This window comes from Setaria italica, chromosome V (assembly GCF_000263155.2).
Source record: "Setaria italica strain Yugu1 chromosome V, Setaria_italica_v2.0, whole genome shotgun sequence".
In the NCBI taxonomy this organism is placed as follows: Eukaryota; Viridiplantae; Streptophyta; class Magnoliopsida; order Poales; family Poaceae; genus Setaria; species Setaria italica.
The window spans coordinates 37799544-37928505 of NC_028454.1; the positions used below are offsets into that span (position 1 = coordinate 37799544).

General features: G+C 47.0%; 18 protein-coding genes and 1 non-coding gene across 21 annotated transcripts; 10 read left to right on the forward strand and 9 right to left on the reverse strand.

Moving 5' to 3' along the window:
* Nucleotides 1-6944: 6944 nt before the first annotated feature.
* Nucleotides 6945-7872, reverse strand: LOC101754754 (probable calcium-binding protein CML41). The gene has a single exon (XM_004970027.2). It carries the CDS (start codon nucleotides 7795-7797, stop codon nucleotides 7147-7149), a length of 651 nt encoding a protein of 216 aa, XP_004970084.1. The 5' UTR covers nucleotides 7798-7872; the 3' UTR covers nucleotides 6945-7146.
* A 4468-nt stretch (nucleotides 7873-12340) lies between these two features.
* On the forward strand, nucleotides 12341-12994 carry LOC101776248 (zinc finger A20 and AN1 domain-containing stress-associated protein 3). Its single transcript, XM_004972129.3, has one exon. The coding sequence runs from the start codon at nucleotides 12411-12413 to the stop codon at nucleotides 12909-12911; it is 501 nt and encodes a 166-aa protein (XP_004972186.1). The 5' UTR covers nucleotides 12341-12410; the 3' UTR covers nucleotides 12912-12994.
* A 3501-nt stretch (nucleotides 12995-16495) lies between these two features.
* Nucleotides 16496-18674, reverse strand: LOC101777065 (protein DETOXIFICATION 32). The gene is made up of 8 exons (XM_004972130.3): nucleotides 18477-18674; nucleotides 17828-18369; nucleotides 17650-17736; nucleotides 17456-17512; nucleotides 17075-17313; nucleotides 16863-16981; nucleotides 16694-16780; nucleotides 16496-16597 (listed from the first exon to the last, which is right to left on the reverse strand). Exons 2-8 carry the CDS (start codon nucleotides 18361-18363, stop codon nucleotides 16496-16498), a joined length of 1227 nt encoding a protein of 408 aa, XP_004972187.1. The 5' UTR covers nucleotides 18364-18369; nucleotides 18477-18674.
* A 2410-nt stretch (nucleotides 18675-21084) lies between these two features.
* On the reverse strand, nucleotides 21085-22665 carry LOC101755974 (E3 ubiquitin-protein ligase RNF5). Its single transcript, XM_004970030.4, has 2 exons — nucleotides 22393-22665; nucleotides 21085-22058 (listed from the first exon to the last, which is right to left on the reverse strand). The coding sequence occupies exons 1-2, from the start codon at nucleotides 22437-22439 to the stop codon at nucleotides 21359-21361; spliced, it is 747 nt and encodes a 248-aa protein (XP_004970087.1). The 5' UTR covers nucleotides 22440-22665; the 3' UTR covers nucleotides 21085-21358.
* A 3098-nt stretch (nucleotides 22666-25763) lies between these two features.
* On the reverse strand, nucleotides 25764-26688 carry LOC101755568. The gene has a single exon (XM_004970029.2). The coding sequence runs from the start codon at nucleotides 26588-26590 to the stop codon at nucleotides 25970-25972; it is 621 nt and encodes a 206-aa protein (XP_004970086.1). The 5' UTR covers nucleotides 26591-26688; the 3' UTR covers nucleotides 25764-25969.
* Nucleotides 26689-28420: 1732 nt separating this feature from the next.
* On the forward strand, nucleotides 28421-32964 carry LOC101755161. The gene is made up of 3 exons (XM_004970028.3): nucleotides 28421-29168; nucleotides 30677-30864; nucleotides 32189-32964. Exons 1-3 carry the CDS (start codon nucleotides 28586-28588, stop codon nucleotides 32633-32635), a joined length of 1218 nt encoding a protein of 405 aa, XP_004970085.1. The 5' UTR covers nucleotides 28421-28585; the 3' UTR covers nucleotides 32636-32964.
* A 322-nt stretch (nucleotides 32965-33286) lies between these two features.
* LOC101756373 lies at nucleotides 33287-35119 on the reverse strand. Its single transcript, XM_004970031.2, has 4 exons — nucleotides 34859-35119; nucleotides 33850-33922; nucleotides 33713-33768; nucleotides 33287-33626 (listed from the first exon to the last, which is right to left on the reverse strand). Exons 1-4 carry the CDS (start codon nucleotides 34912-34914, stop codon nucleotides 33506-33508), a joined length of 306 nt encoding a protein of 101 aa, XP_004970088.1. The 5' UTR covers nucleotides 34915-35119; the 3' UTR covers nucleotides 33287-33505.
* A 983-nt stretch (nucleotides 35120-36102) lies between these two features.
* LOC101756784 (probable xyloglucan glycosyltransferase 1) lies at nucleotides 36103-40677 on the reverse strand. The gene is made up of 5 exons (XM_004970032.4): nucleotides 39426-40677; nucleotides 38419-38727; nucleotides 38039-38329; nucleotides 37831-37944; nucleotides 36103-37103 (listed from the first exon to the last, which is right to left on the reverse strand). Exons 1-5 carry the CDS (start codon nucleotides 40146-40148, stop codon nucleotides 36480-36482), a joined length of 2061 nt encoding a protein of 686 aa, XP_004970089.1. The 5' UTR covers nucleotides 40149-40677; the 3' UTR covers nucleotides 36103-36479.
* A 5047-nt stretch (nucleotides 40678-45724) lies between these two features.
* Nucleotides 45725-48040, forward strand: LOC101757199 (acetylserotonin O-methyltransferase 2). The gene is made up of 2 exons (XM_004970033.3): nucleotides 45725-47343; nucleotides 47421-48040. Exons 1-2 carry the CDS (start codon nucleotides 46519-46521, stop codon nucleotides 47727-47729), a joined length of 1134 nt encoding a protein of 377 aa, XP_004970090.1. The 5' UTR covers nucleotides 45725-46518; the 3' UTR covers nucleotides 47730-48040.
* Nucleotides 48041-48195: 155 nt separating this feature from the next.
* On the reverse strand, nucleotides 48196-54676 carry LOC101757590 (protein CROWDED NUCLEI 4). Of its 2 annotated transcripts, none has more exons than XM_004970035.4 (8): nucleotides 54316-54676; nucleotides 52823-53032; nucleotides 52096-52349; nucleotides 51627-51897; nucleotides 51390-51473; nucleotides 49594-51302; nucleotides 49318-49504; nucleotides 48196-48796 (listed from the first exon to the last, which is right to left on the reverse strand). In XM_004970035.4, the coding sequence occupies exons 1-8, from the start codon at nucleotides 54466-54468 to the stop codon at nucleotides 48659-48661; spliced, it is 3006 nt and encodes a 1001-aa protein (XP_004970092.1). In that variant the 5' UTR covers nucleotides 54469-54676; the 3' UTR covers nucleotides 48196-48658. The 2 variants fall into 2 exon arrangements, with proteins under 2 accessions (XP_004970092.1, XP_004970091.1); XM_004970034.4 differs by having other exon boundaries at nucleotides 49318-49507.
* A 2618-nt stretch (nucleotides 54677-57294) lies between these two features.
* LOC101758273 (lysosomal Pro-X carboxypeptidase) lies at nucleotides 57295-62321 on the reverse strand. The gene is made up of 10 exons (XM_004970036.3): nucleotides 61808-62321; nucleotides 61527-61713; nucleotides 61288-61421; nucleotides 61081-61193; nucleotides 60864-60987; nucleotides 60400-60549; nucleotides 60141-60296; nucleotides 59531-59610; nucleotides 59405-59454; nucleotides 57295-58963 (listed from the first exon to the last, which is right to left on the reverse strand). The coding sequence occupies exons 1-10, from the start codon at nucleotides 62189-62191 to the stop codon at nucleotides 58797-58799; spliced, it is 1545 nt and encodes a 514-aa protein (XP_004970093.2). The 5' UTR covers nucleotides 62192-62321; the 3' UTR covers nucleotides 57295-58796.
* A 1168-nt stretch (nucleotides 62322-63489) lies between these two features.
* Nucleotides 63490-66397, forward strand: LOC101758677. Its single transcript, XM_004970037.2, has 3 exons — nucleotides 63490-63769; nucleotides 63864-64211; nucleotides 65324-66397. The coding sequence occupies exons 1-3, from the start codon at nucleotides 63638-63640 to the stop codon at nucleotides 66107-66109; spliced, it is 1266 nt and encodes a 421-aa protein (XP_004970094.1). The 5' UTR covers nucleotides 63490-63637; the 3' UTR covers nucleotides 66110-66397.
* Nucleotides 66398-66793: 396 nt separating this feature from the next.
* On the forward strand, nucleotides 66794-76664 carry LOC101759085 (DExH-box ATP-dependent RNA helicase DExH6). Its single transcript, XM_004970038.3, has 15 exons — nucleotides 66794-67080; nucleotides 68097-68187; nucleotides 68342-68651; nucleotides 68783-68857; nucleotides 69305-69349; nucleotides 69872-69962; nucleotides 70051-70109; nucleotides 70390-70551; nucleotides 71592-71644; nucleotides 71731-71764; nucleotides 72083-72172; nucleotides 72255-73256; nucleotides 73391-73949; nucleotides 74692-75188; nucleotides 75828-76664. Exons 1-15 carry the CDS (start codon nucleotides 66960-66962, stop codon nucleotides 76230-76232), a joined length of 3594 nt encoding a protein of 1197 aa, XP_004970095.1. The 5' UTR covers nucleotides 66794-66959; the 3' UTR covers nucleotides 76233-76664.
* Nucleotides 76665-80051: 3387 nt separating this feature from the next.
* LOC101759492 lies at nucleotides 80052-83890 on the forward strand. 2 transcript variants are annotated; one of them, XM_022827149.1, is made up of 5 exons: nucleotides 80052-80969; nucleotides 81142-81880; nucleotides 81963-82342; nucleotides 82700-83017; nucleotides 83090-83890. In XM_022827149.1, the coding sequence occupies exons 2-5, from the start codon at nucleotides 81142-81144 to the stop codon at nucleotides 83609-83611; spliced, it is 1959 nt and encodes a 652-aa protein (XP_022682884.1). In that variant the 5' UTR covers nucleotides 80052-80969; the 3' UTR covers nucleotides 83612-83890. The 2 variants fall into 2 exon arrangements, with proteins under 2 accessions (XP_022682884.1, XP_022682883.1); XM_022827148.1 differs by lacking the exons at nucleotides 81142-81880; nucleotides 81963-82342 and having other exon boundaries at nucleotides 80073-80148; nucleotides 80887-80969; nucleotides 82679-83017.
* Nucleotides 83891-87016: 3126 nt separating this feature from the next.
* LOC101759895 (BTB/POZ domain and ankyrin repeat-containing protein NPR2) lies at nucleotides 87017-91374 on the forward strand. The gene is made up of 4 exons (XM_004970040.3): nucleotides 87017-88306; nucleotides 88687-89437; nucleotides 89968-90177; nucleotides 90856-91374. Exons 1-4 carry the CDS (start codon nucleotides 87653-87655, stop codon nucleotides 91128-91130), a joined length of 1890 nt encoding a protein of 629 aa, XP_004970097.1. The 5' UTR covers nucleotides 87017-87652; the 3' UTR covers nucleotides 91131-91374.
* Nucleotides 91375-107627: 16253 nt separating this feature from the next.
* Nucleotides 107628-112580, forward strand: LOC101760314 (transmembrane protein 56). Its single transcript, XM_004970041.2, has 9 exons — nucleotides 107628-107878; nucleotides 109101-109252; nucleotides 110152-110240; nucleotides 110328-110463; nucleotides 110564-110638; nucleotides 111019-111140; nucleotides 111225-111300; nucleotides 111815-111874; nucleotides 111988-112580. The coding sequence occupies exons 2-9, from the start codon at nucleotides 109112-109114 to the stop codon at nucleotides 112114-112116; spliced, it is 828 nt and encodes a 275-aa protein (XP_004970098.1). The 5' UTR covers nucleotides 107628-107878; nucleotides 109101-109111; the 3' UTR covers nucleotides 112117-112580.
* Nucleotides 112581-112817: 237 nt separating this feature from the next.
* On the reverse strand, nucleotides 112818-115059 carry LOC101777483 (uncharacterized protein At4g15545). The gene is made up of 9 exons (XM_012846042.2): nucleotides 114629-115059; nucleotides 114456-114524; nucleotides 114234-114287; nucleotides 114045-114108; nucleotides 113882-113956; nucleotides 113536-113781; nucleotides 113358-113403; nucleotides 113192-113270; nucleotides 112818-113093 (listed from the first exon to the last, which is right to left on the reverse strand). Exons 1-9 carry the CDS (start codon nucleotides 114968-114970, stop codon nucleotides 113001-113003), a joined length of 1068 nt encoding a protein of 355 aa, XP_012701496.1. The 5' UTR covers nucleotides 114971-115059; the 3' UTR covers nucleotides 112818-113000.
* Nucleotides 115060-115493: 434 nt separating this feature from the next.
* On the forward strand, nucleotides 115494-115565 carry TRNAD-GUC. Its single transcript has one exon. It is a non-coding gene; the product is annotated as a tRNA-Asp (tRNA).
* Nucleotides 115566-115697: 132 nt separating this feature from the next.
* LOC101760716 lies at nucleotides 115698-124259 on the forward strand. Its single transcript, XM_004970042.3, has 8 exons — nucleotides 115698-115904; nucleotides 116030-116144; nucleotides 116832-117877; nucleotides 118657-120257; nucleotides 120377-120480; nucleotides 120993-121786; nucleotides 122083-122195; nucleotides 122964-124259. The coding sequence occupies exons 1-8, from the start codon at nucleotides 115785-115787 to the stop codon at nucleotides 123250-123252; spliced, it is 4182 nt and encodes a 1393-aa protein (XP_004970099.1). The 5' UTR covers nucleotides 115698-115784; the 3' UTR covers nucleotides 123253-124259.
* The last annotated feature ends 4703 nt before the right edge of the window (nucleotides 124260-128962 follow it).

Genomic DNA, 128962 nt, shown 5'->3' on the forward strand with positions numbered 1-128962 from the left:
GGGGGGGGGAGGAGGAGGGGGGTTCAGCTTAGATTGTCAGCTTTCAATTTGAGTTTCCACAGCTTATGAAATCACTCATTCAGACATCTAGTGCCACTCATTCAGACATCTCATAGCTCAGCATCAGAAGAGCGTCTGATATGATTAGTCACTCCTGTGGATTCTCCTGAAGGTCTGCCTGAGCACACAGAAGTGCTATCAGAATCCATGTCATTATCTCAGCCTTTGAAGGCTCACGATGATCAATGAACTCCAGCAGCCCTTTTGCAACCCACGCCTGAAAAAAGTCACTACTGATGATTTCTTGGTGATAACTAAGAATGCCTGTCTTCCGGTCAGAAAACTAAGAATGCCGTGAGATGTTTTTTATGTGAAACTCCTCCTTTACTCGAAGAGGCCTAGAGTCGTGTGATTCAGCTGATACTTGCAGTGTAGGTGGATGGAATCTCCCGCAAACTGGTCTACGCAGTTGCAAGATGAAATAATCTCATTGCGCCTTCCACCAACAGTTCAGGGAAAACGAAATCGAGTAAAGATTAAACAAACAAGGTGTAGAATCTTCAGATTGTTGCTTCAGGCATCACCTGGCTGGGCAGGTCAACATGTCAGGAATCGCTCTGATTGAACCAGCAGATGTTCCTCATTCATTGAGATGGAGCTAGCAATATTGATTCCAGAGAGGCAGAGATTGTGCATTGGGAAAGCACATTTCCACAACCACCTTCATCATGGTGGGAATGAAATGGTGATTCTCATACGTACAATTCGCGTAAACAAGAAAAAAAACTACGATGAATACCGTGCTCCCCATACTTCTAGAGATATTCTGACAGAGAAGAAAGGTAAAGGATTGTTCGTGCTTGTTCTGTGCTAAGACCTGAGAGCGAGTGCGTTCATCACCTTCCTTGGAATGTATTGTTGCTAAACAAGTTTGGTAGAATGCACGGGTGGGAATGCAGTCACTGTTTTTGATGCCAAACTTTGGATCTGTGATTAAAAAAAGCATGTGGTTACTATGTTAAAGAGCTGGGCTGTGCTCTGCCCAGTTCAACAGTTGGAGCAGCATGCCTGCGTGGCGAAGCTGTCGTCCAGACTCCAGACTGGAGATGTTCGCGATGAGGAGTGGGTCGTCATGAGAATGGAAAAATGGAAATAGCAGCAGGGTAAGTCTGACGAGCGGAGGCAATCCAGTGTGCTGTGGATGATCCAGCAACTGGAGTCTAGTAGTGGCTTAGAGACTGTAGTTGCTATTTTGCTGTGATGAATGTAAGATATTTGGAGCAATGAGCTCAAGATGCTAAACCTGAATGTAACCCACAGAGGCCAAAATGCTGAACATTTCTGTTCTTTTGCAATGCAACCGAACTGGGGTCAGTCTCAGCTCAGTCCCTGAATATCTAAAATTTGCATAACACACGATTGAAGATTCAACAAACAGTAACGAGTCGCACAACACAAAGCCACCAACTTAATCTAGAAACCCCAACATGATCTTGCTACTGCTTACTAAGTTACTATTACTGCTACTCGTCATGAGAATGGAAAAAATGGAAATTGCAGCAGGGTAAGCCTGACGAGCAGAGGTAAATAGTCCAGTGTGCTGTGGATGATCCGGCAACTCGAGTCTAGTAGTGGCTTATAGAGAGACTGTAGCTGCTATTTTGCTGTGATGAATGTAAGATGTTTGGAGCAGTGAGCTCATGATGCTGAACCTGAATGTAACTCACAGCCTCACAGGCACCAAAATGCTGAACATTTCTGTTCTTTTGCAATGCAACAGAACTGGAGTCAGCCTCAGTCCCTAGAACTCTTAAAATTGCATAACACACGATTGACGATTCAACAGACAGTAACGAGTCGCACAACACAAAGCCACCAACTTAATCTAGAAACTCTAACATGATCTTGCTACTGCTTACTATTACTACTACTCGAATGGATTGAGCAGAAGTAAGTCAATGCGCAGATGCAGTAGAAATCCCATCTGCTGCTCATGCTCCTGATCTTCACCTTCGCGATGTGCTTCACCGAAGCTACAGAATGGTGCACAGCCCCGCCCTGCGACGGCGGAATGACGGCCCCCCACGGAGAGCAACCGCGCCACGCTCGGCCTGCTCGCGCTGGTGAGGCTCGGCGCCACAACACACGACCTGGCTGCCACAGTCAGCCTCAGCGCCGCCGCCCACGGGCTGCCCGCCACGGGGAACCTCAACGCCGCCGCGCACGGGCTGCACCGACGGTCGGCAGCGCACCCACATGTAGCGATGAAAACGGATGGAAATGGCGGTAAAACCCCTCTCCGTTTCGGCTCCCGCACTTCATCGTGGGGAGCGGGAGCGGGAGCGGAGCAGGAGCAGGACAGCCGGGAGCGGGTTACATGGGTGTAGGAAACGAAACAATACGATCGGAAACTCGATGGGAACCAGGAAAGCCATCACAAGACCAGCACAGCAACAGGCATTCAGGCAACAAGCCAACAACAAGTCAGCACGAGGCCAATAGCCAAGAGCCAACATCCAACAGCAAAACAACCATATGTTAGCATCGGACCTAGGCTGTTGGGATGTAGTTAGCTAATGGGCCGAATATCCAGGTCAAATCTGAATTAAATCCAAACCATCCCAATCAAATATAGGACTCTGGGGATCCGACCGGGATGGAGCCTCCTCCGTTTACGTCTCGTTCCCGCAGCCCGTCGATCCGTGACCCATCCCGAACCCGAATTTTTCCAAAAAAAAAATGAAAACGGGCGGGTTAAATGTGAAAAACGGGGTGGGTCAGTTTTCAACCTTACCCGCATGAGCGGTCGTGACGCTCCCTCCGTTCTCCACCACGACGTTGCCATGGCCGACGATGGCGACGGCGGCAGGCCCCAGGAGAGGATCCCCACGGCACGGCCCGAGCTGTCCGCCATGCACTGCCACCCCGGCGACATGCACAGAATGGCCACCGGCGACTGGCAGCTGCACAACGTTCCCTCTCCCGTCCGCAACGACGACGTTGACCCCATCAGCGCTCGGCAGCGCGCCCACGCCACGCAGCGTGACCCTGACGCTCCCTCCTCCGTTCACGATGACGTTGCCGTTCCCGTCGATGACGCTAGCCACGGCACGAGACCCACGTAGAGGGCCACCGCCGGCCGCCGGCGCGCCTCCAGGCGCCACAGCTCTTCCGGTCCCGCTACCTCCGTTCACCACGACGTTGCCGCCGCTGATGACGGTGCCGGCGACGGAGGCCGCCCCACGGAGAGGATCCCCGCGGCGCCGCACGGGCTGACCGCCAGCCAACCATGCCAGCGCGTCGTCGTTGAGGTCGATCCTCCCGGCTACTATTGAGACGGCGCCAGCGGTGATGCCATTGCCGGCAATGATGCCAGCGACGGCGCACGTCCCATCCCCGCCAATGGTGATGCCGCTGAGACTGTGGTTGTGCGCCATCGTGTGGGAGAAGGTGGTGGCTGAAGCGCGCGGATCGGTGGCAGTGGGAGGGGAAGGGGAAGGTGGTGAGGGCTGAGGGGAGAGGACGGAGAGGTGGACAGGTGAGCAACCCTGTTCATGGAGCGAGATCCCTCTTGTAATAATGCCAAAGCCATGAAGAAGGAAAGACTCCTCTCCCTCTCCGTCTCGCCGCCCGGCCGCTGAGATCACGCTACCACATGGCCAGGGCAGGCGGTGCAGCTAGCACGGCAGCTGATCAAAAAGCGCAAGTCCTCTGGTGCTTTTGATTGGGGTCCGGGCAAGTCCTGAATTCTGAACTCGCTTTTGATCTGGCTAGCAGCCGATTGTTGATTCGATACATGATCCTTTTTATTGTGGTGTTGTGTGCACGTTGCATGAGCACAATGCGTGGCGGCGTTCACAGCTTATTCTCCGTTCGAATCCGCCTTGCCTCACTTTAAAAGACACACTGCTGTTAGGCCGTGGTTTCAGAATCTTGGGCCATGCAAACACTCACTTTGGCAAACGAGGGAAGTGCAAAGGCAGCACCAGCAACTCCACAAAAACTGTTTTTTCCCCCTTCTTTTTGAAACGAAGTACAGAAATGATTGCCAAATCAGCCAACAATGAACCTAACAATGCAGTAGCACGACACTAACAAAAGACCCCTCCATCTTCCTAGTGCGATCTGATGGTCTTGTGACCGATTGGAGAAGATGAACAGATATGGACCAGCTCGAATCATGATAGCCCATCAGACAGACATTAGGCAGGTGGCCCAAGGAGACGGTCCAGTTTTCCAACAGCACAGCGGCCAACAGGCCCAAACGGTCAGCTCTTCCGTGCGTGTGTGCATCACAGAAGTGCATACTAGTAGCATTCAGATATGACGCAAGTCGTTTGCTGGAACGATTCTTACCTAGCAAACTACTGGCACATAAGTATATGCTTATGGGATTATTCATGTATTTTCATGATCTTGTGATGCATCAGTGGTGCTCATCACGAACGGAAATGGGCCTGGGAACTGACGGAGACTATATATCGCATATGTGATGAAAAATATTATGTCGCTGGAAGCATTTACACGGGCCATCAAGAGGTCAGTCGGTCCAATAAAATTTGGTTGCCATATATGCTACTAGCTAGCAGCGCGGGATCACGTTCGGTTGCATGGTGCGGGCTGTCCTCACGGAACTCACCTGCATGCAAACCCATGCATGCTAGGGTAGATTTTTTGTTTTTTTTCTACGTTTTCATTTGAGAAACGTATAAGATTCAAGATTTAAGACTAAGTTAAATGAGGCATTAAGCACCTTCTAGCCGCATGACATTACCCAATCACATTCGAAGACTCAATTCGATGGAGTGATCAAAAGGAGCACCACAAACTAATTAGCATCGGCGATGTCTAGAGAAGTACTCGAGATTGTTGCATTTGACTAAAAGTACTCAGGACTTGTCGGCCATGCATCTATGGACCGACCGGAAGGCTTGGACAGTCCTACAATACGGAGTTATACACCAAGACGTATTAGACATAGAGACTATGGTGCAAGACGGCGTGGTCTATGTGGTGGACAAGGACTAGTCAAAGATTAGGAAACTACTCGTAGCAATTAGAGTAGAACTCCCTGGTCGAATCTGACTAGTACTTTTGTACAACAACCGATCTGTAACCCTACCCTCGGCAATATAAGGCGAGGCAGGGATCCCCTCCAAACATATCATCAATCAATACAAACCAACCAACACACACAGGACGTAGGGTATTACGCGATCTAAGCAGTCCGAACCTGTCTAAATCGTGTATTCGAGTTCACCTTCGAGTTCATGATCTTCGGCGAGCCCCACACACAAAACAGTACCTCGGGTAGGTTGCCGAGTCTAAACACCGACACTAAGTGCCTCCTAACAGTAGTAACTAAACAAGGGAACTAGGACTAGCATTGTTCAATAGCATTTGCACCGTTCAAAGTTGAGGTAAATTCTGCCCAGCTAAAATTTTTGGCGAGCTCCGCCACACTTGGCGCATCTGCAGCCTTGCAGCGTTGCACGGCAAATCAAAAGGAAAAATCTCCCAAACGTTTACCCTTACCACTTACCGGTCGCACCTTGCGGCAGGGGTGCATGGCTCTCCCCTCTCCTGACTGCAATTGGTATCCCACCGGTACTGGTCCACCGGGCTGAGCCGGCAAATTCACTACCATGGATGCTGCTTCTCAAGATCCGTGCTGCTGCCACATGAATTGTTTTTTTTTAACTTTAGAGAAAGATGCCAATTTCTAAACAAGAAATACGCAATAAATGTGTGCTTGCAAAGGAAAATCACACTAAACCCTTTTGGCTATCCTTCGCATTAAAAATTGGAGATTCTTTAGATACATTTGCAGACTAGAAGTGGAGAAAATAAGGCGCCACGAAAGGCACCAGCTAAGAGATGTGGCCTAGTCCAGCGAAAACAACCCTTACCTAAATCTAAATTGACACGACAACACCAAAGATCGAGACTAAGAACACTGGATCCTCAGCCGAAAAATCACACAAGTTCAGATCAGTACCACTCGAATCCTTTATTGCGGCCGCCATTGATGAAATGACCGAGTTCCCATCCATGGCTGGTCTAGGAAACCCAGTTCATATCCATAGACGATCTCGAGCGAGCTGGATCTGGCCAGGGAGAAAATAATCCTATGCGGCGATGGTCCAACGGAATTGGGGGAGTGCCTCAGCCAGTCAGCCTCCTGTCTAGCCTGGTTTGGCCTGGGTATATGCCTGGTGGTGAGGCAGGCACGATGTGGGGGCATAGGGGCCTCGACAAGATGGTGGGACCAACTTCATTCTTATCCAACTGGTTGCACGACTTTTGAAGTAACATCAACGGTGAAAAAATTGCATGCCACCACTCGGAAAAGAGATGCACAAGCTAACCTATGTCACCACTTATGTCTCTATGCACAGATGCTATGGGTTTGATTGGATGCTCGCATTTGCTTGGCAGCTCGCGGGCGGGATGTAACATGGCCTTGCCCGAATCAGCTGCTGGGCGGGGCCTGGCTCGTCGGATGCAAAAAGCGGCAACGTTTTATTCACAGCCTGGCTCGCATGGTGCAGTTCCGAGCGCTCGAAAGAGGCTGAGCTGGCAAACCAATCAGCCGCTCCAAAGGGCCAGGCTGCATCCATGCAACCAAACAAGCGCGATTTTTGCATGTAATCAGCCTAGAGCCCGGTTCACTCATGCAGACCAGGCTGACGCCCAGCTATCGGATCACGCCCTATGGGACGCGGCGCTGGCGGATCATCGCTACGGCTAGAGTTTTCCAAACTCTTGTGCGGCCGGTGCATGCGCATGAATCCGGCAATCCGTCGCGCAGGAGGTTCCAATGACCTGCGAGAACGGACGTTCCCGGTTCCGTTCATTATTGGACTCGCTCTGCTCGCGTGGAGCTCATGGCAGAAGCAGACAAGCCTCATGTCCGCTTAGGTGCGCAGGCTACGGTTACACGCTCCAGGTAACACTGCACTGCTGGCAAAGCCGAGACGTTAACAATAGTAATTTGCACGCAGTACACGACAACCTCCAGACCACTCAACACACGACCAGACTCTCGAGTCACACGCAGGCAGCACGTCCCAAAGTGAACGGTTTACACAGGTACACGAATCGATCAAAGGGCAAAGGCGAACCCAACAGAAAAAAAAGATGGTCCTAGTCCTGGCTCATCATGCGGTGGAAGTCGTGGAAGTCGAGCTCGCCGTCGCCGTCGTCGTCGTAGGCGCGGATCATGGCCTCGCACTCGGCCACGGACGGCTCGTCGCCCAGCTGGCTGAGCACACGCTGCAGGCCGCGCGGCGTGATCCGGCCGGACCCCTTGACGGCCTCGAACGCCTCGAAGGCGCGGCGCAGGTCCTCGCGCTCCTCCTCCTCCCCGCCCTTGCTCTCCACGATGCGCACGAAGTCGTCGAACCCCAGCATCAGGTCCCCGCCGCCGCCGTCCTCCAGCCCGCCGAGCGCCAGCCCCTGCCCCAGCGCCAGGCCGCCGTCGCCCATGGACGCGAAGAACTCGCGCAGCTCGCGCCCGGAGATGCGGCCGTCCATGTCGCGGTCGAAGTGGCGGAAGATCTCGCGGAGCTCCGCCGTGCGGTCGCGCCCGCGGGACGTGCCCGAGGACGACGCCGACGCGGACGCGGACGACGACGACAGCGACCGCGCGCCGGCGCCCGTGGGGGAGTCGGGCGGGGACGAGACCGACGTGGCCTTGCACTGGCCGCAGAACAGGCCGGGCAGGCTCAGCTTGAAGCTGCCGCTGCGCTTGGGGGACAGACGCTTCGACGGCTTGGACACCTCGATGCTCGCCATTTTCTGAGCTGGCTATATGAGTGTGTGCGAGCAGCGAGCTGAAGCTGCCGGCGAGCTGGTGAACACTGTGTCCGTGGAAAGAGACAGTGCGGCGGGTGGACGCGTATATATAAGCGAGGAGAGGCGAGGGAGGTCCCGCGCGAAGGGGAGTATTTTACTGTGGGCAGTGCGGGAAGTTTCACGGGGCTTTTTTGTTTTCGTGCTGCCGGAAAACTCACCATTTATCCTGAAATTCCGGTACTAATGTGAGCATAAGTACCGGGTCTAACGGCTAGGCCTCAACGAGAACCTCGTGAACTTCTTTAGTATCGGGTGGAGGCTTCACCCGATACTAAAGGTTGCACATTATTACCGATTGAAGCCTCCACCTGGTATTAATTTGGACTTCACTGGATTGAAGTCCACCGCACACGTCCGCTCCTCACCATCTTATCCACACGCCTCCCTCTCTCTCCTGAACGGCCCTCCTCATCTCTCCCTTCTCCCCTCATGGCGGCCTCGAGGCGCGCCCCTCCCCTCCAGTCACGGCTGGCCCTCCCCTCTCCCCTTCGCACGCCCCTCACTGCGATGCCGATGAGGAGCGGCGGCGGGGCGAGGTGAGGCAACAACACGGCAGTGGGGGAGCGCAGAGGTGGAGTGGCGGGTGACGGCACAAGAGCTGCAGTGGGCGACAGCACGTGGAGCAGTAGCGAGCGATGGCGCATGGAGCAGCGGGATCTGCAGGCCGACGCGGTGGGAAAGCGTGGAGGCGCAGCGGGGGCAGCGGGATCTAAGGGGTGGCGGCGCGCCAGGACGAGGTGCGTAGCCTCCCCTCCCTCTCTCTATGCGAGGGCGGCTGGCAGCACGAGGGGGCCAGCAGAGCGCGTCGCGAGGGCGGCCAGCCAGGCGAGGGGGAGGCGAGGCAGCGGGGACGAGAGCCGGGACCAGGCTTGGCCGACGAGGAGGAAGGGCGGCCGACGGTGACGAGTCATAAGGGCGGCTTTTTCTCTCTTCGGTGCGGGGCTCAGGTGCTGCTCCGGTCGGCGGATTTCTTTTTTTAAAATTTTTAATACCCCTTTAGTACCAGTTATTTTATCCAATACTAAAGGACCCCCTTAGTACCGATATTATAGCAGTACCTGTTGCATAATCGGTACTAAGGGGGGTTAGAACCGCTACTGAAGGTGGATTCTCCAGCAGTGTGTCGCAACTAGGAAGGAGAAGGATCGATCCTGCCAGTGGTCCACTGTGAATTGGCGATGGAGATAGATTATCCTTTGCTGGAGCACACAGATCAGAGATGAACGCATGAGTTGCTACTGGTACACCAGGGACAGTAAGAAAAATACAGACGCTTCCGGTAGTGATTTGAGTATGGTGGAAACGGAGGACGCATGCATTTCTTCAAAAGTCATTTGTAGGTTGTTGTTTGCATCCCTGGACACAGTGTTTCTGTTTTTTGCGTGATTGTGTACACGATTCAAACTTCTCTTCTTCTTAATGAAAAACATGGTTTGCACGTCTTAAAAAAATTGGCACTGCAGTTTAGAAATTTGGAAACCCTTGACCAAATTTGATTTGTATGCGAGATGTCATACAGATTTCAACCAAAGCATTACTGATGCAGGTACATCACGCTGGTTGTTAAACACGGAAGATTCATGAACGGACAACATGTTTGTCCAATCGATGGAAACTCCTTAGAACATGGAGAACATCGACACAATGCATGCAAGCGAGGTGTTCCAGTCTATGCAGTTGTGCGTAGCTATCAGATCCTTCTTGGTAAAACTAGCGAGTAGGGATATCCCTGCCGCCAAAACTAAATGCTACTAGAACTTTGCTCCAGGTCGCTAGGTTCTGTTCTTGTTTGCTCACGGCGTGCGCAAGCATTCCACCATGACTTGCGTAGTTCATTATTTTTACTCTCAGCTTGTACGATGTTAGTAGCTGCCAAACGCTATTAGATGCACGCTAATGTCATCGACCAGTCCCGTTGTCGCCTAGCTCTTTGAGTGCTTCCTTTTTTATTTAATTTGGACTGTCTCAATAACTAGAAGGTCATCATCGTCAGCAGTTTAATTAATTAATTAATTATTACTCGCATATATGTTTCACACCACATGGTTATCTTAATCGCATCTCTCATGTCAATCGCATCACCACGTGGCTCGATCCTGCCCCGTTGCCAACTGCCAGCCTCCGTTCCAAACTGTAGGTTATTTTGATTTTCTATATTATAGATATTATTATACACTTAGATAGTGTATGTCTAGATGCATAATGATATTTATGAATGTAGAAAAGCCAAAACGATCTACAATTTGGAACGGGGAGTAGCAAGTATATAAATGCCCACGGACAGAGAGTCCTCTCATCATTCCTGCAAGTTGCAGGGTCCCAACGGGAGGAAGTAGACAAGCGTTCCCTCACCTGAACCACCACTCCCCGGAACGACATCGAGAGCGCACGGTGGCGCAAGGCGGGATCACGTCAGGGGGTTCGGTGCGGCCGGGACGAAGCTTCATGCCGGCTTCGTCCCAGCCGGGATAAAAAGACGGCACCCTTGCAGTTGCATGCTGATGCGTGTCCACTGTTAATTTACTCGCGAACGCTCCCGTCTTTTGTGGCGCGGTGCTGGCAAGATAAGTTTGCGCGCGCGCAGGATCTGTCACTGGTCACTCTCTCTCTCTCTCTCTGCTGGGATCCTATAGGCGGCGCTTAGCTAAATCGGTGTTGGCCGAGGACGAAATGCGGGTGCTAATCGATCAGGGTCAGCTTCCATTCTCAGGAAACCAGCAAACGGCCGTGGGTCACGTCCGGAGCACGGGAGCAGGGGAGGAAAAGAGAATTAAAGCATGCCACGTCTCGTCCGCCGTCTAGGATTCCAAAGCGATATGGGGTGTTCCGGTGAGGTTTACCCGCGAGGGCTCGAGCAGCGCTCGGCTTTGCTTTAGCCAATACGAGCGAAAAGCCTCTCGCGCTTTGGGACCAGGCTTTGAGTTTGAGAGGTCGCCGCGCGTGTGGCTTTGGAGGAGTTTGGACTTTTGGAAGGCAGGCTGGGCGCGTGTGGCTTTGGAGGAGTTTGGACTTTTGAAAATGCGTGCACGGCGAGCTGGTGGTTGGTCGACGAGGACGAGATCCCAGTGGGTTCGGCCGAGCCAGAGCGAGACGGGGCGCCCTGGCTTTTGTAAGTTTCGGCACGCGCGTCGCCCTTTCCGGCGCGGGTCGTTGCTTCGCTTGTGTTGCTGGTGCCCATTTTGATGCTTGAGACTTGAGCAGAGCTGGGCGTGCTTAAAGGGCTGCTGCTGCTGCTACGTGCTTTGCTGTTGCTGGTCCAGACTCACCAACGTGCAGGATCGCCCTCTGGGTGCAGGTGCAGTCGTGCAGACTGCAGAGCGAATTCGAGGCACGGTCTTTTCGAGCACTGGATGGCAAGGTGTGCTCACATCGGCGCGCTTAATTAACGTAACCCATACAAAGCAAGTACTTGCCCCAGTACAAGATTATTAAGTTGGAAATGGTAAGTACTGCAAGTATACTCTTGATCCCAACCTCATCTTTCTTAAGACCTTTGTGCTTTTCTGCAGTTTCTGGCTGGGTATACGACATCCTCACTCCATCAAGGGAACCAACTCAAGGCGGCGGCGCGTTTAAATCTCGGAGCACGTTGAGGAGAATGATGTCAAGCGAGCACCATCTGAGACACAAGTAGGTCCAGTGGATTGATGGAGCCGAGCAGAGCCAGAGAGGCGCTCCCGCGGGGCGCGGTGGCTTTGGTAAGTTTCCACGCGCGCGTTGCTCGCTCCTTGCCTGACTCGGGCTGGGAGTCTGGGACTGGGAGGGAAAGGAAAGCGTGACCTGTCTTGGTGCCCGTTTTCATGCTCGAGCACGAGCAGTGCCGGGCGTGCTGATGGATGAGAGGAGAGAGCCGGCCCAGGAACGAAATGGTCGGTGGCGAACCAGCAGCGTGCATGTCCGTCTGCTTGCTGCAGTGTGGGGCCTGTATACAAGTATACAACCATGCCTACAGGGCGAATAAACATGGTCAACTCGTCTCGGCGACGTCGTCGTATGCATTATAAACATGATCGAGTTATGGGATGGCACCATAATTAAGGAGCGAGCAATATACTTAACGTAACTCACAAAAAGGCAAGTACTCCCTCCGAGGCTGAGTAATATTTTTTTTATTTTTTGGGGGGTCTAAAGAAAATGATTTTAATTTCTTTTAGAATATAAAATTTCAGATACGCGCACTTGATCCCGGGCTCAATGCGCAAAGGCCTGGGCTCTGTTGCCCTTGTCTAGATGTACGCTTCTTGATCAAGATTGTTAGGCCGAACTCCCCTCGGCGGCTCGCAAGCGAGGAAAGCTCTAGTTTTTCTACTCGGTGCGCACGCACAGACTCGGAGTCGTCTCCTAACCAAGCGCCAATGCGCCATTGTCCCGCAATCGGACTGCCGAGTTCCGATTGTCCCGTACAAGTCGGCCATCATCCGTCAATATATAAACCCCGCCTGCCACGCCCACGCTCCGCACAACTCCACCCAAAGATCTCGCGTCCACCACCTGAATCAGCAGCCGGACCCGTGGTCACGATCGTGTTCCGTCTTCTGTTCCCCGCGCGCAAGATGTCGTCGTTCCAACCGCACGAGAGCGCCGATCCGGCGCTGTGCGCCGCCGGCTGCGGCTTCTTCGGCAGCCCGGCTACCAAGGACATGTGCTCCGTCTGCTACAAGAAGAACCACTGCATCGTCACCGACGCCGCCTCCTCCACTGCCACGGCGTCCGAACCCGTCCCGCGATCCGCCGTTGCCGCAAAGCCAGCCGTGCCGGCGCCCGCCGCTTCCAGCGTATCTTTCGCGCCCGCTAAAGGCGCCGTTGCTGAACCGACGGTTCCGTCCTCCTCCGCGCCCGAGCCCGCGACGAAGGCGCAGCCGAGCCGGTGCGCGGCCTGCTACAAGAAGGTGGGGCTGACAGGGTTCGTGTGCCGATGCGAGAAGACGTTCTGCGGGAAGCACAGGTACGCGGAGGAGCACTGCTGCGCCTTCGACTTCAAGGGCTGCGGCCGCGACGCCATCGCCCGTAGCAACCCCGTGATTAAGGGAGACAAGCTGGCCTGCAGGATCTGAATATCTCTGATCGCCACGCTTGAGTCTTGACTCCCGTTATGCCATGCTTGCGGTTCTCTGTGGCCGGCCGCCCGTTCAGATGCCATCCCACGTTCTTAGTTTGGCTAGCATGCCACTGTTTGCAACTAGTTCATGTTTGAGAACTTGATAAGCATTCATATGAATTTGTGTTTCTCCTTTCTGTCAGATCATAGATGTCATGTGTTAGCGTTGTAGGATAAGGTGGCATGACCGGTTCCTTCGGTCAGTTAGATCTTAGCCTAGTCTTTTGGCTGCCACGACGCCCGTTACTGACGTACATGCATGGTGTGCTTGTACGTGTATAAAACACACATGAGATTATCAATACAATATGTCGATTGCCTCTCTCCCACTTTCATGGTATCAGCTTAACCTCCGATCCTATTCTTCCGCTGATCTCTCCACAACAATGGCTCACAATCCTTCTTCCTCCTCCAGCGCCTCCACCATGGGTGCCCACGATCTCAACCCCTTCCATGTTGCTGCACCAATGCCGATCGCCGCCTCCACAGTTCAACTTGTGAACATCCGTTCCCATGTGCCTGAGACACGGGAGCTGATCAACTCCAACTACTCCACCTGAAGCTCCTTCTTCAAAATAACCTTCCGCAAGTTCGGCATCATCGACCACGTCAATGGCACGGTCGACGCCCAACTCCGTCTCCACGATGTCGAGTGGATGCAGATCGACCACTGCATCGTCTCCTGGATTTACCTCACCATCTCCAAGGGCATCCGCGACATGGTGTTCCAGCGCCGCACGATGGCGTACTCCCTCTGGATGGCGGTGCGCCACCTCTTCCTCAACAACACCATGTAGCGCGCCATCTAGGCGTTGCAGGACTTCCACAGCATGTATCAAGGTGAGCTCAGCGTCGCCGATTACTGCTGCCAGCTCAAGAAGTTGGCCGACATGCCGCGCGATGTCGGCCATCCCATCAGCGATCAAGCTCTCGCCGTCAACACCTTGCGCGGCCTCAACTTGTGCAGCAACATGGAAGGGGTTGAGATCGTGGGCACCCACGGTGGAGGCGTTGGAGGAGGAAGGACTGTGAGCCATTGTTGCGGAGAGAGCATTGGAAGAATAGGATCGGACGTTAAGCTGATACCATGAAAGGGGGAGAGAGGCAATCGATAGATTGTATTGATCATCTCAGGTGTGTTTTATAGATGTACAAGCACACCATGCACGTCCGTCGGTAATGGGCATCGTGGCAGCTGAAAAACTAGGCCAAGATCTAACTAACCAAAGGAACCGGTCATGCCACCTTATCCTACAACGCTACGTGTGCCAGGGCAGGAATCTTCATGCCCAATCCTCGGTACGCTCAGGTTGCCACGATGGTGGACAATCACGCCGTGCCCTCCAGTGTTCATGTGGCCCTGCGTGATCCAGCATAGCGCGACGCGATGCAAGAAGAAGTTGTTGCTCTTCATAGGAACAACACGTGGACCCTCGTTCCACGACCAAGCAATGCGCACATCATCATCAATAAATGGATATTCAAGAACAAGCTCCTTCCCGACGGTACATTGGAATGACGAAAGGCTTGGTGGGTGGTCGTGGTTTCAACGAACGCCCCGGCGTCGACTTCGATCAGACGTTCTCTCCCGTCGTCAAGCCTGCGACCATTCGGACCGTACTCACCCTCACCATCTCTCACCGGTGGCCGATACATCAAATGGATGTCAAGAACGCGTTCTTGCACGGCGAACTGCAGGAATGTGTATATTGTCAACAGCCCACCGGGATCATCGACGACCGCCGGCCCGACTACGTCTGTCTTCTCACGAAGTCCTTGTACGGCCTCCGTCAAGCACCGCGTGCATGGTACCAACAATTTGCCGAGCATCTTCACAGTCTCGGCTTTGTCTCCACGGGCTCCGACAGCTCGCTCTTCGTGTTTCACCATGGCAACGACACGGCATGGCTACTGCTTTACGTAGATGACATTCTCCTCACGGTGTCCTCAACAACACTTCTGCAGTCCATCATTCGTCAACTTCACAACGCGTTCGCCATGAAGGACCTCGGTCCCGTACACTATTTCCTCGGCATCCAAGTCCAACGCACTGCCAATGGCTTCTTCCTCCATCAACAGTGGTACGCGGACGACATTCTTGAACGAGCAAGAATGACGAACTGCAAGCTCACCTCAACACCGGTCGACACCAAGCCCAAGCTATCTACCAGCAGCAGCAAACTGTTCAAAGACGCCACGTTCTACCAGAGCATTGCCGGAGCCCTGCAATACCTGACATTGACCTGACCGGAGCTGGACTACGCCGTGACGCGCCAAGGGACATCCACTGGAACTTGATAAAGCGCATACTACAGTACGTCCGCGGTACTACTCGGCATGGTATGCATCTATGGGGCTCCTTGTCCATGGCGCTGACGGCGTACACCGACGTGAATTGGGCCAGCTGCCCGGACACTCGGTGTTCGGCATCGGGTTTCTGCGTCTTCGTCGAAGACTCACTGATCTCGTGGTCATCCAAGAGGCAAGCCGTCGTCTCACGCTCCAGTGCTGAAGCCGAGTATCGAGGTGTGGCCAATGCGGCTGTAGAGTGTTATGCGTGATCTGCACTTACCCATCGATAAGGCAAGCATCATCTTCTGCGACAATATCTCTGCCGTATCCCTCACAGAGAATCCGGTGCACCATCGCCGGACTAAGCATGTGGAACTCGATATCCACTTCGTTCGCGAGAAGACAACGCTTGGACAACTGTGTGTTTTTCATTTACCTACCAAGCACCAGTTTGCAGATATGTTTTTCATTTACCTACCAAGCACCAGTTTGCAGATATAATGACGAAGGGTCCTCCAACGACGCTATTTGAAGATTTCCGAGACAATCTGTGCATCAAATCAGCTGATGCACTGGCTGAGGGGGGTGTTAGTGTTGCAGGATAAGGTAGCATGATCGGTTCCTTCGGTCAGTTAGATCTTAGTCTAATCTTTCAGCTGCCACGATGCCCGTTACTGACGGACGTGCATGGTGTGCTTGTACGTGTATAAAACACACTTGAGATGATCAATGCCTCTCTCCCTCTTTCAATGTGCTTTCTCGATCTGGTTTGTTTTTTCTGTTTGTAAGAGAATACCAAGTAGTGCAATAGTCTACACCTCGCACACTACATGATTCCGATAAGGCCCCGTTTGGTATGAAGGAATTGGAATCTATTTAATGGAGTAGGCTAATTTATGTTGGAATGTGGCATTCCACAACTTTCCAAAGTTTATATATAAGCCTATCTTAAATTCATGGGGTGGAAGATGGAAATTGATTCTATAGATTATGGTTATTAGAATGGAATTCAATTCTTATAGCACGCTCTTAGACTCGCTTCTCTATAGTAGAAGTGCAGCATATAAGTATCTCTCCCATATCACCAACTATAATATACAACTATATTCCACATACAATTATATTAGCTTAATTAATTTGTGTCTAAATTATGATTATTATGATGGAATTCAATTCCAATGATCCAAACGGGGCCTAATTGAAAATGATTGTAACAAATGATGTTTTTATTATGTCCTTAGCTTTCTGTCAAACAGGTGCGTCAATGTTTTCACTTGGCCTTGTTTCTCGAGTCTCTGGCAGCTCAACGTTTCCTCCCCACACCCGTATTCTCTCTTCTGCTAGCATAGCCTGCACCGAACGTTTCAGAGGATCAAGAGAGAGAGAGAAAAAAGAGAGGATCAAGAGCAAAAAAAAAAATTTAAAAAGAGAATGGAAGTACTGTACCTCTTTCTGCCATTTGGTTCTGGCGAGGATCACAAACAGAATCACAGTCTGTAACACCGTTCCAATCAACACGCCCACCCAAATCCCCTGCAACAACATAAAGAATCAGTGAATTGCCTTCGAGGAAGATCACCTAAAAGCAGCACTAGATCTTACAGCCCTGTCTTACTGTTGCATTGAGCTTCAGCTTGAAGCCAAGCACGGCTGCGAGGGGCAGGCCGACGAGGTAGTAGCAGCCGATGTTGACGAACGCGACCAAGGACTGCCACCCGGCACCGATCGCCACCCCTGCAACCATCAACAACAGAGCATGATAAGACAACTGCGCGCATCCGTGTTCTCTCTGAAAAATGTCAATGCCCGATGCAGATTCTAGTATACCTGACAACACCGGCTGGATGCTGTTGAGGAATATGGTGGCGGCCAGGAGGTACCCCAGCTTGGCGGTCTCCTTGACGACCGCGCCGTCGCCTGTGAAAAGCCGAGGCATCTGCTTCCTCGCCGCCAGAGCGACCGCCGTGAGGATCAGCCCGATGGCGGCCGATGTGGTTGTGGCGACCACCACTGAGAACTTGGCTGCCTTCGGATGGTTGGCGCCAAGCTCGTTGGAGACGCGAACGCTGACGAGGAGCGAGAGACAGAAAGCGAGAGCTATGTATGTCAGTGGTCAGTACTGTCGACAGGTGAGAGCTCAATGATCTCTTCAGAAATATAATACAAGAAAGGTGCCTGCTGAGAAACACAAGCAATATTGGGCATTACCTTACTGCAGCGTTGAACCCAAGCGCAACCATCAGTGTCCAAAGCTGATAGTTCATGCTGTTAAAACAACAAAAAAAATTATAAATATTGAAATCATCACGATTAACAGGCATACAGGGCTACCAACGTTTTCTGAGAGAAATGCACACGCAGGTGCCACTAGAAGAGGTCAGACAAATTAAAATGGCACTGACCATATGGAAATCGCTCCAACTTGAATCTCTGGGTTCTTCAGGCACCCCACCAGAATGAGAACTGCCGTATAATACCACATCTCTAGGCTGTACCAACCAGACACGTGTTAATAGCTTCCGATGCCGTGATTAGTGAACTCAAGGAGGAAGAAAAATTAAGAAAGCTTAGGATACAAACCACAGCATGACAGCCGACGCGATGGAGAGCTTGACGAAGCCGCCGAGGCTGGCGAACGCCTTGCGCGAGAACCCCGTCCACGCCTCCGGGAACGACCCGCCGACGAGGTACACGAACTGCGCCGCGTTGAGCAGCCACCAGGAGACGTCCCCGACGACGGCGGCGCCGACCATCCCGCGGCCGAGCCTGGCCACGACGAGCCAGTTGAGCAGCGCGTGCGCGGCCAGGACGGCGCCCGAGATGGCCGTCATGACCCACACCCTGCTCTGCGCCTGGTAGAACTTCTGGATGGGGAAGTTGACGGCGTAGGCGAAGAGCTGCGGCACGCACCAGCGCGCGTAGCGCCCGGACGCCGCCGAGATGTCGGCGGACTGCCAGAGCAGGCGGAGGATCGGGGACGCGAAGAGGTAGAGCGGGAGCAAGGCCAGCGACGTGGCGAGGCAGATGATCCAGGAGCGCTGCATGTAGACGCCCAGCATCTGGAGCTGCCCGGCGCCCACGGCCTGGCCGCACAGCGTCTCCAGCGCGCTCCCCATGCCGAGCTGCGACGCAATCCACGGAAAAGCGAGAACGACACGCTTTAGCTTACAGGGCTGATCTGATCACCACATGCATACGAGAGTGACGCGCCATGGACGGCGATCGTTACCAGGAGGCCGAAGGCGAGGCCCTCGATGACGCCGTTGACGATGGAGACGGCGGCGAGCTCGACCTTGCCGATGTGGCCAACGAAGGCCGCGGTGACGAAGGCGATCAGGAACTGGAAGACCGAGGCCAGGATGACGGGCCCCGCGACGCGCCACAGGTTCTTGCACTCGCCCGACCAGTTCTTGCTCCTGGACACAGCCGCCCGCGCCATCTCTGCTCCAAGTCTCCAACTCTTCCGGCACACCGAGCACGTCGAACTACACACTCCTTGATGTGTACGTACACGCACCGGGACACTAGACAGTAGAGACAGGGCCCCCTTTTGTACGTAGAGGTCAAGGTTGGGGTCCAAGTTCGCAGCTGGGTTGACCGCGCGTCCCGCATGGATGCGGACACCGAGCGGAGCTAGCAGAGCTACTAGGGCTGCTTGCTCCGTTGCGAGCGACGTGGACCGAGGGGTTGGTGCCCGCAGCCATTGTGGATAGAGCTCGCGCGGCTCCGAAACTGGAGCCAACTCTTATCCGACGACGCCCAGGTGCGGAGCTGCTTCGGCAGGTCGGCAGCCCGCCTTTGAGGTCTGAACTCTGAACAAGAACAAAGGGGGTGCGGCGGCTGTGGCAGTACGACGACCCGGATGCGATTCAGGTGTACGGTCTGTGAGCGTGACGGTGTGAGTCAAAATGCGTCGGCGGAAGCGGAGTGTCTTGCCAGGATTCTCCTCTGCTTCAAGAGGTTGTTCCGTGGTTCCAGTTTGGTCGCAGACTTTTGAAGTTCCATGCCAACAATACGTCCCCTTGAGCGTTTCATCAGCGTGCTCCTAGGCTCCCAGCATCCGTAGTGCAATGAGTAAAGCTCAATCAGCTGAAACCAAATTCTTCACCATCTTGCCAGATTGGGATACCTTTTTACATCCAAACATCATTCTAATCAGTGTCTGAAGTCTGAACCCACATCTAGTAAGTTAGCTATTCAGCTGAAAAATCAAACCTCGAACATGAAAGTGTCTAGCTCGCATCCAGTCAAGTGTTTCCTTCCATTACTTCCACAGTGAATTATATACACACCTCCAGTCAAGTTCATATGGACTGTGGAACTCCATGCCTCAATGTTTATGGATATGCTTTCTAATGATCCTGGTCCAGTGTGAGCATCATGCAGAGAGAATCACCATATCTCAAAGCATTGAGGAGCATAAAGAAGTTGTTTCGCAGAGTTCCAATGGCCTCAACAAACTAGAGAAGGAATAAGTCATGTACAACATCACATAACAGTTAACAGATTCTACTATCCTTGGTTCATCTTTGAACTGCATCTAGTGCTAGTTAGTCTGAAACACAAAATATAGAACATTGTGGTTATTCATCTATTATCATTAAACTTTAGAATTATGTAACATCTGGCAAGCCCACAGCATAGATCAACAATCAAGCCCATCATACACGCTGCTAGAAATTTTTACGCCGCTCATTGCATCAATATTCACCGGGGAATATTTTAAGTTGTACAAGCTGCTGGGAAATGTTTAGTCAACAAGCTGGATAAATCAGAACTCGGAATAAAGAAAGAAATGATTGGTCACCCTGTCATGATTGACTTTTAGCATTCACAATATAAGAATCTATGCCCATCATACACAACACCACAGCTTGAAACATTTTAGATCATTCCTAGAGGTAATGTTCAAATAATAGAAATGCTTAGGGGTGTTTGGATACGAGGTGCTAAACTTTAGGAGGGTCACATCGGATGTTCGGACGCTAATTAGGAGGACTAAACATGAGCTAATTATAAAACTAACTGCAGAACCCCTATACTAATTCGCGAGACGAATCTATTAAGTCTAATCAATCCATCATTAGCAGATGGTTACGAGACGAATCTATTAAACCTAATTAATCCATCATTAGCTTAATAGATTCGTCTCGCGAATTAGACTCCATCTGTGCAATTAGTTTTGTAATTAGACTATATTTAATACTCATAATTAGTGTCCAAACATCCGATGTGACAGGTACTGAAGTTTAGGAGGGTGTATCGAAACACCGCCTTAATCATCCTATTAATGTTTATTTTAGCATCAGTAACAGTATAACACATCCATAACACAGATTGATACAAGCTTAAGCGTATTATGTACTTCTAAGATCTCCAAAACCTGAATGCAAAGTAAGGCAAATGTTAGGGCCTGTTAGTTGCCCTAGATTCATCACTACTTTACTCTGAATCAGGCAGGAGGGCAGGATGTTCATGTTTTGACATTGAAGGATTCCCCAAAAGTGCAAATTTAAGCTCCTATACAAAGTAAAAATAATAGGATGCAAAGTATGGATAAATTAGAAAGCCTACTGGCTATGCCCAGCAGTAAAGGTTTAAGTTGATTCCATTTTTAATTCAGAAAACAGGTTGAGCTGCAAATTGGAACACAAAAGTAATGATGCATTTCTCCTTCTCCATGGATAAGCAATAAGGACTCATACATATATGACCAAAATAATGTAGGAGAAATCATATACCACAATGGTTAGACAGCATAGTTTTCCAATGCATTATGCTAACAGTAAATAGTCAGTGAAAACAGAATAACCATGCAAGAAAATAAGTACAGAAGATAGCATAAATAATTTTGCAAACTCATTGAACAAATATGAACATGGTCAAAGTTCAAGGCAAGAACACAACAAATGCACCTATAAAACTTCGATGGCAACTTTACACAACCAAACACCAACTGCCAATGATTATCACAGATACTATTACCAGCCGATGCATCATTCTACTTCTCTCCACACTGACATCAAACCATGGGAGCTATCTAGGATGCAACCATGCTAGGACTAACATTCACAGCGACAAGGATCAGAAATATCTCCAGCCGTGCATGATCTAAAATGCAATCAGGCTGGCAATTACAAGCACGCCAACTACCAGAAGCAGCACCTTCAAGTACACATCAACCTGCTGGCCTTGTGGCGCCTGGCGCGGGAAGCCATACCCATGCCACCCATGGAAAGAATGGCCATAGCCATAAGGAAAACCTGCAGCAGGCCCATAGGCAGTGGCCTGCGGGAAACCATGCACTTGGAAGCTCAGCAAAGGAAACAGCCCTCCAATGGCGGCTGAGAAAGTGTAATTTCCCCACCGGCCGCCAGCCACAGGGGCGCCACCAGCATGAGCACCCATGAACCAGGGGTTCTGGTGCGGGTAATGGTTGTTGTGGTCAGGCTGCGGCGCGGTGGACGGCCGCTGCCCGGTCGGCCTGCTGGGGATCTGGACGCCGGCCACAGACCTCGCCCGTGGAGCGGCGGAGGTGCCACCGCGGCCGTAGAGGGGGACGAGCTTCCCCTCCTCGACAACGGCCTTGCAGACGGGGCACTCCTGTGAGTGCGCGTGGACGTGGAGCCACTCGTAGAGGCAGGGCCAGCAGAAGAGGTGGCCGCAGAGGGTGACCACGGGGTCCTGCGCCAGGTCCAGGCAGATGTTGCACTCGAAGCTGCCCGAGTCCTTGCTGCCGCCACCGCCGCCGCCGCTGTTGGTCCTCGCCACTGGCTCGCTGGCGCGGCTCGCCATGCCGCTGGACTCCGATCTGCAGGATGGGGAGATCACTGACTCAAGCCACGATCCGACGACAGGAGCCAAAAAAAAAATAGGACAAGAGTCGCCGCTGCCGCAAACTAAATCCCCGCAATTTAGTAATCCTAATACTGGAGGGAACCGATTCCGATCCGGCATTTATGATTCTACAGCCCGTGCCTTCCAACCAAAAAAAAAATTATCCCCAAAAAAGAACGCTTGATAAATCCGATAAAGATTGTCTAATCTAGGATATTCCCAGATGCCGCCCCACGCGTAGATCGAAGGAAACGGATCCGAATCGGCAATGGAACAACCACCGAACGAGAACCGCTAGAGAAACGTACCCAAACCCGTGCGAAGAGAGTGGCGACCACGCGTTACCGCCGGACATCACCGGAGGCCGACGAGGAGCCCGCCCACGGGAGCGAGGAGCCGGCGGCGAAGTTGGGGGGGGAGGGGGGGGTGGGGGAAGAAGGGTTGCCGCCTTGCCGGGGATGGATGGATGGCCCGAGCCGCCAACTCGGTGCGGGGCGCCTCTCGAGACCGAGTGGAGCGGTGCGCGCGTGCGAGTGAACTGCTGGGAACGCCGTGCCCTCGCATTGCACGGACGGATGAGCGTGAGCCCTGAGGGGCCCCCGTAGTTTTATGGTGGCGTGCTATCTTCGCCAGCGCGTCGTGGGATTAATTCGTCGTGAGTCGTGACAGCGCCGCTAGGCATGTTCTAGGCTTGTGCACGGGCGGCCCATCGAAACGACGCGCTCTGAGTCGTTTTCTCTTTCGATTAGCACGGACATATGCTGACATGCTTCGCTTGAGAGAAAACGAAAGGTGTATGAAATTTCAGCGACACTACTGTGACGAATTAAAAATGGCTGGAAAAAATCATGCAGGAGCCTTTAGTCCTCCCTGGTAAGTTGGTCATCAGGCATTCAGGCATTTGTATTGTGCCTGTCTCAATGAATGGAAGGAAAAAAATTACTTAACTGGACGAGGCGAGCTAATGCCATAAAATCTATAGAATATTTTCCTCGGTATGCACTCATACGAGATGCAGGATTCACTCCATGGCTCTCGTATAAAACATTTCAACTGAACTCTATTCAAGCGCAAGCCTAACTAATCTAAGTACGGAAACAAGTTAATCATAATGGAATTAAAAAACACTTATGTATAGCAAAGAATATAGCTCGAAAAGAGGAATGGCTTAGTTATTGAGCTTGAAGAAACCAAATACGCCACATTACCACAAGATTCCATCATTTCTTCCATAGATAAAGTATGTCTTAGGCCCATATCACTTCCTTTATCATGGTCGTGGAAAACAGATCGACTTGTCTATAAGTACAATCCTTCGTATCCATAAAAAAAAATACTTTGCCTATAATATTTGAGATGGATATCACATAATAACAAGAAAAAAAATTATAAAAGCTATAGTTATGAGTATAGAAATTATCCTATTGTTGTGAGTACCTCTAAGAGGCTTTAGATTAGTAACACATTATTCTAACGTCTCGTTATCAATGATCGCGTCGCTTACCATTATGAGTGGACATTATGCAACATGAATCTCTATATTACGATGATGTTTTTTAAGAGGAACGGAAATGTAATTGTGTAAAGAAAAAATTGCAACCCCTTACGTATGGACTAGTTTTTGAGGGCGTACGGAAGATTTTAATTATTGTACTAATTTTCGACTAATAATGCGATCGAACATTTTCGCCGCACGTTGAGGGGCTGTTTAGATACTAGGGCTAAAATTTAGCACATGTCACATCGAACGTTCGGATGCTAATTAGAAGGACTAAATATGAGGTAATTATAAAACTAATTGTAGAAGTCCTAGGCTAATTCGCGAGATGAATCTATTAAGCCTAATTAATCCATCATTAGCAATGGTTACTGTAGCACCACTGTCAAATCATGGACTAATTAGGTTTAATAGATTCGTCTCGCGAATTAGCACAAGGTTCTGCAATTATTTTTATAATTAGCTCATGTTTAGTCCTCCTAATCACCCCCTTAATAGATTCGTATCGCGAATTAGACTCCATCTATGCAATTATTTTTGTAATTATAATATATTTAATATTTCTAATCAGTATCAAATATCCGATGTGATATGTGCTCAAGTTTAGCCGGTGTTCAAACACCCCCTCGTTCACGACAGAAAAAATGGCATTCTAGACGGAGGGTTCCATTGTGCCACACTTGACGCGTGGCGTGAGGCCAGGAGCCCAGGACCGATGACAAATGGAAGCCTCGATGACGAGTCAAGAACGACTTGCACACGCAACACGGCGTGGCGCCAATTGCTTCGGCCGGCCGGGAGGGCATCAGAATTCAGAAAGCGGGCACCTGACTGACTGACAGTGACAGGTACCCCAGTGTAGAAAAAACTCGCACCAAGTGACTGCACTTCCACATCAAATCATTGGTAAGCGCAGAAAGCCGTCGCTAACACTGACGAGCACTCGCGAACAAGGCAGCGGCATTTTCTACACCTTTTTCTAAGAAGTATTTTAGCAATTCAGCCGAGGAAACGATAAATTTTTGCGAGGCCGCGCTCAGCAGCGAGAAATGTCGTGCACGCGCGGAGAAAAAAACGCACAAGCCGAGGAGCAGAAAGGAATCGGTTTACAGCGTGCTGGCCATCCTCTGGAAGCAAAAGGAACGTCGCTCCATTCGTGTATTGCAGCGTCAGATCGATCGTGTCGGCGTGGAGATACTTGTATGCAAAAGCTTAACGCCCAAGTAAAAGAAAAGAGGTAATCTGGGTGCCAACGCTGTAGGATGCAGCATTTCTTTCTAAAACTGACAGTCTAACTCACACCCGAGTGTTACTTTAACTTTCCGATAGCCATTGACGTTGCTGCTTCCTCCAATGAGCTTTGCTGCCCCCGCTGGTGCCTCATTATTGTGCCCCACCATAATGTGATGGGTTACGGTCTCACCATAGCTTGATACGAGTGGACTGGTACGGAACTCCGATGAGAACCTAGCATGCCTATGGTAGTCTTCTCCTTATCCCTCTCGCCTCCGTCCCTGGCCGGCTAGCCGTCAGCTCAGTAGCTCACCGCTTCAGCGAACCCCTTTCCACCGTCGTCCACCATCCCACCCAACATCATCACCACACCTTTCCTCCCTGCCTCCATGTCCATGCTATCGCTGACATGTCTCCAGGCACGGCCATTCCTTGAAGCTTGCCAGACTCCAGCAACCTCAACCGTAACTCTGAACCAATCGCCAGTCGAAGAACACCGAGAGCATCGACAGATACTTCGCTATGCGGGTTTGATTTCGACGTCAGCTTCACAACAGCAGCGATCACTCTAGAACATTAGGATTTTGGGCCTGATAATGGACGGATGAGACCCCCTGGAGTCACGCTTGGGATTAAGGTGAAAATCAGTTCATTTTCTACGCAAATCCAAGTATTGGAAACAAGCCTGAAAGGGACACGCGCCGTGTGTCCCTTTCAGGCTTGTTTCCAATACTTGGATTTGCGTAGAAAATGAACTGATTTTCACCTTAATCCCAAGCGTGACTCCAGGGGGTCTCATCCGTCCATTATCAGGCCCAAAATCCTAATGTTCTAGAGTGATCGCTGCTGTTGTGAAGCTGACGTCGAAATCAAACCCGAATAGCGAAGTTTTTATCGATGCAAGTTGAAGTTTCAGTAATCACTGCATGTACCATTTCAAAACAGTACTTGTGGAAACTTTCTGGCGATCACGTCTCACTCGCGCATAGATTTCTTTTATCTTAGAGTAATTTACACAGCAGGACGAGAACGGGAGAAAAAAAGTGGTGCAATCTAGATGTGTATGTGCCTCGAACGAAGCAAGTCCTGCGATCTTGCGCCGGCAGGCAGGAGTGCAGGACGAGTACGCGTCGCATCCGCATGCATCATGTCCGTCAGCGTGCGAAGGCGTCGTCGCCGCTCCCCGCCTTGACGGCGCCGAACCCGGCGCGGCGCTGCGGCTTCAGTGAGGGGACAACGGCGCAGGCGCCGTCGGGGCCGAACTCGCACGGCTCGTCCTCTGCGATGGTCCCCATGGCCGCCGCGCCGCCCTTCTTCAGCGCCGGGCCCCGGACAGCCGGCGCCGCCGCGCTGACCAGGACCGCGCCGGCGCCGCCCTTCTTGCCGGCGGCCCCGTAGTAGCCGACGGCCTTCTCCGGCTCGGGCGCGACGCGCCCCTGCCTCGCCGCGGCGCCGGCCTTCGTCTTGCCCGCCCCGTCGTAGCCGGCGCCCTCCTCCGCGGGCTCGGCCGCGACGCGGCGCTGGTGGCGCCTGGCCGCGGCCGCGGCGCGGACGAGGTCGTCGGCGCTCTCCGAGCTGACCCGCAGGCGCAGGGACGCGGCACCCGTCCCGCCGAACCCGCGGCCCACGACGCCCGCGGACGACCCCGACGGCACGCGGCGCGCGCACCCGGACATGCCGCGCACGTAGAGGTCGCAGGCCGAGTCGCAAGCCCGCGACAGCGCCCGCATCGGCGCGCCCAGGCACCCGCCGCCGCATCCGCTCTTCTTCTTCATCCCCGCGCGCGCGCTGCTTGACTTGGCTTCCGATCCCGAGAGGGAATGGAGAGACGAGCACGAACACTACAAGCTAAAGCTGGCGTGCCTATCAGACAAGGCGATGAGGCTGCCTGCATCTGCATTTATAGGGACGATGTCAGCGTGTGTGGGGCAGCCAGTGATGAGCACAATGATGGCTACCCTGGGCCTGGGGTGTTTCCACCGGGCTGCCTCTAACCATTGCACACACTCGTCTGAACGCGGCAAATTCCTCCCATTTCTTTTTTTTCTAAATAAATTGCTGGCTCTTTGAAGAAGTAGCAGCGATTTGGTTTGGGGATGATGAGTTTGTTTCGTTGTTTAACGCTGGTTCGCTTCGGCAGATGGCGTGGCCACGTGGGGCCGGCGGTTTTTAGTACGGGCCGTGCAGGGAAATGGTCAGAATTCGACCATTATTCTGCTGGAAATGGTGGGGGATTTGTCCACGGTTTTGGGGATCGGGTCGATCTCGATCGGCAACGGCAAGTTGTTTTGAGTTGAGCCGGCCAACGCGCGCGGCGGCTGATGGCTCATTGGTGTCCGGGTGCACGCATGTGTCAGCCGAAGTTGATGGCTGTGCTCCAACAGAAGAAAGGGGCCGCGGCACTTCTTCAACGCTGGCACGTATTGTAAACGGAGTTGTCCAGCGTCAACCATGGAAAATCAGCGGCCCAATCGAGGCTGTATAGTAATCATGCCACGCCAGGAATCGCCGTGGATTGGCCGCTCGTTTCGGAATTTCGAAGCGAACGGGGAAGACCTGGGAGACAAATGGCACACATCCGCGGTCATGCGCGACAGCGCGAGTAATGGCGTGTGATTTGGATTGCCACAGGAAACCGGAGGGAGAGAGAGCCGACTTCAGTGTCCGACAAAACCACTTGAGAAATCGGAGGGGGAGAGCCGATTTCACTATGTCAAACTTGAAAACTGCTGGGAGGGAGCTGACTTCAGTGTTTGACAAGGTAAATCGGAGAGAAGGCCAAAACGCTTACATGGCTAAGGTGTCCATTTACAAGGTAATCCATTGAAAAACTGGCCTACTGTTTCTAAAAGTCTCCATTTATTACATTAGCAGGAGAAGGTAATCCGATGAAAAACTCCACCATTACATTTCCCGTCAGCTTTTTACTTTGCTCGATTTTTGTAGCCTTGAATATAAGGAAACCATAGTATCTTGACATTGATATAATGTCTTCGAGACTTCAAATCACAAAGTGGGGACTGAGAGTTGGTTAGATATATTCATATTTAATCGAGATTCAAGCCGTATACTTTGATCAGTCTCGATGAGGTTTCATAAGAAGTTTTATGCACATTAAATTCTATGCTACATTCATCACCAGAAGTATTCAACATGATCAGGGAAGAGGTTCTGTGCGCACCGATGATAGAGCCACACCGACGATGGAATATCGCTTCTCTAATGCAACCATGTGCCATGAGCTGAGCGTTTTAATTGTTATCATGTAATCTAACTATGTAAGACAAATAATTTCTCTCCTTCTTATATGATATGCTCCTGCCCTTTTACGTTTAAAAAAAATTATGCTACATCATCAAATTTGCTAACGTGGTATCATCGTTACAAGAAGAAAGTAGAGGAGAGTTTTATGAGATAATAGAGTAGTTTCATCCCGTAATACTCATGAGGTTTGGCTACCAACGATGAAAAACTTGCCTTAACATGGGCCGCCAAAAGCCATTAATCTCTAGGACCGCCAAAAGCCCAAAAGAGGACGGCCTGCGCTCTGGCTGCAGATCACAACCGTCTATTTTTTCCAATCCAATATGCAACCGTGCCGAACACGCACTGATCCTAGCGTAGTCGCATCGCATCCTTCTTCCGGTTTACGCCGGCCGTCACGCTCCCCGTTCTCCGCCACTCCACTCCACCTACCGCCCACCTCTCCAGTGCTCCGCCGCCCACCGGGCTCCAGTCCGCACGCACGGCACGACCACGACCTCGCCGCGATGTCATGGCTCGCGCGCTCCATCGCGGCCACCCTCTCCTCCGCCCACTCAGACGACGATGAATCCGAGTCCGCCTCCGGCGACCAGAGCCCGCCGCGCGCATCCGACCCCACCAGCGCTGACGCCGGGGAGTCCGACGAGCAGCCGGACACCCCGAGCCGCGGCGTCAAGGGCGACATCTCGGAGCTGACCGAGTCCCTCACCCGCCAGTTCTGGGGCGTCGCTTCCTTCCTCGCGCCACCGCCAGTTAAGAGCGAGGCCGATGAGAGGGATGAGCAGGAGGAGGCAGCGGCGGCAGAGGGGCCTCAGTCGCCGCGGATCGACGGGATCCGGAGCGACCTGGCGGAGATAGGCGGCAGGGTGAGGACTGGCATCTCGATGCTGTCGAACGCCGGCGCCGTGGCGGAGATCTCCAGGATCGCGTCCTCGCTCCTGCCGTTCGGGTCCGGGGAGGAGGAGGGACAGGAGGAGGGAGAGGCGGTCGGCGTGACAGAGGAGGTGGTGGTGTTCGTGAGTCACATCTCGAAGCATCCGAAGACGTGGCTCGATTTCCCCTTGTTCGCCGACGACCGCCACGCGGATGGTAAGAGCAAGCGGCATCAGATTGGAGTGCTTAAGGTTTATTGTGTTGCTTTGGTTGTATCGATTCAAACGTCAAACCGTTTGTTTTTGCTAATTGTGTGCTCATTTAGTCGCTATGGTACCAGTGGCGGAGCCAGGATTTCAACATAGGGTATGTCGAATCAATACTCGAATATACAATTCGGTATACAACTATAAAACTCACCAAGCAATTCGGTATACAATAATGAAATTTTTCATTCAATTCAGTATGCAAGTAAAAGGATCTTATAATATCTTTAGTTCAACAAATAAGTTAAAAACTTGCATAGCTAACAATATAATTGCAAATGCGAAAAATCAAGCCCAGTCAATTATGAATTCATGGTTGTCAATCAATGATGACCTGATATCTAAATGATACATTGTGAATCAACGGTTGTCAGGTTAAAGTAAACAATATCAAGGATACAAGACTTTGTAGCCTGATAACAGAAGGAATATTGCAATCGCAAAATAGAGAAACACTGATAGTATTAGCAAACTTCAGATTTAAGAATTGTCAGAAGTCACTCATATGGTCAAACCAACGATTACGAATCTGTGGAGAGCTGCTTGTAGAATTTTGAGTGCAGCAGGAGCTGCTCCAATAGACCAATAGCCTCTACTACAGAGCAATATCCCAAATTAAAAATAATCAAACAAAATAATCCTTAGCTTGGAGACCTGCTGGCTGTGTCGCTGCAGAGCCTGCGCCCCTATGCCCTGGCGTCCTAGCCAGTGGCCACCTCTTCGCGTCGCTTCCTCCTGCTGTGCTGGTGTGCGCTCGCACACGACTCGCCGCTGCAAGGGATTTTTTTTTTTTACTGCTAGTACATGCGCCTGCCAATTCTTAGGGTATGCCGGGGCCCACCCGGCATACCCACTGGCTACGCCCCTGTATGGTACTGGATCAGCAAAGAATTGGAGGGTTGACTTTAGCAGCATAAGCTTGTTCAAGTGATTAATCTCAATACTGAAATTATGGTTTCGGAGTGTAACCTACTCTATTCATCTTAAGTTTAGCATCTGAACTCTAATTATCCATACGCTGCATTTGCTAAGCTTTAGTGAGGGAGAGTACCAATCACGAGTTCACTCTGCCTACTGCCGAGGATCATTGTTTATGTTGGAAATCGAGTATATCTGCTTATGTTTACAAGTTACAACGTTTTGTCAAGGAAGTGTTGTTGGAGCTGTGTTTGCATCTTGGTTGTGATGTTGTATAGATGTTGGTTGGACCAAGCAGACACTACATGATATATTTTGTCACACTGTCCAAACTTTAACATACTTTTACTCAATCTTGCGTACAGTGTCAGCTGCTTTTGGAGCTGATAACTATAGGCTCAACATATATGAGTTGAATGACTCAGTATATTTTGCATTTCTTTCTATCATGGCATCATGTATGATAACACATGCTCCTTACTGTACCAGATTGGTTTACTCAGGTTCTTACTTATATATGATGTGCTTCTATGTTTTTAGATTTTGAACTGTCAGAAGCACAGTATGGACATGCAGTGGCTATTGAGCATCTTGTGCCAAGCCTGTCCTACCTCAGGACTGAGCTTTGCTCTACCATTATGAGTGAAGCATGCTTTTGGAAGATCTATTTTGTGCTTCTACATTCGAAACTCAACAAGCAAGATGCTGAAATTCTTTCAACACCACAAGTATATTCCCTTTCCTTTATTCTTTTTTTTTTTTCTGTTTGTGGGATTTTCTTTTCTTAATCGAGTGATTATCATGTTTATCTATTGTGTGCAGCAGACTACAAATACCCTAAAGAAACATATGCTTATAGACTTGATTGCAAAGGCAACTTACATAGATCTTATCAGAAATCAAATTACTTGCTTATGGATTATAAAATATTAAAATCAAGAAATGGTCTTTAGATCTGAGATAGTCTATCTGGAAACCATTTTCTACTCCCTACTGGTGATCATTTAATTGGCGGATGATTCTTTCTATGAACAAGTCCATTGTGAGTAAGCTGAGCTCAAATTGATTGGTACAAACCTGGGCTTAATGGAAGTCAAACTATCTGTGCAAAAAGCTAGCCTACCAGGATACTGTATCTAGTCCTACTGATTACTCAAGATGAGCTTAACACTATTGTGGAAAATTAGCTGTGGGTCTTGTGGATGCAGGATACTGTACTAATACTGCTTCTACCAGCTACTGAGGAATTCATACATCCAGCATGCATCATCGCATTTACACATTCTTGCTTGAAGTCTAAATAACTTATTTATTGCCAAGTTAATGGGAACACAGTAACAACTAAAGAGCATAAGCTGAACTAAGCCCAACAGTGACATCATAGTGTGATAAATGATGCAAGCACATAAAGCTTGATGAGTATTTGATGGTGTAGGCAAACAAAGATTAATGATTGCTCTTGATGCAAATCTCTCCTTCATATTTAACCTTTGTTGATCAAGAGCATTTTGTATGCCCATTCCCAAGTTCCAATCATTATCAGATAGAGTGAGGTTTAGACATCTATGTTCAATGTTGTAATTTCTTTTGGATATTCTTGTGGTGGGGATAATTTTGATTTCTGAAAATTGAATCCTTCCAAAGGGAGATTCCAGTTTCTAATGTGAAGTAGCTCTATGCTGGATATCCTTCAGTAATTACTCCCTTTTTTTTCAACTAAACTAAATTCTCCAATCTAGTCAAATGTGCATATGATTCATGAAACCACTCAGAACTGCATTGTTAACGTAATGTTGTGATCTGTCCTACAACCCATGTTTGTCTGCGGATGACATATTCACGTCATACTGCTGTTAGTATCATGCGCACTCTATACAGTCAACTCAAAATATACATACCATCCATGGAAACTATACTGATAACTTAATATGTCTAATAATAAATGCGAATTTTGAATTGAAGTTTCTTGCTGTATTTTAAAATTAGGAACTAAAGTGTGGATACATAATTCTTGTTCGATCTGCCTTCCTAAAATTCTTCTATTTCGTGCAGATCCTGGAAGCAAGGGAAGAATTATTGCAAAGTTCACCAACAAAGAACAATCCATCATCAGAAAACATGAGTGCTCCCTCTACACAACCTGAAGATAGCACACTGTCGCCCTCCAGCATCCAAAATGAGAGTAGTATGTCTGAAGCACCATCGGTCCAAGAACCAACTTCTGATCCCGTGCCAAATGTTGAGGCTGAAAAGCATCCAATTTCAACCACTGACACAGAAGTGATTGATAAGTCTGTAATTCAAGAAGAGCTGGTGGTGAAAACTGAGGTCAAGAGTTTACCCACAGAGAAGTCTAACCCCAACCTCGTAGAGGATGATGATGAAAAAGAAGTAGATGATTGGCTACAGGATATGGACCCTGTGCCCAGCAAAACAGGCAACACCGCTCCAGCAGGTGAGGAGGAAGATGTATCCTTCAGTGATCTAGAGGATGACTGAGGGACTGGACTGCTCATATGCAATCAACTATTGGAGCTAGATGGTGGCTTCATGAAGAACACTAGCTGCTACCTAAAAATAGTAAAGTTCATAGCTCTGTGGCTGCGTGACATCCTAGTTTCGGGATCGAAGTAGCAGCAACGCAGAATCAGGATAACAATGCCTCTGAGGCATCCTCGTTGTATGTTGATGCATCTACAAAGTCAGTTTTTCTCTGTACATAAAGTTCCACACGTTGTTCTGCTTTCCTGCTGTACCAGCGCCCCTGCATACTGCTGTTGGTTTGGGATTCCAAATGTAATACATTAGAACCATCCATAGCTGTCAAATAGTATCACGGTTACACGGTACATGTGCAAACAGAGCTCCTCTCGAGTGGTTCGCAGCTCCTCCACTAGTTGCAGGGAACAGCCATGCTCACAAGCAAGCAAAGTATTCAACGTGCCATGAACGTAGGGCGCATTTCATCTTGGTCACAATTCACATCGACGATAACGGACAGACAGAACGATCTCACTTAAAACTTTGGGTGGCCATTGGCAACCTGATCGAAGGCACGACTGTACAAGGCAGAATCCATGATTACCTATCGAGAACATATCATGCTTTGAAAATTCTATACGAAGTAGAACAAAATTGTGCACAAGCATATACACAACGGGATGTGACCTGTTCTTATCTGTGGATTTCACATTAATGCTGTAAAGTTGAATTCACATGAATATGCAGAAAAAAAATTCACTGTTCTAAATAGGGCTGGACTAATCAAGAGCAAATACACTGATACCTTAGCTTGCCAAACCTAAAAGCATTTCCACTGGTACAGATTATCCAAAGTGCTCACAAGCGTGCCGTGCATGAGATTGTTCTTCAAGAATGCCCTTCCTTGGCCACACCATATTCTTCGACAAGCTTCGTCACAAGTCCCATCAGATCAACAAATGCGCTGAAGGATGCTCGCAGAAACCGGGCCTCTACTGCTGCAAAGTGCCTGAATTCATAAATGAGGGGACTTCAGTCTTAGCCTTGGTACAGCAATGCATATCAGTTAGAGATGCCAGAACAGGATATACTAACACGGCAAGCTTGCTGCCTGATAGAGTCATCTCCCTCTTGACCTTGTCAGGCTGCAACTGCAATACAAAGCCACAAACGTCAGTTGAGTCACAGATCATCATTTGTTAAGAAGTGCTAGTAGAATACGGCTACTTTACCTCCTTGTCAACTGCTAATGTTTTGTAGATTATGGAGGCTTGTTCCTCAGACCCATAATCAACTTCAAAGTTACTGCCAAACAATATGTCAGTGTTGTACTGCACACTCTACCCATGCGCAGTAGGGGTCATATTTGCATAGAGTCATTGCAATTTTATGACAGGACAGTAAAAATCATCTCAATTATCTCAGAGCAAGGTGTTGTAGGGCCAATCTGGAAACCAAGCAAGCGACTGATACCTCCTAGTGCCTCGATATTCTAAGGCTGGGCTTGCCAATCTAGATCTACGAACAACCAATTCACACAAGTTCAGTCAGTTTTCTCCCCCAAGGCCCCAACAATCATTTCTGAAAATACATGCAGATAACTCACTACTTTACTGAACCTTCATAAAGCCATCCAATATACAATGGCTTGTGCTCTGAATACAAATCCTGCTTGACTAGGAATCAGCAAAAAGGTGTGTGCCATCATAACTTCCAAATAAAATGGTACACAGATCTGTTTATTCTCTTGCCTTAGCACTACTGTTGACTGCTTCATATACTTTAGTTAGCATATTAACAGTTATGAAACGAAACTGTGATCAGTGATCTAACATATGGCTTTTTTCATAGAGTCCACGGTGATCAGCTGCTCCTGCTATGGCACTTCAGGTTGCTAAAAACGGGGGCGTACTGATACTACAGTCCTGCAGGCACTCAATTATGTGCTGCAGCCTCAATTTTTCACGCTATTGTTACCCATAGATCCCAGAGAGCCATTTTCTGCTTAAGCATGACGTTACTTTCTTTGAAGACATCCGTCGAACACAAAACAAGCATCCAGAAATAGAATCCTCTGCGTACCAGCACAGGGCACGGGCAAGGAAGCTACCTCTACCTAAGTATGCGAACAGACCAAGGCTATGATGGTATGGGAATCTAACTGCACCGACGCCCGGCTGGCCAAGGCCCAAGGTAAAAAGGAGGGAGAATGGGAGAGAGGGGCGGGGAGGGAGGACTCACCAGGTGAAGTCCCAGCCGCCTGAGGAAGATGCTGGTGGAAAAGAAGCGGCAGCCATCGCGGCAGCGGGCGGGCGGTGTCGGTCTATGGAGCGAGAGGTCCACACGCGGCACGCCGGTTGGCGGCCTGGGCGCAGCGCGGGAGATGAGTTTTCGAGGGGGAGGCGGCGCTCGGAGTTGAGGTCGCGAAGCCGGCGGCGAGGGTCGTGTCGCTCTGGGGGCTGGTGAACTGGTGGTCCGCCGGACTACTGGTTAGGTGGGTTGGGTTAGCGTTCGCTCATGTGAACTGGGCCGTATAGGCAGCTTGGTCGATAGGGCTGTGACGGGCCTCGTCCTTGTTGGATGGGCCGCATATCGTGCCACGTTGCACCCGGAAATCCTATCCATCTTCCGGAAGGTGGATATAGATGGTAATTTCCCATTTTTAAAAAATCAAAACCATAGCCTCCACTCCTCTCTGTCCTCCCCTGCCTACGCCGCCACCCCCACGTGGGGCCTGCCGCCACCACGCCTCGCCGGCCCCCGCGCGCGGGCTTGCCGCTCGCCGCGCCGAGCGAAGGTTGGAAAAATGTTGGATCAACTTTTCTTTGAAAAATGTTGGTGCAATTTTTTTCCGAAAAATGTTAGATTCAACTTTTTTAAAGAAATGTTTGGCTCAATTTTTTCTGAATAAATGTTGGTTCAACTTTTTCTAAGAAATGTTGGTCCAATTTTTTTTAAAAATGTTGGTCCAACTTTTTTTAAAATGTTGATAACTTTTTTTAAATGTTGATAACATTTTTTCAGTTAAATAGACTTTTGATCTGCAACGTGCTATAATGGGCTTGCTGGGCTTTACAATTTCATCTCTTAACCATCTTTCGGTAGATATATAGGAGCCCCCCGTTGCATCTGGTTTTGGCGATTTGTGGTAGGATCGAGGGTGTATAGGGTCTTAAAAAAATACAATTTGGACTATGAATTCGGACAGCTAGAATTTCGGGACGTACAAATAGATTTTTATACGGTCATTACCCGTCTGCGTGATCAATATCCCTCCGTGTGATCTGTTAGATTGGTAAGAAAAAGGAATAATTTTAAAATCAATTTGTTCCTCCCATAAACCATAATCGCCGCCTTGCATTCACAAACGGTACGGATTCATAAATAAGTTTACTCCTGATGCACCAAGGCAGAACCTCTTCCGTTTGCTGGGTTCACAGTGCAAAATCTTCTATCCACAAGTGATAGCACAACAAATGGACGAGTATCACAGTATCAGTAATTCAGTATGCATTCGTAGCAATTGACCAAATTACATGGATCCCAACAGTATCTCCTTTTATAAACTGTCAAGTAAGCAAGAATAGCGCATCTAACCACTGAAGATTCTTACAAAAGAATTAGACCCCCAAAGCCTTTCACAGTCCAGGGTCCCGAGCCATATATCTACATTATACAATTCCACGTTTCACCATTTCAGTATCCCTGACGAACTATAACCCCTCACAATCTGAACCAAATCTTTTCGTGTAGTCGTGTATGCATCCAGTCACGTACCATGCTGCCCTTCACCTGAAGTACTCTTTGTTGGCGTGAGCGTGACCCGCTCCCAGCAAAAATAAAATCTATCATTCTTCTTCTATCACTCGACTTGTTCGCCGATTAGATCGAGACCAACAACCAAGAATGAGACCCCTTGGAACAGAAGGAAATAGAAATGTATGCCTTGGACCGAAAGCAGGCTCCGAGCTGCGGCAGTTAAGAGAAGGAAGGAGAGTGCTAACTCCTTCCTGTATATCCTATTGTGTTTCTTCTTCCTGAAGTCCTTTTTGAGATTCGACGACTCCTTTGTTAGGGAGTCAAGGTTGGGTGCAGATCCTACTCTTTGCTGCTTAGATTGCTTCTCGACGAGGGCAATAAGATCGCCTTCGGAAGAACGGCCTGATTTCTTGGTGACAACCCACTCATAGGCGCTCCCGAGCTGGAACAGGCCAGAAATCATGGCATTGAATTTGGTTACCGACATGGTATTCTCAAATAGAAGATAGGGAACGATAAATGGAAAGGATTTGGGGGCTGGGAGGATGTTCAACAAGGACATGGTTGCCGGAATGTAGCACACAACCCAAGCAGGAAGCTCAGCTTCAGGAATAAACATTGTCATGGGAAGGATGATGCAGAAAAGAGTGAAGGAGTAGAAGGGTAAAATAAGTTTGCGAAGGAGAAAGAAAAGAAATATCAGGTTGAACTTCTTCCAAAAACCAATCTGCAGTAAACAGAAGAAAGGTCAGCCCCAGCCCAATGATCCAAAGAAAAAGTTACATAAAAGATGGGAAGAAAACATGCTGATCAAATGCTAAAAATATAATGATAGAGAACTGAGTGCTTGAACTGTTACTCATTAGCTTCATATTTCAATGTCATTTTCTTCAATACAAGTGTACTGTGCACGAGCCCGGTCTATTTTTCTGAATGTAAATTCAATTTACCAAAGCTTTACTTGTAGAAAACTAAATAAAGTTCCCTAAAACATTAGATATGAGCAGGAATACATAAATGACGAGCCTCAAAAGGAGCGGAACGCAGCAAACCAGAATATCAACTTAGAAATCTAGTTGCATGTTAAAACAGAGCAAAAAGGTAACCGGCACTGGCATATGAAATAATCTACCCAAAAGATTTTTTGGGGGTCTATATCTCTATTCTGTTTCTGCAACATAATTCAAGGTTTCAAAAAAGGGCTCAAAATTGTGAGGGAATAAGAACCATGCAAGTTTCAAGCGACATAAGGAATAAGTTCAGTCTCGAGAAAACCATTTTCAATCCATCATGTTAAATTATCACATTGAGTGTATTCTTAAACAGGGCGAAAATGACGGGTGATCCTAAACCATAAGTCCATAACCATGTTGAAAGGGCTCATTAGAATTTGATATTGTGCATATGCTGAGCGATCCAAATTTCAGAACTCGCATAAAAGAAAAGGTTCATACCTTAGATTTAATAATATCCACAAAGCAGAGTCTGAACAACTGCATGGGACCAGAATGCCATCGATGTTGCTGTTTTCTATATGCTTCATATGACTCCGGCAATTCACACTGGCACTGAAAGGATAATAGTGTAACAGAATTTCAATTTTAATCTCACGTCTGAACACAATAAAATATTCATAAAGCACTACAAAATTTATGCAGGTACCTCAACATCGTTAAGGAACAGAAACTTCCAGCCTTTGAGGTGTGCTCGGACAGCAATATCCATGTCCTCCACTGTTGTCCTCTCCATCCATCCACCAGAATCCTCAAGTGCCTTAATTCTCCACACTCCTGCGGTTCCATTGAACCCAAAGAAATTGAGGAAGATCCCATTAACCTGCTGCTCCACTTCGAAGTGGAAGCACAGGTTTATGTTTTGCAGTCTAGTTAACAAGTTCTCGTCCTTGTTCACAAAAGACCACCTTGCCTGAACTAATCCAACATCTTCATTTCCCTGGAAGTCCCACACACAACTGATTCAGACAACAGAATCCAGAGACTCATCCTTAGACTTTAAAAAATGTAAAAAACTGTCTGCCAAACCTTGAAATGGGGCACAGTTCGCTTCAGGAAGTCTGGTTGGGGTTGAAAATCAGCATCAAAGATAACAACGAACTCATAATCCTTTACATAGCTGCAGTTCATAGCTGACTTGAGATTTCCAGCCTTGTAGCCATCACGGATCACCCGGTGTCGGTACAGTATGCGAACACCTTCACGTTGCCATTTCTCCACCTCCTCCTTAATAAGAGCTGAAGTGGCAGCATCATCAGAATCGTCTAGCACCTGCACCAAGAAGTTTGACCTTGGCCAGTCCAGACTGCAAACAGCACCAATAGATTGCTGGTACACCTGCAAACATATAAATCAAAGGAATGGTAAATTTTGTTAGAGCTCCAAAAATAACTGCACACATTAGCCGATAATTCCCTGCTTCAAGATTGTCCAAAATGTATCTAGTCTTGTCCTCTTCTGAATCTGAAGTATATTAAAACATGAAAAGATGCTAATGCTATTAACCATTAATTCTAACAGCTTCCTCCTCCAAGCGTAAGATCAGCACAATGTCTGGAAGTCCTGACATTTATTTATGTTTCCAACTTCCTAAATGTGTTCGGGAATTGGGAGGCCAAGATGCAAAACAAGAAAGACACAAGTGCATTTTTTTTACGGGACGTTTAACCCACCAAACACTTAACAGTAAGATCCTCACCAAAATGTCGGTAGCAACCATGTCTAGTGCTTTCAAAGTTGTTGCCAGAAATCGAAACCATTCCATTCCATTTCTAAGCATCACTCCAATCCCCAAATGATACCTAGACACAATATTTTGCGTTAGTGGCACTAAAGCCAAGATTCCCCAATCTAAATTAACCTATCCACCACCCGTTGAGTCCACACAAGTTCAGCTTCAGAACCGAATCTTTCGATCTCTGCAACCACTAATGCGGCTAGGGCACTCAACGCCCAATCCCAAATGCGACCTTGAACACATCCCAACAACGGAATCAGGCAGAGAATCGAAATTTCTGTTTGCTCTTCCAGCTCACCTCCTTCTCGTTGCACATTGGAATCTGCACGAGCACCATGGGAAACTCCCCGGCGCCGGACTCGACGTCGTCCGAACCTTTGCCGCCAGCCTTGGCAACAGGCTTGACGCCCCTTAGCTTAATCCAGAGGCATCCGAGGCACAAGATGAGGCGGTCGGCGCTCTGGATCAAAAAGAGCACGACGCACGCGTTCGCCAGGAACTGCAGCGCCGGCGCAAGGTACTCGAGGCGGATGCGCACCCAGGATGCGTACCCGGAGGCGAAGAGCCCCTCGACGGTGAGCAGGTCGGGGACGTCGACGGCGAGGTGCCAGCCCTGGAGGTGCGCGGCGACGTCGACGGCGAGGAGGAGCATGGACAGGAGGAGGAAGGCGCGGAGGAAGCCGTAGAACCTGGTGCGCAGGGCGGGGCTCTCCCCGGGCGGCGCGGCGCCGGCGTCGGCGTCGGTCCGCCCCGCCGCTACCCGCCTCCGCGCGGCGGCGGCCACGGACAGCGCGGCGGAGGCGGCGCCCGTGAGCTTCCCCGCGGCGCGGTGCGCCTTGAGCAGCAGCACCCACGTGATCTGGCGCGCGTTCTTGCCGCGCCCCGCCTTGCCGCCCGCGGCACCCGCCCCCGCCGCCGCCTCCGACCGCGGGACGGCCCAGTCCGGGCTCTCCATCTTCACCACCACCGACGTCCCGCTCCCGCCGCCACCCCGCGCCTCCCGCCCCAACCATTGCTCCATTGGCACCTCGCTGCACGACCCAGCCCCAGACGCCGCCGCTTTCTGGGCTCCCACCTCCCCGTCGGCGCGACACCTCAGCGCATCAACGAGACCACCTGTGGACGACGCCGACACACAAGGAAGGGAGGGGCGCAGAGATTAATACGAACAGGGACGAGGAGGGAAATGGTGGTGAGGTAGGAGGCGGCCGGCCGGACACGACCCCACGAAGAGGGGAGGGGCGCGCGCGCACGAGGTGAGGGGGAGCAGGTAGCTGAGCCTGAGCGAGGAAGAACGGGCTAGCTGAGTGCTCACCACGTCGCGGCGGGGATCCAATTCGCCTGAGCACTGAGCAGAGCTCGGACAAGCCCAACCTTTATGAGCCCCTATGATTACCGCGACCACCACCTCCTAAACCCTAATAATCAATTAAAACCCCCGTCTTTTCCTTTCCTTTTTTTTTTCTGTCACCTTCCGCTTCTGCTTCCAGCTGGAGAAGAAGCACGGGGCGGCCTTGACGCCGCTCGCTAATCAGCTCAATCAATTAACTAATCCGCCATAGGAGGAGGGATTAGCCATGGGGGCAGACGGTGGTCTCGGGATCCGGCAAGTGTCAGTTCGGCGGTCAGGCCCTTCCGGGTTCTTGTTGTCTCGCCTCGCCTGCGCGGGGCCGCCGCGGGCGGCGACAGGGGAGGGCCGGAGGGCGTGCGACGCAGCGCAACCAACCGCAGCGGCAGCACTGCAGGCAGCGGATGCGACGGGGCACGTGAGGTGCGGGCGAATGATTCGTCGCGTGGAGCCCGGACGGGGGCTGTCGGTGGCGATCGCAACTCCAACCCTGCCCCAGCCGGCCGGCAGCTGGTAACTGGTGACCGCGCTGCATGCACGACGATGTTACGGCCGCGGTTGGGTTGGGCCTGTCACCAACCGCCGTTTACCCGCTGCCTGCCCGGGGCCGCAGCTCTGTCGGTCGTGCCTGCGCCTGCGGTGCCGCCGGCTCCCGGAGGCTGGCGAGCAGCCACGGTGCCTGACTGCCGGTGGCCGTGGCGCTCCGCGCTCCTTGGCTCCGTCCTTGCCCAGAGGAGAAATCAGACGCATCGGCGCTTCACGTGCTGGAACTCGGGAGATCGGAACGGATCAAGCGCGTGCTCGGACACCAATCAATCAACTACTCCAAATCGAGGTGTGTGTGATTCGTGCGTCCTCGGTGGATCGCGGGAACGATCCGGCTCGGCAGTTACTGCAGCCGAGTTCTATAACTTCTACTACCAAATGCGCATCAATGATTTGGGCCGGCGGATCGCCGAAGTTTTACAGCGCGCCGCTCATGGACCCGATTTGGTTGGAGAAGCTTTACAAAGGGGAGGGAGTACTGCGAGCCAGGTACGACAGCTTAAAACCGGATCATAGTTGCAGGTGAGTTAAAGCCGGGATGGCCTCCTACGGATGTTTCTTCAGACACTGTGCAGCAGCACTGCAATTGTGCAGGAGCACAGCCAACCAAAACGGCCACTGTGTGGGCTGTACAGAACCGATGCTGACTGATCTAAATGACTGCGAAGCAGATCATAGTGCACCTACCAGAGTACCAGACCCACACTGTCACACTGAAGGGTATGGTGAGATTTCGCATTTCAGGCTCCAGAAGGTGGATCTGCACGCCCGCGTCAGTCACCTGTTTGGGTATCAGATCAGAGGCTCCGGCAGGTGATCCGGTCCGTCGAAACCTTACTGGCATCTGCGCATTTGTCCCGTATGATGTCCATGAAGGAAAGTGTCAGCCTTTTTTTATCCCGGGCTCCCATGGACACGCAGCTGCTGAAGGAAATTTTATGTTTTTTTATCCCTCAGGACTTGCCCGACAGATGAACATGTACCGGCTGGACTACGTTCTACGTTGACATACACCCTTGGTACAATACTCCAGCAGGACGCACAGGAGAAAAATCAGTACACGATGTAATGAACTTAAGAATCAGAGAAACAAGCAACTTGGCCATTCAGATTTGAGAGAAGGCATGTGTCGTGGTGGCATGAAGCTGCTGAAACAAGCATCGCAGTGCCGTGCCATGCTTAAAAATGTCTTCGTCGTCATGATAGAGAAAAGAGGCGCTAACTTTTGACAGTAAGACAAACAAGAGATGTTTAGACAACACAAAAACCCCAGAATTAACTTTACATGATAGAGAAAGAGACTGAATTTAATAATATACAAGTGGTCGAATAGAAAAGAAGAATAGGATGAAGAGATCCAATCAAGGAAACAGGATCAGACATGGAATCCGTCCAGGACATGGTTTCAGGAAACGGAGCAAAAGAAAATATAGTAGAAATGCGAAGGCCACTAGATCTCGGTTGATTGACACCTACTTGGATGGAAGATGTTGCATGGTGATACATGCTTAGTTTATTGAACTTTTAAAGATCAAATTTGGAAGGATATCGTCCCGGCCTTATTTCTCAGTCCATCTCTGACTGCATCACACTGCTGGATCCATGTGGCGCCGTTCCTGAATGTTTGAGGCCCTCCATGCTGTACCCTACAGGTAGATCGAGGTAGTAGAGGGATCAGCTTCTTTCCATCACTTTTGTTTGTATAATGTAAAGAGGACCATGCAAGGTATCCATGAAAGGGGGAACAATAATCTAAATTTGTTTTAGGGACCGATTGGTCCTCCTTTCTTCTTGAAAATGACCATCCCAAGTGCAGAGAGGCTCTCCAGCTGCAAGGAGAGTTACGAACTTACGATATTGTGCGTCATCTCTCTCTCTCTCTCTCTCAAAGGCAGAAAAGATGACGAGCCAAAAATGTAGTAGGAACAAGCCGCCAAGATTGGATCTTGCAGCAGGTGCTCCGCTGCGCCCGGGCAGCGACAAATTCCCCTTGCCCCCCATGGGTAGCACCCATGCCTCCATGGCTCCATGATAGCTGATAGCACAGAGGAGACGGCAATCGGCGGGCGAATCCTGTCCCGACACCCACGCTTGGATCGCTAGTTCTTCTTTGGTTGCGCCTGGTAGGTCCATCTCCATGGGCCTTCGTTTTGGTACGTGCAGCAAGCTAGCTGGACATTGCCAGGTGCAGGGAGCCGTCGTGCATGCAGGGCGGTTGCTTGTGGAGCCTGAATGTCCGTGGACGGAACATACATACGGTGTGGGCGCGTAGTGGCCAGGCCATGTGTGTGACAGTGTGAGTATGTTACGAGGACAGGCGAAGCAGTCTCCTCCTCTGATTCATCGGGCAACGAGTGAGAAATGGTCAGGTTCCATCTGGTTCCAGGCATGTCAAAATGTTCGTCAGCGATCTGCAGAGATTGTGCGTGTGGCTGCAGACCCTGATGCTAGTATATTACACCGTGTGTTATGCGGAACTGCTTTCTTAGAGCCTGGCCAATGGTGCAAATGATGACACATTATACCGATGGTGCCGTGATCATATACACCCACGCAAGTCGGTCTTTATGGTGCCAGAGCCAAAAGCTTATAAGGATGAGGCATTCAGGCCAGGGTGCCTGACTTTTCCTTTTTTTCCTTTGTTTTCTTAGGAAAAGCCAGGGACCGAGACCAATGTTTTTACATGAAAACTCCTAGGTTATATTGACACGACGATTCCTTTTTGTCAGCACATCATCAGAATTAATCCTTGCGAATTCTATGCACGGACGGATGGACCTGTTGTACGTAGCTGTCGCAGCCTCCCGGGACCCGGAATCAGCTAGCGGCATCACTGGGACACCACGCATCGCGACTGTGCTAGCTGCAAGCCAAGAGTAGGGGCGTAGGGTAGCATCGCCAGCGGAGCACGCGCACGCATCAGATTCAGATGCGTGCTCGGAAGGATCGATGTTGAACGTGATCGTACCGGTACCCTGCTTGCACGTATGCCTTGCCAGGGGGCCATCATTAATGATTGACACTCCTGCTGCTGCTGCTGTAATGATGCACACGAGTACGTCACGAGAAATTTTATTCTTGTGATTTGGGTGGATTAATCTGGCGCTGATGAAGGTTCAGGGGGTACACCGGAGGAATCTGTGCAGAGTCCATGGCCATCGCTACGAACTGGTCCGGCTCTCTGAATGCGCCTCAGGAACGGACGGACCATCGGCGGCAGGGTCGAGAGACACTCACCCGAGCCGCGCGAGGCGAGGAGCATCTGAGCTTCGAGATCTGGCAGGAAGAAGCGTTGTCTCAGTCAGAAGCCATGGGGCTTCCGATCTCGATGGTACGTGTTCAGCTCGGCAATGCGGATCCGCCAACCCGGATCACGAAACGGGTGTTTACCTCCTGGCACGGCAACGGCAAGCACCATGCACCGGCGAGGGCCAGATAAAATACATGGAGACACTATAACTAGCACAGTCAATTCCATATGTTTTCGTCCATTGGAGTTCTCGTTCCGAGGTCTTCTTCGGTCCGACAAATTCAAAGGAACAAAATTGTAATTGCAAGTACTCAGCAAGCAATGCGTGGGCCCGCATATTCTTTTAAGGGTCAAGTAAATGGATCTATGCCATTATAATTTTTCAAATTTTTGGATCATGCTATTATGCAGGAGTTGTGCCATTACAATTCTTCATCAATCTAAGATATGCTATTTTCTATGCTTTTTAGTGTCCTTGTGCTCACATACAGACCACTGTATTTTCATATTGCACCAAATAACACCCTACAACTCCTCCCTCAACCTCACTAACGTGTGGCCCCACGTGTCATCTTTTTCCTTCCTTTAGCCATATCTCAAAATTGATGAAGAATTGTAATGGCGCAGCCCCTATATTAGAAATAGTAATGGCGTGGTTCAAAAACTTGAAAAATTATAATGGCATAAATCCAATTAAATATTCTTTTAAACCTAAGATTTCCTTTTCCCCGACGACGGACTATGGCTAATCAACATTGAGAGAGGACTGTCTCCATTCAGGCTATAAATATTACTACTCCAGATACATAATAGTAATATAGTAAGTGATAAGACGGCTCACATACAGACCACTGTATTTTCATATTGCACCAAATAACACCCTACAACTCCTCCCTCAACCTCACTAACGTGTGGCCCCACGTGTCATCTTTTTCCTTCCTTTAGCCATATCTCAAAATTGATGAAGAATTGTAATGGCGCAGCCCCTATATTAGAAATAGTAATGGCGTGGTTCAAAAACTTGAAAAATTATAATGGCATAAATCCAATTAAATATTCTTTTAAACCTAAGATTTCCTTTTCCCCGACGACGGACTATGGCTAATCAACATTGAGAGAGGATTGTCTCCATTCAGGCTATAAATATTACTACTCCAGATACATAATAGTAATATAGTAAGTGATAAAGACCCAGTAACAAGCTCTGCAATCTGCATCTAGCTAACTCGTAATAGTCGTTAGACAGCAGGAGCAAATACTGTAGGTAGCAATGGACCGGAAGTTGGCTGCATGTATCCAACTATAGATATAGATCCGGACCTCCCATCTGGAACGCTAGCGCGTCGGATGTTGCATGCAACATGAAAAAAATAAAATTTCTGGGAGACACGTAAAAAGAAGCCCATCGTAACATTTGTCGATGTTTCAATTAACGTTTCGGTGGAAAAATTCCTTTAATCCAGAACATCTCGCAACATCTTGTGCAACATCATACATCATCTAATGCAACATCTCGATCTAGTGACATCCCGAACCTAGAAATAAAATCATCATCAACTTTTGTAAAAAAAAATCATCGTGAACCATGCAACATAAAAATATTACTGCTGCAACATCTCAGGTTAGATATTGTAACATCAAAAAATCAAACGTACCATACAACATCTAAAAATCAATCTTGCAACATTAGCGAACACTACGCAAAACATCTCAAAATACCTGTTGCAACATTACAAAATTTAGATACTACATGAATGGTTGGTGCCTCTCACGGTGAAGTCTTTTTCCTCCTAGAGTATGATAGCTGCCATCATGGATTCTTCCCCAGCCCCACGCCTGCCGCCCGCCGCCGCCGTTCGGGGCGCGTGCGGAGCATGACGCCGTGGAGGTGAAGCCGGCGGTGGCAGCAGAGAGCCTGCTGTCGTTGGACTGGTACGGTGAGGCGGCGAGCCGCGCGCCGGAGAGCGGCAAGCTCGCTGAGCACATTGGCCTGTGGAGCGGCATGCTCGGTGACGCTGGGACGTGAGTAGGCATAGGATGTGAGTTGCTGCAGAGAAAGGGCAAAGTTGGATTTAGTTCATGGCTGGAGAGGCAGAGAAAAACTAGAGCTTACAGAAGATGAACGAATGGATAAGAATGGATACGAAGCTGGAGGCTAAAGAAAAAAACGAGATGTTGGTAGGTCCTGCGTCCGATATTTATCTCCAGCGTCGGAAAGCATTACCGTATCCATAATCAAAAAACGCAATGGACCGGAAGCAATTCGTGCCCAGCGCGATCCCCAGCGAGGAGCTTATGCAAGCCCAGGCTGAGATCTGGTGCATCTCCTACGGCTACATAAAATCCATGGCCCTCCGGTGCGCCGTCAAGCTCGAGATCCCGGACGCCATCCACCGCTCCGGCGGCGCGACCACGCTGCCGGGCCTGCTCGCCGCCCTCTCGCTTCCCGAGGCGAAACAGGCGCACCTATCCCGGCTCATGCGATTGCTGGCCGCGCTAGGTATCTTCACGGAAGACGAAGGCGGCGAAGCGGCCGCGGGCGTCTACCGCCTCACGCCGGTGTCTCTCCTCCTCGTGCGCAACGCCGAGGCCAACGGCGGCGCGTGCCTGTCGCAGTTCGCGGCCTCGGCCACCGCGCTGTCGTCCAACCTCGCGGCGTACCTGCGGCTGGACGAGTGGTTCAGGAGCGAGGACGGCGGCGCGGCGTCGTCGGCGGCGGAGACGACGCCGTTCATGATGGCGTACGGCACGGACTACTGGGCCGCCGACGGCCGCGACGCGGAGCGGGGCGCGCGTTTCAGGGAGATCATGACGTCCGACAGCCGGCTGGTGGCGAAGGTGGTCGTGCGGGAGTGCGGCTGGGTGTTCGAGGGGGTGGCGTCGCTGGTCGACGTCGGGGGAGGCAGCGGCGAGATGGCGAGCGCCATCGCGAGGGCGTTCCCGCACGTCAGGTGCTCGGTGCTCGAGCTCCCCCACGTGGTGGAAGGCGTCCGCGCCGGCGGCGGCGCCGTGGAGTTCGTCGCCGGCGACATGATGGATTCCGTCCCGCCGGCGGATGCTGTGCTCCTCAAGGTACGAGCCGTGCTGAGCTTACACAATAACACAAACTTGAGATAAACTTCATGCAGAATAATCTTGGATGACCGCAGAATGTGCTGCATGATTGGAGCGACGGGGACTGCGTGAGGATCTTGAGACGGTGCAGAGAGGCCGTCGTCTCTGCTAATGGCCCGGAAGGGAAGGTGGTGATCATCGACATGGTGGTGGGAGGGTCATCGTCGACGACTAAAGAGGCGTTCGAGGCTCAACTGTTGATGGACATGTGCATGATGGTGCTGTCAACGGGGAAAGAGCGAGGGGAGGAAACGTGGAGCAAGATCTTCATGGATGCGGGGTTCACTCGCTACAAGATCGGGCACGTCTTAGGGGCACGGTCGGTCATCGAGGTTTATCCATAAGCCTGTTATCGTCGCAAATTTGTCATCCATGCCCTTTTAGTTTAGTATAATAATGATGCTACCCAGAGCAATGTCATGTTCATATTCTTTGTTCGCACCCTTGCTGGGCTATTTCATTTCAATCATTCGTGCAGTTGATCGCGTGATGGAGGCCGGATCCGATCGCTGGCGCTCTACATCGTGGGCCCGTAAAAACATTGGAAGAAACATCGCCGCGAGAACCGCGCCAGGGCTTCCATTGCGACGCTGCCAGCACGGGCAGCTTTGCTGAACCCGCGTGCAATGGAACCTGGATCAGGGAGGACGCTGGAATCACCTGCGATATACAAATGCATAATAAAATTTATGAATTTAGAAAAAATAAATCCACCTATAATTTGGGGATGGATGGAGTACATACGTTACAGCACGCAGGCAGGTACTACAAGTGAAGAAAGTGGAAAATGCAGAGAATTTGCCGTCCAAATTGGCTCACTTCAAATCCCAACGGTCGGTTCACTTTGCATGTCGTTCACGCGAGCCGCAAGCATGAAAAGTGTCTGGAAATCACAAATTTGACACAACTCTGCGGAAACAGCTCAAACAAGCACGCTTTTTGGACAATGCAGGGTTTGCTACGACCCACCATCATTTTTACACCAACTTGGAAGCTATCAAACACTTTACACGTCGAAGCCATCTTGGGGATACAAGAACAGAAAAAGAAACAAGCTACAGCGCCCATCCAAAACAGCGCGCTGCTCCCAGTACTACATGCACACAACCAAACAAGTACCTCCCCCACGTCCCACCTCTACAAACCGAAAGGCAGGGCAATCACAGCGGATGATTAAGGCGACGCTGCTCGCAATACCACATATCCTCATTGGACAGGTAACTGTCAGCCTACAGTTAGCTGTGTTATTTATCATACGGGGAAGGTGATCAGATCACGTGATGAGAAAGCGCCACAGCTTCTTTGCTGAAGAAGCCTTCTCTTCCTCTTCCTCTTCACCTTCATCATCAGAGTCCTCATCAAGTTCATCCTTGTCCTCAGCAACATCTCCATTTAATGCCTCAGCGGCAGACTGGCAAGGCAAAAGGTATCAAACCAGTCAGATAAAAAAAAAATGCTACAGAAGGCGTGCCCTGTATGACTAAATGCTGCATAAAAAAGATGCACAACAACTTTTACTAACACGACACCTTCATTTGGCACAAATTCCGCTATGAAATTTAGCAACTCCATATTTCATTATTTAACAGTCAAACACAAACCTAATAATAACTATGAACACCGGACGCTTTTACCAGTGCCTCCAATTTTATATAATCACAATGTACAATTTTCCATACATGTTTTCCATAGGTCAAGCAATATCTAGGACATTAATAAGGATTTTTACTATTTATCAGCATGTTAGGTGGAGAATTAGAAGAATTCCTTCTAGAAAAACAAATCTCCAATCGCATACGTACAGATGTAATATTAGAATAATGTGGAATGCCAAAATCCCACAAGGCTACTATCAAACTCAGCATTACTCTATTAAAAAAAACAAGGTGCAAAACATTAACCATAAACATAAAATGAGCATTGAGAAACTACCACTGAAATCTCCTCTGAAGGCTCATCATCAGGAATATCTGAAGTATCTGGTTTCCCATTCACAAAGAGTGCATCATCAGATGAAGCCACTTCTCCTGTTCTTGGATAAGGCAGTCCCTTCCGAGATAAACCAACCAGGACTGCGTCATGTTCATTCTTAGAGCATTTTTCTTCTAGAACTGATGGACTGCTGACATTAGACATGAAAAATACATTGTAAGAAAAACTTCCCAAATTTTAGCATAAAACTGAAGCAATTGAGTAAAGGGAGGATACCCGTTAGAATCAATTTCCCCTCCTACCACTTTCTGAGTCAGAATACTGCTCCTCTGGTGCTTCCGTTTGGGCTCTAAATTTTCACTCTGATCATGAGAGAGTGCATAATTAAGCCTCTTTTTCCCAACTTTAAGACCATCGACAGCATGTGGTACTTCTCCGGCACCATTTTCCAGCTGACAAGCAAATAATCCACCATTTTCCACTAAGCTGAAGTCGTTGACATTTCCCAATGTTGCATGTGCAGATCTATCATTATCATGGTCAGCACTCTTTTCTGGAGAGCGTTTGAATATCACCTGAGCGCATTTTCGAACCCATGAAATTGGTGTTGAAACTGAGGGGGACACTTCTAATTTCTTTCCAAGAATGACTTTTGGTGATGAACACTTCTTGGGACTAGCATTTTGATCCTCATCAGGAGACAGGTGAACACCATTCTCTTTCTGGGTTTCTACATCACCATGTTTTGATCTCCCACACTGTCTCAAAGACAGTTGATTGTTCTCGGATTCAATCTTCAGCTCTTCTAATTCATTAAGCTGCTGGATTTGCTGTGTGATTGCTTCTCGATCTGAATGAAGAAGTTTTCTTTGCTCTTGCAACTTCTCTCGTTGCTCGTTAAGGGCATCTATAGTGCTCTTTATTTCAGACAGCTCTTGCTCTCTCCTCGCTCGTTCCAGCAAAGCTTCTTTCCTCTCATCCTCAAGTTTCTGCAATTCAATCCTGACATGCTCCAATTTTGAGCTGATCGTTTCCTTTTCAGAATTGATGTACTCAAGCTCCTTGGATTTTTTCTGCTCAAACTCCTCTTCCTTTTCCCTTAAATATGACTCTATTTCCATCTGCCTTGCCTTTGCAGAATTCATCAACTCTGTTCTCTGGATATCAATGTCTCTCTTAAGATCTTCTCTTTCTTGTTGTATCCTGCTTAGCCAACTAGCATGCTCTTGCTGCATCTTATTCATGAACTCCTTATGTTCACAAGCGAGGGATTCTGCACTACTTTTGAACTGAATACGGAGATTTTCCTTCTCTTGTTTGATGACATCAAGTTCATTCTTGAGATGCTCATCTATTACTCTCCGCTCTTCAGCAATCCTGGCTGCTTCCTTTTGTAGCTCGTCCTTTTTCTCATCAATGAGCTCCCATTCAATCTCAAATCTTTCTTTTTCCGCTAGCAGTCTTTCTGCATCAACCATAAGTTCAACTTTTTGGGCTCTCAGACTATCAATTTCTTCTTTAAGTTTCATCTGCAAAATTAGCAAATCCTCTCTCTCACTTTGGGTTATTAGTAGTTTCTCCTGAGCTTGAATCGCTTCACGTTTCTCCTCTTCAAAGAAAGATTTTTCCTTCTCCAAATCCAATTTCATATTCTGAATTTCCTCCCTTTCTTTTTGTAATTCGCTGTGCACCGTGTCTCTATGAGAGGAGAGCTTTCTCTCTTCTTCCTTTAACTCATCTGATCTCTTCACCAAAGACTCTTCCTTGTTTGATAACTCGGCAAGCCTAAGGTTGATATTTTGTTCCCTTTGTGCCACTGCATCCTCCTGCTCACTGAGGGCACTTTCCCTCTGATCTAGCAAGGTTTTCCTCGCTTCAATCTCTTCCTTGAAAGAAGTGAGCTTAATCTCCATCTCGGTGTCGAATTCATTCCTCCTCCTCCCCAAGTCAATTTCTTGCTCCTGGCGCAGTCTTTCTATTTCAGCCTACAGCATATCAGGACAATTAAGAAGTGTGGAACGCAAGATGTTAACTATGCAAACATCAACTATAATGATACTAGAAAATCATACCCTTTCTTTGCTAGCAATTGTCTCTTGCAAAACCAATAGTTCGCTTTCACGTTTGTCAAGTACAGATTCCTTCTTAATTATAGCCTACGAAACAGAGCATTTTATGCGTCAGAGGCACAATTTCAGTAACAAAGTACTGCTGCTAATAAAAGAATGAAGGGAATTTCTGTACAATAGGCACAATTTGAGTAACCAAACTCTGCTGCTAACAAAAGAAGGAAAGGAAACAATACATACTTCTTCCCTAGAAATAATTGCCTGCATTTTCAGGTCCAGCTTATTTTTTTCTTCCATGAGAGCCTTCCTTTCATCTTCAAGATTCAGCTTTTCCTCCTCCAACCTTTTCTCTGAATGTGTTATGTAGCCAAGCCTCTCAAGGATGTTGTCATCCCTCTGATTAAGAAGTGCTTGTTCTTTCACCAATGCCTGCTCCTTTTCATGCAAAATTTTTTTGGTATCATCCAATAATTTCCTCTGGAGGCTAATCTCTTTCTCCTTCGATGCACTCCTGCAATAATATGTTTGATTTAAATAAGTCAAAGGAAAAACATTTCCACAAACAAAATCATCATTTCTAACAAAAACATCAGACTGCACGAATTTACAAATTACTAAATCCATAAGAGATAAAATTGATATAGAACTCAAATTAAACCATTTCAGGTGGGAAAGCCAACTTAATTTCACAAGAAAATTGAGTACATACTCAAGTTCAAAAGAAGTTCTATCTCTTCTTAGCTGATCTTCACGGTCTTCAATGTCTTGCAGGCTTCTCAGTGAGGCATTGTGAGTCCGAATGGACTCTGCTTCCAAGGATTTTGCAGCGAGAAGTTTCTCTTCTGCTTCATCAAACTTTTTCTGTGCAGCATCTATCATTTGAAGGGCTTCCACCAGTTTGGCTTCATATGAAACTTTTATCTCAGCTGTTTCTCCACGCATATCATGTAGCGCCTTTTCAAGCTACATTGAATAGCAATATGAGATTAAGCTGTTAGACGAGTGAAATGGAGTACAATACGGAAGTCCCATGCAATTCTAATTTGAGGGAAATCAAGAAGCAAGAAAAATTGGGGGTTATCTTTTGATCAAATCCTACAAAATTTCTTTACATGTTACATCACATATTGAGTACACATATAACTTTTCAAGGTAATGAGCATATACACCTGTTACCATTTTGGTGATAAGTTTATTCCTAGCCTCGAATAATTAAGCCTTAATATAAATTATCAAGGGAGCACATCCACCTAAATACTTAAGCATTCATAAAAATTTGAAAATCCCTGTCAACACTAACTCTCTACTAGTAACATATATTTCACCTTTGTCAATTGTTCAGTCTATATGTTGACAAACCAATGGAGAACATCTTTTATGTTTCACACATGGAAGCAAAGGATTGATATAGTAGAACAATTCAGATGGAACCTTACATTGGATACACACTCTTTCTGAATGCATAAATTCTTTTTTAGGTTCTCTTCCCTTTTCCTTGTTTCAGCCAAAGCTGACTGCTGGGCAGCTCGTTCACGCTTGAGCATGATCTCAGTGGCCTCAGAAGCAGCTTTAAGTTGCTCATATTTAGATGTCACCTCCTTCTGCTCCAATAAAATAAGCCCCAAATTGTGCTGATAATCGTAAATCTGCAGAAAGAATTTTTCGCAGAATTTAAATAAAAATTGAAAAACTAATAGCAAACACAAGTTGCAAGTCTTAACGAGAGAGTAAAACATGCAATTCTAAAGGGTAAGCAACAGCAACCAGTAACCGATATAGCATACCTACAAGACACTAGATTATTACTACTCTGGCACAGATCAAGGAACATTCACGGTATCAATGGGAAAACAACATTGTATTCGGTTGTAACGTAAACATGGTAATGATAGCAAGAGAATTTACCATGCAGAAAATAAATGCAAATGCTAACACAATAACTGTGGCAAATTCATTGTTTTAAACAGCTCATTGAGCAGTCAACAGAGCGAAAATGATCGGCTACAGGTATAGGAGCTCACAACATAGAATTTGTAGAGTTGCAAATCCACCATAACCGTGTACATTGTTTGTGCTATAGACTAGGAGGTAAAGCTCAGCAATTTGCTATTTCCCATCAAAAGAAACTTACTCATACAACCTCTCTAAAACAAGGTAACAAAGTATACAGGAAGTACTCTACCAAAGCCCAACCTTAAAAAGGATGCACGATTTGCTGTTTACAGCTATTATGCTATTATGCACAGCAAAAAAAAACATTAAGCATAACAGCATAATTTATAACGGGTACTGGTAAACTAAAAGATGCTTCGGCAAATGGCAGGCATTGCTATCTTGTCAAGCTACCAAAAAACAATTTCTTGTATTCAACTTCTGTCGCATCCTTGGCAGCAAAAGAACTGACCCCGCAAACAACTGTTGCAGTTGCAGCATGCTTGAAACAATGGGAACAATCCTACTTAACTCTCACTTGGCACATTAGCTGGGCTACACGGAATATCTAAGTGAATACAAAAAGGAAAACCAGAAATCACAAAGAAAAACAGCTAAGTTGAGCAATTACAACCAGGAAACCAAACTGCAATGGCAATAAGTACCATTCCGGATACAGCAATACCAATCACCAACAAGAAAACGGCCCTTTTCATCAACTTTGGCCACTCATCTGGAACATACTCACCGCAATACCCAAGAAACGCGAAAAAAATCGAGGCGGAGAGAGAAAGGAAGAAGAAATCTTTCCTCCCCTCCCCGCCGACAGACTCTCGGCATTTCTTTCCCAAATTCTTGACCCGATAATTCTACTCAACTCCCCACAGAAGAACCCCCCCCCCCCCCCCCCAGGACAAGGACTACTCCGGGTAGCCAAGAACCGCACACCACCGAGCCAAGAAACCAAAAACCCGGCTCATCCGCCGCAACATATTACCTCGGACTCAAGCCGCGAGATGTAGCCAATAAGCGCCGCCTTGTCCCGGCGCCTGACGGCATCCTCGTCGAACCCGGCCTCGCGGAGCTTCCTCCAGATCGCCTCGTCCCCCGCCACGCCGCCGCCGGCGCCGGCCGACCGCGGGCTCGCCATGGCGAGGGTCCCGCCCGCCTGAACCCTACCAGATCCTGTCGGCGCCGCCTGCCCCGCGACCCCGGCGAGGTCACGCGTTCCTCGCGGCGAGGGCTCACTGCTTTTCCGGGCGGGGGTGAGTGGAGGTCTCTCTCTCCACCGTCCTCTCTCGCCCCCTCCTTTTCTTTTTCTCTCTCGCTTTTTTCCTCGCCCCCTTTCGTGCGGCTGCGCCTGCGACTCCGGGGTTTTTACTCGGGTTCGGTGGGGTGTGGAGGGAGGGAGAAAAAGGGTTTGGTTTGGCTCGATGGGTGGACGAGGCCCGAGTGGGAATCGAAATCGGGTGGGTGTTGTGCTCCGTGGACCGGGTGCACGGAGCCGGCGTGCTGTTGTACAGCCGGTGAGGATTGATAATCGGCGATTCTCTAGTTTTATTTCCGTTTGTGGGGGCAATGCCACCTGGGATGAACTGTGCGATATGGTTTGATAGCATGATCTTTTGTATGGTAAGATACTATTCCCTTTTTTTATTTAAGCACTTGTTTCCACTTTAGAAGCTATACCAGCTGTGGTATGAGGCTATGGCGTTGGAAGAAGCAATGTTCTTTGAACCAGCAAACAATCATTGTGCATTGCTTTGTTTTCGTTTTCGTTTTTATAGGAATTGGGATTTCTTGGGATATTTGAACATAAAAGGAAATGCACACATGATGCTTAAACATCATCTTTAAGGTAGCATAGTCTATTTCTACTTTTCCACTTCGTGTATTGACTTTTCCTTAATAACAATCCTAACCAAGAGCGCCGTTTTTGTTGATGTGGTCTTTTGAATTGTTTTTAGGTTTAAAATTTCTGGTCAATGATAATGCTCTTTCATATTTAGTTTCTAGATTTTATAATTGTGTGGTCAACTCAAGCTTACCAAAGCCTAAGATAAGGCTCGACCCAAAGCTCATTCATGCCAATGCTGGCTTTAATCATACTCTCTCCATCCTAAATTATTATCCGTTTTAATTTTTTTATATAAAACGTTTGATATGGATCTAAATGTATGTATGTCTAAATATGTAGCAAAATTTATATATCTAGAAAATTCAAAACGGCTGGCATTTCCATGTAGCTCTTTTATTATAGAAAAAACAAACATTTGGTGGCCCTTGCTTAGCCAGAACAGTTCTAAAACAAAACCAACAAACGGATGGTTCCCGCTTCCCGGGCTCCCGCCTACTGGCGTTATCACTGGATTTTCCGATTTTTCGACCACTTATAAATCTCTAGTCCTCGTGAAAAAAATGGCCTTTTTTCTGTTGATCTGTTGGTCCCGTTTTGTAGCATCGACTCTGGTAGTCTTGGTCGACAGAAGCATCCGATGAGGAAAATCTTTCCGGCAGCATTTGAAAAAGCGCCAAACCTACTCAGCACAGGTGCGTTGAATGAAGAAGCCTGACACGCGGGGTCCAGCTATTCGTGGCCCGCACGTCAGCTACAGCCGGGGTTTATTACAGAAGCGTGGCGTCTCAAAAGTCCTTTCTCCAACGGCCCAACTCTCCGCTGCGGGAAAGGCTCGCCTTTACTGCTGCCTCTTTGGACCGATAGAAAAATTGCTTCGCGCACGCCTGCTTCCCCTGGAAGCTACAAGTCGGTGCCTGGGCACGTGGGGCCCGGCGGCACGGGCGGCGGAAGCGCAAGGCTGGACAGGCTGGACTGGCTGGTTGTGCTGGTGGGTTTCGGCGTGGCGCCCGCGGCGTTTGAGCTGTGATGGCGGAAAAAGGAGCCGAGCAAATTGGCCGGTGTGTCTGTGGTGGTGCCCACAGCCGAGTGGATTGGGTTGGACTGTGGCTATCTGTATCTGGATGCGAGAGAGAGAGAGAGAGAGAGCGCTCAGCTGCTCTGCTTCGGAGAGTGGCGTGGCCCCGGGCCGCTCGCGGCTCGCATCCGAGGTGAGGGCTTTGACTTTGACGGCTCCCTTCCGGCCCCACGGGCCCCTGGCGGCTCGTCGTTTTCTATTCCCACGTCCCCGTCATGCCCGGGCCAAACGCACACTGGCGCCATTTTTCAAGAGGTAAATCAGTGGATCAGGGCACGTACAACAGTTTAGACAGCTGTTGTCTGTGAACTATGTCATGTCACACACATACAGTTAAAAAGACAGCTCGTATTGTGAGTCGTCTATTTAGATGTCTGCAAGTTATTTAGGGCCTGTTTGGCAACTAGGTGTTAAAGTTTAACACCCGTCACATCAGATATTTGGATGCTAATTAGAAGTATTAAACATAAGCTAATTACAAAACTAATTGCACAGATGGAGTGTAATTCGCGAGACGAATCTATTAAGCCTAATTAGTCCACGATTTGACAATGTGGTGCTACAGTAACCATTTGCTAATGATGGATTAATTAGGCTTAATAGATTCATCTCGCGAATTAGCACAAGATTCTGCAATTAGTTTTATAATTAGCTCATGTTTAGTTCACCTAATTAGCATCCGAACATCCGATGTGACACTGTTAAAGTTTAACACCTCGTATCCAAACACCCCCTTAATTCATTCATAGAGTTGGTAATCAAGTATACATTTGATCTTTATAGTCATTTTGGTGCTCGAATGAGAGAATGCATGGTATATTCAAGCATGAGTCTTTTAGAGAAACATAAATATATTATATATTTATATCAATAGATACTCCGAATTCATGATATGATATAGTAAAAACGCATTACCATTACAATATAGGACTAATCCTGATTTTGCCCGCTGCCGTATATGCTTAAATAAATCCATCTTTGCCTTCCTTTGCATTTGTACAATGAAAAGGACAGAAGACCACAACTCCACAAGTTAGCAGCCGCACTTGAACAATCATTTATTGAAATGGACTGATATCAAACATAGATGACACATTTACAAACTCCTGTACTTGCTCAAACATTTACTATATTTTTGAAGCTAATCAAACTACTGCATAAGTCACAGTTGTAAATCTCAGGAAAATTGTAAATAGAAAAACATCTACAATTCTAATGTTTCTTCCTGTACACACTGCAATTTATCCTGTGACAACTGACAAGCTAAAGGAGGCAGGTTCTCTGAATAAGTCCAACTACAGGTTGGCTCCACTATATTCAGTCGATTTTAGAAAACATTGGCTCCACTATATTCAGTCGATTTTAGAAAATATGGTCAGCAGGAAACAATTATGCACTATACATCTGCAGAATTAAATTCCTCTTCTAAGCTCAAAACATTGCATTCTAATTGAGTTAGATTCAAACCTCCCCTCAGCCTACACACATCTACAAGTTGTGTTCCCAGGAAAAAATAATCGCAATCCCTGCCATCACTAGTATATATGAGCAATCTCAGCAGAAATTGGGAGTGGTGCGTTACCAGGTAGCAACCTGGATCTGAAGATTGAGGAAGGTGTCAGCGCCAGTGAAGAACCTGCTACGTTGGTGAAGGACATCAATGAAGCAGCTGAGCCAAATCTCCCATCGGGAGCACCCACCGTGCGGCCCGCGCCCTTCTGCTGATGCCGAGCCCTTCCGTGCATGCGCCGCGGCGGCCGTCCTCTCCAGCGCCGCCGCCGCATCAAGCCGCTCACGCGCCGCCGCCACCACCTATTTCTGCTCTTGCAGCATGATGCTTGTACTACTGATGTAGGTTTTCGGTGATTTTTGTAGGTGCTTGAAACGGGAGATTTTGCGGAGGGAAGAAAAGGTGCGCGCGCGCTGAAGATTTTGCCACCATCGGGAGGAAAAATTCTGCTCTTGCGCAAGGGATCCGCGGGGCCGTCGACGAAACGCAGCGGGCCATACACCGCGTGACGAAAGCAAGCGACTCGCTTCGGAGCACGAGCCCACGCCGTCGACGAAGTGAGACGCCGGCTCCGCTCTCTTTCTTCATTTAATGATGTACACGTAGACCTCCTCAACTGATGTGGCAACAAAAAGATGAGGGTCGGCTGTGGGTTGTACGTGCCCTTATTGGTTGACAGTGGCACGACACATACATTCAACCTATGCTCAGGCAGCTCAGCCCAGTACCCGACCTCCACCACCATTGCGAAAGCGTCATTACATTATCCAGTGCGTTTGTGACCTCACCAGCCCATGCGCATGCATGCGCCATCTGATAGCGCTGCGAACCATATCATTGGTAATTTGGTATGTACCACAAGACGCAAGAGCATATCCAGCATCTGACCAACATCAAGATCTTCATTCTCCATTAGACCATGATGACGCAGCAGCGGCCGTGGCTCAGTGGCTGTGGTTAGCATTTGCACCGACGCAAATGGAGCCCTTCTTTATTTCTGAGATCACGCATTTGTATCTGGGCGAGCGTAATTCCTTATGATGCAGAGGAGCCCTTGACAGCCACTGGCTGGAAAAGTGCCCCTCTCGCCCCATAGTAATCCGATAACCAGCCAGATATGATCTTCAGTTCAGATTCTCTCAGGCTTACCAGCCAATCTGGGTCGTCTGAAGTCGCCGGGCGCAAATCGATGTGATGCGCTCCTGCGTGCAAATCAAAACCATTGCAGGCTTCTTAATATTGATCAACACTTGATGTGCGATAGAGAGAGGAAGCCGGATATGGCACATGCCCCGGTTATGGCATTTAAATATTTTCTGGATAAAATTCCTTGGTGAGTCAGCCATTGTCAGTTCGAGTTACTTCTTCACGATAAAAATTTAATTGTACGAAGAGCTAGTGTATTGAAGTAATGTCTATACTTATTATCAGTTTGAATTGCTTTTTCAGTTTTTCTATGCACTGCTTACTAACTTCTAAAACTAAACTATGGAGCAATATCAGATCGCATTATGCATGGACTGAAGGTAGACATCGGTTGATCCTGTTGTGTCACTACTATTGTAACAGTCTAAAACTAAGAATTGCAAATGTAAAATTGGGCACAAACAAGTACTGAAGGTATAATGGGGACAGCACAGTACCTAATGGAGCCACAATAGCAATGACACTCTCAGATATATTCTTCAGGACACTGCAATGTTCACATGACAGAAAATTCAATCCAATGAAATGGCTTCAGATCAAAAGACAAAGTGATGTTTGCTCACCCTCCACCACTCCACGGATCAAGAAGTCCGTTGAAGAATATGATGTTACTACCAAACTTTTCCAAGACTGTAGTAATATTCTGGAAGTGAAAAGGAAAATCCAGTAGACAAAGTCACTCAACTCATATTTATATTATGTTCAGCCAAAACAAAAAATAATATTTCGATAAACACTTGCATAGCAGAACCAGTGTATAAAATATCTATAAGGTGCATGTGCATACTTATCTCTCATGCAATTAAATGATAGTATAGCTCAACTCAAAAGCCAACAATATGGGAGTTAAATAAGCTGAAATAAGGAGCATGGATTGCATTGTACACTAAATAAGACACTTAAATAAATATTTAAGTGCTTCAAGGCACCAAAGGCGTATGTTGGCCAAGACCACGAACACCCTAATCAGGGTTTAAAATATGTTCATTGAAAACATGTTTTCTTATACAAAGATTCATATATTTTTAATATGTTCATTGAAGACATGTTTTCTTAAACAAAGATTCATATATTTTTTCATTAAGGATCTGTTATTAAAGAAGCTACCTGGGTAATCAAAACAACCCATTTGTTCCATGATAATGATGCAATTACTGAACACACCAAACTTACATGCCCACCAAAATTTGTAGTAATCCACCGAGGCCTTGGCCTGACACCATAACTTTTGATGCAATTCTCAGCATAGGAAGCATAGTCAAATTTATATGGTGGATACATGCTCCTGTCTTCACTGTAAGACATTGGCATTACCATCTCAGTACAAGCCTGTTTCAACAAAGAATGAACCATAAGCAGCACAATATAGTACCTCAGCATAGATCAAAGAAATGCAATGCATAGAAACAGTTTAAAACTGTGGTTTCAGGACCTGCCAATCCCATCCACCCATTCCATGGGGATCATCATTTAGATCAAAGCAGCCAACAGTGCCAGTATAGTTGTAGTATACATTTACTCCTGCATATATGCGTTCCAGAATACTAGTACCCTCAGGTTGACTGTCGATATTTCTGCACACCTGAAACAGAGAAAGGATAATCTAGTAAGAAGTGGCAGCATTAATGAAATAGAACTAGATAATTTTACAGAGTGTAAGCAGTGGCACACAGAAAAACAGGGTGATCACGATTCCTCTGTTGACTTGTTGTGATTTTTTTAGAGGAACTTGACTTGTGATAATTAGCTTATTGGGACAGTAATATAAAAATAAAATTGAATAACAACACATTTTGAAATTGTACTGAAGATTAATTATTTATGCATTGTTTTGATGTGAAGCATACGCAGAAAACGTGCAATACAAACTATGGCAATTGGCGTGTACGAACTAACTTCTTTAATAGGATTGGCTGGCAAAGGCATGAGAAATTCTGATGGAATTGGGTAATCCACCATGGCCAGATAACTGTATGCTGAGCTCAACCAATCTGAAAGGTCTCCGCTTGTTTTCAGGGTCCTGCCAACAATTTTGTAATTAACTGTTATTACAAAAGAGCTCACGGTATAAAGAAAGAAAAAAAAGAGTGAATGGTATAGGAAGATGACTCACTGGCAAAGGTGGAAAGTTTTGCTTAGTTTCAGAAGACCATCTTGCCCGTTTCCTTGGTCATCTAATACTTTCCAAGAGTCTTTTATTGTCTGAAAGCAGCTTAAACTTTCCCTCTAAACACATATAATGCAGAAACAAAATTTAGTGTCATATTACTCATATTCGTCCAAAAAATTACAGAAGCACAAGGCAATGCAAAATACAAACCCTAAAATCATCTGACACTAGATCATAGAATATGGTAGAAGGGACGATGTCCTCAAACTGCAAGATTGGAGCCGATGATGCGAGAGCCCCAACAGCAATATGTGGATACTTGAGTCTCATCCAAGCAGCCAGCACTGCCCACAATAAACAGTATCAGTAGCAGCATAGAAATGAATTTTGAAACACGATGATCAGTAACTACATCTATCATATAATCAATAGTTCAAGGCAGCTCTTACTTCCACCGTATGAACCCCCAAAGAGCACCACGGGGCTGCCCTCTGCGGATAGGTTCCTCTTGAGGTCAGTGAGCAGCACAGCGAAGTCGGCAATCGCCTGCTCGGCCGTGAGATACGCCAAGGACTTGGAATTGTTGTACGCCTTGGCTTTGCTCCCGAACGGCATGGACTCCCCGTAGTAACGATGCTGCAGCACACAAGCGAAACGACACGCTCTGAAAAAAAAAAGAACAGGAAGCAGAAGACGAATACGAGACGGGAGGCGGCGGGGGGATGATTGCCTCAGCGAAGACGACGAGGGCGGCGAAGCGCGGGGCGGCCTCCCAGACGAGGCCGGAGTTGGCGGCAAACCAGGCGATGTCGCCCTCGTTGCCGCAGTAGAAGAAGATGGGGCCGCCGGGGCCGGCCCACCCGGCGCCGCGGCCCACCAGGTATCTCTGCTGGAAGAACGCCGTCTCCTCGTCCTCATCCCCGACCCCGGGAAAGCTGAAATGGTCCAGCCGCTGCCGGAAGTACCGGGTCTCGTACTCGTAGCCCCCCATCCCATTAGCTCCCGGCCGCGCGCGGGGTTGGGGCCCCGGGAAGCGGGGCGGCGCCAGGGCCCACGCCGCCGCGGGGAGGAGGCCGATGACGAGGAGGAGGAGGAGGCGGAGCGGAAGCATCATCGAGGTGAGGAAGTGAGGTGATCGCTTGTCGCTTCCGACGAGCCTGAGTGGTGGACTGGGTGGGGTTCGTCGGAGTTCGGTGGAGCTTGCGAGAAAGGATGGACTCCTCTGAATCTGCAGCTGAGTCACTGACGCGTGGGCTCGTCCACACATGTCAGTCACCCAACCGCATAGGAACCTCTTCCGCGAGAAAACGGGGATCCTTTGGACGACGTGTGCGTGACGTTGTGCGTGGCCCTTGCGCTCGAAGGTGTGTGTGCACGCGCGCGTGAGAACATGGGCAAGCTGGGCCCTAAAATCTGAGCCGAACGGGCCGTGTATTGGGCCTATGGAGCACTGATTCTGAACATGACCGGTGTTGCGGGCCGTGCCGTCGGAGGGCCGGCCCCCGTCGTCGGAGATCCCGGCTTCCAGAATTTTTTTCTTACCTAGTTTCCGACGTAAGATTCGTGCCGTCCTAGCCATCCAATCCTTAATCCAGTTCCTCCGCGCTCTCTCACTCGGCGAGCTGCACGCGCTGCCGCCGCCTCCCGCGCCAGCAAGAAGAGGGGCGGGTGATTTCCGACCTGATATTCTCTATCACTATTCCCGATACAAAGTTACAAAGTTGAGAAATCTAAATTTAATTTGAAAAATTTGGTATTCAACTCCAGCACCTAAATTTTCAATTTACCTGAACTATACTAAAAGCCATTGGTTTTTACCAGTAGATTGTAAATGTATGCGATATGTTGAAATGTGTTTTTGTTTCATCCCATGCACTATCAAAGTTATGGCATAGTATGGCAGCGGTTGGGGAATAAACATATGGAACTAAAGTTTAGCTCCAGAATCCAAATACCCCCTTAGCATGACCTAATTTAGCCTGGGTGAGTTTATTCCATGATCACACAAGATAAATTCACGTTTGGTTGCTTGGCCAGGTGGCCTGCATAAATCGGGCCTGTGCTTCGTTTGTTTGGGCTGGCTAGGCCCGATCCAGGCAACCAAATTCCGGGGCTCTACAAAAGTGGAAAATGCCAATCGCAGCTGCACGCAACACGGTGGCACGGTCCCCAACAGAGCCCAACGGTGAGTCGGGCACACGCTGCAACCGCCACCCCGCGCCGTCCACGCAATCTTTTGCTCGCTCCTCATTGGTCCGCTACACGTGTTCCTCGTCAGCCCCATCGGCCAAACCCGTTTTCCGATTTCCAAAAAAACAAGTCCGCCCTCCAGAGAATTCCACGTACTCCCCCACTGGCGCCGCGGCGGGGCCCATAAATATCCAGGCCCCACCCGTCATCCTTCCCGAGAGATCGTTATTAGCCGCGTCGGAATTTTTTGAGCCTAAAAAAAGCCGTAGCAAATCCAACTCCTCTCGGCCTCACGCCGGAAGAAACATCAGCAGGGAAGGGGGGAATTCGGGCTGAATCGATCGGAGTGAAGGGCAAGTTTTCAGCAGCCATGGCCGCTCGAGCTCGATGGCGACTCCTCGCGTTGCCGCTGGCGCTGTTCCTCGTGGCCGGCTCGGCGCGCGGCCTCGTGAAGCCGGAGGCCGCGGCCGCGCCCAAGCCCCCCGTCCCGAAGGCCATCTCGGTGAGCTCAAGCGGGAATCCCTCTCTTGCTGCGATTCGTTTGTCCTAGGGTCTGATCTGATTGGTGTGCGGATCGAATGCGATGCCGGCCGCAGGACCTGAGGGACGCGATCGTGAAGGGGCTGGGGTTCCAGGCGGAGGGGCTCAAGGTGTCCGGGTTCGACGTGCGGGATGCGCTGGTGGGGCACGCGGTATCGTACGAGTTTGACATCGAGGTCGGCAGGAAGGTCCTGCCGGTGCGCCTGCTCGAGGACGTCAAACGCTGGGACTTCGTCGACCTCCCCATCTTCCGCTCCCAGGCAGACGCCGACGACACGGCGCTTGCCGAGATCTGGCGGGCAGGGAAAGGGAGCGTCGTCGAGCCCACCCTGCCGCCATTCCAGCTCGCCGGGCCCATGGAGCTCTGGATCCAGGACGGCGACGATGTCAGGCTCGCATTACCGGTAAGCGCAGAAGTTCGTTTTGCCCCTACAAGTGTGTAAATTGTAATGCTCTTGTTCTGGTCGGTATTGAATTGTGTATCTGTGATCCTTGGTCTCTATGTGAGAGTCTAGAGATTGAAAGGTTGTGATCTGCTGATTGCTAAGGGTAAGGCCTGCTCACCCGAAGACATCAAAATTGAAATCGGGGTATAGCATGAACTGGTGATTGAATAAGATAAGAACATTAAGATCAGGGAGTTAAAGCTAAATGTTTTGGTTTACTACGCATGATGCAGCTAGCAGTATTAGCTTTTGAATTCCTTGCCTTAAAATTTAAAGCATATCAAAAGCTACATGCTTCCGTCGAACACTGAAGAAGGGAAATCTGTATTAGTTTACTACGTATGATGCTGGATGCTGCTGGCATCATTAGCTTTTGAATGCCTTGCCTGAAGATTGCAAAGCAGATAAATTCAAGTAAAGCTTGTTTGAAGATTTAATTATACGCAGCAAGGGGCAACTTCTGTCTTTGTGAAATATGAGATAAGAACGAATTGATGCAAAATGGTAAAGTAATTTGTAGAGTACTGTTGGGTCTCTTTTTTTGCGATGCATGCAAGCTTGTTCCTGAATCATCTGATGCGTAATGGAGCTTTCTTGCTGACTCAATTGTGGACTACCAGATTGAATTACTAGTAGAATGAGGATCATGCTTTTTTATTATTGTTTTCATTTTATTACACTCCTGAGAGTAGTGATGTTACATAAATATCACTGTAATGGTGTCGCTAGGGCCTTGGCTCTGTGTATGCTGTACTTCACTGCTTTTTCATGTGAGCAAGTATGTTTGATACATGCAAATCAGTTTTGCTAGAAATAACTTGGATAATTCTGATATCCTGATACTTGACTTAGAAATTTAAAGTCTGATGTATGTATTCTCTGATGCATCTGAGGCTGGTAACTGCTACCTGGGACTCATGCAAGACCATCTATGTATTTAGCCAAGTAAATTATTCTGGTTTCTTGAGTTACTCTGTGATCTATATTTATTGATATGAATTATGCAGACCTATCAGCTTAAACCTTTACCATAATAAATACTAACTTTTAATGTTTGATTTTCTCTGCAGCATGATGTGGATGCGGGAACCTTGAAGAAAGTTGTTCTGTCTGATGGTGCAGTGGTAACAGTGAAGGGTGCCAGGGCTGTGAGCCTCCGGTTGCCACTTGAACTACCGCTTCCTCTCAACCGGACCACTTACAAGGGCCGCCCCTCTAGCTTACTGTCCATTGCACAAGCCCTACGTGGTGCAGCCCGGTCTAATCAGAAGCCCCTGCTCTCTCTTCGCATCGAGGGCCCAACCTCCTTATCCTCTACTCCTTCCAAGTCTCCGAACGACAAGCTCAAGCTCAAAAGGTTGGCCCCAGGCCAAGTGGAGCTCTCCTCACGGGCAGGGACAATCCCTGCTGTCACTGAAGACGAGGATGAACCACACAATACCGCATTGTGGCCTCTCTTGTCACTGAACGGATCAGATGGTAGCCTGCAGGGATTTGAGGAGCTTTTGGCCTCGGTCCTTGGAAAGAAAGCAGGCGAGAATGGGACATTCAAGCTGGTGAAGGCGCGAGCCTCCGCGCAAACCTATGTCAAGATGGCATTCGCGGTGGAGAAGAAGCTTGTTAAGGGAGAGACGGACTGGTCCAACTTCCCGGAGTGGAAGACGAAGCCCAAGAATCTGAGAGCGCACTATGAGGTCCTTGCTCGAGTGGAGGGCAGCCAGGCGATCCCCGAGAGGATCGCGCAGGTGCAGCCTTTCCAGGCCGACGAGGCCATGTCGGAAAGTGTGCTCACTGGCAACGTCACGAGGTCGAAGATGGAGATTGTCCATCCGCCGCCGGTTTACTTCACTCTATGAAAGCCGGAAGAGCTGGAGACTGTTTTATCTCTTCAGAGCTGCACGCCGTCGAGAAAAGCTTTACAAGCGGCAAGAAGTTTATTGCCTATTGCTGCTGACTGTTAACATGAGAAGTGTCGTTGTATGTTACAGGAATACTGGCTAGCTTTGTAAAAATATCAATCAACTCCAATAACGAGCCAGACAAAAGGAGAATCTTGTACGAGTAGTTAGCAATTGTACATTTTTGAACGCAACAGTTCGTGATTCTTTAGTTTGTAGTGCCTCTCAGAACTTGAGAGTTCGTTCTGTGCATTGTCGTGCCAATTTATCCGGTTCAAGCCGAGATGTCTTCTGCACCGTGCGGATGCACACTGCTGCGGTGGATACGCCCAACCACGGGTAGAGTACGATTAACCATCACCACTGAATTTCTGAAGAGCTCGCCTCGCGCCCTCGCGGCCTCGCCAAAAAAATGCGCGAAGAGGGACGCGAATTTTCTCCTTCGAGCCAAAGATCCTTTCTAATCCATCATCCATGGGTGCTTGGGCCTTAAAACTTGGAAGCCTTGGACATTCGCAATCGCAAGCGCCAAGCGGGACCTGGCCCGTTTCCACACGGTTCGCCACGCCCTCGAACCCTCACCGACCGTCATGGCCCACCTGTCCGGCGTGCCCGTCCGTCCAAACTCTTTGCGCCCCCCGCTCGCCGTCTCGACTCGCTCTAGGTTTTCCCTCGGTGCACCGCAACAGCGCAGCGTCGAGGAAGCGACCGCCGCCGGCCAAGCCAACCCGCGCGCGCCGCAGCGAAGGAAGCCGCCCAGCCACCGCGCCAGCCTCGCGGCGACGACTACGGGCACGAGGACTAACGGATGGGGCGGAAGGGGCGGAAGGGGAAGGACGCGGCTGCCGCGGGCGGCGGCGGCGTGAGGGAGGCGACGCTGGTGCGCGTCTCCAAGGTGCTCGAGGACTTCCGCGCCTCCGACGCCGAGGGTTCGCACCATTCGCTTCCTCTTGCTTGGGTGTCTGTTTTTGCGCTTTGGAGTCGCGAATTGGGAGGTGCTTGAGCGTGGTTTTTAGTTGTGTCAATGCGCGGTTAAGGGGACCTCGCGCTTGGGGGTTCTAAGGTTTGGGGGAAATTTGAGCTCAGGCCTTGCCCATTTGTGCGCCATTTGGTCCTTTTGCTTTGCCTTTTTGTTTTTTCCCCGGATCGGTGCTTTGTTGTTATCTAACTCCATTAGAATAGGGCGATTCTAGATTTCTAGTCCTGTGATCCTTGTTCATTAGCGCCTTTGGATTACAACCTGCTTTGGGTGAAATATTTTCCTACTTTTGTAGTGTGGCCAATTTTGCACTGCTGTTTCTAGCATGACAGCTGATCGCTTGATCCTTGTTATGGTACAAGTGAGGATTATAGTATTTCTCATCCACATTGTGTTCTATCAACATATGTTTCACAAATACAGCTACAAAGTATTTGCACCTTGTCCATCTGTGGCTAATCTGAATTCGTGTTTACACAAATCTTAAATGTTTTCTTAGGTTGACCATTGGCTAAGTGGCCTATTCTGTGTCTGTACTGTAGCTTTTCATTCATATTTTTCAGGTTGTTATCATCTGACCCCCCAAATAACTGACAAATGTTTCCCATTGAGTTGCAGCTTGCAACTTTAGTTAAGATTGTTGTGAAGTAGCTGTACGCCTCCCATGCAAATGTCTCTCCATGTTTACATCTCTGTGTGTTAGTGAGTGCACATTAAGCACAAGCAAAGGCCCCTATTGGGAAATTTATTGTTTAATAAGTTGGTAGAACTTCAAAGGTTGGTAAGGTGATAAGAATCGTCTCTTATATTGATGTCATCCTTTTCTCATGTGTTGGGCCTAACTTGAGTTTAAATACAGCCCCCCTCCATCTATATTATGTTTATGCATCCTGGATCACTGGTCTCTTCCTTGGTGATATGCTGTGGCTGTGAGATGAATGATACCTAGACAATTTTACCTTGCAGTGTACACATTTGAACCTGATATATCCAGACTAGAGCGAGGTGCAATCCATCAGATGTGTAGAAAAATGGGCATGACATCCAAAAGTTCTGGGTGAGTAAGATAACAAAAATTCGTTATGCAGAATTGTTTCAGTGAAGAGTTATAAGGAATCTATGGCTAGGCTTGGTGCATCTTACGGCTGTGTCGTCCTAATGTTACTTTTGCTATGTCATGGCTATTCTGAGTTCTATTCGTAAACTTACAGGTTTGGTGAACAGCGACGCCTCTCTGTTTATAAAAGTAAACGGAAGCAGGGGCCTGCTATGGAAGAAGGACCTAGCCACCTTAGGTTTTCTGAAGAGGCGATACATGTTTTGCAGGATTTATTTACGCATTATCCTCCTGATGATGCTGATTTACATGGGGATGCCAACCGGAATTCTAGTGGTAAGGCAGCAAACACCAAATGGAAAACAGACAGTGCCTTTTGCAGGCCAGCAATGAGCAAACCTGATATAACGAAGAAAGTTGAGATGCTTGCCTCTAAAATAAATGGATCCACACAGTTGAGGAAGGTCGTATATTTTTGCTAGATAATATTATCTTCCTTTTCTTTTTATAAATGACTGCAATTAGTAAGATGATGTTTCTTTTATTTGTCTTACGAGACATTCTTATTTATAGCTAAAAGTTCACTTGTGAACAGATCATGGAAGACAGATCAAAGCTTCCTATTTCATCCTTCAAGGATGCCATCACTTCAACTTTGGAAAATCACCAGGTATTTTTTTTGTTCGAAAGGTTTCTTACATTTCAAAGTTTTATATATTTAAATCTGCAATATTGCAAAAGCAGCAAAAGAGGTCATCCAACTTGGAATTGAGTTTTATCCTAACTTCAACATGATACATGGATTAAACTTGGTGCAGGATTCTGTCTTTTCCTCTTTTTTTCCTCTTAGGAGTGAAGGTGATATTAACACACTGTGGACATGACATATTTATGCATGGATGAAAATATCTAACATTTGCTAGACCACATCTTCAATTCATGTGATTCTTGGTTACCAAGCAAAAAAAAAACAGAGGGCATTTATTCAGCAAAATGTTTGCCACTTTATTTATCATTGTTATTTTCTCCTTCATGCATTATGCACTTTACCAGCACTCCAGACAATTTCTTTAATCATCATCTGATTTCAATTTGATTCCCCTATATTTCTTACCAGGTGGTTCTTATTTCTGGAGAAACAGGCTGCGGTAAAACCACCCAGGTGCAAATTCTTTCTACACTTTGTATGTAATATGACCATGAAATAGTTATTTTATAGATTAATCTCATGTTCGTTCCTGCATTAAATTGAGATTTTTTTGTCGTGTTTTTTCTACTACTGTTTGTTAATTATATTTTGATTTATTTATGTGAGCAATTGCTACGAACCTTAGTTCATTATAGGGTAAACACCACCTGAAAGATAACCGGGCTGAGTTGGCTTGGAGGGGGGACTATTGGGGAACTTGGATTAATTCTTCTTTATTGCTTGATTGAAAGGAGATACAATCCCATCCTTGTATAGATGAGGAGACTTGACCCTTAAGAAACTAATCTCTGTAGTTAAGGAACTAACATCATCTAATCTAATCTCTATCCTAATCTTTTTATCTTGACGACGTGAGGGATAGATGGGCTGGCCCTCCGGCCACCCATAACAATAGCTTTGGTGATAATTTTGTGTCGGTTGGGGTGGGAATGATACTCACTTATTTGGCTAACTATCCATGTTTTTCTTATATAGGTTCCACAATACATCTTGGATCATATGTGGGGCAAAGGAGAATCATGTAAGATCATATGCACTCAACCACGTCGGATTTCAGCTATCTCAGGTATGTTTGACGCAAATTATGACAGATTTAGTTGAATTTGTATCTTCGGGTTGCTTGTAAGTTGTGCTTTGCTCTGTTTGCTATCCAGTTGCCGAGCGAATCTCTGCTGAAAGAGGAGAAGCTGTTGGTGATACAGTTGGATATAAGGTATTAATAAATTGTCATATTCTTCTATATGATGTATTTCTGGGTTAAGTCTATTTAGGTCCACTTTATGGTTGCTGCGAATGTCAAAAGGCGAATGAATGTTCCTCAAAGTTCTTCCAGCCTTCCAGGGTCATGTGTTTGGAAACATAGGAAGTATACCTCTTTTATGTAAATTGATCTTTTAGATCCACTTTACCTTTCTTGAATCTATGAGACTTTTTCCTGTGCCTATTGTTATGTCAAAATATTTTTCTGTCTTATGCTATTTTTTTTACTGTAGATACGTTTGGAGTCAAAAGGAGGGAAGAATTCATCAGTCATGTTCTGCACAAATGGCGTTCTTTTGAGAGTACTGATAGGAAGAGGAACTAACACCTCAAAGACACGAAATCCGAAGCGGTCATTAGATGATGCAATTTTGGGAATATCACACATCATCGTGGTAATGCTTTATACTTAAATATACACAGAATTATTATGATTTTATAGATATGGTAACAATATTACTTTCATATGATTCTGGCTTACAAATTTTCAAGAGCATATAATTTGAAAAGCAATGGTAATCTGTACATTTCAAGGAAGTGTTAACTCACGTATGAGCATCTAGTTTGTTAGAGAGGGAATGTTTCTTTTGCGATCAAGTGTATTGCCTGTAACATTTAGGTACTCCCTCCGTCCCAATTTATAGGTCGTTTTGCATAGTTTTAGTTATGTACCTAGATATATGCTTATGTCTAAATACATACTAAATATCATGAATGTAGAAAATTTAAAACGACCCATAATTTGAAATGGAGGAAGTACCTAGTAATTTGACATTATGGTCCCATAGGTAATTTTTTCTAATGTCAATGCTTTTGTGACTTCGGCACAGATTTGCTATTTATTTTGTTGCTGTCTTAACACCTTGTAACCTTCTCCATGTATATTATTATGAATTTGTGCCCACTTTGTTAAATTGGGGAAATTCATGCTTAAGTTTACAAGCTTGCAATGTAATCTGTCCATGATTTCTTTTCTGAAATACTTATTTTTATACTATTCACTCATCCATTGCGAATCTTCTAGATCATTGCATGCAAAACCTGATCTCTTGCACACAATGCAGCAGCAAAAGCCAAAAATAACAATTGCAAAGCCTTTTGTATTGATTTCCCCTCAAAATAAAGCTTTTTGCCCCAAGGAAGTTGAGGCGGGAAAAGTATAATAATATTAGTGAGTGTAGCGAAACGAGATCAAGTCATGGCTTGGTGTGTGGATCATTAATTTCCACACTCCTTGGAAATTTTGTGGATAATGTGTTCTATTTCTTTTATTTGATTAACATTATTGAACTGGTTTTGTATAGAATATGCAGCTACTTCATTGTCGTATGCGTTTGCTTAACATGGTCCTGGAGAAAGATTCTAGTGTTGTGGGAGTATACATTATTCTATGTTGTAAATGTTATGAACTAATAATCATTTTTACTATCTATAGGATGAAATCCATGAAAGGGATAGGTTTTCTGATTTCATGCTGACTATTCTAAGGTACCATGATAAACTTCATTTGTTCACTATTACTAATAGTGCACATGATAATATACTAATGCCTTTCACAAAACAATTTTATGCAGAGATTTGTTGCCAGTGTATCCTCATCTTCGTTTGGTGAGCAGAATCTTTATTTGTAGTTCAGTTGTTGTTTTTCAGCCATCATACCAAAACATAAAAGATGCTTCAAACTTGTTGTAAATGCAACAGTTTGGTTGGCTGCTTAAGGGTTTGTAGACTGGAAGTTCCTGGTTTGGTAGATTAGTGTTACAACATCACTAATTCATCACATTGATGCATTGTTACACTGGTTGGTCTTATGTATTATCCAAGTAGCTTGTTAAAGTTGAACTGTTTCCCAATTAATAGGATTACCTACCACGTTTAAATCTGAGTATATTGCCAATACAAAAGCATTAATAATGTATTTAACAGGTACTCATGAGTGCAACAATCGATGCTGAGCGGTTTTCACAATACTTCAACGGATGTTCAGTCATTCAAGTCCCTGGGTTTACCTATCCTGTTAGTAAACTCTCTCAGATTGAATATCTTAAACTATATGTCTGAAATCTTTGTTGGCAAGTTGTAACTTCTTTTTCCTCAGGTCAAAACTTACTATTTGGAGGATGTGCTTTCTATTCTGCAATCTGTGGGTGATAATCATCTTAATACTACAACCAGTGACAAAAAGCAGAGCAGCGTTTTAACTGACGATTTCAAAAGCTCAATGGATGATTCAATTAACCTGGCTTTACTCAATGATGAATTTGATCCTCTCCTTGAGCTTATTTCTGCAGAGCAGAACCCAGAAATCTACAACTATCAGCATTCAGAGACTGGTGTAACACCTTTAATGGTTTTTGCTGCTAAGGGTCAGCTTGGGGATGTTTGTATGCTTTTATCTTTTGGTGTTGATTGTTCAGCACAGGATCATGATGGAAAATCTGCATTAGATTGGGCACAGCAAGAAAAACAGCAAGAGGTTTATGAAGTAATCAAGAAACATATGGAGTGCAGTACAGCAAAATCAACTGAAGATAATGAGCTGCTTAATAAGTACTTGGCAACTATTAACCCAGAGCACATTGATACTGTGCTAATAGAACGGTTGCTTGGAAAAATTTGTGTGGATTCCAATGAAGGAGCTATCTTGGTATTTCTTCCTGGGTGGGAAGATATCAATCAAACTCGGGAAAGGTTACTTGCTTCTCCATTCTTACGGGATTCATCAAGATTTCTTGTATTGTCACTTCATTCCATGATTCCGTCTTTAGAACAGAAAAAGGTCTTCAAACGTCCACCTGCAGGGGTTCGTAAAATTATTCTCTCAACCAACATTGCAGAGACTGCTGTGACAATTGATGATGTTGTGTTTGTCATAGATAGTGGGAGAATGAAAGAGAAAAGCTATGATCCATACAATAATGTGTCCACACTTCATGCTTCCTGGGTTTCAAAAGCCAATGCAAGACAACGTGAAGGGCGTGCTGGTCGTTGTCAGGCAGGAATTTGCTATCATCTTTACTCAAGGTTTAGAGCATCATCATTACCAGACTACCAAATTCCTGAAATAAAAAGAATGCCCATCGAGGAACTTTGTTTGCAGGTACAATGCTAGCTTGTATTTAATTTGTCCCTAATGTCTAGTGAAAACAATAGCATGGAATATTTCCCATATCTGCAACTAAAGTATTATTTAGTTACTGGTTGCTGTTCATTAATCCAATCTCCATCATGCAGGTCAAACTGCTTGATCCAAACTGCAGAATAGCAGACTTTCTGAAGAAAACATTGGACCCTCCAGTTCCAGAAACTGTAAGAAATGCCATTACTGTACTTCAGGATCTTGGTGCTTTAACACAAGATGAACAACTAACCGAGTTAGGAGAAAAGCTGGGTTCCCTGCCGGTCCATCCATCCACAACCAAGATGCTCCTGTTTGCTATATTAATGAACTGCCTGGATCCAGCATTGACATTGGCATGTGCAGCGGATTATAGAGATCCATTCCTCCTTCCAATGGCCCCAGATGAGAGGAAAAGAGCAGCTGCAGCGAAAGTTGAGCTTGCTTCGTTGTATGGTGGGTTCAGTGACCAGCTTGCTGTTGTGGCGGCATTCGACTGCTGGAGGCGTGCCAAAGATAGAGGCCAAGAATCTCAATTTTGTACAAAGTACTTTGTCTCTTCAAACATCATGTATATGCTATCAAACATGAGGAAACAGCTTCAGAATGAACTGTCTCAAAGAGGGTTCGTTCCTGCAGATACATCTGCCTGCAGCCTAAACTCAAAAGATCCAGGTACTAAGGTTACTGTGAAAATGGAAGATCTTAAAAATTGTATATTCTTGGATTTCCTTAATAATTTCCCATTTGGTATGTGAAGTTGTGAATTATGTACATGCTTTGTAAAACACTAAGTATTAAGTATTAAGTGGTCCATTTTGTCAGATCTCTAGGTAACTATTATGCCTAGTGACAGAGAAATATGATCTAACTTGCTTGGCCCCCCTATCATTCTAATCCTGGCTCCATTCCTGATTATGGCCCTTGAGAAGGGTGCATTCTTTCTAGGGAACTGCATTTGGGGTTGGGTGTGGTTGCGTAGAAAATGAAGTAATATTATCTGTCTAGTGCCCACATGTGGGAATATTCCCCTGTATAGTTGTAATATTATATCAGGACCGTGCCTGAAGTAAATAAAAGAACATCACAGCTATCGCAAAGATACATATGCCAAGTTAGTATATTTAGATATGGCCTCAATTTTTTTGGTCCTTCAAGAGATGGGGTATTTTATTTAAAATGGGCTAAAATTCATTACATATGTCAATTAGATGTTTGGTGCATTATAGATTTTCCATCTTTTATTTTCATTATTTTGTTAATTTATATTTGTTTCAGAACAAAGTATCTTGTACCTTCGTTTGGTAATGAAATCAAATTGTGTTTTTAGACTTTTGGAGGTTCCTTCACAAATTTTGCTTTGTGCCTTAAAATTTGAACTGCTCAACTGCATTTAACTTTCTTCCAACTCTATTAGGTATCATGCGTGCTGTTCTTATGGCCGGTGCCTACCCAATGGTAGGGAGGTTGCTCCCTCCTCGCAAAAATGCTAGAAAAGCAGTTGTGGAAACAGCAAGTGGTGCCAAAGTTCGTCTACATCCACATTCGTGCAATTTTAACCTATCATTTAGTAAATCTTCTGGGAATCCACTGCTGATATACGATGAGATCACTCGAGGTGATGGTGGAATGTATATAAAAAATTGCTCAGTTGTTGGGTCACATCCTTTGCTTCTGCTCGCTACAGAAATGGTTGTTGCTCCACCTGATGATGATAGTGATGAAGAGGAAGATTCCAGCGAGGATGAAGCTGAGAAAAGCACTTTGGTACAGCACAAAGAAGAGATTATGTCTTCTCCTGATAACACTGTTTCAGTAGTTGTTGATCGGTGGCTCCGATTTGATGCTACGGCTCTGGATGTTGCTCAAATTTACTGCTTAAGAGAACGTCTAGCATCAGCTATTCTTTTCAAAGTAAGATGATCGTGCCTGGCTGATGCATCTCCTTTTGAATTTAATCATGTATATAGCTTTTCTGTTTTGTGTTTATTTTCTTCTATGTTCCTTAAAGATGACCTGCCCAGTGCCCAGCAAGTTGCCATACATTCATTACAATTAATTCTGCATGTGCAATTTCTGATAATTGGTGTGTGCATGCTTTCTTGTGTATTCAAGAAAAAATTGGTTTATGCATGAGAAAAATAATACTGATGAATCTTTAATATGCTTCTCTTCTTTCCCACTGTTCATCCTAGTTGCATGGTCTCGTTTGGATAAAGCATGTGAATGCCCTTCTCTATTAGCTTTTATATATAGCTTGATCTCTGTTTTTACTTGTGTTGTTCCTTAAACATGCCACAATGGCCCGTCAGGCACACCAGTAAATTGCCGTACAGATAATGCTGCATACGCAATTTAATTGTAGTGTTAAATCTTCAATATGCTATTACCCCCCCCCCCCCCCCCCCCCCCCCCCCGCGTTCATCCTAGTTGCATTGTGTCTTTGATTAAAGCCTGTGTACAATTTCAAACTATTCTTCATCCCTTCAAACTGTTGTGTCACGTAACTTCTATTACCTATGTTTCCCCCCTGATAAAACGTGTTGTCTACAGGTCAAATATCCTCAAGATGTTCTCCCACAAGCCCTTGGAGCGTCGATGTATGCCATCGCATGCATCCTCTCATACGATGGCTTGCCTGCTATGGTTCCATCCAATGATCTTCCAGCAAACCGAGGTTCAGGCCAGAATTCAGCGGAAGCTAGCAGCTTCTCCCAGGGAAGAAGAGCTGGTTATATTCCACCTGGTGGTTTCCTCGTGTCCTTGTTGGCTGATAAGCCACATCAGCCACCAAATTTTCAGAACTCATATAACCATCCAGGTGGTGCTTCAGTACATACTGGGCCATCTAGGGCTCCCACTGGTAGGTTTGACCAATCCCAGCGTTCTTTCCGCAATTCTGGACCTGGGAGTTCAACGCGACGGTCTTTCAAAAGGCAGCGCGACGCAGCACGGTGATCAGGGCTTGAAGGTAGTATTTTTGCTTGCCCTTCGGTTGAGCTGTGTGTACTACGTCTGAGCAAGGATGAAGAACAAGTTTAGTTAGAAAGTCACAAGATTTACTGTGTTGTTGGTTGAAAGTGAAGGGAAAGAATTATAGAGCAGAAGCTCATTCCCACCTTGATCGCAAATCTGCGGTTTTGCGGGTATGCCCTTCAGTGTACGTTGTTACTCTTCTGGTCTGCCGGTCTCCTTTGCAGCAGCATCACAGACCTCAGTTCAGATGCTCAAATGCTGACCCCAGAATGGTCGAGATCGGATTAGCTTTGATCACAGGTAGGCTCTGTGCCCTACACAGCAGGGAAATGTGCCCTGCATCTCACGTGTCTAATCCTGTGCATGCATGTACTTGTCTTCCAGAATCCAGATAGCGAGGGGGTGTTTGGATCCTGAGCTAAAGTTTAGTCCGTGTCACATCGGATATTCGAATGCTAATTAGGACTAAACATGAGCTAATTATAAAACTAATTGCAAAAATCTTAGGCTAAATCGTGAGATGAATCTATCAAGCCTAATTAATCCATCATTAGCGAATGTTTACTGTAGCACCACATTGTCAAATCATGGACTAATTAGGCTTAATAATTTCGTCTCATGATTTAGACTAGGGGTTGTGAACTTTGTAATTAGTCTATGTTTAATACTTCTAATTAGTATCGAAACATTTGATATGATGGGGCTAAACATCCCCTAAACCAATCGAAACCAACGTGATGGGAGTGATGCGAATTTGTGTTGATGTCGTGATTGACATGGAGGCATCTTTATTCTTTTTCGAAAAAGAGAAATTGTGACGCGAGTCGTCTTGTGCTGTGATTGCCATGCAGGGCGAAGCATCCTCCTTGTGTGGAAAACTAAAAATTGTGACCGGAATGCGATGTCTAGTAGTACGAGTAGTGGCCTAGTGGGTCGGGCAGGTACCACGGAAACGGAGGCGCTACAGCCCAAATTGTGAGTGATGCACGTGTCGGGACGGGCCACGATGCCGTCATCCGGCAGTGTGGTATCGGTACGCCACATGAATCCGGCATGATCTGGCTCGGTTATCCCGTTGCACGGCTGGCCGATGACCCAGCTTTAATGCTCGTCGCTGTTGCATTAACTTCAGTGGATAGCCTGTCATTTCTGACCGTGGTGTTTTGCGTACGACACAGGTGATGATTTTCTGCGCTGTCGAGTGTGGTAGTACACTACTGCTACGATTTTTTACTCCGTTCATCGTCCGTTTCTGATTTCTTCGTTTGAGGGCATGCTAATCGTGATGTGCTTATATAAGCCTCCTAGAAAACCGCAGAATAATACGCATTTGAAGCTTCTAGAAATTTGTAATTCAAAGTTAAATGCTAGTAGCAGGACTTTCCACGATATTATGCATCGTTTTAAGGAAACAAACACTAAGAACGAATTAGGGAGAAAACTAATCAAAACCCTGGCTAGAAGTTTGAAATGTGCGTGCTGCTATTGTCCAGGACTTCCCTGTAAGAACTAGAATATGTTTGTGTTGTCATCTTTCCGAAAATGATGGGCTAGTTTGATCAGGCTTCAGAGGCTCCGCCTCCTCCTACTGACACGGTGTTAGAGGAGTCGGAGCCGGAGGAGCCACAATTTATAACTCCACCGGCTCCTCCTTTAGCTGGGAGAGGGAAGGAGAGGAGAGAGCAAAAGCCGACCCAATATTATTTTTGCTTGCGTCATTGCTCGACAACCATAATCTAATCGAAGCCTGGTGCTTTCAGTCACCGCCATTAGTCTTAACGACTCCCATGGTCCAAAAGTCTCGGTCAACTCTGAAGTGACCTCAATACGCCGCATATACTACATCGCACCATTACACTATGGACTCGTAAACTGCATAGGGACTGAAGTTCCCAATACCGCCCACACCAGGTAAAACTGCATAGTCTGATACTTCTACTTATGGCTCGTGAGTCATGACTCGTGTTAAAAAAGAACTACAATTGGCTATTGCTGCTGATGCCTGCGTATCGGCACAGCGACGGCACGGGTTTCTTTCCGGCGCAGAGGATCCCGGGGGTGCCAACGCCATCATGATGGCTTTGGTGCCGGGCCGGTACGGTGACGGAGGAGGACCGCATCAGCGCGTCCCACAAGGCCGCAACAGGGCCCGTGACGCGGGGGCTCCCGTCAGGGGCGCGACTTCACGCGTCCCACCACCGGCGCCTCCCGCACGGGTGATGTCACCCACTTGCTGCGATCTCTTGTAGCGTAGCGTGCGGGGCCGCGTTTACACTAGGACTTGGGGGTTGGGGCTAACCGACGCCTGGATTATTATGCCCCTGATTGACTTTAGTTCCTATCCTATTTAAATCACCATAGATTAAAATTTATTAATATAGTCATTCACTGAGGGTGACCATCTATTCTGAAGTTCGGCTAGCTGTTGCGTTCGGCTGGCTGGCTGCTGGGGCAGAGAGCTGTTGCGTGCTGCAGCTGCTGCGGCAGCGAGCTGAGCAGCAGAAGCCAGCTGCAAAGCAGCCAGCCGAACGAGCTGGAAACCACCCTCGTTTGCTCAGGACGCCATGCTCGGAAAATTGCTCATACATTCGGTTTTGGAACTTTCTATCACACCGTATGCTTATACGCACGCGTTTTGAACTCGTACACGGGGTGAGGCCGTCGGATCCGGGCGGCGGCGTCGAGGCGTCATGCCGCGGCGACCGACGGGTGGCGGCCGGACGCGAGGAGCGACGGTGGTGAGGCGGTCCACGGACCACGGTGGAGAACAGGGACCGGCGCGCGCAATGCCACGGGCGAGCACCATGCTCAGCGCGACGAGGAGGGGCGGGCTCGCCCGCCTGCGGGAGAGCAGGTTGGCGCTCCGCATGTCCGCGGTGGGTGCTAGGCCGAGGCTCCGCACATCCGCGGCCTGCGGGCGGCACCCGTCCATGGCGCGAGGTCGGGACCTCCGGCGCAGGAGCCACGCGGCGGGAGGGAGGCTTGCGGAGGGGGCTAGGGGGAGCGAAGCAATAAACGAGGGGTAGAGATATCTGCAAGGCTTTTTAATCTACCTCTTTTGGACTAGAGGATTAAGGCCCTGTTTGGAAGGAGGGGCTAAAATTTAGCCCTGGGCTAAAGTTTAGCCCACTCAAATAAAGGGACTAAAATTTAGCACCTAGGGTGTTTGGGAGGGAGGCTAAGGATGCGTTTGGTTTCAAGGACGGGACGGGATGGGATGGGACGGTCCATGGATGGTCCAGTGTTTGGTTCCGAGTCATAGGGGATAGGGACGTCCCATATGAGGAATATACCCCAAAGATCCGGGACGCCCCCGTCCGGGAAAAACGAGCGGACGGGGGCGTCCCAGTTCCGCTTCGCTCGTCACGTGAGGCGCGCGTGCCGCCCAAAGCCACCGCGCACCGCTCCGCTTCTTCTTCCGTGTGCTCTTCCCGTTGCTCTGTTCCCCTGGGCGAAAAACAAGCAGCAGCTCAACCGGCCGCCGCCGCCGCCTTCCCCGGCCGCCGCCGCCGCACCCGGGGCCGGCCGCCGCCACCGCCTTCCGCGCCCGCCGCAGCGCCCGGGGCCGGCCGCCGCCGCCGCCGCCTTCCGTGGCCGCCGAGGAGCCCGGGGGCCTTCCGCCGCCGCCGCCGCCTTCCGCGGCCGCCGAGGAGCCCGGGGCGGGCCGCCGGTGCCGCCTTACGAGCCCGCCGCCTTCCGCTGCGTAGATCCGGGGCCGGCCATGGCCGCCGCCTTCCGCGCCGCGCCCTAACCGGCTGCCGCCGCCGCCTACCGCGCCCGGGGCCGGCTGCCGCCGCCGCCTACCGCGCCTGCTGCCGTCCGCCGCCGCCGCCGCCGCCGCCTACCGCGCCAGCCGCAGCGCCTGCTGCCCGATCCGGCGCCGTTCCTGGTGATAGTGGTAAGATTGCTCTAACAACTCTAGTTTAGGCATTTTTCTTCAGTGAGTTTAGGCATTACATTTCATAATTCAGGCTGTATTCATGAGTAAGAACACCTACGTTTCTGAAATCACGTGTTAGGACGACACGAGGGTCGGGCATTAGACAAACGAATACCGATTTACAATCGATGCCGGCGATACCGTCTCACGGTCAATGAAATCTCTGGCCCCTAGCACAGAATCACTCATGCTATCCTTGTACGCTAGCACCTCGACTGCGCATTTTGTCTGCAAAACATATTCACTGACTTACATCCGTGCTAAATGTGTGTGTCATATCTGAATGGTAAAGCATAGTCCTGATTGCGAGATTGCTTTGGACGGTAGAACAAAAGTAAATTTCAGCAAAAAAAAACTACACATTGAAGTTCTCACAAAACTACCATTACATTGTGGATTTGTGGTGGTTCCCTGCCCGATTTGGGACGTGTCCCACTTACTGTCAATGATCCAAAAAGCGTCCAATGCATTTTACTGTTGGGGATCCTATAATTTTAATTAATTTGTGTACCTTGTTATCGCTGATAACAGTGTTTGCTTGCTGCCATGATCCTATAAATCTATACATATACCATGTTACAGTTTGCATATATTTTCCAAAATCTCTTTTATATATGATTGCTCTAACAACTATGAGTGTATTAAATGGAGTTGATCTCCCAGATCCTCACCATATTTCCCCCTCTGGGTTCACAGATTCTCACAGGAAGAAGGAACCCTAGTGCTGTCCCCCTCCCCGTTCGTGGCCTCCAACAGGATCTTGACTTCCTTTCCCCAAGGTATTATGCCACCATATTTTCTGAATGAATACATTTGTGCAATAATTTTGGTATTGCTTACATGCATATGTGCAGTAGGATTTAAGGTATTTTTGTGATGTGCTTGCACATGGTTCTCCTGGTAGTAGTTGGTGGTATATAGTCCTGAATTCTTTGGTCTTTTGTGTTATAGATGGATCAACAAACCAAGGTTGTTACTTGTACTGCTGCTGCATATATGTTGTTGTCAATGATGGCCATGGTTATTATTGAGTCTAGAAAACGTAAGCAACATGCAAGGAGAGAAGGTATTACTTATGGACCTATCGATGAAAGGGATAGGATGAGACTTGAGTACTTAAACAACAAAATTTGGAAGGATGATACAGTTTGTGTGAACATGCTAAGACTAAATAGAGCCAAGTTCTTTCGGTTTTGCAACCTATTCAGGGATCGTGGTTTGCTTGAAGATACCATCCATTGTTGTGTTGAGCAGCAAGTGGCAATGTTTCTAAATACCGTGGGGCACAACCTTAGGAACAGAGTAGTTGGGACTAATTTTGATAGATCCGGAGAAACAGTCAGTCGTTATTTTAACAGGGTTCTTCGTGCTGTTGGTGAGCTACGAGGGGAATTAATTACGCCTCCATCATTGGAAACTCCTACTAAAATACAAGGGAACCATAGATGGGATCCTTACTTTAAGGATTGTATTGGAGCCATCGATGGTACACATGTAAGAGCCTCTGTTCCTAAAGATATGGAGTTAGCCTTTCGTGGTAGGAAGTCATATGCCTCTCAAAATGTAATGGCTGCCGTAGATTTTGATCTCCGGTTCACCTATGTATTGGCTGGTTGGGAGGGGACAGCACATGATGCACTAGTGTTAAGAGATGCTTTGGAGCGTGAGAATGGACTTCGAGTGCCACAAGGTAATACACTAATACCATATCAGATTCTCCATATGAATCATTAATATAATAGAAATATGATATACTTTCCATCACATTTTAGGAAAATTCTACCTAGTTGATGCCGGATATGGAGCAAAACCAGGATTCTTGCCCCCTTTTCGTGGTGTTCGTTATCACTTGAATGAGTGGGGGAATAATCCTGTCCAAAATGAGAAGGAGCTATTCAACCTTAGGCACTCATCTCTTCGTATCACAGTAGAGCGTGCATTTGGGTGTCTAAAGAGAAGATTCAAAATTCTCGATGATGCCACTCCTTTCTTTCCTTTCCCAACTCAAGTAGACATTGTTGTTGCTTGCTGCATCATTCACAATTGGGTTATACAAGATGGAATTGATGAGTTCTTCATAGAAGACAATAATTTTTCAAGTTATAACCATGCTACAACATACAGTGGACAAGCACATGAGCATACCGAGATGGTTAATTTCAGGCAAAGTATTGCTGATCAGATGTGGGCAGACCATCAAGAGAACAATATTAGTTAGTACCCACTAGTTTGTTGATGTATTTCAGTTTTGCAAGTATTTTCCTAGATGTGTTTGTGTTGTATGGACATATTTATTGCTATATTTCAGTTGTATGAACATATTGTTGCTATATTTCAATTGTATGTACTTATTGTTGCTATATTGTATTTGGAAGGACTTATTTGCTGCTGAAATCCAGTTAAATGACATACAATCCTTGTTGTATTTGGTGCTGAAATCTTGTTAACTTAACATCCAATGCTAGCTGTTTTTTTTGTTACATGCCAGGCAATGGATGGTCATGTTGAGGGACTTGGGAGAGGTACTGGTGTGGCTGCCTGGACAGCGCCAATGTCCAATTTCATGCTGAAAAATCTTGCCAATGTCGTTGCCAGTGGTGTTAAAACAGGAAAGGGCTTCAAAAAGGTCTATTTCAATGCATGTGCTAGAGCTGTCAATGAAAAATTCAACACTACGCTCAATGGTGAGCAGATTAAGAACCATCTGAAGACATGGCAAAGAAAGTGGGCAAAGATAACACGACTCAAGAGCTTGAGTGCATCTGGATTCGATGAAGAGAACTACATCATCACCCTTGATGAGGAGCACTACAATGGCCATGTGCACGTAATCTAGTTTCTATTGTTTTGTGGTCTTGTTCTTATCATATTTTTCATACTAATTTCTATTGCATTGTAGGATCACAAGGCTGATGCCGAGTATTTAAACAAGCCTCTTGAGAACTATGCTGAGATGGAAACAATCTTTGGGAAGGATATGGCTACTGGCAAGTTTGCAAAGGATTCAAGTGCTCCTCTTGGTACAGAAGATGGTGATACTGAAGATGGGGCTGCAAATGGTACAGAAGAGGATCCTAGTAGTGCTTTTGAGGAAGGGGCAACATCTAATGCAAGACCTAACAAGAGGGCCAAGATTGTTGAAAGTGTAGAGGAGGGGTTGATTGGTGCGTTCAACAGAGTTGGTGACAAGCTTGCCATGGCTATAACGCAGGTTGCTAAATCTAATAATGAGCTGCCAGAAGATCTCTTTGACAAAGTGAATAGCCTTTCAGTTTCAGGCTTTAATGATCTTCAGATATCCACATACTATGCGCATCTGGTGGCCAATCCTCTCATTGGTAAAGCTTTCTATGGCTTGCCATTTCAGCACCAGTTACATTGGATGGCTATGTTTGTTAGTGAGAGGTTCCCTGGACAGTAGGTGCTTTTGGAACATACAACTAGTGATAGTGGTAAAGCTTTCTTTTGCTAACTAGGCCATGTTTGTTACACCTGATAGTTGTAACGGTCTCTTTTGTCAGTCATATTTCTTTTGCTAACTGTGGCCTATCATATAGTATGCCTTGAACTTTCTATATTGTGTAAGGCATGGATTTGATGTAATGGTACTGTGGTAAATGCCATCTATATATATGAATGATATTTGATGGTAAACAGTTCGGTTTGCTACCAAGCTTCCTTTTGTTTATTGCATTCTCAATTACCTGCGTCTTCAAATGATACTTTATTGGGGATAATATTACTTGCAGAGTTTTCAGTTTCATCATGGCAGTGACCTCCCTGTAGTTTTGTTATCTGAAGGCAATAACTACACTGGTCTGATATTTCTGTTAAATGAATTGTCTCTGTTTTAGACTATATATTGTGTATATATATTGTATATATTTCAGACTATATATTATGTCACCATGATTATCCTTAGAAAGAAGGAAGGTATGACAGGTAGGAGGTAATGTCACCATGATTCTGCAGAAGGTTATCATAACCAGCTATCCCTCGATCCAAACAGAAAACGGGATCATCCCATCCCACATTTATCCCTCAAACCAAACAAAAAACAGGGACGCCCCTGTCCCTCTAACCAAACAAGAAATAGGATCATCCTATCCCAGAAAAGTAGGACAGGACCGTCCCGTCCTACATCGTCTCCCAACCAAACGCACCCATAGAGCACGCCTTGCTCTCCTTGCCCAGCTAAGCAAGGCAAGCCTCATCGAGAGTTCCAATGGCGGGGTGGATAGCCTTGTATCTGTACCCTATCCAACACATACCAGGCCGTCTTCCGTGGCTAGCTACTGGCCATCGCTCGCGGCCATGTCGTCGTCGAAGCGGTGGATGTCCGCCTCCGGCACGGAGCTCCCGGGCCGGTCGCCCCTTCCCCCGCCGCACTCTCGCCAGCCACCTACGGGCCGTCCCTGGACGCCGCCGCCGACGTCGCCAGCTCCGGGTCGGAGTGCAGCGACGCCGCATCTAGGGGCTCCACCACGCCGAGAACGACGGCGGCCTCGAAGTCGCGCTTGCCGCTGCTCCCCTGCACGAGCTCCGTCCGCCTGCTCCGTCCGTCGTCGTCACGGAGCAGCACCGGAGGCGGCGGTGCCGAGGCCGGGCACCAGATGAGGATGGCGCATTCGATCCGGCAGCGGCAGCGGTGCCGGCGGAGGCCGCGGGGGCGGGCGGGGCCGGCGAAGACGGCGCGGCGGGCGGGCGGCGGCGCGGGGCGCAGAGGCCGGGCGCGGAGGAGAGAGAAGAGCGCGGGGGAGGAAAGAGGGAAGGGTACCAGGTGGAATTTTGGAGGAGGGGGACAACTTTTAGCACTTTTAGTCCATTTTAGCACCTCTTGAGAGGCTAATGGATTATGGGGGGCTAAAATTTAGCCCCTCCATTTTAGCCTAGGTGTTTGGGAGGAGGAGGAGCTAAAAGTGACTAAAATGGGGGTGCTAAAATTTAGCACCCTCCTCACAAACAGGGGCTAAAGTGTTTAGTCCACATTTTAGGTCCTATTTGGATAGGGGGTGTTAAAGTTTAACATCCCACTTTTAACACCTTTTTATCACATTACCTCCCAAACACATGTGTTAAAAAGGATGTGTTAAAGTTTAGCACCTCCCAGTTTCATAAACACCTAAGGAGGTGTTAAACTTGTTAAAAGTAGTTCCCCTCTCCACTTTTTCCCATCATTGCCCCCTTCTCTCTCCTCCCTCCCTCTCTGCCGGCCATAAATGAGGGGACAATAAAGTCATTTCTCACCAAAGATGTTAAAGTTTAACACACTATCCAATAAACTTTAGCACTCCATTTGGGAGTGTTAAAACTTTAACACTTGTTAAACTTTAACACGAAGTATCAAACAGACCCTTAGTCCACTTATTTAGCACTTTGGGGACTAAGAGCAACTCCAAGAGTACTCCAAAAAATTCTTCCCCAAAACTATGTATTGGGGGTTCTTCCAAAAAAATTTCCACCAAAACATATCAATCCACAGCGGATCGCTAATAAATAGCCCCAATATTTTAAAACAGGTCACGTCATCGTATTGGGCCCATCGGACGGGACGCGTGAGCGTGCGGGAATCAGGATTGAGGGAGGAATGCTAACGCTAAAATATACGAGGTGGTAGTCTGTTTTTTAGCGTTGCTAAAAAATTGTGGAAGGTTTGGGTGGACTGTTGGAGCTCGTTTTTTCTCTTTTTTCCCTAAAAAATATTGGAAGTAAGATTAGCAGCCTCTTGAAGTTGCTCTAGAAGAAGCTAAAATGGGTGAACTAAACTTTAATACACGATAACCAAACAGGCCCTATATAATAAGTACTAATATAATAGCAATATAACAATATCGTCAGTACAATATTGTATAAACAAGTCGATGACAGCGAGTGGCGACCGTGCTCCTGGAAGCGAGCTTGATGCAGTGGGAGCCTGCCGGGCAGCCTTCTTCCTTTCTAGTTCAGACACGCCTTTCCGTTTCAGCTACAGTACAAGGGATGCAAAAGTCATCCGAGTGAAATAGAGCCCCTCCGCACCTAAATTTTTCTTCATCCCCATCCCTCTTTCTTCTCCAACTCCGGCAAGATTCCGGCGAGGTTAGGGGTTCAGGGGTTGCTGGGGTGGGATTGCTCAGCGGCCGGGCGACGGAGGATGGCGGTTAGGGGTTCAGGGGCAGGCCGGCCCGGCGGAGGTGGCGGGCGCGGGGCGCCACCGGCCGGGCGACAGAGGATGGGGGTTAGGCGGTGCCGGGCGGGGTGTCGATGGTGATGGCGGCGGGAGGGGCAGGAGGCGGCCGCCGCGGAGCTCCGACGGACCCTAGCGTGCCTATGCTGGAGGGGTAGGGGAGGGTCTGGAAGGCGGGTGGCGGAGAGTTGGGGGAGGAAGAAGAAGAGGGGGGGGGGGAGGTTGGGGAAGGAAGAAGAAGAGAGGGAGGAAGAAGAAGAGGGTGAGGAGAGGAGATAAGGGAGAGAGAGGAGGGGTTTGAGCCGCCGATTTTAGATCCAATGATTTAGAAATTCGTGTGAGGAGGGTCTCTATTTCACTAAGCTATAGACACTTTTTAAAATATAAATTATATTGCTATGATGGCATTTGAGAGCGATATTTTCACACACAACTTTCATACACATAAAACTAAAATATTAGCAGATAAGGTTTAGGTTAGAGACTGGAGGGACGACGCCAAGGCGAAGCTCACGCACAGCTTGCCGTCGACGTCACCATGGTCAGGCGTCACCTGTCGACGTATACAGGCCCCGGTTTTCCCTGCAACTTGCGCCGAAACACCTCAGGTCCTTGTAATTTATTACTCGAAAAGCTGATGCCTGTGAATGGGGACGCAGCAAATCCAGCAGTCCCATCCGGCGCCCCCTCTTCTTCGCCGTCGTCGTCTTCCTCGATCCACTCCTTTTCCCTTCCCCCACCCTGCTTTCCACGAAACTGCGTGCCCCCCGGACTCTTCTTCCACGATTCCATTTGACCTCTACCGCGCGCTCCTCAGCCAGTCCTCGCCCCCCTACCAGGTCGTCCGTCGACGCCCCCCCGACAATCTCTCACGTCCTTTTTTTCTCTGCCGCTACCCTACTGCCCACTTGGATCGGTCCTTTGCTTGTATGAGATTCTAGCCGCCGCCCTGTAGAAAAGAGAACCCCAATCTTTGTTGTTCCTGGCCTGACGCAGTGCCGGCGAGATCCGGTCCCGGAATCGCCAAGGCTGGGAAGAGTTGGAGTGAGATTTACGGCGACCTGCGTGCTGCGGTTACGGAGGTCACGTTATCGGGAGGTTCTTGTCGACGCGGATCTGCCTGGGGCCAGCCAAGGAGGGCGCCGAATCGGGGCGTTCGGCCGTGCGAGGCCAAAAAGCTCCCGCCTTGGCTGCCGAAACCGCGTGAGGCGATCACCACCACATGGTCGAGGTGGTCCGGCACAGGTAGGAGCTCTCGCGTCTCGTGCCTTGCCGTTGTGAGACTCGTGGGCAGCCATGGAGCCGTCGTCGTCCATCACGTTCGCGTCCTCGTCGTCGTACCTGTCCAACGGGTCCAGCCCCTGCTCCGTCGCGCTCCCGCCGCCGGGGCCGCCCCAGGCTCCCCCGTTGACCGCCGGCGACGGGTGGGGTAGTGGTGGCGCTGCTGGAGGGAGCAGCAGCAACGTGGAGGCGGTGAGCCTGAACCGGCTCAGCAAAAACCTCGAGCGGCTCCTCATCGACGAGGACCTCGACTGCAGCGACGCCGACATCGAGGTGCCCGACGGTGGGCCGCCCGTCCCCGTCCACCGCTGTATACTCGCCGTGCGGAGCCCCTTCTTCTACGACATCTTCGCCGCGCGCGGCCGCGGAGGCGCAGCGCGAGGTGATGCTGCCGCCGGTGCCAGAGGGGCGGGAGAGGGGGCTGCCAGTGGCAGGCCGCGGTACAAGATGGAGGAGCTCGTCCCCGGCGGCCGCGTGGGGCGCGAAGCCTTCCAGGCGTTCCTGGGCTATCTGTACACCGGCAAGCTCCGGCCGGCACCGCTCGATGTGGTGTCTTGTGCTGACCCCGTGTGCCCTCATGACTCGTGCCCGCCGGCCATCAGGTTCGCCGTCGAGCTCATGTATGCGGCGTGGACCTTCAAGATCCCCGAGCTCATTTCGCTGTTCCAGGTGAGATGCAATTTTTTTCTTGCTTTCCCCTTTGCTAGTAGGACCGGTCTAATTTGTGTAGGAAATGTTTCACTCTAACGTAGTATTGTAATATGACTTCTGTAGACTAGAAAGTATTGGATTCATGATTTTATTTTTGTCCAATCAGCGTATAGTATGCACAATTTTTTGCAGTAACTCAACTGCTAAATTTGTTGGCTCACCCTTTTTTAGTGGACACAACTGAACCTGTCGGCTTGAAGTCTATAAATTGGACTTGAGTTGTTAGGCTATACAGCATATGTACATCAGATTTATTGCTGTGTATATTGTCAGACTGTTGTTCGGCTTTTCTATTTCGACTTAGGAATGCATATGGTTAACATGGTCTTCCTCTGCAGCGGCGGCTTCTTAACTTTGTAGACAAGACTCTAGTGGAAGATGTCATTCCTATTCTGCAAGTTGCTTCACACTCAGAGCTGACTCAAGTGCTCGACAAATGCATTCAGAGGATTGCTAGATCAAATCTTGATGATATATCTTTGGATAAGGAGCTTTCTCCAGAAGTTGTCGAGGAGATAAAAAAGATTCGTAAAAAGTTGCAAACTGCTGATGATGACGCCTCCATTTCGGACCCTGTGCATGAGAAAAGAGTCAGAAGAATCCACAGAGCACTCGACTCTGATGATGTTGAGCTTGTGAAGTTGCTTCTTAATGAGTCTGAGATCACATTAGATGATGCCAATGCATTGCACTATGCAGCTTCTTACTGTGATTCTAAGGTTGTCTCGGAGTTGTTAGAGTTGGGGCTGGCTAACTTGAATTTGAAGAATAGCCGTGGATACACAGCACTCCACTTGGCTGCTATGAGGAGAGAACCAGCTATCATTATGTGCCTCCTTAACAAAGGGGCAACTGTATCACAACTGACAGCTGATGGCCGGAGTGCAATTGGTATTTGTCGGAGGTTAACAAGAGCAAAAGACTACAATACAAAGATGGAGCAGGGTCAAGAGTCAAACAAAGATAGGTTGTGTATAGATATTCTAGAGCGGGAGATGATGCGAAATCCTATGTCAGTGGAAGATGCTGTCACCTCGCCTTTGTTGGCCGATGATCTTCACATGAAGCTTCTCTACCTGGAAAACAGAGGTGAAGTCCACACCATGCTTTGATAAAATGGATCTTATTTGTTTGCCCCTTAAAAATTGCTCAAAATTAGAAAGACACCAGTGGGAACATATTCAAGCTACCTTGTAGTCGAATGACATGTGCCCCTACCTTTCTTCTCAAAAAGAGAAGGCAAAAGGAGAACAACCCACATATCCTTTTCTCTCTTTCTTCAATAGTGTTACATTTATTTATAGGAATAGACCATTGTAGCCACTAGCCGCATAGTCCAAATCAATCAAATTACAGATGACAGACCTGCAATGTCTGTTGCCACTTACCAGTCAACTTTGCACACTCAGCCTAGTAGTGGCCTAGTTCTAGATAACATAATGGGAAGGATTTCACACCATTGGAGATAATCATCAAATAGCACCTTAGAACTTGGGGTGGGTGATATGGTATGGTCATTACCTTTGTTTTATTTGAAGCTTTGGAGGAAGATTGTGCTTTACGTTATTGACTAAACTGTATCCCCCTGGATCATAACATGCCGTGTATCATCCCTGCAGTTGCATTGGCTATATTGTTCTTTCCTGCTGAAGCCAAAGTCGCCATGCAAATCGCGCAAGCAGACACCACAGAAGAATTTGGTGGTATTACTGCACCAGGCACTACAGCACCAAGTACTTCTGGTAAACTGAGGGAAGTCGACCTGAACGAAACACCAGCCATACAAAACAAAAGACTCCGTTCAAGGGTGGATGCGCTGATGAAAACAGGTGAATTTTCAATCATCAAACACTCCATTTCACAGAGCTACTCCTGCACCCATCACCTGAAAATTTAGCTCGGATGCAATGCAATGCAACCACATGTTCCACATAGACCCAAGTCTGGTCATGTGCGTAAAACACAATCACAAATGAGATATGCTTGGTTAAGTTATAGGACTAAATTAGCTTAGCACGGACTCAAATAACTTAACCAAAGATCAATTGGGGTTCATCTAGTGGGTATAACACTTGATCTTAGGATAAACAACAATGTCTCAGGTCTAGTCGAGTACTGACCGAGAGAGTCAGAGAGAGAGTAGAGAGGTCTACCATTGCTCTTGGATGAAGAGCTCGCCATGAGAATACTGCTGAGGGCAACGGTGGCGATGTCAACGGCAGTGGCGTGGCGCAGGTGGCGGCGGTGCTTCCCGCTGCTACAGCACCTAGTAGATTGGGTTTCTGTTAGGCGTGCAAGTGGGGCATGGCGACGAACTTCGGCGTGCGTGCCCCCAGCCCCACCTCTCTTTATAGTGCTGCGCGACGGGGCCCGCAACCTTGAGTTGGTTGTGCGCCCCCGATCAGGGTGCGAGATAGGGTCCGACTCGGTCGTTGACCAAGTCGGTGGAGATTAAACTTCTAACATTAAGAACTTAGTGCTCACTCATATCATCTGGCATTATGCAGTGGAGCTTGGCCGGCGGTACTTCCCGAACTGCTCGCAGGTGCTGGACAAGTACCTGGAGTACAAGTACCTGGAGTACGACCTGCCGGACGGGCTGGACCAGTTCTACCTCCAGAGGGGCACCCCCGACGAGCAGAAGGTGAAGAGGATGCGCTTCTGCGAGCTGAAGGAGGACGTCCGGAAGGCGTTCACCAAGGACAAGGCCGACAACAGCATGTTCTCCGGCCTGTCGTCGTCGTCGTCGTGCTCGCCGCCCCAGAAGATCGCCAAGAAGTGACCGGTTTTTGCCTTGCCGCGTATAGTTTTGTTTTGTAATCACGGTCTTGGAGCCGGGGACAGCGTATAGGGACCGATCGTTAGGCCTGTGAATGTATAGTGCTTACATGCAGTTGGTGCAAGTAGAACTATATGTATGTGAAAAAACATGCCGAGAACACCGTGCAGAAAGATGAACAGATGATCGTTAGAGGTTCTGGATGACATGGATTCAGAAATATCAAAACGAGCTTATAATTTCAAAATGATTAAGGTCCTATTTGGGAAGGGGTGTTAAAGTTTAACACTCCTTTTAACATCTTTTTCACACATTGGCTGCCAAACAGTTGTGTTAAAAGAGTTGTGTTAAAGTTTAACACCCCATTTTTCATAAACACATGAAGGGGGTGTTAAAACTTGCTAAAGGTGTTAAAAGTGATCCCCTAGTTCACATATCCCCTGGTTGCCCCCTCTCCTCCGCTGCCCCCCATCTTCCTCCCCCGATCTGCGCGTGGCACTGCCGCTCTGCGCTCCCTCCGTTGTGCGCTTGTGCCCGCCGCCGCCGGTCCGACCGTCGCGCGCCGCCGCCGTGCCCGCCACCGCCGGTCCGTGCCGCTCCTGCGCCGTCGAGGACGCTGCGTCGTGGGCCGTTGCTCCCACGCTGTCTTCCGCCGCACCGGGGGCTGCCGCAATTCGCGGGGACGGGATCTCGGGAGGAGGGCGACGGCGGAAGCAAGCAGCGCCGGGCTATCCATCCCGCCGGCCATCCCCGCCCGCAGGTCCTCCCATTCCGCCCACCTTCGTCTCCTCCCCACGCCGCCCCAGATCCACGGCGCGGCGAGCTGGTGGACGGCGCCTTGGTCCTCCCCTCCACCCCCGCGGCTAGCTGGCAGCCTCGTGCGGGCAGCGGGCGGCGGCATCTCCTCCCGCCCACAGGTCCTCTTCCCTCTCCACTCCCTCTCTCCCCCATCCTCTCTCTCCTATCGGAGGTAGCGGTGGGCGACCGGGAGCAGCTGGCGCGGCAACAGCGGCCGGGAGGAGCAGCACGGCAACAGCGGCCGGGCGGGCGTGGCTTCGGCGGCGGGGCAGGCGGCGGCGCGGGTGGCGGCTTCAGTGATGGGCGCAGGAGTGGTCGGGGCAGCGCGGCTTCGCCGGCGGGGCAGGCAGCGGCTTCGGCGACGCGACTTCGGGGCAGGTGGCGGCTTCGACGGTGGGTGTGGGAGGCGGCTTCGGTGGGAGTAGGCGCGGGCGCGGAGGGCGGCTCCGAGCGGTGCCAACGAGCGGCCGCGCGGGAGAGCCATCGAGCGGCTTCTCCTCCACCACCGTCAGCCCCTAAGTGCGGCCCCTCCGTTCCCGGTCCTCTCCTCTCCTAAGGGGCAATGTTAGGAGAGCACGCAGCTCCCACTTCTCGTCGATTTTACGAGAGCAGAGCGCAGCAGCACGGAAAAGGGTAGTGTGCAAGAGGAAGGAGGGGTAATATTGTCATTTCTCATGTAACGTGTTAAAGTTTAACAAACTATCCAAACACCTTAAGATACTAAAGTTTAACACTCCATCTGAGGGTGTTAAAGTTTAACATCCCTTCGCCAACAGGCCCTAATATTTCCGATTTTCCATGCCCTGTGAACCTAGTTCATTTCCGATTTTCATTGCCCGGTGAACCTACCGAGGTTATTGCATTGACCAGTCCATTGAGACTGTTTGGCAAGTCCCAAAAAAAAGTCGTTATATTCCGTCTCGACTTTCATGGTCATCTCATCTACTAAGGGGTGTTTGGTTCCTTCATTTATTTTTATCACTTGTCACATCAAATATTTAGATACTAATTAGGAGTATTAAATGTAGATTATTTATAAAACCCATTCCACATATGGAGGCTAAACGGCGAGACGAATCTATTAAGCCTAATTAGTTCATGGTTTGACAATGTGCTGCTACAGTAACCATTTGCTAATGATGGATTAATTAGGTTTAATAGATTCATCTCGCTCTTTAGCCTCCATCTGTACAATTAGTTTTATAATTAACTCATGTTTAGTTCTCCTAATTAGCCTCTGAATATTCGATGTGCCACGGACTAAACTTTAGCTCGAGAATGATACCCATGGCTAAAGTTTTAGCCTGTCGCATCGGATGTTCGGATGCTAATTAGGAGGACTAAACATGAACTAATTATAAAACATGAACCAAAGTTTCAAGCACAATATCTGATACTTCCAGTTCTGGGAACGACGCACCTATTGCCTCCGATAATGGTCCCGCCCCTGGGTACACACTGAACCTTTTCTAGTTCTTCTATTTCATTCTGTTCATGCTTAAAACTGTGTTAAACATGAACACTCACACATGCTCTGAGTCACTCACAATAATCATGATTTACTTAATAATATTCGGAATTAATATATACCGTAAAATGTCTAAATCTCTAACAATCCAAAAACTTGATATTTGCATTAGGCTTCAGTCACTGATTTTGCTACTGTGCTTAAACCAAATGTTTTTGATGGCTCAAATTACAAATGGTGGCGTGATAGGATGATCCTTTGGTTAATTGCTATGAACATTATTCATGTCGCAAAGGGGAAGCCAGAACAGTTTACTCTCAGAGGAGGAGCAAGCTTTCTTGGCAGCCGATAACCTTTTTCGAGGCACCGTGATTAGTGTTCTTGCGGAAAACCTAGTGGACCTCTATCTCATGTTGCCGTTTGCAAAGGAACTGTGGGATGCACTTGAGGCAAAGTTTGGTGTTTCTGACATTGGGAGCGTGTATATCATGGTATAGTTCTATGACTTCAGTATGGTTGATGACCGTTCTGTAGTGGAACAGGCCCATGAGATTCAGGCATTGGCGAAATAACTCGAATATTTCCCATGTGTGTTGCCCGACAAGTTTGTGGCAGGGGGCATTATTGCTAAACTGCCACCTTCTTGGAGGGATTTTGCCACTTCTCTGAAACATAAGAGACAACAGTTCAACGTTGCTGATCTTATTGGATCTTTGGATGTTGAAGAGAAGGCGAGGGCGAAAGACACTCGCGGGAATGGGGTTGGATCTTTTAGTGCCAATCTGGTGCAAAAGAACAATCCCAATGGCTTCCACAGTAAGAAGAAGAAGAACAAGCAAGATAACAATGCAAAGATTAAGCAGACAACCACTTTTGAGAAGAAGAAGAACAAGGGTAATTGCTATGTTTGAGGTGAACCTGATCATTTTGCCGGTGAGTGTGAGAACCGCAAGTGGAAAGGCAACAAAAAATCAGCAAACATGGTTATTGGCGAAACTGCAGGAACGTCGGGGTATGGTAATTCATTACCTACAGTTCTTTAAGTTTGTCATTCACCGGAGTGGTGGATTGATACTGGGGCTAATATTCATGTGTGTGCTGGCATTTCCTTGTTTTCATCTTATCAGGTCGGGGGGACTTGCTCCTTGTTGATGGGGAACGGATCACATGCGCGTGTTCTTGGTAGACCGTGCGATTGAAGAACGTGCGGCACGTCCCCGCTATCAAGAAGAATCTTGTCAGCGGCTCTCTACTATGTAGAGATGGTTTTAAATTAGTTTTTGAATCTAATAAATATGTACTGTCTAAGTATGGGACATTTGTGAAGCATCCCCACATAAGCAGAGACTAAATATGATACAATTATCAGTTTCAGGAGGATAATAACACATTTATTCGACAGATGGTTTATAAACCGTACAACTTCCGAGGGAGTGGGCGTGAAAGCCATGCTGAAATGATAAGTAAATAAACAACAGCAGTGAGCCAAGCTACCGTCAAGAGACAACACTCGGGACTACACGGCAGCGGAAGCATTCTGCAAAGGCCAATACCATAGGCAACGTTGGGTACGGAAGCGACCTCCTACTCGAAATCCTCGGCGATGAAATCCGGGTCTTCCTCTGAAGCAACAAAAAAAGGGTGAGTACGAAAGTCCTCAACAAGTCCAACCACATCCACGGAGGGGGATACAAACAAGACTATGCACAGGGTATATCAATGATAAGGCTAAGGTTTATTTGCAATAAAGTTAGATTTTCAACACATGCAAGGGTTCATTTTCAAGAGAATTTTTGCAAATCATTTCTTTTAGTAACCGAATCATTAAGTGGGGTTGATTCTACACAAAGGATCCAAGTTTTAATGCTACCGGACTTCCCGTCCGCAGTAGCTCATGGCACAACTGCCGGATAGTTCCAAAATCCAAAACACGCCTTGAAAACCTTCCATCTCCAAGCACTAGTAATGTGACCCAGCCGTAACTCGTCCAATACCGTGGACACGGCTATTCGAATAGATTTTAACTATGTAGAGGTGTACAATTTACCTACAAGTAGGGTACCGTAGCACGATCACCTTAGTGTCGGTGCAGATTCTATCAAAGCTATTATACACCTTAGCTAAACCTGACTAGCCAACACGGAAACAACCAAGGGGTTAACGACCTACCAACGAGGTCTTAACCGGGACCTAAGTCACAAAGGTCTTACTCCTTCTCCAAGGTCTCCCGAGCTCACCAGCTCTCCTAATGGCTAACAGACTAGCTAGTGGGATTTATGCTAAGCCGTTGCTGCATACAACGGTCGAGTGGTTGCACGATCAATTGGGTTAGGCAAGATGACACATCAACTCGGTCCTTAACCATGACCAGATGGATATCTCCCAACCTGCTCAACCACAAAGGTACGAGCCCAACTTGGTATTTCTCACAAGAAACACCCATCCATCTCATCTAAGTATTTTCTTTCCTTTATTTTCCGAAACCCATTTTTCTCATTTAAAACACTCACACCTTTAATCTTTGATAAAAACACATTGTAGTCATGGTTGAATTGTAATAAGTAACAAGGTCCTAAGCATTCTAGCAGTAATTATCATCCAAACATAGCACACCATATTTAGAGATAGTTATAGAACATCAAGGAATAATCATAACAATCAAGGGGTGGTTATCCAACCGTGTTTCAAAAGTAAAACAATATGCAATTTATAAAAGAGGCCAATATGTTGTGTTTGAAAAATTAGGATATATATGCATTAAAGGGTGAGATTGGACTTGCCGTCCTCAAATCCTTCCAAGAGTTCTTGCTCGTGGTGCTGGTCTTCGGGCTCCGGCTCACGGTACTGGTCTTCAAGCTCCTCTTCAGGCTACTCCTCGGGCACTCTGCGATCTACGGCACACATAATTGGGCATACAATAAATAAAAGAAAAATAAAGCTTTACCTGTTGAGCTCGAACAGAGAACGCGAACGAAAATTAGGAGGAAAGAGTATTTTCATGGAATTTGGGGATGACCCGGCGAAAATATAGTGAATGATGGCGTGGTCGAATTTGGGATCAATCAGAGGAAGTTTGGCGCATGAAATGATGAGGCAAAGGTGTTGTTTAGGGTTAAATAGGGAACTAGGGACTTGTTTGCGAAGAACTCGGGGCCTGCTTGCAAATATTATCGGATGGGGGAGGGCTTCCTGCGCAAAAGGGTACGAGAGAGGTAGGAGGTGAAATAGAGAAAGGTGGGGGTTAGATCAAAAAGGGTGGGATTTTTCCCCTTCTTCTTCCTTGGTTCAGGAACAGAGAGATATGGGGAGGGAGAATCCGGTGATGGGCCAGCCGGCCAAGCTCGCCGACGGCGAGGCCGAGCTGCAGGGGAGGTAGGGGAGGGCGAGGGGACTCCATTTGGCCCCTTACATTGGGCGAGCGGCAGCGGGGAGGGGGCACCCAGGCAGCTTGGAGACGGTGGTGCTTGGCGCTCTGGTGGCGGCGGTGTTTGGCGGGGCCGGCGCATTGGAGGCAAGGGGCAGTGACGAAAGAGTGGCGAGGGAGGCCGGGGCATTGCCCTTTTATAGCGGGTGCGAGGGGGGAGGCGACGAGCGGCGCACAGGCAGTGGTAGGGACCGGTAGCTGGCGAGCTGTGTTAATGGCGGCCGGGATTCTTGGTCGGCACAGGGCGGTAGCGTGGCGAGGTGGAGCTCCACGTGGATGGCGTGGCGGGGCCAGGCTCGCGCGACGAGGAGCATAGGGGTGCGCAGGGACGAAGGTCGGCGTGGGTAGGGGCTGGGCGCCGAAGGTGGGCCCTGCGCGTGCAGGAGGAAGACATGGAGGAAGGGGCCCCCTGGGGCACTGCTGCCGTGCGCTAGGAGGGAGGAGGGCCCTGGGAGGGCGCTGACCAGGGAGAAAGGAGGCGCTGGGAGCCTGCGTGACCAGCCAAGAAGAAAGGAGAAGGAGGAAGGAAGAAGAAAGAAGGAAGAAAGAGAGAGAAGGAAAGGAAAATGAGAAAAGGAAAAGGGAAAAAGAAAGAGAAAAGGAAAGGGAGAGTCGGCGGAAAATGCGGAAAACGGTCGGGCACGCATGACGGTTTTTCCGTTGGACACGCGGCGGAATTTGCGGAGGATGAAAATGATGGTTGTCGCCGCTGAGTGCCAGGACGGCGAATTCGCTGGGAAGATGGGAGTTTTGGGAGCTCAAATGGTGAAAGATTTTAAAAATGATTTTTAGTGAGTGATTTCAGCCGGTAAATTTTACGAATGTTACAATTTGTTGGTAAAGGATATGAATGCGGAGGTTTGTTTCGTTTATCTTTGTCAGATGAATGTAATAGAGTTGTGAACAATGTGGTTAATGTTGATGAGTTTAATGTTTGGCATTCACGACTCTATGATATTAATTTTGGTTGTATGGCATGGCTAGCAAATTTGAATATAATTCTGAAATTCACCTTAGTCAAAGGTTCTAAGTGTCATGTATGTGTGGAATCAAAACAACCTCGTAGGCCTCATAAGGCTGCAGAGATGAGGGATTTTGGCACCACTTGAACTAATTCATTCTAATTTCTGTTGACAAAAGGTGGTAAAAATATCTCATGACCTTAATAGATGATTGCACTAGATATTGTTATATTTATCTGTTGAAGTCAAAATATGAAGCTTTACACTATTTTAAGATCTATAAAGCTGAATTAGAAAACTAACTTGAAAGGAAAATCAAACGTGTAAGGTCAGATCGTGGTGGAGAATATTTTTCAAATATGTTCACCTTATTCTGCGAGGAACATGGCATAATTCATAAGAGGAGGCCCCCCTATTCACCTTAATCAAATGGGATTGTCAAAAGAAAGAACCGCATTCTAACTGATCTGGTTAACGTCATGTTAGATACATTGGGACTTTCCAAGGAATGGTGGGGAGAGGCTATATTGACAGCGTGTCATGTCCTGAATCGTGTTCCTACAAATAATAAAGAGATCACTCCATTCGAGGAATGGGAGAATAAAAGATTAAATCTTTCTTATTTGCGTACTTATGGGTGTTTGGCCAAAGTGAATGTGCCAATCACTAAGAAACCCAAGCTCGGATCTAAAACAGTTGATTGTGTGTTTCTTGGTTATGCTATTCACACTGTTGGTTATAGATTTTTAATAGTAAAATCTGGAGTGTCTGACATGCATGTTGGCACAATTATAGAGTACAGAGATGCTACATTCTTTGAAAATATCTTTCCCATGCGAGACAATTTTAGCAATGCTAGTCAAGAATTTATTACAAATGATGACCCAACCGATGTGATAGAACACAATGAACAAACACTTGTGAGGAATCCAGAGGAGGATGACAATGAAGTTCCTAAAAGGGGCAAGAGATGGAGGACTGCCAAGTCCTTTGGTGATGATTTCATTGTGTACCTTGTGGATGATACTTCTAGAACCATTGAAGAGGAATATTTTTCTCTCGTGATGCTGACTATTGGAAGGAAGCTGTCAGAAGTAAGATGGATTCTATTATGTGTAATGGAACTTGGGAGGTTGTTGATCGTCCTTACGGGTGTAAACCTATAGGATGCAAATGGGTGTTTAAGAAAAAGCTTAGGCCTGATGGTACTATTGAAAAGTACAAGGCGAGACTTGTGGCTAAGGGTTATACTCAGAAAGAAGGAGAAGACTTCTTTGACACTTATTCACCTATTGCTCAATTGACCACAATTCGAGTGCTACTTTCCCTAGCAACCTCTTATGGTCTTCTCATTCATCAAATGGATGTTGAGGCAGCTTTCCTAAATGGAGAGTTGGAGGAGGAGATCTATATGGATCAGCCAGATGGGTTTGTAGCAAAAGGTCAAGAAGGAATGGTGTGTAAGTTGTTAAAATCTCTGTATGACCTCAAGCAAGCACCTAAGCAGTGGCATGAGACGTTTGATAAAACTCTTACATTTGCTGGATTTGTTGTGAACGAAGCTGACAAGTGCGTGTACTATCATTTTGGTGGAAGTGAAGGAGTGATATTGTGCTTGTATGTTGATGACATACTGATTTTTGGGACAAACCTTAATGTGATTAAGGAAGTCAAGGATTTTCTATCTCAAAATTTTGAGATGAAAGATTTGGGAGAAGCTAATGTTATCCTTAATATAAAACTAGTAGAGAAGGTGATGGTGGCGTTACACTCTTGCAATCCCATTATGTGGAAAAGGTTTTAAGTCGCTTTGGTTATAATGACTGTAAACCTGTTTCAACACCTTATGATGCTAGTGTGCTTTTAAGGAAAAACAAAAGGACAATGAGAGATCAGCTGAGATACTCTCAAATTATTGGTTCCCTTATGTACTTGGCTAGTGCTATGAGGCATGACATCTCGTTTGCTGTGACCAAACTAAGCCGGTTTGTTTCAAATCTGGGAGATGATCATTGGCATGCTCTAGAGAGAGTGATGCGCTTCTAAAAGTCACTGCGGACTACGGGATTCACTATACCGGTCACCCAAGGGTACTAGAGGGTTATAGTGATTCAAATTGGATTTCTAATGCTGATGAGATAAAAGCCACGAGCGGATATGTGTTCAGGCTTGGAGGTGGCGCTGTTTCCTGGAAGTCTTGCAAGCAAACCATCTTAACAAAGTCAACTATGGAAGCAGAACTTACAACATTAGATACTGCTATTGTTGAGGCTAGGTGTCTTCGTGAACTCCTAATTGATTTACCGGTGGTTGAAAAATCGATACCGGCTATCCTAATGAACTCTGATAATCAGACAGTGATTGTTAAAGTGAACAGTTCAAAGGACAACATGAAGTCGTCTAGGCATGTAAAGTGGTAGTTGAAATCTGTCAGGAAATTGAGAAGCTCCGGAGTGATAGCCTTGAATTATATCCAAATGGCTAAAAACCTGACAGATCAATTCACAAAGGGTCTTTCACAAAATGTGATAGACAATGCATCTAGGGAATTGGGTTTGAGACCTAATATGTGATTCATGCTTTGGTGGTAACCTGTCCTATGTGATCGGAGATCCTGTGAATTAGGATGGTGAAACAAGCCATTGGTTGACTGAGAGAAGAGAACCTTTGAATAAGGCTCATTCCTATGAAAGTGCATTTCTCTTCAAAACTGTAAGGCAGGATGGCTTTTGCCTTAATGTGATCTGAGCGGCTTATTTAAGCAAAGATGTTGTCCTACAAAACATCTTATAAGGATTGCACCTATATGAGTTTGACTGCTGGTCACAGTCTATGAGATTTGGGTGATCTCTAGATACTCATGAAAGGCCTGGAGTATGACTTATACGCTCCAAACCGCGGGGATGCTTTTAAGCAGCCTATTACCAGAAAAGGGTTTTGGTAAAGCTTGCTTGTACAAGACTGTCAATTCAAGGCATAGTCCATTGATTAGTTGTGAATAAGTGTAGCCTCTCCTCTAGGTGGATGTTCAACTTAACAATCTCCATCAAAAATTGGTATATAAAAGCAGCAGTGGAAATGAGAGCATTTCTCATATGCCTCGAAATTTGGTGGGGATTGTTGGAATATTTGGGCTAGGCCCATTTATTTCATTTAATCTCAAGGCCCACGATTAATGCTAGGTGGTTAAAGTGGTTGATCCTAAATGGGTAGTTAAGGAGTATCTTAACCAACTTAAATAGGTGGACTATCTGTGCACTAATTGAGAAGTTGAGGAAGAGAGAAAGGGTGCCACACGCGCGCACGCGCTCGCCGAGCCGAGCCGTGCCGCGGCGTGGCGTGGCGACGCGACGCGACATGTAGGCTGGGCGTCTGGTTTTGCAGTTTTTAATCACGAGTTGATGACTTGTAACTGACGTTGTGTTTAGTGACTAGTAACTGATGTGGATTAAAAGGCTGACAACAATGACTAGTAACGGCTGGAGGTTACTGGTAACTGACACTTTTGAATGGCTGGTTAATGGCTATCAATCACCTGAGACAGTGTCAAGTTCGTCGAACCTCCTTTCCCTTGCGTCTATAAAATGGTGCTCATACTCTAGTTAACGCTCGCTGAAAAACCACTCTCTCTCCCTTTCTGCTGCTGCCTGCTGCTACTTTCGCATCTCCATCGCGAGCCTCTGCGCGCACAGAGCTTGCGAGAGCAGACCTCTGAAACTTCGTCTTGCTGTGACACTTGCACGAGTAGGCAGGCGATCAAGTTTTTAGGGCGCGCATCTTCTGCGTGACTGCTCGCTGCGAACGACTACGTCCTACTACTTCTGGAGGCTGTTCGAGAGACTGCACTGCACCAAATCATCACTGCACTGACTCTGATCGACTACATCGAACAGCCCGAACCAAAGTTTCAGGCACAATGTCTGATACTTCCAGTTCTGGGAACGGCGCACCCATTGCCTCTGGCAATGGTCCCACCCCTGGGTACATACTGAACCTTTTCTGGTTTTTCTGTTTCATTCTGTTCATGCTTAAAATTGTGTTAAACATGAACACTCACACATGCTCTGAGTCACTCACAATAATCATGATTTACTTAATAATATTTGGAATTAATATATACCGTAAAATGCCTAAATCTCTAACAAACATGGCATGGCGTTGCTGCGTCTGATAGCCCCCATTAGTGGACTCTGTAGGATCATGTGGCTTGCCTGATAGAGTTAATCAGGGTTGACTCAAGCCTGATGGAGGTCATTAGAGTCATCGCTGAACCACCGCGACAATAGCAGATTTGGAAAAATAATCAAGTAAACTTATCGAATTTCTCAAAAAAAAAGCCAAATCAGTTTGGTTTGTTTGGTGAATCATCCTCTAAAGATGTAACACCGTTGCTACTGTCAGGAACTACAGCTGTAGAATAGGATAAGCAATTAGCCCAGCTCTTTGGTTACCTGAGCAACACAATTTTTTTTTGCCTTCCAACATTATGTCCTTAAACCAATCACTGGCTGCAAGCTCCATTAGATAGCTTGCAGCAGGTATTTGTAAATTGGATATTAGCTTATTAAAATTCTTTATATTATCTGACATACTATAACATACAAACAAGAAGATTTAGACATTTGATTTGTCATGTGGGAAGCTCTTGCTACGAACTTTCAAAAGCTTGTTGTCAGGTGCTGTTGGTTTAGTCTTGGGGTCCATTTCATTAGGCTTCACGTCCTTTTGTGATCAAGACACATCAGCCATGCTCCTTTGCAGCATATTAATGTTATCCTACTATGACAATGTGTATGTTAAAATGGAAAAATGGCCTCTTGTTGCAGCCATGTCACTCTGTTCTTGATGGGAGGAAGAGCCAAATCATAGCAGGAAGGCATTATTTTGATGAAGCAGCTCTAGGCCATGGCATGCTTGTCTTTGAAAGCTCCGATCTTGATCTCTGGTTATTTTAAAAAACTCCTATCTTTTAATTGTGGTAGGCTCCAGATTTAGACTCCTAACATCTGCAGGTGTTTTTATAAACAGTAGTTTTATATAGCCAGTAAAAAATAGCTATTTGACATGAATTAAAGCATTTTTAGTAGACGTGTTATAAATAATTTAAAACTTGGCTGTCTTACATGTTAGATTTTTCAAGGGAGTGCCTAATTGACTTTTGAGGAGACACCTTATGTCTTATATTGGTACTGTGCACTTTCTTTTGGAGTCAAAACTATCTGTACAGCTTGTTTATTGTGATAGATTCCATTAATTTTTATTTCTAATCGTATAATTTGGTCAAGGTGTTTACTAATGTTATATTTAAATAACTAATCAGTACATGAGGCTTGTTGTCTGTATTGTTTCAAGATATAGCATTGTCAGTAGTATTGTGCTTCTGAATGGAGTTGTCTGAATGGAGTGCATTGTATTCACTGGTTGCTTTTTAGCACTTGATGCATGCCTCATTCCAAAACTTCATTCTGTGAATTAAAGTAAGTTTGAGGCAACTTTGATCTATGTTTCACGGCCAACCTCTTGTAGGAAGGATACGTTGCTCCTACTACTTTTGTGTGTCCAGTGAGATCGCTGAGATGGAGGCGTGTTTGGTGTGATTGATCCGTTGTAGGCACTTTGTCGAAGTCATTCTACAGGTGGGACTAACATGTGGTTGGTTACTGTCACATTTTTGCTTTATTTTGTGCTGAATTACTATGTCCTGATAGTCTATGTTTTGTTACCCCTTATTGAACGATTGCAGATGGAAAACGTGAAAGAAGAGCAATAATGGTAACATATATGATTTTGATTACTCCAAGGCATTGCAGGTTATAGAACTTCAACAGGTAGTTTGCTAACTAGACTCTATATTCTCAGTACTTGTTTTCTTTTTCAATCTTATGTGTTGCACTCATAGCTAAATTCTATAGCTTACATTGCAGCAATGGTGCTTGCTAGAAAGGAAGATTAAGGTCATAACCTCTAATGGTTTCATTGATTTTATTTATCAGTAGCATATCTTGGTTTACTGTCTGACTATGGTTTTGTCCATGACATTCTGTTGATAGGCTCTCACGGCAATGCCAGCCCCTGACTTCAGTCTGTGCTTATTCTTAATCCCTGAACATGTGGTATGAAAAATTGCATCCTGTCCTTTTATTGAATATTTTATCAGATATGCTATGTAGGCCTAGGATATGCAATATTATCTCGATTGATCCGTTCCTCCTTCGTGTTTCCTAGCTGCGCGCAGACTTCCGGGATGGGGGTTTATCAGATTGGGGGAATTCGATTGTCCTGATTTATGATATTGAGTTGAGAGGGTTCCGATGGAATAGGTTCTGGATGAAGAGGTTGGAGCAATGCCCATCCTCCTTCTGTTTTTAGCTTTGAAACTTCTCTCGCCGTTCTTGATACACAATGTTACCTCGGGCCTCTGATTTCCTCTTTTGCTTCATTTTGGGAAGAGTGCCCACCTGATTAGAACTGTCTAAAGCTTGCTAATCCTAGCATGGCCTTGGTCTCTTATTGAATTGTATCGGTTACTGAATTAGATCATTAGAAGTGTATCAGACACAAAAATTCTACATTTAGATTATAGCTTAGATAGGAAATTAAAGTGCAGACGTTCAAGACTCCACCTTCAGGTATTATTGTCAGAATTCATCCTTCTTAGATTATCAGTGCAACTGTTGTATAGGAGGCTACACGGCAAGCTTGGAGAGGGGTTGCCTTTAAGAGAAATCAGAGACTTTAGATGGGAAGGCTTCTTTAATTTATATTCTTCTTATTTGATACTAATTTGTAGTGATTTCTTGGTCTGAGCCTCTGAGGTAGTTTAGTCCCAATTGTAACAGATTTTTTGTTTCTAAATCTTCAGACAAGAAGAGTTTGACAAGTCAGCAGCTGGAAGAGCAACAATAGCCCAAATGAAAGCTATGAAGGAATCCAAGACATCAAACCAAGGAGAATCAGTTCTTAAGGTACCATCGAGTTTCTACTTTTCGCTGACTTGGTTTGAGTAAATGTTTAGACCTTGTAAAATACTATTTCTTTGTGCAGTGGTATCATAACTCTCATATGTGTTTATTTGCATTCCTCAGCTTGTAAGTTTGTGCAATCATGCTCAAATGCTTCCATTTCCATGACGTGATGTAGTCCCTGAATTGTTACATAAATGTAGATCAGTCTTGACAAAAATTACGCTGCTTGAAGGACTGTCTTAAGCATGTGCCTTGGGTTAAACTGGATGGACTGCTGAGTTGGGTGTGTAAACGAGTACTGTGAAAACTCAAAATGTGAGTTACACTGGATCATGATTTAGGCCCTGTTTGGGAGGAGGGTGCTAAAATTTAGCCCATGACTAAAGTTTAGCCCCCTCAAATGAAGGGGCTAAAGTTTAGCACTTGGGGTGTTTGGGTGAGGAGCTAAACTTTAGCTCTTGTGTTGACAAAAGACATATTTACCCATGTTTTCTCTCCTCTCCTTTACCCCTCTCTGCTTTCCTTCTCAACTTCTTCCTTCCTGCGATGGGGCTGTGCGTTTTCTTGCCGTTGGCCCTGCCGAGCATCTCCTCCAGCCATCCGCGATGGGGCCGGCGAGGTGAGGCCGTGGGGGCGGGTGGGGCCGGCGCGGAGGCCGCGGGGCCGGCGGGGGTGGCGCGGAGGCTGCGGGGGCGGGCGGGGCCGTCCGGAGGTGGCGGCGGCGGGCGAGGTGGAGGCAGTGGGATTGGCGGGCGAGGCGGAGGTGGCGGTTCGGGCGAAGGAGGCGGGGAAAGAGAGAGACTGAGGGGAGGAGAGAGGGGAGGGGCCAGGGGGGAAAGTGGTCCGGGGGACCACTTTTTAGTCCATTTAGTCCATTTTAGCTACCCCAAGTGACTAAAGGATTAGTGGGGGGCTAAAATTTAATCCACCAGTTTTAGCTCACCTGTTTGGGAGCATAAGTGACTAAAATGGACTAAAGTGGTGGTGCTAAAATTTAGTACACCTCTTCCAAACACCCCCTTATTGTCCGGGCTGTAGAACGTAAGAGCATAACAGCTACTATTGTGTTTGCACTTCTTTGCAATTATAAATGCATTTATTGTTTGGCAAAATAAATGCATTCATTACCACAAACAAAGGTCTGCTTGAACTTTAGTTCCCCTGTTCTTCATGCACTTTCTTTCTTATCGTAATAGATTGAAATATTTCAAGTCAAAATAAGTTTTTACTTTGCTCATACTCAGAACCAGAGGAAAGTTTTGAGCGGCTCTGTTGAGCCTTCTCAGTTTGGCCGTTAAATCTTGTCTCACATATTTTTTCTACGTTTCCGTCAAGCTGTTGATGGTGAACGAGGACTTGGTTGCTTTCCATTTCCGAGAGGATGCAGCGGCACCTTCTTTTTAGTGATTTGTGTAGTTATGCCAGGAAAGTGTACATCTGTTTAGTCATCTGTTATACTGTACATGCGATCCACAGACTGTCCCGACTCTGTAGTTACAAGTTTGTGTTGTATGTATAAACAACGTATATCTTTATCAGCAGTAGTAGTATGATAGCATTTGCATAGTTTTTTAAAAAAATCTTTTGCCCCTCTTTGTAGTTTGCACTCGTGTCGTGACATGGGTATCTATGGTGTAAATAATCCAATAAACTTATTTAAGATTTTTTTCTTATTTTTACATTATCATTATCCTGTTAAATGCTATATGTATTGTAATATAAATGTTTCATTGCCTTAGCAACGTATGAGTACGATCGTAATGTAGGAGCATTTGTAAAACTGGCATTCGAAGAGAGAAATTAAATATCCCGACTTGAAAGGTGTATCAGCGTGCTTCGTGCGGTACTTGTCGTGGTCCTGCTTCCTCGACGTACGTTGAGAGATTGCAGCAGCATCTTTGCCGAATGTCTACAATTTTGCCACGAGGTGATGAACACTGTACTTTATGTGCATCGATGACTATTCTAGGCAGCAGGGAAAATGAGGTTTGCAAAGTCGCTAGCGCGCCCCTCAACGTGAATTCTGTGGAAAATGGAGACTGCACCCGAATGCAATGCGAACATCATGGAACGGAATTCATGATTTACGCGAAAATTGATGCACCAAAATGTGATACATATTGCTTTTTGCCGAGCAAATGTTTTTAAAAACATGTCCTAAAAAAAGTTTTAAAAAGCACGGTCGAATTTGGTGCCTAAAATCAAAGAGATGCAAATAGCCTATGCGAGGCCAGAATTTGTCTTGACACAACAAAAGATGTGAACCAAAGTTGCTACAAGGGCTCCACATGGTTGCTAGGAATGTTTTGCAACTGGACCGCCCATAATCTTTTTTCACTTTCCAATCTCGACATTTGAAATCCTTTGCCTTTTAAAATTGAAGCGACTATAATTTATCCCACTACAAAATCTCATAATAATTCCGCTGAAATATTCTTGGCTTCTAAATACGAGGGTTTATCCCAAAATATGGTGGGTGCAATTAAGAAAAAGAAAACGGAGGCCGTATGAACTTTATCCCAAAATATGGCGGGTGAATTTTCTAGGTACGTATATATAATATGTTTAGATTAATATCAAAAGTTATATAGGTACAAAAGTTAAAATGAATAGGTAATTTGAGATGGATTGTTTTGTAGTCTCACGCACTCATTGGCATTGGTTTTAAATATCTAACCATGACGAGGTTGACGAACTAATGGGCACTTACTGCCAATATTTTATCCCACAAATGGGTCGACACATTATTATGCCACCACGTCAACATCTCACATACGAATCCAGTTGATATGAATACATGAGATGATGAGAATGCTATCTCCCTATTGCTGCATAATTCTATTATCTATTACTACTACTTATATTTCTTTTCTTTCATGTCAAGACAAGGCCCTCTCGTAATTGGCCATTATTATTCCAGTCCCCTTCTTCTCCCTTCCTCTCGTCCCCTCCCTCCCCTTCCGTCTCGCAACAGGCGAGGCGAGAGAACTCGTCGTGGAAGCGAAATATAGCCGGCTCGGATCCCCACCCGACCCATCCCACCCGTCCCGATTGCGTTGCACCAACGGGAGCGCCCCCGCCCCGCCCCGCGCCTCCTCCTCCCGGCGTGCCGTGACCGCGCCGCGCCGCGCAAGGTAACTAATGCCTTCTCTCCTCCACCCCCGCGCTGCTCTGCTGGCGCTTATTGATTTCGGCGCTTGATTTCGCGCGCCCTAGGGATCGCGAAGTGGGCTCGCTGCGGTCTCGAGGTGGGTCTGGGTGGGTTTGATCTCGGTTCTCGTTTGCTTTGGGGGTGGTGGTGCCTTCTCGAGGGCGGAGCGGGAGGGGGATTCCGTTGTGGCCGCCACCGCCATGTGGTTTTCTGTTTCCTGCGTCTGCGTTGCTTCGTTTGATGCTGATGATGGGTTTCGACCACCGATCGCGGTTCGGTTCCGCACGCAATGCGTAGGGGGTTATGGTCCTCCGCCGCACCAGGATGTTGGTCGATGTTGTTGTTCGGTTACCGCCGCTTGTGACGGGGTGCTGCGGCCGTTGTTTCCTTTTGATCTCTCCGACCCTTCTGGGAATCGATTCTGTGCCCCGATTGGTCGCAATGTGCGGGAGGTTTTGCTTGTGCTTTTTTCCCTCGCTGGCCGGCCGGATTCTGCAGCGAAAAGTTGCCCCCCTGCCCCCACCTTTTCCTTCCTCCAGTTATCTTTACTCGTCGTGTTCATGATTCCTCATGCGTGCTTGGGTTGCCTTATGTGGTTTAGAAGGCCAATAAGCTGCAGCGTTTTGGTCCTCGGAGCTCATTTCTTGTGACTTGTGAGAGGAGAACACCGTATATTCCTCGTTATCTTCGTATAATTTTTCCATAATTTTTTTCCCCGAATGGTTGCTGATCATGTTGTTTGTAGTGATTGTTTGTTAGGTGACACATTTCAACGATGGATCATTTCCCTTTGGTAGTATCTTGTTGCTTTTATTTGCACTTAATTAGTTAGCCTAGTTTCATTATTTGCAGCATGGTCGTTATTGCTATTTTCCGCTAGCAAACAGGAAGCATGAAAGGAATCGAGTATATCTGGCTCCATTGTCAGATTTAAAACATCCATATTGTTTACTGATCTGTCAAGCTAGGCTGGCAGATCCTTATGGTTTCCAAGTACACGTTTAATTATGAGATCTATATGGTTTCTGATACTCATTTAAAACATCCATTGCACTTCTCATCGATGATTATCTGATTGTTCCATAACGGCCCTTATCTTAGGGCATCTTCTACATTCATTGTTAATATGCAGTGGTGGTCATTTATTATTCTTATGGTCTATGGTTGAAGGTGTGCCTCATTATTTGACTCGTCTCTTTCATTAGGTTGTTGAGTGATGATGGACCTGTCCACGACTTCAGTGCTGGCAGCCAAGGCCTACAAGTACAAAGCAGAATCACTTGTTAAGGAGTACCTTCTTGCAGATTCGTATGTTTCATACACTGCTGTACTTGGTGGGATCCTGATGTGCAAGATGGTATGAAATTCCCCCTCTTACCTGTTGATACTTGACATTCATGATCAGCCTACCTTTGAATTAATATGCTCACACGGTTCTTGTGTTTAAATGGGGTCAGAAGATTACTATAAGTTTGGTATATCCCTTTTTATAAAAAAGAACACTATAGGTAAATCGGGGACTGTGGAGGAGCATAGAGAGAAAAAAATTATAGATGGTAGTGAATTAAACTGTCGATGTGCCTGAGATTGGTTGAAAGTTGAAACTATTTGCTATTTTAACTGCATGAGTATATGCCATTATGCCCATTGTGGTAAGTTGCCAAATTACTGTTGTAAAATAGGTTTAACAGTTGCCCGGACTTCTAACAATCAGTTTTATCATGAGTTGTTTAGATTCCGTTTATTCGTGGTAAGTTAATCTCAGTAAATGCTATTGAAGACAAGTGCATTATGTGTAAACATAAATTAACATGAATGATTAATTGCCCCTTTTTTTGGCAGAACCAGAACTAGAACTTGCATCACGAGCTATTGTGTGACTCATATGTTTAATCTCTGTTGTTCTCTGTTTACTGAAGTTTATCATATTAGGCCAAATCTTGGTTTAGTCCTTTTCGTTAGAATAATTTAGTTGACTCTAGAATGTCTAAGAAAATTTGAATTATTGATAACACGGACGATGTGTCAGTTCTGCCTAGCCAATATTTGGTGTGGTGATCCATAGCAAATTAGGAAGTGTACTGCAATTTGTGTAGATAACAACATGCTAGCAATGATTATAGTTTCTGTTACTTCCAGCCTTGAACTCTTGCATGGAACTTTTTGTGATCAATCTCTGTGTGTCAGAACTCTAGTAACTTTCTTTTGAAATAAGTTCTGCCCATATCTTAGCTAATTTTACGTTTTGTTTCACAGGCCTATGACATCACAAGCTTAATCAGCTCATTGTACTACAAGGGTTATGGTTCACTTACAAAAATCCAAAAGCTTGAGTGGAACAACAGGTGGAACTATCATGTGCAGAAGTTATTTCCTTTTTCACCTTATTGCTGTGAGTGTTTATATTCAACATTCACTGTCTACTTGTTTAGGGGCATGTCCACTGTCCATGCGATATTCATCACAGTCATGTCGGTGTACCTGGTATTCTTCTCCAACCTATTCTCTGATCAGCTGGACGGACCAGTAACCTTTCGGAGTTCAAACCTATCAAATTTTACTCTGGGGGTAAAAGATGCTAAATTTCAGTTCCACTCAAGAATAGTTTACGTACCATATACAGTTTTCTCATTTTGCCTCATACCGACTGAATGTTTAATTTATCCAGGTTTCTGTTGGGTACTTCATCACTGACCTTGCTATGATATTCTGGGCATATCCTTCTCTTGGTGGAATGGAGTATGTAAGTGAATATATCTGATCACTAACATCTTTTTCTCTGGTATCTCCTTGCTTTATTTCTACTCACTCTATATATAAATTCATGCTGTTTTAACATGGCATTGTCTACTAAAGGCAACTTTGACTACTAACTTCTGCCACACTGTGTTGGCAAAAACTATGAAAATGTGGTATAATAAAAGCATTTTTCATGGTAAATCTATTACTTTAATTTTATTAACAGATAAATGCTTGTTTAGCCATATTAGTACTCAGAGTGGGCACCCCTATTGATTACACCTTGTCCAAACAACATACATTTGTATACAAAGGGAGTTTCAAACTTTCAATATTTACTGTTCCATTGTTATCTGTTATTGATTACTGGTTGGCCATTGTCAGGTTCTTCACCATATGCTGTCGCTTATTTCTATATTCTATGCTATGTATTCTGGGGAAGGACAGTTGTACACTTACATGGTTCTCATCTCTGAAACAACCACACCTGGAATCAACCTCCGATGGTATCTGTTGAAATCAATGCACAATGTTTTTTTAAATTATTTATTACTTCAATGTATCTGACCCATGACCTGTTCTGTCATCAGGTTTCTTGATACTGCTGGGATGAAAAAATCCAAGGCCTATCTTGTCAATGGTGTTGCAATGTTTGTTGCATGGCTGGTATGTTACAACAGTGTAATTGGATGTTACAAGTTATAAATAATGCATTGCCTGCTGTTGATCATACAATACTTACTATGTTTTAATCTAATGCTGTGAATGCATGAATGAGCAGGTGAATTATATAGCCAGAAACTTGTTATTTTGTTAGGTGTAATTTGCTGTAAGTTTTACATTGTAAGGGATAGAAGGTTCTTTTTTCAAATTTCAGCCATCCTGGAACATCTTATGCTCTGATTGATGTTTCCCAGCTCCCTTGATCTATAGTAGGAGGGAGCAAAGGGCTATCATTAGAAGACTAGACGTTTTGTATCTTTGTGCTCTAGCAGGTTGGGGAAGTGCGGAGGATTAGGATAGGAGAGTTATAATATTTCAAGTGGAAATATGAATGCTACAAGTCAGTAGTTGTGTTTGATGAGTTTTTTGTCCTGATGGAGTTAGACAGACATTCTAGTACTGCTTAGGAACTTCCTATGTTTTTCTCTAATTGTGGAGAACTAATCGCTTCATGCAGGTGGCGCGGATAATTCTGTTCGTTTACTTGTTTTACCACATCTACTTCCACTATGATCAGGTACTTTTTTTTCTCTTACTACATTAAAAATTTAAAAGCAAGGGTATACATCAGTATCCCGCTGTTGATTTTGAAGCTAAACTTGGTTGTTGACAATAAAATTCTCTCGACAGGTCAAGCAGATGCACACCTTTAGCTGCATTCTGATATTTGCTGTGCCCACAATACTGCTTGTCATGAACACAATGTGGTTTGCCAAGATCTTGAGAGGCCTTAAAAAGACGTTAGCCAAGAGGCAGTGAAGAGAAGAATGGCAACACAAGCTTACGAACATTGACAGTCATCCCTTCGTACAGCCACTTTACAGCTACATGCACTTCCCAAGTAAAGCCGCCAGTGCAGCTCGTAGCACAAGCTAAAGCCATTGTACATGATCCAGAAATATGCTTAACACAGCCCGGAATTTTCCCTGGATGCTCTGCATTTGTACATACGCATGTCTGGTTATGGCTGAGGATGGTTTTTCAGTGGATCAGAATATCGGATGCTTCTACATCTTAACAATTTAGGTAGTAGTAGTAGTCTAGAAAGGTTGAAATTCTCCGCTTCAGCTTACAGGTTTAATATGCATGTCTTATCATTCTGACTTGAGAGTTGTAGCCGGTGCATTCCCTACCAGTACAACTAAAGTTTGCTTACAGTACTTCGTATCCAGCTGTTCAGCTCTTCATGGGCTGTTTTGGTTATTGATGGGCTGTTTCGGTTATTGATTGTCAAGCCTGGTAATTCTCATTGTGCAGGTGAGTTAAGCAGTGGCAAGGACGTAACTTAAAACATGAATGATGGTCTGAATTTAGATTTGTTCGATCTGCTTGTGTGCGATGTAGGTTGGGTTGAGCTTTTCTACGTTTTTGATTTGATCAGTCCAGCTAGTACTCATTTGGTGGTGTCCAGTGCTTGTACCTGGAAATGTTCATGATGCAGGATTCTTGCAGTCGCTGGGTAAGACAAGGTCACAAGGGACATGTATTTCTCTTTCCAGGCAAAGATTTGATCTGCACTTCTTAATATGCCCACATTTTTTTATTCTATGCAACGTGTAAGATGTACCCTACTTACTGTATCTTCATGAATCATGAGCAACGGTAACAACTGACTAGAAACAGGGAGAATTGCCAAGCTTTTACTACGACAGGCTGCGGCTAAGCAGCCCTTGGAATGACATGAATAGGTCCTTGTTTTCTGCACCGAAGATCTCATCCGCTTTTCTCAATGTTTCCTGGGGGGCAGCAGTTTACGCAAATATAAGCAATAATTCAATATCTTAAGTTCTTGGCAAATCAGTTGAAAAACTGAAACTTGGTCCAGGATTCGAACCTCTCGAGATTGCCTATGGGCGTTGAGCTCCTTGATATTGGCAAGAAAACCCGCAAATTGTTCGTAGGAGAGGCGACTCCTGTGATGCGAAACCGAGTTTATGCCAACCTTCTATGAGAAACTGGATAAGTTTAGTATAACAGGGCAAGCATGGGGACTAGCATACCTTGCCTGACGAAAGAACTCTTTGCCATCTACCCTACTAGTGCGTCCTGGAGCAGAGTTTGTCGAAAGAATGTCAGGGAAAGAGTTGCTGCTAGGCATTAAGCCAGGACTAGTGGAAACTTGCAAGAAACAGGGGATTTTAATGCTGAATGCTTATGCGATTGTCTGATCAGCACTACCTGAGATAGAATGTCCACGAGGGGGCGAGCTGGCAGCAGAGGACATCTTGCTGGAGGGCAGCCATGGCGACATGGCCATGTGGCCTTCCAACCGTGGCGAGGTGGCGCCGGACGTCAGCTTAGGCGACACCGCCGTGGAGTACCTTCTCGGCGAAGTGGCAGCGGTCCTCAGCTTCGGCGCAGGATCAGACGTGAGGCGTGGAGTGATGTGCGTGATGGTTAGCCTCTGCTCAAATGGCCTCGTTACTGTTCAAAGCAGGAGACAGACCGAGTAAGGAGCATCAGAAACTTTTGAAGATTGTGGCCACATCGATTCTGAAGCGTGTGTCCCTGCCACTGATCGTACCTTCCTGATTTACGCTTTCAGCTTCAGTAGATCCGTCCGAAAGAGATGATACAGGATGGCTATTCGCTAATCCATCTTCAGATAAAAATGACGCAGATATGGAATCATTTCAGGGGACGAACAGAGTGCAACCAGAGCTGATATTGTGCAAGCGAAAAAATACCTTTCCAGGAATTTGCTTTCGCCACCGATTGCTCGCAGGTTCTTATGTCTACAGTTTCCTGAATCTGTTCAGGGGACATGAAACATGAGTACCTCGAGGACATCAGCACTTCAGCAGTGATCTTAATTTGCCTTATTGCTTAGCGCAGACCAACGACAGTAATGCAGAGAGGATGACGAACTAACTCACTGGTGAATTATCGTCGCCTAGCGACTGCATCAGATGCCTCTTGAAGGTTTCCAGCTGCAAATTAAGTTAAAAGAAAAAAAAATATGAAAATTGAGATCTGAGCTAACAGGTGAGATCACTTCTGGTAAGAGAGCGTTTTACAGCGGCAAGCTCAGGGGAGGGTGTGCCGTTTGCGTGCAAGTGCTGTGATCTTGATCAGGTCATAAAACAAAATGCAGTCACCTTGGCGTGGTCCCTGGCCAGCTTCTTGGACGTCTGCGCGAGCGAGTCCCGCTCCTTGGCCAGCTTTGCCTGCGCGGACAACGAAATCAACCGGCTGATCAGTAAAGCAGGGAACCGCACCAGAAGAAAAATCAAGGCAGCAAAGCAAAGCAGCGAGGTGTGTCTGGTCTCACGTTGTCATCGAGCGCGGCGCGGAGGCGCGCGTCGGCGTCCCGGAGCGCCAGCTCGAGCCTGGCGGCCCTGTCGGCGAGCTCGGCGGCGGCGCGGTCCCTGTCGGCCAGCATCAGGCGGAGGCGCGAGGCCTCGAGCTCGAGGCGCGAGGCCCGAGCCGCCACGGCCACGGCCGTGATCTTGCGCGCCACCTCCAGCTGCTCGTACGGGTCCGGCGGCAGCGCGGCCGCGATGGCGTCCGGCAGCCCCGCCACGGGCGCGGGCTCGGGCTCGGGCTCGGGCCCCGGCGCCTGCGCGGCGGTGGCGGTGGTGGCCGAGGGTGTGGGCGTGGGGGTCTGCGTCATCGGAGGCGGAGAGCGTGGGAGTGGCGGTGGTGCGGGTGGTGGCGAGATCCGAAGCGGGGAGGCCGCGGTTTACGTTTATCGTTCGGGGCTGGAGAGCTCGGGCCGTGGACGGTGGCGCGAGGTGGGGACTGTGGGGGCGCGACGAATGGCGGGGTTACTTTGCGACTTTGCGTGCGTTTGAATACGCGCCGCACGTACAGGAGTTTGGGCTCCCTTTTCTCGCTCCGGCTTCTGCCACCTTCGGTGACCGGGACGACGAGGCGATTGCTGGCCGGGTGCTCCGATTAACAAATGCAGCGCTGCTGCTGGTGGTGGTGGAATGGTGTGCAGAAGCTTTGGAGAAGACGCTGCACGTGGTTGTTCTTCGTGGACCACTTGGCGCGCGATCTGTCTTGGCTCGTGGCCATAGGGGCGGCAGATGCCAGATGTTGAATCAAATTCAGAAGGCAAGCCATAATGTCCGGACGAGAGCGCGAACTCTTGTCTTGGTTACATAACATTTATCAGGTGAACCATCAATTCGGTCGTTGTAGTATAGTGGTGAGTATTCCCGCCTGTCACGCGGGTGACCCGGGTTCGATCCCCGGCAACGGCGTCTTTTTGTTGCCTACTTTCTCTTTTTTTTTGGACGCACCCACCACGGTTTCGGCCTCATCTGCGTGGTTGTTGTGGGCTCGAAGTCGGCCCAGTCGCTCGCTTCTCTGCAACCGAGCCTGACGTCGGTCCAACGGCTAGCCTACCTTCGGGCTCCACCGCCTCCGCAGCCCCGCGCCGCTCAAACCCTAAACCTCCTCCCCCGCATCGGAATCTCGCCATGGCGGCGGAACCGCCGGAGCCCGCTTCCTCGCGGGACGCCCCGCCCACGGCTCCCTCTTCCTCCTCCTCCGCCGCCGTCGTCGCCGGCGTGGGCGGCCCCAACCCGTGCTGCGCAAAGGTAATCGACCCTCTTTCTGCCCTAATCCTCACGCCGCATCCTGTTTCGTCCTCTCTTCCCTCCGTTCGGTTCCTGATGCGTCTTTGTCTTTGGGTGTTTCTTTTTTTCGGGGTTGGGTTCCGCAGCTGTGGAAGAAGTACCAGAAGCTGGAGACGAGCCGGACGGCGCTGCGGGAGGCGGTGAAGCTCCTGCAGGCCGAGAACGAGAAGCTGCAGAAGGAGAACTCGGAGCTCGGCAAAGGTACCTATTCGGCTACCCCTCGGCCTAAAATGTTCCCTGATTTCTTTTCCGAGTGTGCTGTTCTCTTTGTTTTCTTTTTCTGCATGACGATTCTGTTACAAATAGAAAGAAAAGATCACCTGAAGTATGCTGAGGTAATGCACATGTTTGGCTGTACGCATTATATTCCCGCAATACTGAACCGACATTTTGTGTAGTCAAACTATTTTATTGTTGATATCTGTGCTGAAAGACAAGTAGTTTTTTTTTCTCATTCCTAGGTTGTGTGCAAAGAAAGTAAACTTTTTCTTATAAAAAACCACTGCTTTGAAGTATCTAATGCTCTAAATTCTAATTTCATAGCATGTTAGTAGCATGCTAGCAGGAATTTTAACAGAAGGTGCCCAGAGAAGATGAATCTTTCAAAGTATGTCTGATTTCTCTTTAATGCTTCATATATCCATTAACATCAGTTTGATTTCTCCTCAATGCATCTTTTAGTCGTTAGCATCTATCAGACCCCAGTTTTATTGCCCTTACCATGGCGCACTTTAAAACACTTGATTACTTGAAATGATGACACCCACCCAAAGAAGTATGTAATTCTTCATGAACGGTTATGTGTAGATGCATGCATCTTGAAACCATTTCTTATGTGTATATTGCTTTAATGTTGTATTATATCTGTTTCTCTTTTGTGATGAACAGTTTGCAAGGAGGAACGCCTACGAGGTGATTCAGCAGAAGCAGCTAGGGCAACTGAGTCTGATGCCAGAGATCTGCTAGAAAAGGAGATAATTGAATTAAAGACGCAGAACTCACATCTGCAGCAAACACAAAATATCTGCAAACATGATAATGAACTTTTACGCATCTCTGAACTGGAGGAAGAAAATAGAAAGCTCAAACATATTTTAGGAGAAGAATGGAAGAAGATTGCTTCTGAGAAGAAAAAAGCCGAAGAAGAAAAGAGTAAGGCTCTAGAAATGCAAAAGATATTGAAGTCAGAAACACAGAAGTCTGAAGAGTATAGAAGAGTTGCTGATACAGAAAGGAAAGTTGCCAATGATTGGAGAGCATCATGTGAAAGGTTGAGGAGTGAAGCAAATGAAGTCAGAGCCCAATTGGCATCTCAGATTCAGAAAACAGAGGAGGCACTTAAAAGGGCTGAAATGGAGAAGCAGAAGGTAGCCAGAGAAAAGAAACGTTCTGATTCAGAGAAATCATTAGCTGAAAAGAACAAAACACTAATTGAAGTTGAGAGGAAGAAAGTATCAGAAGAGAAGTTCCGTGCTGACAATTTATTTGCAAAGTTAGAGGAGCAGAAGAAACTCAATGAACGTTTGCGAACTAGTATTCAAGTTGAAACGAAGAATGGAATAGAAGAGAAAAAGCGAGCAGACCATCTGCTCCAGAAATTGGAAGAGGAGAGGAAACAGAATGAACATTTACAGAGAAAGACAAATGAACTTTGTGCTGGTAGAGATGTGATTTCTTCTGGCAAGTATGGTCGGAAACATGTTGATAGAGCTTCTGAGAGTGCAAATGTAAAGCTTCTTAAAGAGAAGCTTAAGCTGAAGAAAGAGCAACTAAAGCATGTGAAGAATGTGTCAAAGCTAGATAAAGCAAAAAATGCTTTGATAAGAAGAGAGCTTCAGCGTTTAAAACAAGACTGGATGCAACTACTGAGCCGATTTAACATGCTCGATGACCACCTTGCTGGTGGTGTTGAAGGTATTCATGTCTTAACAGAGGTCTGTATCTTGCATGCTACTTATTACTCTCTTCATCTATGTTTGCTAGGTTGGTTTTGGTAAAAAAAAATGGAACATGCTTAAAATTTCTTCGCAAAAGACAATGATAGTTCTGACATAGAAACAATGAATATTTCTTAATCCCAGTGTGATTTGGTATTTCTTCATGGGCTCTCTATCTTTTAATGCTAATTAAAAAAGTACTTGATATGCTATAAAAATCATCGGGGAGCAGTCATTCCTTTTTCTGAGATCACACATTTTCTTAGTCTTCATTTTTTCCCCAAAAAATCTTCTTGATTTTCCAAAGTATAGAATGGCGGAGCAAAAATTGTCATTAGAAGTGCATTTGCAAGTACCTTGATTGCATGTTATGCTTGAGTTCAATGTTGTGTTTGATTTGTCAGGTGAATCTTTCTTAAGTACAGCCTTAGGTCATTGTTGACTTTGCATGCCAAGTTTGTTCTTTTTCGCCTTTATGTTATCTGCAAATGTAATGGCTTTGCTCAAACTAATATATCACTTATCTAATGTTGATATGCAAATTATATGGAACCAATGGAAATGCTATGACATGATTTTCCCTCTAGATCATCAGAGTGGCTATGACTAAGCAGTTATGATTCACAAATTATGTGTTATAGTACATATGACCTGTACATTCTTTAATGTGGTTGCTGATATGTTGCTTATATTTTTTTAAAGTTCATTTATACTGGTTTTCTCTCTCCAATCTATACAAGCTGATGTGAATTACCGGCATTGTCTCATAATTGCAGTTGGAGCAGCACCCGGAGATACGTGGCTTCGAACAAAAGTTGCTTCCTAATGATTCAGTTCCTGCACCATATTTTGGGTTGCAGTCTGGGATGGTTCCATTCGGCTCTTCTATCCCAAGAGGATACACTTCATATCAGTTACCCAGAGAAAGCTGCACACGACCGATCTCAGGTACTAGTTCTGAATTAGGGCCTCCTCTTGGTAGCTCTCACAGGACAAAGTCCAAAAAGTCAAAAAGTCACTACAGATCTTCATGTCCCACATCCACATCTGATGAAAAGTTCATGGGCTCACAGGGTAAGGATGGCCTTTTTGTGTCCTCATCAACAGATATCAGAAATAACCAGGCTTCTGTTGTTCCTGAGCGGTGTCCTAAAGATAGTAATGGTAGATCATTGCCTCTAGAAGCATCGAAGTTGCCCTTGTCTGGTTGTACAGAAGTTACAGATAAAACACTTGGTGGTGATAGGAGGAGAAAAAGGACCAAAAAGTCTGTAGAACCTGCTGCTTGTCTCCCCTATAAACATGGTTTGCTGCATTCAGAATTGAAGGCCCATGCTGCCACTTCAAATGATGATCCTTCAAATAACAACATGCTGTCTGTGACTGAAGGTGACATGGAAAGTCATAGGAGAAAATATCTTGCTGTCTCTGATAAAGCTCCTTCCTTCAGTTTCCCTTCCAAAGTGCCTTCTCCTGGTGCAGGAAATGACTGTGCAGGTAGCAAGTTTGCTTCATTGCTCTCCTTTGAGGAAATGATCAAGGAAAACTGCTTGAAGTTACTCAATTTTGATGATGATGCAGATGAGGAAAAGTACAGAAAGGCAAAGGAGAGACCTCTTTCACCAAACCTACCCATTATTCGACCCCGCAGAACTAAAGTGCCTACATGTGCAGAACCTGGCAGTTTGGGTGATAGAACTGTCAATTGTTGTCCTGCCTCTGGATCCGATTCCATTGATTCCACGATGTCCGAAGTATTGGAAGTTAAAGAGCCTGGGATTCAGAAATTGGCTCAAAATTGTATCCAGCTTGATCCATCCTCAAATAGAATTGAGTGCAGTGACTATGTTGAACAGCTTGGTGCAAATAATAAATCCAAGGCAGCTGGCAATGTTTCTTGTAGTGCCGGTTTGGCTGGTATGCCAACAAACGCTTCTTTCGGCAGCCTTTTGCATGAGGATGTGGCCGGGAATTCTGATACAGGCAGACTAGTGTTATCAGGAAGTAGCTGTGTTGGTCATTCAAATTCCATTTTGCATTTCCAGCATTTGTCCAAGGAAGTGCCTAGCAAAAACAGCTCACATAAGATTTGTGACAGATCATCAAATTCTTTACTGCAATCTAATGTTGGGGCAAGTGAGACAACAGTGACCAAGCCAAACAATTTGGACTCAATTAGTATGCTTGGGCATTATTGTGGATCCGAAAGACCTCCAATGCACTTAGTTGTATCTACAAGAATGAAAAGAAGCACCATGATCAACATATTAAGATATTGGGAGATGCTGGATTCTCAATCTCGAGATCTTTCTAAGGAATCTTCCATTGATGGTCCATTGCTTGAAAAAGTATCAACCGACCCTTTGATATCTACAGAGTAAGTTTGTTTTCATGGTTTAGGTCATGTTTTATATGCACTGTTGCAGCCACAAGCAAACATTGTTACTATCATTTACAATCAATTATGAGAACTAAATGCTCTGCTTTGTTTTGCAGTGAGAAGGTTTCCCTCATATTTTCCCTTTTGTTGTGGGATCTTAGATTCGCAGAAGAAACTTTTGCGGATGGAAATTTTGCCTCATCAGCTTTTTCCTTAAGTGGTATGACATCTGAAACTCTTTTATATGTTAATTGCTTGTTTTCCACCCTTTTAGCTGAGGTTCTCCATTATTTGCTTGCTAATTTGTTAATTTCTTCACTTTTTTTGTTACTGCTTACATTATTCTTCTCTTGTTATTTTGGTTAGTAGTTAAAATGTCTGATCACCAACTTCTATGGCTTTTAGAGTCATTATTTGACTATTGCTTGTCATATAGCTGTAGGATTATACCAGTGGCCTGTTATCACGTACATGTTATCAAGCTCAGATTTGCTTAATCACACACTCTGTGGAATGTGATTTTTTGTTGTTGCTGCTTTTTACTCAACCCAATGTGCTTTTGTGTACATCAGTCATATTACTATTAACTCATAACTCATTCATTCTATGCTTTGACAAAGCTATTTGAGGGTATGCACCATACAGTTATTATAATTATTTGTTGAGTTGTTTTGATTGGTATCATATGGTAACTATGAAGTTATAATTATCTATACATTTTCTTCCTTGCAGTGAAGTCTCATATGGAAACAAGGTGGACTATTCTGAGAGGGGATCAGCTTGATGTTCTTATATCCTTGATTGAAGATTTTCTTCTGAACAAAGAAGTTATAGTATGTGAAAAAATGGGACAGAAGGCATTTGGCGCAAGCAAGGATCATGAATTAGATGACGAAGCTGGTATACAGATTTCAGTTAAACCTGCGAAAGTAGATCAATTTATCGCTGCTTGCATTCTGTTGGCTTCAATATGTGTGGAAGTGGAGAGAGTGGATGTTGTTTTAGAGGTTTCGTACAAAGTTCTTCAGATGGGTAAAAGTAATCTTTTGTGGACTCTGTTGGCTCTCCATGTCTTTGGTTCCATGTGTGGTGACAAGTTTCTCTTTCCAAAGAGTTGCAACTTTCTCACGACGGCTATACGGTTGGTCGTCCAGCTTCTTGAGAGTAAAGACCCTTCTCTATGCCTTATGTCATCATATGTCCAGTCAGATAAGCCAACAACATTACCGTCCTGTGCACATTGCCTGTTTGATGTGGATAAGGTTTCCATAGATGGTTTTATCTCTTCTCTATTGGATGAGCTGGATTTATGTTCACTGCTGTGGAATAACCATGCCTACTCAAATGAAACTACAAGGCACAGTTCTCATTCGGGATCAAGTGGGCTTGAGATCAACTGTGGTGAGCTTTGCTGTATATCCAAGCAAGGAAAACTAGCTGAGGATAGTGGTAACTGTCCTGCAGGGATCAGCTTATGCTACTTTACCGAGCTAATTTCTTTGCTTGAGCTCTTTGGGATTTATATGGTATGTGTATCTTTGTGACCTTTACCTTTTTTTTCCTTCTCCTTAATAGTTTTTCTGTTCTTAAGTATCAAAACATGCATACAGTTTCAGCCCACAGGCAGCAAATTTTGATATCCTAGATAGCTTTTTCAGGCTGCTAAGTTATTGTTGTTGACTTTAACCGATTTGGAATTTTGCATGTCGAACGTTACCATCATCCATGCCTTGCCCTCAATTTGTTCTGATTTTTATTCTTCAACTTTTCACATTATTTGTTCCATTCCAGTATTGACTGATTATTTTGTCCACATTTTCAGAGCTGCGAATGGACATACAGCAACGTTATTGTCCGTCTTCTGGAGATTCTGGAATCGTGCATGTGCGATGAGTATTCAGCTGCTCTGTTAGTACTTGTCAGCCAACTCGGAAGGTTTGCCCTGTTGCCCATATATGTTTAATCGTTCCATGCTTCTTTTTGTTCTTTCAATCATCAACAGAGCGCCATAGAATTCATAATGTGCATGAGCTGTATGTGGCAGTGTGGCACGCTGTTATACTGGATGGTGTTCTGGTGTGAATATGCCATTAAATTGCTAAACTGCTGTTTTTTAAATAAGAAGACTTGTATAGGATAAATCGCTGATTAGATATTGTAATGTAAAATCCTAAGTCCTAACAACTTTTCAATCACGATCTTATACTGCACACGGTTTTACATCACAGCTAGGTCCAATCATTGGACCAGTTATTCCATTGTACATGCTGATGTAAAATCACAATGTAAGTATAGCTGTTTGAGAACTTCCTCCCCATTCAGACAAAATTTCAGACATGTCTGATCCAAGGATCTTGCCGCATCCTTTGATCTAATTTTTCTCCCATTTCTCAAATTTTGATTTGTTAGATTTTCAGTATTCCATTATCCAAGCTAAAACCAACATTCTATAAAATGAATAGGTCCCTGCCATAACTGTAAATTTTGTCGTTTGGAACCTTGGAGGTGGTGACCATCTATTTTGCCTCTATTGGTCAAGCACACATACATGCATGCACATACACTTCTTTTCATGTATTTTCATGCAAGTTCCAAGTATATATTTCTTGTTCTGACTTGTATTTGTTGTTTAATCCTAATATCTATGATCTACTTGATTCACGCTCTTAACATTTTGACAATATCCTATTTCCCAATTTGCAGGTCCTTTATTGATAATGTTGGTTATGAGCAGAGAAGAGTTAGTGAGCTGAGGGACAAGTTATCATCATTGTTAGCAGGGACAAGTTTTACAAAATCAAGGAGTTTAAGTGTTCAGTTTTCTGCCATTGGTGCGTTGCTCAGCGTCCTTCCATTGCCATTTGACAAAATTATTGCCACTCAAAGTAGACAGTTATCTGGTCCCTTTGTTGTGCAAGAGAGACAGATTTCTGAATGGTTTGTTCAGTTAAGCAACGAGCATCAATCTTTAGCTCGTTCCTTTTTTAGCTGAAATTTATGTATCGCTGCATGCATAGCTGGGCCTTTCATTTCACGGACCAGTGAAGAATGCCTCGTGCAATTTTGATATGTTCCGCACAGGTGTATTCATGGTCCCATAACATGATTTTGGATGACTCCCTTGCTTTGACAGTTGGCACAGCATAGCGGATGATGTTTGTTCTCATCTTTGAAGATGCCAAAGTATTTTGCAGATCATCTTTTTTTTTTTGTCAACATCATGTTGTCAAAATTTCTGCAAGAGCAGCTAAGAAACCCAACAGCGAAGCATTTGGAGAAAAGGACATGCAAATGCTGGATTTGGACTGAGAATTGTGTTTTCACCAGAAGTCTGAGTCGAAATAGGTTGCAGATTTTTTGCACTGTTTGGATGACAAACGTGATCAGTACATCAGAGATTATTGAATCAAGATTTCTAAATTGAAGAGATGGTCCGTCCAATTCATGCATGGTCTCAGTAAGATTGCCAAATGGCGATGATCGGTGTGAGGTTTGGATCAGGATCTGATGCCCTCCGAGGAAGCTGCAAGTCACGATTGGGCATATGGATGAGACTGGGAGTATGTTTTGGTGGCAGGATTCTTTGCTGAAGTGAATTTTGATTAAGATATCTTGGTCCCACCAGAATCAATTTTGATGAATTAATAGTTGTATTCTGCTTTTTAGATAACAGAGGGGGTAGGCAAGGTTTCTGTGCCACAGTGCTTGTGCAAGGTGATACGAATTTTGATGGATTCACCTTCGTGTCCTGCTCGCCCGTTTTTTTTCCTCCCCTGTTAGAGTGGACATAGACTGTCCAAGAGGTGTTTGCCTATGTGCTAGGCCCTGTATGCACTCATGTATGAAGGCAAGCGATTTCTTGGCTATGGCTTTGCAATGTCAGACCTGAAGTTTCGCGATTTAGCCCTCGCACTCTCATGTTAAACTAGTTCCACAATTTGTCATCTCATATATGACTTGTTGTCTGGTTACTAGTAATTTTTTGCAGGCTTGTTGCCATGTCTCTCTTTTGTTCTTCATTCTTTCCAAGTTCTGGTTAAATATAAGATCTTGTTGGTAATCTCACGGAAATGAAGTTGTATGATGTAATATAGTTTCAAAGTTGCTACTGGAATGAAATCAAAACGAGCTCTAGTAACGGTGTTAATGTCTCTCTCCCTCATCTGTACAATCTAGGTTGCGTCACAGCATTTGGTATTTGCTGACAGAAACTGCGGCGAACTACCCTCACAGGTGGATCATCTTCAGTTGGTGGCAAAAAGTGCGAGGGGTGCTCAGTAGAACAGGCCAGCCCACAGATGAGTACTTGAGTAGTAGCCATGTCAACTTCTTAAGCCCAGCTTGCAAGTCCATCCTGCCGCTTCTTTACCTGGGTCGGCAGAGGAAGTTTGGAACCCTGGAATTGTCACTGAAAGCAATTCCCACCACCAGTCCTTGCACTAGCAGCAGTCAGTGTTCCTCCAGCGGGGGAAAGAAAAGGGAAAGGGATGTTTTGTCCACGCTGGCCCAACCCGAGTAAGCCTCAGTTGGTGCATTGCATCGTGCCAGTCCCAACACCACTACTCTCTGAGCCAGCTAAAAAGCCACAAACGTGGCGAAAACAACCCGGCCGCCCAGCCCCCGTCCATCCAAAAAAAAAATCCGTCACCACGCGGCTGGCACCGGTGAAATCCCCGCTCGGCGGGGCGGCCGAGCGGCCACCCCGGGCGGCCCACGTGCTACCGGTCGGTGGAGGCACCGTGCGCGGACGAACGGACGGGCGCGCACGCCGCCTCGGGCGGGCGGCGCGCGCACGCGGAGCACTCCGCCCGGGCCACGCGGCGCGCGTGACCCCCCGCGCGCGTCTCGCTTTCCGCCTGAGGTCGACTCCCCCACGTGCATCGGCGTCAAGCCGCGGACGCGTGCCAACCAGGGATTTCTGCCCCTTTTTGCACGTCCGATTTCAGCGCGGCGCGGAGACCGGGCGGGCGGTCCGTTGACGCGGCCGGTCCAGGTCCGGGCGAGCGCGGAGGCAGCACGACCCGTTCCTCTCCGGCCATCGCTGTCCGACGACGTATGCCGGATCAGACTAGGCAGGGCGGAGGTCGGATCGCCTTCGAGCTCCTCAGATTAGCGAGGCTCCGCAGAGCACAGGTTCTCGCAGCCAACGCCGCGGTTCCTTTTGCGCTGCGCTTGCTTATGTGTCAAGCAACGGCACCCCGGCCGGCGGCCGGTGGGACGGTGGATTAGTATAAGCAAAAGCCCCCCGGAGAGATTGGGCGCCGGCCGGCTGTGCCGTGCACGCGGGGAGATCCGACATCCGAATGCCGATCCCGGTTAACGGCCGTAATGAGCATTTAGCGCCGATCTGGAGGCTGCAAAAAGAAGAAGAAGAAGAAGACACGATGATGATGAGCTACGAGCCTATGAAAACTACTGGCCGCTCGCTCGATCCAGTACTGACTCCACTCGATCTCAGCCGTACCCCCGTAGCAGCCTAATGAAACGACGACGACAGCAGTGACGCGCGCGTGTGGCTCTGGCTCGACTTGCACGATCCTCTCGTAACGGTAAGATATAAGTGTTGGGGGAAAAGAGCCTTCCCTTTAGTCCTTTACACATGCATCCAGAAAAAGCTCAGGTGGCAACGTCCAGCATGGAGATAAAAGATAACACCAACCCCGCTCCGTCTGGTCATTTCCGATCGTTTCACTCACCAGTCACCACTTCCCCTCCGACACCGACGGCACCGAACTGCCACCGGTAACCGAGCACCCGACCCGGCGTACCATCCGATCGTGTCGTCTGGCCGGCGACCAAAAACTGACGTCAGAAAACGACACGCCCGGCTGGCGGTAGCCGGCTAGCCAGAGCGCCCCGGGAAAAAATGGGGACGGGACGGGAGCACGGGAACGCCAGCGGCTTGCGTCCAAAACGACGAGGAGGAGACGCGACGCGAGCGCAACCCACCACCCGCGCGGCGCTTTCAGTTCAGGCCTTTCTCCCCTCTCGGCTGCCTTGGCGTCAGGCTCGGGCGGGCGCTCGGTGCCGTGCGGATAAGCACGCGGGGAGATCAGCACGAGCGGGCGCCTCGAAAGATAGAGATGCCGCCGGGGCGCCGGGCCGGCCGGCCACCCAACTGACTTGCCCGCCCGCGTACGTGGCGGCCTGGGGGCGCGCGCCTTTTGACTGTGCATGGGCGTCGCGGTTGGTGGAATGGTGGCCACTGGCCAGGTCTATCCGTAGGGGAAAAAGGGTTTTGGTGGCAGGAAAATCGAGATCCATGCAAATGCTGTCTGGTGCTGCTTGGACGTTTCTGTGTTGACACAAACAGTTTTTTAAAATATCCTGGGCCCGTATGTCCATTTCGTACCAGCGTACGGTGTACAAAAGCTATAGTAAACGAGTTGTTCAGAAAATTCAGCTGATGGGATCGTGCGAGATGCATTTTCAGTACTCGTTGAGCAGAATGATAGAAATTTTTTTTTTTGCGAGAACAGAATGATAGAATATGGAATGGATCTTCCGCACAAACAGTAGCCATTCAAAATTCAAAAAGACATGTTCGAGTTTCTATATCTATACAAATGCAAAATTAGTCAGTGTGGTAACTTGAAAGTTTTACAAAACAAACTCATCTTAAAAATTAATCGTCAAACGTTTCCTGGCCAGACTGTGGCTGCGTGTAGCAGTGCAGGTAGCGTCTGGAGCTTTTGGCGATTAAAATCAGGTTCCTCGGAACATATGCCTTCCAACCATCTCCGTGACAAGGAATATTCCGCTTACCAATAATTCTCATCTCGAGGAAAAAAATAAGAAAAAAAGAGGAAGGAAAAGGACCCCTCCCGCTGCACCATCCACAAATCTCAGCTTTCGCCCTTAAAGAAAAGGCGCGTGCTGCTTTTGGAGAATCATGTTTGGTACCAACGCTTTCCTTGACAGCTTCCTTCTAGATGCTGTTCCAGCTTCAGCCTTCAGCACGGAAAGCTCTGTGAAAAAAGGCCCAACAGTTGAGGCCAACAAAGGGCTCATGACATGTCTCAAGGGACACCGGAAAAAAGAAATATACTTATCAGTAAAATGAAATGGTCACTGTGCTGGACTGGAGGTCTGGAGGCTTGAGTTGATGGGGATGCTGAAATAGTTACGAGAAGAGCGTCAAAGTCACGCGACAATCCAGCGACCGAATTTGGTTGCAACTTGCAACTGTGCAGATGAGACAGTAAACAAGCCACCACTTGCACCATGCTTTGTCTCACGGTCTCCCCTTGGGTCTTTGGCCGAAGCTTTACTCTCAATTTTTCGGAGTAAAGCATGCTTGATAATTAAGTGTCACTCAAGTGATTTAAGATTTGCACCCTTAAGAAATGTACTTCTATATAATCCATCTATAACGCTCGGCAATACAATCAACAATTATATCCTTTTTAAAAAATAAACTGCCTGGTTTTATCTTTATTTTGAAATTCTGCCACAAAAATCTAAATACTTGGACGTAAGGGTTCATCATTTGGTTGCTATTCTTAATTGGATTACGGCGGTGGCTAGACCTAACCACCTTGATGTTCTCTTGTAATTTCTTTGAACGATTACCACGATAAGTACTCAAAGGTGTTTTAAACTGAAAATATCATTCAACACGAGGCTGACAAGTGGGGTCTAAGGTCACATGATTGTCTTTTTTATATTGAGGCACGACAATCATGCAGGGAGGAAACTTATGGGCAAGTTACTTTCACTATCAAATTATCGATTCCTAATAGATCAACCAGAGACCAAATATCTGTACTGTGAATAAGATGGAGTAGCAAGGAACAAAATTGAAGATTCTACTCGTTCAGTCTGTGACAAAAGTTTTAAATAGAACTGACACATAAATTGCATATTTCAAGCTGAAAACTGTGACGACAGATAAAGAAACGACACAATGTTTTTTTTCAGAGAAAAAAGTTTTCAGGAAAAAAAATCTTGTTAGCCAACGCTTACAATGGAGTATTGGGGTGTATACATGACTCTCACACTTTCAGTTTAATCCATGACTGCAATTGATCAACTCTATATGGTTTTATGCACGAGAACATCCCAATGCATTTCTGTATTCTGACTGGCATAGTTTCTCTCCTCGTATTCTTCTCTCTCTCTCTCTCAAAGTTATACAGTATTAAACAAATGGCAAGATCACCAAAGAGAATCGAATCCGAGGAGGGAGCGCTCACTAGAGGCCGCTAGTACAGAGAATCAGGACCACTTTCACAGCCCATTAACAATGGCTCCTCCTACCTTTCACCACTAACCAATTGGTAACCCGATGCCAAATCCCACCCAATACCACCGTTAGTGAGACAAACAATCATAGAGGAAAGAGAAAGCATGGCACTGGAGCAGCAGAGCTACATCAGCAGCCACACCAAATTAAAATAGATTAAGGGGGTGTTTGGAAGGAGGGGGCTAAATTTTAGCCCCCGTCACATCGAATGTTTGGACACTAATTAGGAGTATTAAACCTAGATTAATTACAAAACTAATTACACAACCCCTAGGCTAAATCGCGAGACGAATCTATTAAGCCTAATTAGTGCATGATGAGACTATGTGGCGCTATGGTAGCCGATTTCCAGCAAGAGGCACTCAAAAGACCCACAGACACCTGACAGGGGAGCGTTAGAGTGTGGCAATTAGAAGTGGATTCCGCCTAGGGGACGTCACGTAATCGAAGACTCCAG

What these genes read in the sequence shown, in the direction of transcription:
- LOC101759085 (XM_004970038.3), top strand. Translation starts at nt 66,960, where the DNA reads ATGGGGCGGAAGGGGCGGAAGGGGAAGGACGCGGCTGCCGCGGGCGGC. An exon ending in TCCCTGGGTTTACCTATCCT is followed by an intron (nt 72,173 to 72,254) that starts GTTAGTAAACTC and finishes CTTTTTCCTCAG; the next exon opens with GTCAAAACTTACTATTTGGA. An exon ending in TCGAGGAACTTTGTTTGCAG is followed by an intron (nt 73,257 to 73,390) that starts GTACAATGCTAG and finishes TCCATCATGCAG; the next exon opens with GTCAAACTGCTTGATCCAAA.
- LOC101755974 (XM_004970030.4), bottom strand. Translation starts at nt 22,439, where the DNA reads ATGTCCGGCGGTAACGCGTGGTCGCCACTCTCTTCGCACGGGTTTGG. An exon ending in CTCTCTTCGCACGGGTTTGG is followed by an intron (nt 22,059 to 22,392) that starts GTACGTTTCTCT and finishes CCCATCCTGCAG; the next exon opens with ATCGGAGTCCAGCGGCATGG.
- LOC101759895 (XM_004970040.3), top strand. Translation starts at nt 87,653, where the DNA reads ATGGAGCCGTCGTCGTCCATCACGTTCGCGTCCTCGTCGTCGTACCTG. An exon ending in AGCTCATTTCGCTGTTCCAG is followed by an intron (nt 88,307 to 88,686) that starts GTGAGATGCAAT and finishes CTTCCTCTGCAG; the next exon opens with CGGCGGCTTCTTAACTTTGT. An exon ending in GGATGCGCTGATGAAAACAG is followed by an intron (nt 90,178 to 90,855) that starts GTGAATTTTCAA and finishes GGCATTATGCAG; the next exon opens with TGGAGCTTGGCCGGCGGTAC.
- LOC101758273 (XM_004970036.3), bottom strand. Translation starts at nt 62,191, where the DNA reads ATGATGCTTCCGCTCCGCCTCCTCCTCCTCCTCGTCATCGGCCTCCTC. An exon ending in CCCTCGTCGTCTTCGCTGAG is followed by an intron (nt 61,714 to 61,807) that starts GCAATCATCCCC and finishes TGTGTGCTGCAG; the next exon opens with CATCGTTACTACGGGGAGTC. An exon ending in TGGGGGTTCATACGGTGGAA is followed by an intron (nt 61,422 to 61,526) that starts GTAAGAGCTGCC and finishes TATTGTGGGCAG; the next exon opens with TGCTGGCTGCTTGGATGAGA.
- LOC101755161 (XM_004970028.3), top strand. Translation starts at nt 28,586, where the DNA reads ATGTCATGGCTCGCGCGCTCCATCGCGGCCACCCTCTCCTCCGCCCAC. An exon ending in CGACGACCGCCACGCGGATG is followed by an intron (nt 29,169 to 30,676) that starts GTAAGAGCAAGC and finishes CTATGTTTTTAG; the next exon opens with ATTTTGAACTGTCAGAAGCA. An exon ending in AAATTCTTTCAACACCACAA is followed by an intron (nt 30,865 to 32,188) that starts GTATATTCCCTT and finishes TATTTCGTGCAG; the next exon opens with ATCCTGGAAGCAAGGGAAGA.
- LOC101759492 (XM_022827149.1), top strand. Translation starts at nt 81,142, where the DNA reads ATGGATCAACAAACCAAGGTTGTTACTTGTACTGCTGCTGCATATATG. An exon ending in TGGACTTCGAGTGCCACAAG is followed by an intron (nt 81,881 to 81,962) that starts GTAATACACTAA and finishes ATCACATTTTAG; the next exon opens with GAAAATTCTACCTAGTTGAT. An exon ending in CACATGAGCATACCGAGATG is followed by an intron (nt 82,343 to 82,699) that starts GTTAATTTCAGG and finishes GGTCATGTTGAG; the next exon opens with GGACTTGGGAGAGGTACTGG.
- LOC101758677 (XM_004970037.2), top strand. Translation starts at nt 63,638, where the DNA reads ATGGCCGCTCGAGCTCGATGGCGACTCCTCGCGTTGCCGCTGGCGCTG. An exon ending in CCGTCCCGAAGGCCATCTCG is followed by an intron (nt 63,770 to 63,863) that starts GTGAGCTCAAGC and finishes TGCCGGCCGCAG; the next exon opens with GACCTGAGGGACGCGATCGT. An exon ending in ATGTCAGGCTCGCATTACCG is followed by an intron (nt 64,212 to 65,323) that starts GTAAGCGCAGAA and finishes TTTTCTCTGCAG; the next exon opens with CATGATGTGGATGCGGGAAC.
- LOC101777065 (XM_004972130.3), bottom strand. Translation starts at nt 18,363, where the DNA reads ATGGGGAGCGCGCTGGAGACGCTGTGCGGCCAGGCCGTGGGCGCCGGG. An exon ending in GTTGGAGCGATTTCCATATG is followed by an intron (nt 17,513 to 17,649) that starts GTCAGTGCCATT and finishes TTGTTTTAACAG; the next exon opens with CATGAACTATCAGCTTTGGA. An exon ending in GAACCAAATGGCAGAAAGAG is followed by an intron (nt 16,598 to 16,693) that starts GTACAGTACTTC and finishes CGTTCGGTGCAG; the next exon opens with GCTATGCTAGCAGAAGAGAG.
- LOC101776248 (XM_004972129.3), top strand. Translation starts at nt 12,411, where the DNA reads ATGTCGTCGTTCCAACCGCACGAGAGCGCCGATCCGGCGCTGTGCGCC.
- LOC101760716 (XM_004970042.3), top strand. Translation starts at nt 115,785, where the DNA reads ATGGCGGCGGAACCGCCGGAGCCCGCTTCCTCGCGGGACGCCCCGCCC. An exon ending in ATCAGCTTTTTCCTTAAGTG is followed by an intron (nt 120,481 to 120,992) that starts GTATGACATCTG and finishes TCTTCCTTGCAG; the next exon opens with TGAAGTCTCATATGGAAACA. An exon ending in AGCTCTTTGGGATTTATATG is followed by an intron (nt 121,787 to 122,082) that starts GTATGTGTATCT and finishes CCACATTTTCAG; the next exon opens with AGCTGCGAATGGACATACAG.
- LOC101757199 (XM_004970033.3), top strand. Translation starts at nt 46,519, where the DNA reads ATGGACCGGAAGCAATTCGTGCCCAGCGCGATCCCCAGCGAGGAGCTT. An exon ending in CGGATGCTGTGCTCCTCAAG is followed by an intron (nt 47,344 to 47,420) that starts GTACGAGCCGTG and finishes GGATGACCGCAG; the next exon opens with AATGTGCTGCATGATTGGAG.
- LOC101760314 (XM_004970041.2), top strand. Translation starts at nt 109,112, where the DNA reads ATGATGGACCTGTCCACGACTTCAGTGCTGGCAGCCAAGGCCTACAAG. An exon ending in AAGCTTGAGTGGAACAACAG is followed by an intron (nt 110,241 to 110,327) that starts GTGGAACTATCA and finishes CTACTTGTTTAG; the next exon opens with GGGCATGTCCACTGTCCATG. An exon ending in TCTACTTCCACTATGATCAG is followed by an intron (nt 111,875 to 111,987) that starts GTACTTTTTTTT and finishes TTCTCTCGACAG; the next exon opens with GTCAAGCAGATGCACACCTT.
- LOC101754754 (XM_004970027.2), bottom strand. Translation starts at nt 7,797, where the DNA reads ATGGCGAGCATCGAGGTGTCCAAGCCGTCGAAGCGTCTGTCCCCCAAG.
- LOC101756784 (XM_004970032.4), bottom strand. Translation starts at nt 40,148, where the DNA reads ATGGAGCAATGGTTGGGGCGGGAGGCGCGGGGTGGCGGCGGGAGCGGG. An exon ending in CAATGTGCAACGAGAAGGAG is followed by an intron (nt 38,728 to 39,425) that starts GTGAGCTGGAAG and finishes ATATGTTTGCAG; the next exon opens with GTGTACCAGCAATCTATTGG. An exon ending in GAACTGTGCCCCATTTCAAG is followed by an intron (nt 38,330 to 38,418) that starts GTTTGGCAGACA and finishes TGGGACTTCCAG; the next exon opens with GGAAATGAAGATGTTGGATT.
- LOC101757590 (XM_004970034.4), bottom strand. Translation starts at nt 54,468, where the DNA reads ATGGCGAGCCCGCGGTCGGCCGGCGCCGGCGGCGGCGTGGCGGGGGAC. An exon ending in TCTCGCGGCTTGAGTCCGAG is followed by an intron (nt 53,033 to 54,315) that starts GTAATATGTTGC and finishes TTCTTTCTGCAG; the next exon opens with ATTTACGATTATCAGCACAA. An exon ending in CAATTGCTAGCAAAGAAAGG is followed by an intron (nt 51,303 to 51,389) that starts GTATGATTTTCT and finishes GATATGCTGTAG; the next exon opens with GCTGAAATAGAAAGACTGCG.
- LOC101755568 (XM_004970029.2), bottom strand. Translation starts at nt 26,590, where the DNA reads ATGAAGAAGAAGAGCGGATGCGGCGGCGGGTGCCTGGGCGCGCCGATG.
- LOC101777483 (XM_012846042.2), bottom strand. Translation starts at nt 114,970, where the DNA reads ATGACGCAGACCCCCACGCCCACACCCTCGGCCACCACCGCCACCGCC. An exon ending in TCGTGGACATTCTATCTCAG is followed by an intron (nt 113,404 to 113,535) that starts GTAGTGCTGATC and finishes ACTCTGCTCCAG; the next exon opens with GACGCACTAGTAGGGTAGAT. An exon ending in GAGTTCTTTCGTCAGGCAAG is followed by an intron (nt 113,271 to 113,357) that starts GTATGCTAGTCC and finishes TTCGCATCACAG; the next exon opens with GAGTCGCCTCTCCTACGAAC.
- LOC101756373 (XM_004970031.2), bottom strand. Translation starts at nt 34,914, where the DNA reads ATGGCTGCCGCTTCTTTTCCACCAGCATCTTCCTCAGGCGGCTGGGAC. An exon ending in GGCGGCTGGGACTTCACCTG is followed by an intron (nt 33,923 to 34,858) that starts GTGAGTCCTCCC and finishes ATTGTTTGGCAG; the next exon opens with TAACTTTGAAGTTGATTATG. An exon ending in CATTAGCAGTTGACAAGGAG is followed by an intron (nt 33,769 to 33,849) that starts GTAAAGTAGCCG and finishes TTTGTATTGCAG; the next exon opens with TTGCAGCCTGACAAGGTCAA.